At 41.0% G+C, this 144179-nt stretch overlaps 2 protein-coding genes across 3 annotated transcripts; both read left to right on the top strand.

Annotated features, from left to right (window-relative positions):
- Positions 1 to 47976: 47976 nt before the first annotated feature.
- Positions 47977 to 54744, top strand: ASB12 (ankyrin repeat and SOCS box containing 12). 2 transcript variants are annotated; one of them, XM_080794879.1, is made up of 4 exons: positions 47977 to 48138; positions 51709 to 51793; positions 53155 to 54004; positions 54424 to 54744. In XM_080794879.1, the coding sequence occupies exons 3-4, from the start codon at positions 53179 to 53181 to the stop codon at positions 54555 to 54557; spliced, it is 960 nt and encodes a 319-aa protein (XP_080651005.1). In that variant the 5' UTR covers positions 47977 to 48138; positions 51709 to 51793; positions 53155 to 53178; the 3' UTR covers positions 54558 to 54744. The 2 variants fall into 2 exon arrangements, with proteins under 2 accessions (XP_080651005.1, XP_080651004.1); XM_080794878.1 differs by lacking the exon at positions 51709 to 51793.
- A 16424-nt stretch (positions 54745 to 71168) lies between these two features.
- Positions 71169 to 86589, top strand: AMER1 (APC membrane recruitment protein 1). The gene is made up of 2 exons (XM_080795744.1): positions 71169 to 71309; positions 82985 to 86589. Exon 2 carries the CDS (start codon positions 83081 to 83083, stop codon positions 86474 to 86476), a length of 3396 nt encoding a protein of 1131 aa, XP_080651870.1. The 5' UTR covers positions 71169 to 71309; positions 82985 to 83080; the 3' UTR covers positions 86477 to 86589.
- The last annotated feature ends 57590 nt before the right edge of the window (positions 86590 to 144179 follow it).

The following is a 144179-nucleotide window of genomic DNA, read 5'->3' as shown; positions in this document are numbered from 1 at the left end:
TAAGGATACATCCAGACTGAAAGTGAAGGGATGGAGAAGCATCTTTCATGCTAATGGGCCTCAAAAGAAGGCTGGGGTAGAGATTCTCATATCAGATAAATTAGATTTTAAACTAAAGACTATAGTCAGAGATAAAGAAGGACACTACATCATTCTTAAAGGGTTTATCCACCAAGAAGATGTAACAATTGTAAATATTTATGCCACCAATATGGGAGCAACCAACTACATAAGAAAATTAATCAAGATAAAGAGTCATATTGATATGAATACATTAATAGGAGGGGATCTTAATATGCCACTCTTGTAATAGACAGATCACCCAAGCAGAAAATCAATAAAGAAACAAGACCATTGAATGACACATTTGACCAGATGGACCTCATAGAGATATACAGAACATTCCAACCTAAAGGAAGAAAATACTCATTCTTCTTGAGTACACATGGAGCTTTCTCCAGAATAGACCACATACTGTGTCACATATCAGGACTCCACCAATATCAAAAGATTGAGATAATTCCCTGCATATTCTCAGATCACAATGCTTTGAAACTGGAACTCAACCACAATTAAAAGTTCACTCTGCAAAGAATTCAAACACCTGGAAGCTAAAGACCACCTTGCTTAAGAATGTTTGGATCAACCAGGAACTCAAAGAAGTACTTAAACAATTCATGGAAACCAATGAGAAGGAAGACACTTCAGTCCAAAAGTCTATGGGATACAGCAAAGGTGGTCCCAAGGGGGAAATACAGAGCCATTCAAGTCGCCCTCAAAAAAAAAAAAATTGAAATATCCAGAATACACCAGCTGTCTTTACACCTTAAGGAACTGGAGAATCAACAACAAATTAAGTCAACCCCACACACAAGAAGGGAAATAAGATTAAAGTAGAGATCAATGAGATAGAAACTAGAGATACAGTAGAATGCATCAACAAAACTGATGCTGGTTTTCAGAAAGAATAAGATCGATAAACCATTGGCCAAACTAATCCAAAAGAAAAGAGAGAGAACCGAAATTAATACAATTATGAATGAAAAGGGAGAGATTGTGACTAACACCAAGGAAATAGAAACAACCATCAGAAGTTATTATCAACAGTTATATGCCAATAAGTTAAGCAACTGAGAAGAAATGGATGCATTCCTGGAAACCTATAAACTTCCAATATTGAAACAGGAAGAAATGGACAACCTGAATAGACCGATATCTAGAAATAAGATTGAAGCAGTGATCAAAAACTTTCCAAAAAACAAGAGCCCAGGACCTGACAGATTCCCTGGGGAATTCTACCAAACATTCAAAGAAGAAATAATACCTATTCTCCTGAAGCTGTTTAAAACAATAGAAACAGAAGAAAAACTTCCAGAGTCTTTTTATGAAGCCAACATTACCATGATCTCCAAACCAGGCAAAGACCCCCACCAAAATGTGAATTTCAGACCAATATCCCTGATGGATATCAATGCCAAGATTCTCAACAAGATCCCAGCAAATAGGATCCAACAGCACATTAAAAAGGTTATCCATCATGACCAGGTGGGATTTATTCCTGGGATACAGGCATGGTTCGACATTCACAAATCAACTGAAGTTATAGAACAAATCAATAATAGAAGACAGTAGAATCACATGGTCCTCTCGTTGGGTGCAGAAAAGCCTTTGACAAAATCAGCATCCTTTCCTGATTGAAACATTTCAAAGTATAGGGATAGAAGGAACATTCCTCAACTTCATAAAATCTGTCTATGAAAAACCCACAGCAAATATCATTCTCAATGGGAAAAAGCTGACAGCCTTCCCGTTGAGATCAGGAACACAACAAAGATTCCCAGTCTTGCCACTGTTGTTCAACATAGTACTAGAAGTCCTAGCAACAGCAATCAGAAAACAAAGAGAAATAAATTGTATTCAAATTGACAATGAAGAAGTCAAACTCTCTTCGCAAATGACATAATATTTTATATGGAAAATACAAAAGACACCACGCCTAAACTCTAGAACTCATACAGGAATTCTGTAATGTGGCAGGATACAAAATTGATGCACAGAAATCAGTTGTTTTCTTATACACTAACAGTAAAAATACAGAAAGGGAAATTATAGAATTTATTCCATTTACTATAGCATCAAGAACCGTGCCAAGATGCCCTTCAACGGATGAATGGATAAGGAAGATGTGGTTCATATACACTATGGAGTATTATGCCTCCATCAGAAAGGATGAATACCCAACTTTTGTAGCAACATGGACAGTACTGGAAGAGATTATGCTGAGTGAAATAAGTCAAACAGAGAGAGTCAAGTATCATATGGTTTCACTTATTTGTGAAGCATAACAAATAATATAGAGGACAAGGGTAGATGGAGAGGAGAAGGGAGTTGAGGGAAATTGGAAGGGGAGGTGAACCATGAGAGACTATGGACTCTGAAAAACAACCTGAGGGTTTTGAAGGGGCGGGGGGTGGGAGGTTGGGGGAACCAGGTGGTGTGGGTATTAGGGAGTGCACAGATTGCATGGGACACTGGGTGTGGTGCAAAAACAATGAATACTGTTACGCTGAAAATAAATAAAAAATTTAATAAAAAAAAGAAAAAAAACCCATAAGATACCTGGGAATAAACCTATCCAAAGAGATAAAGGATCTGTACTTGAGGAACTACAGAACAGTCATGAAAGACATTGAAGAAGACACAAAAAGATGGAAGACCATTCCATGCTCCTGGATCAGAAGAATAAACATTGTTAAAAGTCTATACTGCCTAGAGAAATCCATACTTTCAATGCCATTCTGATCAAAATTCCACCAGCATTTTTCAAAGAGCTGGAACAAACAATCCTAAAATTTGTATGGAATCAGAAGGTACCCTGAATTGCTGAAGAAATTTTGAAAAAGAAAAACAAAACTGGAGGTATCATGTTGCCTTATTTTAAGCTTTACTACAAAGCTATGATCACCAGGACAGCATGATACACAAAAACAGATGCATAGAAGAGTGGAACAAAATAGAGAGCCCAGATATGGACCCTTAACTTTATGGTCAAATAATCTTTGACAAAGCAGGAAAACAAATACAGTGGAAAAAAGATAGTCTGTTCAATATATGGTGCTGAGAAAATTGGACAGCTATGTGTAGAAGAATGAAACTCAACCATTCTCTTACACCATACACAAAGATAAACTCGAAATGGTTAAGAGACCTAAATGTGAGGCAGGAATCCATCAGAGTCCTAGAGGAGAACATATGCAGTAACCTCTTCACTATCGGCGACAGCAACTTTTTTCAAGATATGTCTCCAAAGGCAAAGTAAACAAAAACGAAAATGAACTCTTGGGACTTCATCAAGTTAAAAGCTTCTGCACAGCAAAGGAAATACTCAACAAAACAGAGAGACAGCCCACAAAATGGGAGAAGATATTCTCAAATGACAGTAGAGACAAAGGGCTGATATCCAAGATCCATAAAGAACTCCTCAAACTCAACACACACAAAACAGATAATCACGTTTAAAAAAAAAAAATTGGTAGAAGACATGAACAGACAATTCTCCAAAGAAGACACACAAATGGCTAACAGACATATGAAAAAAAGTTCATCATCATTAGCCATCAGGGAGATTCAAATCAAAACCACATTGAGATATGACCTGACACCAGTTAGAATGGCCAAAATTAACCAGACAGTAAACAACATGTGTTGGAGAGGATGCTGAGAAAGATGAACGCTCTTACACTGTTGGTGGGAATGCAAGTTGGTGCAGCCACTTTGGATAACAATGTGGAGATTCCTTAAGAAATTAAATATAGAGCTTCCCTATGATCCTGAAATTGCACTATTGGATATTTTCCCCAGAGATAGATGTAGTGGAATGAAGGGCCACTCTACCCCAATGTTCATAGCAGCAATGGCCACAGTCTCCCAACTGTAGAAAGAATCAGATGCCCTTCAACGGATGAATGGATAAAGAAGATATGGTCTCTATATATTATGGAGTATTATGCCTGCATCAAAAAGGATGAATACCCGACCTTTGTGTCAACATGGACGGGACTGGAAGATATTATGCTAAGTGAAGGAAGTCAAACGTAGAAAGTCAATTATCATATGGTTTTGCTTATTTGTCGAGCATAAGGAATAACACGGAGGACATGGGGAGATGGAGAGAAGTGTGTTGGGGGACATTGGAGGGGGAGATGAACCATGAGAGACTGCAGACTCTGAGAAACAAACAGGGATATGGACGGGAGGCTGGGTGGGAGGTTGGGTGAGCCTGGTGGTGGGTATTATGGAGGATATGTATTGCATGGAGTCCTGGGTGTGGTGCATAAGCAATTAATTCTGGAACACTGAAAAGAAATTAAAGTATAATTTTAAAAAGAAAAAAAAGAGGTGTTTTTCAAACCGAATCAGTAGATATTTACATCCAGTCTGAATTAAGGGGAAAGAAAAATTTGAAACTATCTCAGATTTTTGTTAACACTGGTTTTATTAAACACATAATACCTTTTTGTGATGCCGTTAAGGTTTGATACACCACTGGAAAATCTTTCTATGAGAGCATTTTATAAAGTAGCCTTTGTCCAGGCAATTATGTAGAAAATGTAAATTACCATTAAGAAATACACTTCTCTGGACTTCAGATTGCTTTAAACCTAGGAAGATTGTTCTGACTTTCTCTCTTAATTCCCAATGTGTATGATTGGATCTCTGTTGTACCAAATCCTTTTCTTTCCCTTGGACCTCTCTCTCTCCCAGAATTCTATTTATGATACAGGTAGATAGGATTCCAACCAAATCTGGTTGCTTTTTTTCTCAGAGCTGCCATTTGATAAAGGCATTTAATAACAAACAAAAAGGAGACTTGGGTTAAGCCTTAATTTTTTCCTATGAGGTTATTGTGTTTTGTTGGTTGGTTGGGGTTTTTTTTTTTGGTTTCAATTTTTTATCTAAATTTAATTTAGCTGATATAACATACTATTAGTTTCATGGGTAGCATTTAGTGATTCATCAGTTTCATATAACACCCAGTGCTCACTACTTCAAGTGACATTCTTAATGCCCATCACTCATTCCACATTCCAGCCACCCACCTCCCCTCCAGCAATCCTCAGTTTGATCCCTATAGTTAAGAGTCTCTTATGGTTTGCCTCCCTCTCTGTTTTTATCTTATTTTATTTTTCCTTCCCTCCCCCTGTGTTCATCTGTTGTTCTATTTTTCTGGAATTCCACGTATGAGTGAAATCATATGGTATTTATCAACAGCCTTGAAAACAGACCTGCATTTTTTAATGTTTTATTTCTTTTCAGCGTAACAGTATTCATTGTTTTTTCACCACACCCAGTGCTCCATGCAATCCGTGCCCTCCCTAGTACCCCCCACCCTTTCAAAACCCTCAGGTTGTTTTTCAGAGTCCATAGTCTTTCATGGTTCACCTCCCCTTCCAATTTCCCTCAACTCCCTTCTCCTCTCCATCTACCCTTGTCCTCCATACTGTTTGTTATGCTCCACAAATAAGTGAAACCATATGATACTTGACTCTCTCTGCTTGTCTTATTTCACTCAGCGTAATCTCTTTCAGTCCCATCCATGTTGCTACAAAAGTTGGGTATTCGTCCTTTCTGATGGAGCCATAATACTCCATAGTGTATATGGACCACATCTTCCTTATCCATTTCTCCGTTGAAGGGCATCTTGGTTCTTTCCACAGTTTGGCGACCGTGGCCATGGCTGCTATAAACATTGGGGTACAGATGGCCCTTCTTTTCACTACATCTGTATCTTTGGGGTAAATACCAAGTTGTGCAATTGCAGGGTCATAGGGAAGATCTATTTTTAATTTCTTGAGGAATCTCCACACTGTTCTCCAAAGTGGCTGCACCAAATTGCATTCCCACCAACAGTGTAAGAGGGTTCCCCTTTCTCCACATCCTCTCCAACACACGTTGTTTCCTATCTTGCTAATTTTGGCCATTCTAACTGGTGTAAGGTGGTATCTCAATGTGGTTTTAATTTGAATCTCCCTGATGGCTAGTGATGATGAACATTTTTTCATGTGTCTGATAGCCATTTGTATGTCTTCATTGGAGAAGTGTCTGTTCATATCTTCTGCCCATTTTTTAATATGATTGTCTGTTGTGTGTGTGTTGAGTTTGAGGAGTTCTTTATAGATCCTGGATATCAACCTTTTGTCTGCACTGTCATTTGCAAATATCTTCTCCCATTCCGTGGGTTGCCTCTTTGTTTTGATGACTGTTTCTTTTGCTGTGCAGAAGCTTTTGATCTTGATGAAGTCCCAGAAGTTCATTTTCGCTTTTGTTTCCTTCGCCTTTGGAGACATATCTTGAAAGAAGTTGTTGTGGCTGATATCAAAGAGGTTACTGCCTATGTTCTCCTCGAGGATTCTGATGGATTCCTGTCTCATATTGAGGTCTTTATCCATTTCGAGTTTATCTTTTAAAAGGACAACAAACTAAGGGTCCTCTACAGCCCCCAATTTTTTCCCTTGTCCCTTATGTCTGTTTGGTATCACCTCTCATGTGAATAAATGGCTTAGCTTTTAGGTGACACCAGATATAAATGACAATGGAAAAGATTTGGGTTTGAAAGGACCCTTAGTTTGTTGTCCTTTTAAAGGCAGGTCTGTTACAAGGCTTTTCATGGTTTCATAGAAGCTTTTCCAAGTCAAAAAAAAAAAAAAAGTAACTTTCAAGCCTAGAGAATATGTCCTCTCATTCCCTGCCTATGAGACTGACTGTGCCTTCACCTTGAATAGGAAGGGTTAGTTTTGTCACCAATCACAGCAGCCCATGTCTCCTTTAGATGTCAGTGCAAGCATGTTACATGCTCTGTAATTTGTGACTTGTGTTCACAAAGCAAGTGCACTTTGAAAGCAGCTGTCTAATTTAGACCTGTGTGTTTTGCTGGGACTAAACAAAAACATGTTCAGAATTTGTCCAGTGTAAAACCAACAGTTTCCATTTTAATCCTGGTGCCCTGTACTCTGGTGATTTCTAAGGCTATTGGGGTGACCCCAAAGTCTCCTTCTTTTCCAAAGTTCTGTTGCCTTTCAATTGTTTTCTTCTCTTTTTACTGTGATTCTTTAGAGAACCTATATTAATACTCACAGATTCCCAGTTGTGGAGAAGGTAGGGGGAGGGCAGGAGAGAAGATGAGTAATACAGAAATACACTTGACCTTTGGAGACATATCTTGAAAGATGTTGTGGCTGATGTCGAAGAGGTTACTGCCTATGCTCTCCTCTAGGATTCTGATGGATTCCTGCCTCAGGTTGAGGTCTTTAATCCATTTCGAGTTTATCTTTGTGTATCGTGTGAGAGAATAGTTGAGTTTCATTCTTCTACACATAGCTGTCCAAATTTCCCAGCACCGTTTATTGAAGAGACAGTCTTTCTTCCACTGGATATTTTTTCCTGCTTTGCCAAAGATTATTTGACCATAGAGTTGAGGGTCCGTATCTGGGCTCTCTACTCTGTTCCACTGGTCTATGTGTCTGTTTTTGTTCCAGTACCATGCTGTCTTGGTGATCACAGCTTTGTAGTAAAGTTTGAAATCGGGCTACATGATGCCCCAGTTTTATTTTTTTTTCAACATTTCCTTAGCAATTTGGGGTCTCTTCTGATTCCATACAAATTTAGGGATTGTTTACTCCAGCTCTTTGAAAAGTGCCAGCAGAATTTTGATCAGAATGACATTGAAAGTATTGATTGCTCTAGGCAGTATAGACATTTTAAGAATGCTTATTCTTCAGATCCATGAGCGTGGAATGTTTTTCTATCTTTTTGTGTCTTTGTCAATTTCTTTCATAAGTGTTCCATAGTTCCTCAAGTATAGATCTTTTACTTCTTTGGTTAGGTTTATTCCAAGGTATCTTATTGTTTTTGCTGCTATTGGAAATGGAATTGATTCCCTAATTTCCCTTTCTGTATTTTCATTGTTAGTGTATAAGAAAACAACTGATTTCTGTACATTGAATTTGTATCCTGCCACATTACTGAATTGCTGTATGAGTTCTAGTACTTTGGGGGTGGAGTCTTTTGGGTTTTCCATATAAAGAATCATGTCATCTGCGAAGAGAGAGAGTTTGACTTCTTCCTTGCCAATTTGGATACCTTTTATTTCTCTTTGTTGTCTGATTGCTGTTGCTAGGACTTCTAATACTATGTTGAACAAGAGTGGTGAGAATGGGCAGCCTTGTCATGTTCCTGATCTCAAAGGAAGGCTGTGAGCTTTTTCCATTGAGGATGATATCTGCTGTGGGTTTTTCATAGATAGATTTTATGAAGTTGAGGAATTTTCCCTCTATCCCTATACTTTGAAGCGTTTTAATCAGGAACGGATGCTGAGTTTTGTCAAATGCTTTTTCTGCATCCATTGATAGGACCATGTGGTTCTTCTCTCTTCTCTTATTGATTTGTTCTATAACTTTGATTGATTTGTGAATGTTGAACCATGCCTGCATCCCAGGGATAAATCCCACCTGGTCATGATGGATAATCTTTTTAATGTACTGTTGGATCCTAGCTAATAGGATTCTCTTGTTGAGAATCTTAGCATCCATATTCATCAGGGATATTAGTCTGAAATTCTCCTTTTTGGTGTGGTCTTTGCCTGGTTTGGGGATCTTGGTAATGCTGGTTTCATAAAAAGGGTCTGGAAGTTTTCCTTCTGCTTCAGTTTTTTTTTAACAGTTTCAGAATAGGTATTATTTCTTCTTTGAAAGTTTTGTAGAATTCCCCAGGGAATCTGTCAGCTCCTGGGTTCTTGTTATTAGGGAGGTTCGAATCAAAACCACATTGAGATACCACCTTACACCAATTAGAATGTCCAGAATTAACAAGGCAGTAAACAACATGTGTTGGAGAGGATGTGGAGAAAGGGGAACGCTCTTACACTGCTGCTGTGAATGCAAAGTGGTGCAGTCACTTTGGATAACAATGTGGAGATTCCTTAAGAAATTAAAATAGAGCTTCCCTATGCCCCTGCAATTGCACTAGTGGGTATTTACCCCAAAGATACAGATGTAGTGAATGAAGGGCCATCTGTACCTCAATGTTCATAGAAGCAATTGCCACAGTTGCCAAACCGTGGAAAGGACCAAGATGCCCTTCAACGGATGAATGGATAAGGAAGATGCGGTCCATATATACTATGGAGTATTATGTCTCCATCAGAAAAGATGAATACCCAAATTTGTATCAACATGGAAGGGACTGGAAGAGATTATGCTGAGTGAAATAAATCAAACAGAAAGAGTCAAATATCATATGGCCTCACTTATTTGTGGAACATAAAAAATAACACAAAGGACATGGGAGATGGAGAGAAGGGAGTTGGGGGAAATTGGAAGGGGAAACGAACCATGAGAGACTGTGGACTCTGAAAAACAATCTGAGGGTTTTGTGGGGGGGGGGAGTGGGAGGTTGGGTGAGCCTAGTGGTGGGTATTATGGAGGGCACATATTGTATGGAGCGCTGGATGTGGTGCATAAACAATGAATTCTGGAACACTGAAAAGAAATTTAGAAAATGAATAAAAATTAAAAAAAAAAAAAAAGAAATACACTTTACCAGTGAAGCAAAAGGTGTATATATTGGTTCAGGATGATCAACATTCCAGTTACTTAAGATTTCATGTGCTCCAATAAGGTCCAAAAAAATGTCTTTTCTATGCTATATTGTGACTGATCTTTCTTTCTTTCTTTCTTTCTTTCTTTCTTTCTTTCTTTTTTTTTGATGCTATTTTTCATGCTGGTAGAAACTCTTTTAGAATACTCTGAGTTGTATGTTTTTGTCAATACTTTTCTCTGTTAAGGGATGTAATCCTGGGTTTTCTTCTAAGGGGTCAAGAAAGGTCTCTCTCCTTAATATGTCCCCAAGGCAGATTAGTCCTGAGCCCCCATCTTTTCCTTTCTGTAGCTGTAACACCACTGGGCTCCTCACCAGTCAGGTGGAAACATGTACACCAAAGTCACTAGGTGATCACTGTTTAAAGACTGTGGGAGGTTGGGGAAACCAGGTGGTGGGTATTAGGGAGGGCACGGATTGCATGGAGCACTGGGTGTGGTGAAAAAACAATGAATACTGTTACGCTGAAAAGAAATAAAAAATTAAAAAATTAATAAAGAAAAAAAGAAAAAGAAAAAAAATATTTACGTCTCTGTTCCCACCTCAAATGCAATTGGTCACACCCATTCACATAAAGCATCTCAACATTTCTACCTCACATTCTCAGACAGATGGGTTTCTATATTTCTTGAATGCCAATAGGAATGCAGGGCACATATCCATGTTCTAAAACAGAGAATGTTCTGTATTCTAGTCAACAGTTCCTTGGGCTTAGGAACAGCTAACATTTCCAGTCCTTTTGGGATGTAACTCATAGTCAGAGTTTTTTTATATGTGTTTATTGCAACTTTAGTAGTGTCTGGTCTCAAAGGTCATTTGGTCATTCAGATGAAGAAAAATTATCCAAGAATAAAAAAACTCTTTTAGTGCTAGTCTTCTAACTTATATTAGCCAGTTAAATGCCATGAAGACTTTAGGACATGTTAAACCAAAGTGATGGTGGAATAATTGGCCTTTTCCCTGCGATGTACTGATTAGACAGCTTTAGAAGTAATATTCAAATATATGGCCTGTGTTATATGTAGTGTATTAATGTTAACTACAAAACCTGGATGGACATCATACAACTGATATATGAATCAGAATCCAAATTACATAGGTTCTTTGAGAACTTTACTTTCCATTTCCTCAGCTTTATAGAATGATAATGTCACAGCAGCTCAAGTCTGAACATACCAAGATACAACAGTATGTATGAATAACATTTTTAATTCAAGTATAATTAACATACAGTATTATATTAGTTTCAATATACAATATAATGTTTCAGCAATTCTATACATTTGTGCTTGTGATAAGTGTATTCCTTTCCTTTTGAATTTCAGTGTAGTTCATATACAGTGTTATATTAGTTTCAGGTGTACAATATAGTGATTCAGCAGTTCTATACATTACTCATTGCTTATCATGATAAATGTACTCTTAATCACCTTCACCTGCACCCCACTCCCATCCCCTCTGGTAACCATCAGTTTGTTCTCTATAGTCAAGAGTCTGGGTATTTGACTTTTCTCTCTTTTTTTTTCTTTGTATTGTTTCTTAAATTCCACATGTAAGTGAAGTGATATGGTATTTGTCTTTCGCTGACTGACTTATTTTGCTTAGCATCTAGATCCATCAACGTTGTTGCAAAGGCAAGATTTCATTCTTTTTTATGGTTAAGTAATATTCCATTGTATATGTATACCGCATCTTCTTTATCCATTCATCTATCAATAGGTACACACTTGGGCTGTTTCCATAATTTGGCTATTGTAAATAATGCTGCAGTAAACATATATCCTTGTGAACTAGTGTTTTCATATTCTTTAAGTAAATGCTCAGTAGTGGACCTACTGGATCATACGGTAACTCATTTTTAATTTTTTTAGGAAAACTCCATACTATTTTCCACAGTGGCTGCACCAGTTTGCCTTCCTATCAACAGTGCATGAGGGTTCCTTTTTCTCCACATCCTCATCAACACCAGTTGTTTCTTGTGTGTGTGGGGGGGGGGTTGTTTTAATTTTAGCCATTCTGACAGATGTGAGGTGATATCTCACTGTGGTTTTGACTTGCATTTCCCTAATGATTAGCAATGTTGAGCATATTTTCATGCAACTCCTGGCCATCTGTATGCCTTATTTGGAGAAATGTCTGTTCATGCTTTTTGTCCATTTTAATTAGATTAAGAGTATCCAAAATATATAAAGAACTTCTACAACTCAACACCAAAAAAACCCCTAAGTAATCCAATAAAAATGGGGGATAAGTGTGCTCTTAATCTCCTTCACCTATTTCACCCATCCCCCCACATTTCTCCCCTCTGGCAACCATCAGTTTTTTCTCTGTAAGAGTCTGGTTTTTGTCTATTTTGTTTATTTCTTAAATTCCACATATTGAATGAGATATTACGGTATTTGTCTACCTCCAATGACTTATTTCACTTAGTATGGAGGTTTCTAAAAATTCAACATGTAAATAACATGTGATACAGTAATTCTACTATTGAGTATTTACCCAAAGAAAATGAAAACACTAATTTCCAAAGATATATGCATCCCTTTGTTTACTACAGCATTATTTACGATAGCCAAAATGTGGAAACAACCCCAGTGTCCATCCACAGATGATTGATAAAGAAGATGTGGTGTGTGTGTGTGTGTGTGTGTGCGCGCGGAATACTACTTATCCGTAAAAAAGGATGAAATCTTGCCATTTGCACCAACATGGGTGGATCTAAAGGATGTAATCTAAGTGAAATAAGTCAGAGAAATACAAATACCATACATTTGACTTCAAACTTCCTCTTGAGCCTGTCATATCACTGGGGTTTGGGATTATGGCCCCATCAGGATGTTCACCACCATTTGTTTCACCCATTGCCAAATTGCTCACTTTCCCCCTTCTGCAGTTGTGTTCCAGTTTAAACATGTTTGGTTGACAGAACTTTTTGGTATAAAAATCTAAAAAAATTGTTTTATGTTTATGTAGTTGCTGTGTAATAGCTAAAAATAAAAGGAATGATGACATATTTAAAAAAAAAAGTGCACTGACCTTTTAACTGTCTTAACAGATGAACCATCTTATAAGGGCAAAAATTCTTCAGGGAGGTAAAGTATACCCTGTGTATGTTGAAATCAAACAAAACAGGCATCAAAAAGAATGCCTATCTCTGGACAGCAAGCACCGGGCATACAGGGTCTAGCTGTCATTGATCAGCTATGAGGACAAAACTGACACCAACTTTCTCACAAAACCATGGAGTCTGAATGACTGCCAGTGTATTCACTTATACACTTGTCCAGGGACCAGGCTTTTCCTCCCTTTCCAAGGCCTTATCCCAGTACTCAGCAAAAATCTTCACACAAGGAACTTCATAAACTCAAGGGTTATTTCCTCCAGAAAAAAGAAAGAAGCCAGTGATATTTCCTTATTTCCTTTCCCCAAAACATAGCCTCCCTCCCTGGGAACAATATGGTAGAATACAGAGAAACCTGGGTGGAATACGGAGAGACCTGGGTTCTATTTCTGGCTTTTCAATTTACTAGCTGTAAGAACTTTGGAAGTTATTTCCCTTCTCTGAGCCTCAGAGGCCTCATCTGAAAAATGAGGGTACTAAGTGTACCTTCCACACAGGGTAGTTGTACAGATTAACTGAGCTAACATGTAAAGTACTACCTGGTAAAGTGCATGGCACATAAAGAAAAGCAATCAAAATACATTAGTCAGCTTCCTCCTACTTTCAACCCTATTGCTCAACTGCAATAACCAATTCTTATTCTTAGGACTTCCTTTTTCCTCAACTTCATTCTGCCTCCTTCCTACTTTTAACACATTTTCTTTGGACAATTAAGTTAAAATATAATAAGGTTATAATATGATTTCTGTTTTACTCCATCCAGGCTACTACTAAAACAATATAAGAAAGTTGGAGGCTCCCAGTTTGGAGCCTAGGAAGTCCAAGATCATGTGGCTGGCAAATTTGGTATCTGGTGAGAGCCTGCTTTCTAGACCACTATCATTTCACTTGTAGCCTAACATGATAGAGAGCAGAGAGAGAAGCATGATCTCTCATAATTCTTAAAATTGCATTAATCCCATTCATGAGTGTTCCACCTTTTATGATTTTGTCTAATCCTAAACACCAACTATAGGCCCTATTACCATCATATCAGAGGTTAGGATTTCAACATGAGGGAGGAGGGGCAAAATGGTGGAGGAGTAGGAGACCCTGTTTCAACCAGTGCCCTGTATTGACCTAAATATCTACCCAAACACTTTAAAACCCATGAACTCAGCCTGAGATGTACAATTACACACTTCTGGATCTCTATGGATGCAGAAGATCATCAGTGGAGAGGGACAATAGAGTGGGAGCACTGACCCTTCGAAAAAGCACAAAAAGCCACAAAAAAACAAAAACCTCCAGAGAACAAAAGCCTGAAAAACTGTTTTACACAGAGCCCAGCCCCTTGATAGGGAGCATCAAGACTCAGCCCAAGCATGATTGACTGAAAAACAACATGGCAGGCCCCGCCCCCAGAAGACAAGCCAAAAGAACAAGAAGACAACAACCACAGGGTCCCCATAAAACTGTAAAACCCCAACATCAGTGGAAAACAATATATTAAGTTCCTAGTATTGCCCTAAAACTGGTATATTTCATAGATACAACTTTTCTTTTTCTTTTTTTTAAAAATTCATTCTCATGATTCTTGTTCTTTTATTTTTAAAACTACTTACCATTACAAATAGATGCTTAATACAACATATTCCATAATAATTTTTAACTTGAAATTTTTTCATACATATACTTTGTTTCTTTTTCTTTTTTTAAAAAAATATAGATAGATATAGGCTTCAAGGTAGTCCTTTTCTCTTTTCAATATTATTCTATATATAAACCATTTTTAATTTCCTTGTATCTCTGGAAAGTTAAGTCCATTAACAAATATAACAAGATACACCCAGGAAGAACCGAAATAACCTTCCTTGCCCGCATTTGAGGGTTTATAGCAGCTTTCCCATCTTATTTCTGTCACTGGTTCTGTGTATTTGATTTTGTTTTTGTACTATATAAATCTAATTCTTGGGGTTCATTTTGGCAGGGTTTTTCTTTTTTTCTTTTACTTTTGTCAGTCTTTATGTTTGTTGGGTTTTTTTTTTTTTTGTAACTTATAAATCTTACTTTGGGGACACATTTTGGCTGGGTTTTTCCATTTTTCCCCTCTTTTTTTCTCTCTCTCTTTTTTTCTTTTTTCTTTCTTTTTAGTGGTGACTGCTGATTGCTCTGAAACTTTCCAGGGTGCACCTTGACTGGATCATGGTTGATATATTCAGCTATACATCTTCTCAACCACCTCTCACCAATATGACTAGGAGGAGGAACAACCAATAGATGAAAAATTCAGAGACTGTGCTCTCTGCCACAGAACTACTGGATATGGACATAAACAATATGTCAGAAATAGAATTCAGGGTAACAATTATCCAGGCAATGATTAGGTTGGAGAAGACCATTAGTGGCAACGTAGAATCTCTAAAGCGGAAGTGAGACCTGAACTAGCAGAACTTAAAAATGCTATCAACGAGATCCAATCTAATTTAATACTCTAACAGCTAGGGTAACTGAGTCAGAAGGTTGAATTAGTGATCTAGAGGACAAACTGATAGAAAAGAAGGAGCAGGAGGAGGCCTGGGGTAAACAGCTTAGAAGCCATGAAAACAGAATTAGGGAAATAAATGATGCCATGTTACATTCTAATGTCAAAATTATTGGGATCTCTAAAGAGGGGGGGTGGAGAGAGAGAGAGAGAGGACTAGAAGATATATTTGAACAAATCCTGGATGAAAATTTTCCCAATCTGGGGAATGGAACAAGGGTTCATGTCCTACAGGCAGAGAGGATATGTCCCAAAATCAATTAGGATTGAAAGACCTCCAGGCACGTGATTGTGAAATTCATGAGTCACATATTCAGAGAACGTGACTTAAGGGCAGCTAGGGGGAAGAGATTCCTTACGTACAGAGCTAAGTCCATCAGAATAATGTCAGACCTGTCCAAACAAACCTGGCAAACCAGAAAGGGCTGGCAAGATATATTCAGTGCACTAAATGAAAAGAACATGCAGCCAAGAATACTTTATCCAGCAAGGCTAACATTCTGAATGGATGGAGAGATAATCAGCTTCCAAGACCATCAAGGTTTAAAAGTTTATGTGACTACCAAGCTGACACTATAAGAAATATTAAGGGGAGTGTCCTATAAAATAAGAAAGAACCCAAGAGTGACAAAGAACAGAAATTAACAGAGACAATCTAAAGAAACAAGGACTTCACAGGCAACATGATGTCAATAAAAACTTGTATTTCAATAATCACTCTCAAAGTGGATGGCTAAAATGCTCCCATAAAACGGCACAGGGTTCCAGACTGGCAAAAAAAATGACAGGACTTGTCCATATGCTGTCTACAAGAGACACATTTTGAACATAAAGATACATCAAAAATGAAAGTGATGGGGCGCCTGGGTGGCTCAGTCAGTTAAGCCTCTGCCTTCAGTTCAGATCATGATCCCAGGGTCCTGGGATCAAGCCCCACATCAGGCTCTCTGCTCAGCGGGGAGCCTGCTTCCTCCTCTCCCTCTCTCTGCCTGCCTCTCTACCTCCTTGTGTTCTGTCTGTCAAAACAAGCAAACAAACAAACAAAAAAAAAACCTGAAAGTGAAAGGATGCAGAAGCATCTATCATGCTAACGGGCCTCAAAAGATAGCTGGGGTAGCGATTCTCATATCAGATCAATTAGATTTTAAGCCAAAGCCTGTAATCAGAGATACGGAAGGATGCTACATCATTCTTAAATGATGTATCCAACAAGAAGATCTAACAACTGTAAATGTTTAGCTCCCCAACATGGAAGGAGTCAACTACATAAGCCAGCTATTAAACAAAATAAAGAGTCATATTGATAAGAATACAGGGGATCTTAACATGCACTCTCAGCAAAGGGCAGATCATCTAAGCAGAAAGTCAACAAAGAAACAAGAGCTTTGGAGGGCACATTGGACCAGATGGACCTCATAGGTATGTACAGAATATTCCACCCTGAAACAACAGAGTGCTTACTCTTCTTGAGTGAACATGCAACATTCTCCAGAATAGACCACATACTGGGTCACAAATCAGGGCTCAACCAATATTAAAAGCTTGAGATTATTCCCTGCATATTCTCAGATCACAATGCTTTGAAACTGGAACTCAACCACAAGAAAAACTTTGGAAGGAATTCAAACACTTGGAAGCTAAAGACCATCCTGCTCAAGAATATTTGGATGAAAGAGGAAATCAAAGAACTTAAACAATTCATGGAAACCAATGAGAATTAAGACACATTGGTCCAAAACCTATAGGATATAGCAAAGGCAGTCCTAAGGGAGAAATCCAAGCCTCACTCAAAAAACTGAAAAATTCAAAATACACCAACTTTCATTACACAATAAAGGACTGGAAATTCAACAATAAATTAAGTCAACCCTGTGCACAAGAAGTGAAATAACTAATATTAGTGCAGAGATCAATGAGTTAGAAATTAGAAATACAGTAGAACACATCAAAACTAGAAGCTGGTTCTTTGAAAGAATCAACAAGATCAATAAACCATTGGCCAAACCAATCCAAAAGAAAAGAAAGAGAACCCAAATTAATGAAACTATGAATGAAAGGGGAGGGATCACAACTAACACCAAGGAAATAGAAACCATCATCAGAAATTATTATCAACAGCTATATGCCAATGAATTAAGCAACCTAGAAGATATGGATGCATTCCTGGAAACTGATAAACTTCCAAGACTGAATCAGGAAGAAATTGATAACCTCAGTTGACCAGTAACTAGTAACAAGATTGAAGCAGTGATCAGAAATCTCCCAAAAAACAGGAGTCCAGGATCTGACAGATTCCCTGGTGAATTCTATGAAATATTCAAAGAAAAAATAATACCTATTTTCCTGAAGCTGTTTAAAAAACAAAACAAAACACCTGAAACAGAAGGAAAACTTCCAGATTCTTTCTATGAGGCCAGCATTACTCTGATACCAAAACCAGGCAAAGACCCCATCCCAAAGGAGAATTTCAGACCAATAGCTTTGATGAATTTGGGTGCCAAGGTTCTCAGAAAGATCCTAATAATATCCAACAGTACATTAAAAAGGTTATCCACCATGACCAGGTGGGATATATGCATGGGTTGCAAGTGTGGTTCAACATTTGCAAATCAATCAATGTGATAGAACAAACCAGTAAGAGAAGAGAGAAGAACCACATAGTCCTGCCAATTGATGCAGAAAAAGCAGTTGACAAAATACAGCCTCCTTTCCTGATTTAAATGCTTCAAAGTATAGGGATAGAGGGAACATTCCTCACCTTCATAAAATCCATCTATGAAAAACCCACAGCAAATATCATTCTCAATGGGGAAAAGGTGAGAGTCTTCCATTGAGATCAGGAACACGACAAGGGTGCCCACTCTCACCATTCTTGTTCAACAGAGTACTAGGAGTCCTAGCAACAGCAATCAGACAACAAAAAGAAATAAAAGGTATTCAGAGGGGAGGAGTCAAGATAGTGGAGGAGTAACAGGCTGAGATGACATCAGGTCGCAGGAGTTCAGTTAGATAGTTATCAAAATATTCCGAACACCTAGAAATCCAACAGGAGATTGAAGAGAAGAAGAGCAGCAATTCTAGAAACAGGAAATTGGCCACTTTCTGAAAGCTTATCTTAACAATACCTTTCTTTAAAAAAAGTCTTTGTGAACCCTCATTATTATAGTCATATTTTATCCTTTGTTGTATCTAACTTTATTTTTTTTGTACATAGGGTTTTTCCTTCTAAAAAATTTTGGGATACAACTTCTAATAGATCAAAATATACCCTAAATCTAGCACAGTTTCCAGCCTGAGCAAATTCTCTCCACTTTCTTTTTCTTTCTTTTCCCAACCAACTTATCTTATCAACTCCTTTTTTAGAATTTTTTTAAAATTTTCATCCCTTCACCATGTTTACCCTTATTTTTTGTGTGTGTATCTATATCTATATCTATATATGCGTGTGTGTGTATATATATATATATATATGTATATATATATATGTATATGTATATATATATATATATATATTTAAAATTTGGGGAGATAGTTTCTTCTAAGAGACCAAAATATACCCAAAATCAAGTGGGTGGCTCTGTTCTATTCACCAGTCCAATATATATATATATATATATTTTTTTTTTTAATTTTTGTACTTTTTACCCCTTTCATCTCCCCATGATTTGGGGTCTCTTCTGGTTTGGTTAATGCACAATTTTCTGAGATCTTTGCCACCCTTTTAGCATTTTATTCTCTCATTCATCTATTCTTATCTGGATAAAATGATAAGGCAGAAAAACCCACCACAAAAAAAGAACAAGAGGCAGTACCAAAAGCTAGGGACCTAATCAATATGGACATTGGTAACATGTCAGATCTAGAGTTCAAAATGACGATTCTCAAGGCTCTAGCTGGGTTCAAAAAAGGCATGGAAGATATTAGAGAAATCCTGTCTGCAGAAATAAAAGCCATTTCTGGAGAAATAAAAGAACTAAAATATAACCAAGCTGAAATAAAAAAGGTATTCAAATTGGCAGTGAAGAAGTCAAACTCTCTTTGCAGATGACATGATCCTTTATATGGAAAACCCAAAAGACTCCTCCTCCAAACTACTAGAACTCATACAGCATTTTGGTAATATGACAGGATACAAAATCAATGCACAGAAATCAGTTCCTTTCTTATACACTAACAATGAAACTATAGAAAGGGAATTTAGAGAATCCATTCCATTTTCTATAGCACCAAAAACCATAAGCTACCTTGGAATAAACCTGATCAAAGAGGTAAAGGATCTGTACTCGAGGAACTGCAGGATATTCATGAAAGAAATTGAAGAAGACAAAAAGATGGAAGACCATCCCATGCTTATGAATTGGAATAAACATTGTTAAAATTTCTATACTGCCTAGAGCAATCTATACCTTCAATGCCATCCTTATCAAAATTCCGCCAGCATTTTTCAAAGTGCTGGAACAAACAATCCTAAAATTTGTATGGAACCAGAAAAGATCCTGAATTACTAAGGAAATGTTGAAGATGAAAAACAACTGGGGGCATCATGTTGCTTGATTTCAAGCTTTACTACAAAGCTGTGATCACCAAGACAACATGATACAGACACAAAAACAGACACATAGACCAGTGGAACAGAGTAGAGAGCACAGATATGGACCCTCAACTTTATGGTCACATAATATTTGTCAAAGTAGGATAAAATATACAGTGGAAGACAGATAATCTCTTTGATAAAAGGTGCTAGGAAAATTGGACTGCTATGAATAGAAGAATGAAGCTTGACCATTCTCTTACACCATACAAAATGATAAACTCGAAATGATAAAAGACCTCAATGTGAGGCAGGAATCTATCAGAATCCTAGGGGAGAACAAAGGCAGTAACCTCTTCGACATTGGCCACAGCAACTTCTTTCAAGACATGTCTCCAAAGCCAAAGAAACAAAAGAAGCAAAAGTGAACTTTTGGGACTTCATCAAGCTCAAAAGCCTCTGCACAACGAAGGAAACATTCAACAGAAAAAAGAGGTAACCCATAGAATGGGAGAAGATATTTGCAAATGTCACTACAGACAAAGGACTGATATCCAAGATCTATAAAGATCTTTTCAAACTCAACACACAAAAAACATAATCGTGTCAAAAGGGGCAGAAGACTTGAACAGACACTTCTCCAAAGAAGATATACAAATGGCTAGTAGACACATGAAAAAATGTTCTTCATCATCATTTGCCATAAGGGAAATTCAAATCAAAACCATAATGATACCACCTCACACCAGTTAGAATGGCCAAAATTAATAAGACAAGAAACAACAACTATTGAGGAGGATATGGAGAAAAAGGACCCTTCTGACACTATTGTTGGGAATGCAAATTGGTGCAGCCACTTTGGAAAACAGTGCAGTTTCCTCATAAAATTAAAAATAGAACTATCCCAAGACACCACAATTGCAGGGTATTTAGACATGGATATTTACCCCAAAGATACAGATGTAGTGAAAAGAAAGGCCATATATACCCCAATGTTCATAGCAGCAATGTCCACAATAGCCAAACTTTGGAAAGAGCCAAGATGCCTTTCAACAGATTAATGGATAAAAAAGATGTAGTCCATATATACAATGGAATATTACGTCTCCATCAGAAAGGATGAATACTCAACTTCTATATCAACATGGATGGGACTGGAGATTATGCTGAGTGAAATAAGTCAAGCAGGGAAAGTCAATTATCATTTGGTTTAACTTGTGGAAATAAGGGATAACATGGAGGACATTAGGAGAAGGAATGGAAAAGTGAAGGGGAGGAAACTGGAGGGGGAGATGAACCATGAGAGACTGTGTACTCTGAGAAACAAACTGAGGGTTTTGGAGGGGAGGGGGCTTGGGGAGTCAGTGAGCCTGGTGGTGTGTATTAAGGAGGACATGTATTGCATGGGGCACTGGGTGTGGTACTTAAGCAATGAATCTTGGAACACTGAAAAAATAGAATAAAATTTATTAAGAATTTCAACATGATTTTTGGGGGCAGCCCGACATTTAGTTTATAGCAAGTGGATTAGGCTATGGCTCTCTTTTATAATTAACTAAGAAATTTTTGTTACAGAATGTTTTTAAAATACAGAGAACCAAAAGAAAAAAAAGTCATAATTACTCTATGCAGAGATAAAAGTACATTCACACAAAGAAAAAAAATAGAATTATATTACATACTCCTATGTAAATTTATTGCTTAAATTTGAAGATTTTTGTTTCAATAAATGTAAGTCAATATCATTTTTAATGTCCATATAATGTCTCATTATATGAGTTATAGTTTTGGTCAACCAACTCCTTATTGTTCCACCAAGCTATAGATTTCTCCTACAACAAATTTCCATCTTAGTATCATGTAGTGCACCCTATTCTCCCTTATTGGAATTCAGCAACCTCCTTTCTAATTTAAGATATCCCCTTCCCTAAGATGATCTATGAAGATAGGATTTTTCTTTTTTTTTAATATTATATTTATTTATTTGAGATAAAAAGAGAGTGAGAGAGTGAGAGCATGAGAGGGGAGAAGGTCAGAGGGAGAAGCAGACTCCCCATGGAGCTGGGATCCTGATGTGGGACTTGATCCCGGGACTCCAGGATTATGACGTGAGCTGAAGCAGTCACTCAACCAACTGAGCCACCCAGGTGTCCCGAAGATAGGATTTTTCTTACCCACAACCCCTTTAAGGGTAATTTGAGCTCCAGGTTATCAGGGTACTCTTCTATATGTAGAATATAAGCCTGAATTTGGAATCCATCCACTGTATAGTCATAAAGTAACCCATTGGATTATCGATAGCTAGGGTCATGGAAAGTTAGGTTGTCCAAAGTCAACTATTTCTGCAACCTCCTGTCACTCAGTAAAGTTCTGATTTCACAGGGGTAAAGGTGAAAAACCACTTCTGGATGAGTCTCAGCCCCTTAATTAACTGTGTTTCCTTATTTGCAAAATAGTAATAATCTCTACCCTGCTAGTCCCACACTATGATTGTGGCAACCAAGGGAAATTATAAATGCAAAGCATATTGTAATTTTGGAGGTGGTTTTCAAATATATGATGATATTATCAGTTTCGATCTTCAAATCATGTCCAACTGAACCAGAACTACCATATAGAAGCAAGGAACCAAATCAAGAATTGACAGAGTATGTTTTTGAGTTTTGGGGAGAAAATGTCACTTGGGTATATGTGAGTCACATCACATCTGAAAGTCTCCTTCCTCTCTAGGCCTCTGTTGACTTATGTTTAAAACAAGTGGTTTGAATGAGATGATTTGTAGGGAAAGATTGAACACCTACTTAATGAGTGCAAGGCCTTGAGCTGGGAGCTTTAAATATATTTCATGTTGCTTAAATAGCTGAAGTCCTGTGTCTAATTCACCAAGCTAGTGTGTAGGTTTTGGAACCCAAAACTGACTCTAAAGTATTGTTTCTGTTCAGAATTTCATACTACAAAATCCTGTTGATTGGACTTCTGATCCAGACAAGGTGTTGTAGACTTGTTTCTCACTGGCCATTGTAAGTACAAATGTAAACATCTTGTAACAAGAAGCAGTCAAAGGAGAGCTGAAAGCTAGTAAAAAGAACTTATTTGGGACCACAGGACTTGTGTAACAACCCCAAAGAAGAAAGCAGTCCAGCTGGGGCATTTCCTGACCCCAAACTTAAAACAGGAGGGAGCCCATGTAGGCTATTTTCTCCCCCAGACTTAGACAGGAGTCCCTCTAATAAGAGGTAAGACCTGCAGCATGAGCAAGGAAGATTAATCAAGACCCTACCCCCCACTAATAGTAATCAGCTAAGTGAAGGGTTCTCCATCTCTGCCCTTTCCCAACCAGATACACTGGAGCAGTCAGGAAACATCAACAAGAGTGGCACTTTCAGGGCACCTGGGTGGCTCGGTGGGTTAAAGCCTCTGCCTTCAGCTCAGGTCATGATCCCAGGATCCAGGGATCGAGCCCCACATCGGGCTCTCTGCTCAGCAGCGAGCCTGCTTCCCTTCCTCTCTCTTTGCCTGCCTCTCTGTCTACCTGTGATCTCTGTCTGTCAAATTAAATAAAATCTTTAAAAAAAAATAGTGGCACTTTCACAACAAGCACTCCTCCCAGGAAGTCACTTCCATCTTCATGAGCAGGAAGACTCTGTCAAGACAAGGAACAAGCCAGGGAAGCCTCTTTTTCTTTTCAGTCTTAAGATTCCCATACCCCATTTAGAGACACTTGGCAACAGGCCTGGGGGGAATCCCTTTGACCTTCTGAAGAAGCACAAACAGAAACCAGTGAGATCCCCAGAGCTACCAGATAAATCAAGCAGACCAAAATACAATGGCACAGGTTCTAAAACTTAAATTCCCAGTGGAACCACAGATGACAAAAGTAGGCCAGAATCTGCATGCCTAATTTAAGGTAACTGTCTACTAAAACAAGTTTTTTTTTTTAATTTAAATTCAATTAGCCAACATAGAGAACATCCGTAGTATAAGATGTAGAGATAAATAAATCATCAGTTACAAATAACACCCAGTGCTCATCACATCACGTGCCCTCCTAATAACCATCACCCAATTACTCCATTCCCCCCAACTCAAGTCTCCTCCAGCAACCCTCGGTTTATTTGCTATAGTTAAGAGCCTCTCATGGTTTATCTCCCTCTCTGTTTACTTTACATTCAGTTTCCCTTCCCTTCCTCTATGATCTTTTTCACTGTTTTTAAAAAAAATTTTTTTTTAGATTTTATTTATTTATTTGACAGGCAGAGAGGCAGGCAGAGAGAGAAAGGAGGAAGCAGGCTCCCCGCCAAGCAGAGAGCCCGATGTGGGGCTCGATCCCAGAACCCTGGGATCATGACCTGAGCCGAAGGCAGAGGCTTTAACCCACTGAGCCACCTAGGCGCCCCTTCACTCTTTTTTACATTCCACATATGAGTGAAAACATATGATAATTGCCTTTCTCTGATTGACTTATTTTGCTCAGCATAATAGCATAATAGCCTCCAGTTCCCTGCATATCAATGTAAATGGTATATGACACATTCTTTATCCATTCCTCTGTCGATGAAAATCTCAGCTCTTTCCACAGTTTGGCTATCATGGACGTTGCTGCTCTAAACATTGGGATGCAGGCGCACCTTCAGATCACTGCATTTGAATCTTTGGGGAAAATACCTAGTAGTGCAATTAATTGTTGGGTCGTAGAAATTTTTAATTTCTTGAGGAACCTCCATTCTATTTCCCAGAGTGTCTGTACAGGCTTGCATTCCCACCAAAAGTATAAGAGGGTTCCCCTTTCTCCACATCCTTACCAAAATTTATTATTTCCTTACTGGTCAATTTTAGCCATTCTGACTGTTGTGAGGTGGTATCTCATTATGGTTTTGATTTGTATTTCCCTGATTTTGAGTGTTGTTGAGACTTTTAGTGTGTCTGTTGGCCATTTGTATGTCTTCTGTGGAGAAATGTCCGTTCACGTCTTCTGCTCATTTCTTGACTGCATTTTTTGTTTTTATTTTTGGGAGTGGGGGTGTTGAGTCGGATGAGTTCTTTTATAGATTTTAGATACTAGCCCTTTCTCTGATGTGACATTTACAAATATTTTCTTCCATTCCATAAGTTTCCTTTTAGCTTTGTTGACTATTTCCTTTGCTGTGCAGAAGGTTTTCATTTTGAAGAAGTCCCAATAGTTCATTTTTGCTTTTGTTTCCCTTACCTTTAGAGATGTGTCTTCCAAGAAATTGCTGTGGCCAAGGCCAAAGAGGTTGTTGCCTGTATTCTCCTCTTGGATTCAGATGATTTCCTGTCTCACATTAAGGGCTTTCATCCATTTAGAGTTTATCTTTGTGTATGGTGTAAGAAAATAGTCCAGTTTCATTTTTCTATATGTAGCTGTCCAATATTCCCAACACCGTTTTTTGAAGAGATAGTCTTTTTTTCCTGCTTTGTTGAAAATTACTTGACTGTAGACTTGAGGGTCAATTTTTCGGATTCTCAAATCTGTTCCACTGATCTATGTATCTGTTTTTGTTCCAATACCATACTGTCTTGATGATTACAGCTTTGTAATACAACTTGAAGTCAGACATTGTGATGCCACCAGCTTCATTTTTCTTTTTCACCATTCCTCTGGCTATTTGGGGTGTTTTCTGGTTCCATACAAATTTTAGGATTATTTGTTACAGCACTGTGAAAAATGTTGATGGTCTTTCAATACAGACTGCATTGAATGTGTGGATTGCTCTGGATAGCATAGACATTTTAATAATATTTATTCTTCTGGAAAATCCACGAGCATGGAATGTTTTTCTATCTCTTTGTGTCTTCCTCAATTTTTTTAAATAAGTGTTCTATAGTTTTTAGAGTACAGATTCTTTATTTATTCAGTTAGGTTTATTCCTAGGTATCTTTTAGGTTTTGGTGCAATTGCAAATGGATCAATTCCTTGATTTTTCTTTCTTCTGCCTCATTGTTAGTGTATATAAATGCAAATTACTTCTGTGCATTGACTCTATATCCTGCAATCGCTCAATTCCTGTATGAGTTCTAGGAGTTTTGGGGTGGAGTCTTTTGGGTAGTCCACATAAAGCATCATGTCATCTGGGAACAGTGAGAGTTTACCTCCTTCTTTGTCGGCTTGAATGCCTTTTATTTCTTTTTGTTGCCTGATTGCTGAGGCTAGGACTTCTAGTACTATGTTGAACAACAGTGGTGAGAATGGGCATCCCTGCTGTTTCTGACCTTAAGGGAAAAGGTCTCAATTTTTCCTCATTGAGAATGATATGCACTGTGGGCTCTTCATAGATGCTTTTATGTTATTGAGGTATGTTCCTTGTATCCCTACACTGTGAATAGTTTTAACCAAGAAAGTTTTCTATATTTTGTTAAATGCTCTTTCTGCATCAATTGAGAAGATCATATGGTTTTTGTACTTTATTTTATTAATATGATGTATAAGGTTAATTGATTTGCATATGTTGAACCACCTTTGCATCCCAGGAATAAATCACACTTGGTGTGGTGAATAATCTCTTTTGAATGTACTGTTGGATTCTATTCTTGGTGAGAATTTTGGCATCCATATTCATCAGGGATATTGGTCTATAATTCTCCTTTTTGCTTGGGGCTTTTGTCTGGTTTTGGGCTCAAGTTAATGCTGGCCACATAAAATGAGTTGAGAAGTTTTCCTCCAATTTCTATTTTTTAAAACATTTTCAGAAGAATAGTCATTATTTCTTCTTTAAATGTCCGGTAGCATTCCTACAGGAAGCCGTCTGGCCCTGGAATCTTATTTCTTGGGAGATTTTTGATTACTGCCTCGATTTACTTGCTGATTTGTTTAGGTTTTCTAATTCTTTCTATTTCATTTTTGGCAGTTTGTAAGTTTCTAGGAATGTATCGATTTCTTCCAGGTTGTCTAAGTTTTTGGCATATAGTTGCTCATAATATGTTCTTAAAATTATTTGTATTTCCTTGATGTTGGTCATGATCACTCTTCTTTCATTCATGATTTTATTAATTTGGGTCCTTTCTTTTTTCTTTTTGATAAGTCTGGCTAGAAGATTATTGATAATATTAATTCTTTCAAAGAATCAGTTTCCAGTTTCATTGATCTGTTCTACTATTATTTTGGTTTCTATCGCATTAGTTTCTGCCTTGATCTTCGTTATTTCTCTTCTGCTGCTGGGTTTAGGCTTTATTTGATTTTTTTTTCTCCAGCTGTTAGGTTAATATTAGCTTGTGTATTTAGACTTTTGTAATTTCTGGAGAAAGGCTTGTATTGTTATGTACATCTATCATAGGACTGCCTTTATTGCATCCCAAAGGTTTTGAACAGTTGTGTTTTCTTTTTCATTTGGTTCCATGAATTTTGTTAATTCTTCCTTAATTTCCCAGTTGACCCACTCATTCTTTATATAGTAGGATGCTCTTTAACCTCCAAGTGTTTGAGTTCCTCCCAAATTGCCTCTTGTGATTGAGTTCAAGTTCAAAGCATTGTGGTCTCAAAATATGCCAGGAATGATCCCAATATTTTGATACCAGCTGAGACCTGATTTGTGGCCCAGTATGTGATCTCTTCTGGAGAATGTTCCAAGTGCACTCAAGAAGAATGTGTATTTTGTTGCTTTAGGATAGAATGCTCTGTATATATCCGTGAAGCCCATCTGGTCCAATGTGTCATTCAACATCCTTGTTTCCTTGTTGATCTTCTGCTTAGATGATCTGTCCTTTGGTGTGAATGGGGGTGTTGAAGTCCCCTATTATTATTGTATTATTATCAATGCATTTCTTTAATTTGGTTGTTAATTGGTTGATACAATTGGATGCTCCCAAGGAGCATAAATATTTATAATTGTTAGATCTTCTTGTTGGATAGACCATTTTAGTGTGATACAGTGTCCCTCTTCATCTCTTACTACAGTCTTTCATTTAAAATCTAATTTGTCTGGAGGCACCTGGGTGGCTCAGTGGGTTAAGCCTCTGCCTTCAGCTCAGGTCATGATCTCAGGGTCCTGGGATCGAGCCCAGCGTTGGGCTCTCTGCTTAGTGGGGAGCCTGCTTATTCCCTCTCTCTGCCTGCCTCTCTGCCTACTTGTGATCTCACTCTCTCTGTCAAATGAATAAATAAAATCTTTAAAAAAAATCTAATTTGTCTGATAAGACGATTGCTACCTCTGCTTTCTTTTGAGGTTTGGTGAATGGTTATCTATCCCCTCACTTTCAATCTAGAAATGTCATTGTGTCTAAAATGAGTCTCTTGTACAGAGCATATGGATGGGTTTTGTTTTTTAATTCAATCTGATACCTTGTGTCTTTCATTGGAGCATTTACCCCATTTACATTACGAGTAACTATTGAAAGATATGAATTTAGGTCTATTGTATTACCTGTAAAGTCACTGTTTCTCTATATTGTCTGTTCATTTCTGGTCTATGTTACTTTTGAGCTCTTGATTCGCTTATAAGATCCCTTTTAATATTTCTTGAAGGGCTGTTTTACGGGTCACATTTTTTTTTTTAATGTTTCTGTTAGTCCTGGAATGTGTTTATCTCTCCTTCCATTCTGAATGACGGCCTTTCTGGAAAAGGTATGCTTGGGCGAATGTTTTTCTAATTTATTACCCTGAATATATCATACAAGCCCTTTCTGGCCTGCCAGGTCTCACTGGTTACGTCTTCTGCCAGTCTCATATTTCTACCCTTGTAGGTTAAGGAGTTCTTGCCTCAAGCTTCTTTCAGGATCTTTTTGTGCATGAAATATGCAAGCTTCACTATTATATGTCAGTGTGTTGATATATTTTTATTGATTTTGAGGGAAGTTCTCTTTGGATTCTGGACTTGAGTGCTTGTTTCATTCCCCATATTAGGGAAGCTCTCAGCTATGATTTGCTCAAACATACCTTCTGTCCCAGTCTCTTTCTTCTCCCTCTGGGATCACAGTAATTGTAATATTGTTTCACTTTATGGTGTTGCTCATTTCTCAAAGCCTCCCCCCATGGTTCATTAATTGTTTTTCTCTCATTTCCCCAGCTTCCTTCCTATCCTTCTGTCTTTTATGTCACTGACTCTCCTTTCTGTGTCATTTAACCTAGCCATTACAGTGTCCATTTTAGACTGCATCTCAGTTAAAGCGTTTTTAATTGTGGCCTGATTAGATTTTATTTCTGCATTAAGGGATTCTATGGTATTTTTATGCTTTTTTCAAATCCAACTAGTAACTTTATAATCATTATTCTGAATTCTAGATCTGACATTTTACTTATATCCACATGGATTAAATCTATGGCAGATAGTTTTATCACTGGTTCTGTGTTGTTGTGGATTCCTCCTTCTAGTGATTTTGTTCAGAGAAGAATAGATGAATGAGAGAACAAAATCAAAAGTATCAACCACAACCAAAATGATGTATAGACTAGAGAAAATAGAAGACATCAGAAACCAAAAGGAATAAAAAGGGATGGGGAAAGAAAGAATATAATATAACAAACACTAGATGCTAAAATTGTAAAGAAAAAAATACATATACAAAAAAATGAATACAGTGAAAGGAAACCAAAAATGAAGAATATATCTATAAAATGTAAGAGTAAAAATGAAAATTAAAAAGATTTTAAAACAGTTGATAAAATAAACTATTTGAATGGGAAAAAAGGTAAAAAAGGCAAAAAAATTTTAAGCTTAAAGACTAAAGTATCATGAGAAGAAACCTCAAATTGCATATACTATTTTCCCCTAGCACAGAAATTTTTCAGTTATGTGTGATTCATAAACTTGGTATTCACCTGATGTTCCTGCTGATATGGGGGAGGGGCCTACTGAATTGTTTCTCAGATGTTTTTGCCTGGAGGGAGTTGCACTACTGCTTGCCAGGGGGTCGGGTTCAGTGTAAGTTGCTTCAGGTTGCTCTCTGTGGCTTTTATTCCCTGACGGCTTTCTGTGACACTGGCAAAAAGTGGTCTCTTTCCTATTTGTAGATTTGTAGCAATAATTTTTTAAGATCTCAGGTTGAATTCACAGGTGTTCAGAATGATTTGATAGATATCTAACTGAATTCAAGGCACCAGATGAAGTGAGGGTCCCCTACTCTTCTGTCACTTTCCATCCCCAATTAAATAGAACCCAGATTCTCCTAACATACTAAACAAAATACATGGGATACAGTAGAAAATCACACATAATACCAAGAGCCAGGAAAGTCACAATCTGAATAAGAAAAGGTAACCAACAGACATCAACATCAACATGAATCAAATATTGAAACTATTGGGGGAGACAAGATGGGGGGGAAGTAGGAGGAGGTGCCGTTTCAACCTGTACTCTAACGTGAGTTGATTACCTACCAAAGAACTCTGATCACCCATGAAATCAGCCCAAGGTTAGAATTATACACTTCTGGATCTCTACGGTTAGAATTATACACTTCTGGATCTCTACGGGGGCAGAAGACACCAGTGGGCACGTAAAGCAAAGTGGGAACATCGGACTGATATTGGAAGATAAACAAAAGGGGGAGGGAGCCATCAGAAGCGACCCATTGGAAAGTAATACCTGAATACGAGAGTGCCCTGCGATTGGGGACCAGCATTAACTTGGAGTCTGGTTGAAAGCACTCAAAAAAAGCAAAGGATTGTGGGGTGAAATTGTGGGAATCGGGACGGTTAGGGACAGGGGCTTAAGGCCACAGACCCAGGACAGCCATCACTGGTGCTGAGCCAGAGAGAGTGTGGCAAAGAAGCCAGGTCTTGGTCACTGAGTTGCCAGCATGCCTGAGAGCCCCTGTGAGGGTGAGGGAGCCTTGCCAGCCGGTAGAACCACAGGCTTTTGCACTCTCTAAGTGCGTACCACGTGACCAGAGTCTGAGTCATGCCCCACACCATCCCCAGAGAGATGTGCATGCTCTCTTGGGGCAGAGAGTCTGAGCACTCCCAGTCCAGGCCAGAGGGAAAATCTCAGTGCACTATCACTGCTTGGGAACTCTGTGGCAGTCTGGAGCTTCTGAGACAGTCGCAGCTAGTATTTCTCGTGGTTTTTGGGTACAAGCGGGAGTTCCTGTGACCCCAGAGACTGTGACTGGGAATGTGCTCTGCCAGTGGTAGAGGGGGACTTTATGTGCTCTGGAGCACCCAGAGGGGAAGAAACTGAGGCTTCTCTCTGAAAGGGAGGTCTGGGTGCAGATTGCTTTCCTCTAAACCTCCAAAAACTGTCAAAAGCTTCCAAGGGGAGAGAAAACAAATGAACAAACAAAAAACCCTCTAGAGAACAAAAGCCTGAAAAAACAGTTTCCTCAGAGCCCATCCCCTTGATGGGTAGGAGGATTTAACTCAGGAGCACTGCCTGAAAAACCACGCAGCAGGCCCATCCCCCAGAAAGCCAACCAAAAAAAAAAAAAAAGGCAAGAGGACAATCACCACTACTTCATAGATACAACTTTTATTTTTAATTTGTTCCCACTATTCTGGTTCTTTTCATTTTATATAAATATATAGATATATAGATAGATATATATCTATATCTATATATCTTTTTAACCTATTTACCATCACAGCAAGATGTCCAGTACATCAAATTCCATAATAACCTTTTAACCTGAACTTTTTGATACATATACTTGTGTTTTACTTTTGCTTTTCTATTTTTCAAAATTTTTTAGTGTAGTTTAGTTTATTCTTTTTTTTAAAAAAATATTCATATAGAGATAAGCTTCAAGATTATCCCTTTTCCCTAAACAATGCTACCCCTATAGGCAAACCAGTTTTTAATCCACCTCTATCATAGGAAAGTTGTATCAAGATATATCCAGGAAGAGTCAAAATAACCTTCCTTGCCCACACTGAGAATTTATAACCACTCTCCATCTTTTTCTTCCACCAGTGTTTCTGTGTATTTGTTTTTGTCCTGGTAGTATATAAATCTTATACTTGGGGTTCTTTTTGTTGTTGTTGCATATATATATATATATATATAATTATGAGTGCTGTGAAATGTGTGAAATATATTATGAGTGCTGTGAAATGTGTAAACCTGGCGATTCACAGACCTGTACCCCTGGGGATAAAAATACATTATATGTTCATTAAAATTATATATAATTTTAATGAACATATAATGTATTATAATTTTAATGAACATATAATGTATTTTTATCCCCAGGGGTACAGGTCTGTGAATCGCCAGGTTTACACATTTCACAGCACTCATAATAGCACATACCCTCCCTAATGTCCATATCCCCACCTCTCTCTCACGACCCCTCTCCCCCCAGCAACCCTCAGTCTGTTTTTTGAGATTGAGTCTTTTATGGTTTGTCTCCCTCCCAATCCCATCTTTTCATTTTTTCTTTTCCTACCTCCCCAACCCCCCGACATTACATCTCCACTTCCTCATATCAAAGAGATCATATGATAGTTGTCTTTCTCCAATTGACTTATTTCGCTAAGCATGATACCCTCTAGTTCCATCCACGTCATCGCAAATGGCAAGATTTCATTTCTTTTGATGGCTGCATAGTATTCCATTGTGTATATATACCACTTCTTCTTTATCCATTCATCTGTTGATGGACATCTAGGTTCTTTCCACAGTTTGGCTATTGTGGACATTGCTGCTATAAACATTTGGGTGCGCATGCCCCTTCGGAGCACCACGTTTGTATCTTTAGGATATATACCCAGTAGTGCAATTGCTGGGTCATGGGGTAGCTCTATTTTCAGTTTTTTGAGGAACCTCCACACTGTTTTCCAGAGTGGTTGCACCAGCTTGCATTCCCACCAGTAGTGTAGGAGGGTTCCCCTCTCTCCGCATCCTCGCCAGCCTCTGTCATTTCTTGACTTGTTAATTTTAGCCATTCTGACTGGTGTGAGGTGGTATCTCATTGTGGTTTTGATTTGTATTTCCCTGATGCCGAGTGATGTGGAGCATTGCTTCATGTGTCTGTGGGCCATCTGGATGTCTTCTTTGCAGAAATGTCTGTTCATGTCCTCTGCCCATTTCTTGACTGGATTATTTGTTCTTTGGGTATTGAGTTTGATAAGCTCTTTATAGATTTTGGATACTAGCCCTTTATCAGATATGTCGTTTGCAAATATCTTCTCCCACTCTGTCAGTTGTCTTGGTTTTGTTAACTGTTTCCTTTGCTGTGCAAAAGTTTTGATCTTGATGAAATCCCAATAGTTCATTTTTGCCCTTGCTTCTGTTGCCTTTGGCGATGTTCCAAGGAAGAAGTTGCTGCGGTTGAGGTCAAAGAGGTTGCTGCCTGCATTCTCCTCAAGGATTTTGAGAGATTCCTTTCTCACATTGAGGCCCTTCATCCATTTTGAGTCTATTTTCGTGTGTGGTGTAAGGAAACAGTCCAATTTCATTTTTCTGCATGTGGCTGTCCAATTTTCCCAGCACCATTTGTTGAAGAGGCTGTCTTTTTTCCATTGGATATTCCTTCCTGCTTTGTCGAAGATTAGTTGACCATAGAGCTGAGGGTCTATTTCTGGGCTCTCTATTCTGTTCCATTGATCTATATGTCTGTTTTTGTGCCAGTACCATACTGTCTTGATGATGACAGCTTTGTAATAGAGCTTGAAGTCTGGAATTGTGATACCACCGACTTTGGCTTTCTTTTTCAATATCCCTTTGGCTATTCGAGGTCTTTTCTGGTTCCATATAAATTTTAGGATTATTTGTTCTATTTCTTAAAAAAAAAGGATGGGATTTTGATAGGGATTGCCTTAAATGCGTAGATTGCTTTAGGTAGAATAGACATTTTCACAATATTTCTTCTTCCAATCCATGAGCATGGAATATTTTTCCATTTTTTTGTGTCTTCCTCATTTCTTTCATGAGGACTTTATAGTTTTCTGAGTATAGATTCTTTGCCTCTTTGGTTAGATTTATTCCTAGGTATCTTATGGTTTTGGGTGCGATTCTAAATGGGACTGACTCCTCAATTTCTCTTTCTTCTGTCTTGTTGTTAGTGTAAAGAAATGCGACTGATTTCTGTGCATTGACTTTATATCCTGACACTTTCCTGAATTCCTGTACAAGTTCGAGCAGTTTTGGAGTGGAGCCTTTTGTGTTTTCCACATACAGTATCATATCATCTGCAGAGAGTGATAGTTTGACTTCTTCTTTGCCAATTTGGATGCCTTTAATTTCTTTTTGTTGTCTGATTGCTGAGGCTAGGACTTCTAGTACAATGTTGAACAGCAGTGGTGATAATGGACATCCTTGCCATGTTCCTGACCTTAGTGGAAAAGCTTTCAGTTTTTCTCCATTGAGAATGATATTTGCGGTGGATTTTTCATAGATGGCTTTGATAATATTGAGGTATGTGCCTTCTATCCCTACACTTTGAAGAGTTTTAATCAAGAAGGGATGCTGCACTTTGTCAAATGCTTTTTCAGCATCTATTGAGAGTATCATATGGTTCTTATTCTTTCTTTTATTAATGTATTATATCACATTGATGGATTTGCAGATGTTGAACCAACCTTGCAGCCCTGGAATAAATCCCACTTGGTGGTGGTGAATAATCCTTTTAATGTACTGTTGGATCCTATTGGCCAGTATTTTGGTGAGAATTTTCGCATTTGTGTTCATCAAGGATATGGGTCTGTAGTTCTCTTTTTTGGTGGGATCCTTGTCTGGTTTTGGGATCAAGGTGATGCTGGCCTCATAGAATGAGTTTGGAAGTTTTCCTTCCATTTCTATTTTTTGGAACAGTTTCAGGAGAATAGGAATTAATTCTTTAAATGTTTGGTAGAATACCCCTGGGAACCATCTGGCCCTGGCCTTTTGTTTGTTTGGAGATTTTTGATGACTGTTTCAATCTCCTTACTGGTTATGGGTCTGTTCGGGTTTTCTATTTCTTACTGGTTCAGTTGTGGTAGTTTATATGTCTCTAGAAATGTATCCATTTCTTCCAGATTGTCAAATTTGTTGGCGTAGAGTTGCTCGTAGTATGTTCTTATAATTGTTTGTATTTCTTTGGTGTTGGTTGTGATCTCTCCTCTTTCATTCATGATTTTATTTATTTGGGTCCTTTCTCTTTTCTTCTTGATAAGGCTGGCCAGGGGTTTGTCAATCTTATTAATTCTTTCAAAAAACCAGCTCCTAGTTTCATTGATTTGTTCTATTTTTTTTTTTTTTTTTTAGTTTCCATTTCATTGATTTCTGCTCTGATCTTTATGATTTCTCTTCTCCTGCTGGGTTTAGGCTTTCTTTGTTGTTTTTTCTCCAGCTCCTTTAGGTGTAGGGTTAGGCTGTGTATTTGAAACCTTTCTTGTTTCTTGAGAAAGGCTTGTACAGCTATATATTTTCCTCTCAGGACTGCCTTTGTTGTGTCCCACAGATTTTGAACCGTTGTGTTTTCATTATCATTTGCTTCCATTATATATTTATTTTTTTCTTTTGTTATCTCCTTTTGTCAGTCTTTTTGTTTGTCTGTTTTTGTTTGTACACTTCATAAATCTTACCTTAGGGCCCACTTGGACTGGACCTTCTCTTTTATTTTTTTCTTTCTTTTTTTTTCCCTGTCTCTTTCTCTCTTTTTTTTCTTTTTTCTTTCTTTTGGGTGGGGACTCTTGATTACTCAGAAGCATTCCAGGGTGCACCTTGCCTGTACCATGGTCGATACATTCAGCTACACATCCATTCAGCCATCTCTCACCAAAATGACTAAAAGGAGGAATGCCTAACAGAAGAAAAACTCAGACACTGGGCCTTCTGCATCAGAGCTATGGTATATGGACATAGTAAGATGGAAAGGGAATTCAGGCTAACAATTATCCAGGCAATAGCTACATTGGAGAAAGTCATAGATGACGAAATGGAATTGATTAGGGCAGAACTGAAAGCCACTAGGGATGATGTTCACAATGTTCTCAATGAGTTCCAATCTAATCTAAATTCTCTAAAAGCTAGGGTAACTGAGGGAGAAGATAGAATTAGTGATCTGGAGGACAAACAGATAGAGTAAAACGATCAGGAGGAAGCCTGGAACAAACAGCTTAGAAACCTCAAAAACAGAATTAGGGAAATAAATGATGCCGTGAAATGTTCCAACGTCAGAATCATTGGAATCCCTGAGAGGGAGGAGAAAGAAAGAACATTAGAAGATAGTTGAACAAATTCTCCATGAAAATTTTCCCAATCTCACGAATGGAACAAGAGTTCGTGTACTAGAGGCAGAAAGGGCTCCCCCCCAAGATCATAGAATCTAGAAAGATCTCAAGACACCTGATAGTGAAAATGATGAATCATAATTGTAGACAGCAGCTCTTGAAAGCAGCTAGTGCAAAAAAATTCCTTATGTACAGAGGAAAGCCCATCAGAATAATGTCAGACCTGTCCACAGAAACCTAGCAAGGCAGAAAGGGCTGGCAAGACATATTCAGGGCACTAAATGAGAAGCACATGCAGCCAAGAATACTTTATCCAACAAGACTGACATTCAAAATGGATGGAGAGATAAAGAGCTTCCCAGACTGGCAAGATTTAAAAGACTATGCGACCACCAAACCAACACTGCAGGAAATATTAAGGGGGGTTCTATAAAACAGGAAAAAACCTCATAATATCATTGAACAGAAGTATATGAAGAAACGAAGACTTCAAAGGTAACATGATGTCAATAAAAACGTATCTTTCAATAATCATTCTCAATGTGAATGGCCTAAATGTGCCCATAAAATGACACAGGTTTGTAGATTGGGTAAAACGACAGGACCCATCCATATGTTGTCTACAGGAGACGCATTTGAAACCTAAGGATACACCCAGACAGAAAGTGAAGGGATAAAGAAGCATCTTTCATGCCAATGGGCCTCAAAAGAAGGCTAAGGTAGCGATTCTCATATCAGATCAATTACATTTTAAACTAAAGACTGTAGTCAGAAATACAGAAGGACATTACATAATTCTATCCACCAAGAAGATATAACAATTTTAAACACTTATGCCCCCAATATGGGAGCTGCCAATTATATAAGAAAACTGTTAATCAAGATAAAGAGTCATATTGATATGAGTACATTAAGTACATTAAGAGTAGGAGATCCTAACACACCACTCTCAGTAATAGACAGATCAACCAAGCAGAAAATCAATAAAGAAACAAGAATATTGAATGACACATTGGACCAGATGGACCTCGTAGACATATGCAGAACATAACACCCTAAAACAACAGAATACTCATTCTCCTCAAGTGTACATGTAACCTTCTTCCGAATAGACCACATACTGGGTCACAAATCAGGGCTCAACCGATACCAAAAGACTGAGATTATTCCCTGCATATTCTCAGATCACAATGCTTTGAAACTGGAGCTCAATCACAAGGTAAAGATTGGAAGGAACTCAAACACCTGGAAGCTAAAGACCACCTTGCTTAAGAATGTTGGGATCAAACAGGAGGTCAAAGAACTTAAACAATTCATGGAAACCAATGAGAATGAAGACACTTCAGTCCAAAACCTATGGGATACAGCAAAGGCAGTCCTAAGGGGGAAATACATAGCCATCCAAGCCTCCCTTAAAAACAATGGAAAGTCCAGAATACACCAGCTGTCTCTAAACCTTAAAGAAGTGGATAATCTAAAACAAATTAAGCCAACTCCACACACAAGAAGGGAAATAAGCAAAATTAGGGCAGAGATCAATGAGATCGAAATGAGAGATACAGTAGAACGCATCACTGAAACTAGAAGCTGGTTTTTTGAAAGAATCAATAAGATCGATAAACCATTGGCCACACTAATCAAAAAGAAAAGAGAGAAGGCCCAAATTAATAAAATTATGAATGAAAAGGGAGAGATCACCACTAACACCAAGGGAATAGAAAGAATCATCAGAAATTATTATCAACAGTTATATGCCAATACGTTAAGCAACCTAGATGAAATAGATGCATTCCTGGAAAACTATAAACTTCCAAATTGAACCAGGAAGAAATGGACAACCTGAACAAACTGATATCTAGTAACGAGATTGAAGCAGTGATCAAAAGCCTCTCAAAAACAAGAGCCCAGGACCTGACGGATTCCCTGGGGAATTCTATCAAACTTTCAAAGAAGTAATAACACCTATTCTCCTGAAACTGTTTCAAAAAATTGAAGCAGAAGGAAAACTTCCAGACTCTATTAATGAAGCCAGTATTATCCTGATCCCCAAAGCAGGCAAAGACCCCACCAAAAATGAGAATTTCAGACCGATATCCCTGATGAATATGGATGCTAAGATTCTCAACAAGATCCTAGCAAATAGAATCCAACACATTAATGAGATTATCCACCATGACCAGGTGGGATTCATCCCTCGGTTGCAAGGATGGTTCAACATTCACAAATCAATCAATGTGATAGAACAAATCAATAAGAGAAGGGAGAAGAACCACATGGTCCTCTCAATGGATGCAGAAAAAGCATTTGACAAGTTACAGCATCTGTTCCTGATTAAAACTCTTCAAAGTATAGGGATAGAGAGAACATTCCTCAACTTCATAAAATCTATCTATGGAAAATCCCACAGCAAATATCATCCACAATGGGAAAAAGCTCACAGCCTTCCATTTGAGATCAGGAACATGATGAGGATGCCAACTCTCACCACTCTTGTTCAACATAGTATTAGAAGTCCTAGCAACAGCAATCAGACAACAAAAAGAAATAAAAAGTTTTCAGATTGGCAATGAAGAAGTAAAACTCTCTCTCTTCACAGATGATATGATACTTTATATGGAAAACCCAAAAGACTCCACCCCCAGACTACTAGAACTCATACAGCAATTCAGTAATGTGGCAGGATATAAAGTCAATGTACAGACATCAGTTGCTTTCTTATACACTAACAATGAAAATACAGAAAGGGGAATTAGAGAATCCGTTTCATTTACTATAGCACCGAGGACCATAAGCTACCTTGTGATAAACCTAACCAAAGAGGTAAAGGACCTGTACTCGAGGAGCTACAGAACCCACGTGAAAGAATTTGAAGAAGACAAAAAGATGGAAAAGCATTCCCTGCTCATGGATTGGAAGAATAAACATTGTTAAAATGTCTATACTGCCTTGAGCAATCTATACTTTCAATGCCATCCCAATCAAAATTCCACCAGCATTTTTCAAAGAGCTAGAACTATCAGTCCTAAAATTTGTGTGGAATCAGGAGAGACCCTTAATTACTAAGGAGATATTTAAAGAGAAAAACACAACTGGGGGCATGATGTGGTCTGATTTCAAGCTTTACTACAGAGCTATGAGCACCACAACAGCATGGTACTGACACAAAACAGACACATAAGGGTGCCTTGGTGGCTCAGTGGGTTAAGCCTCTGCGTTCGGCTGAGGTCAGGATCTCAGGGTCCTGGGATCAAACCCTGTATCTGACTCTCTGCTCTGCAGGGAGCCTGCTCCCTCCCCCTTCTCTGACTGCCTCTCTGCCTACTTGTGATCTCTGTCAAATAAATAAATAAAATCTTAATAAAAAAAAAAAAGCAGGCAGACCAGTTGAACAGAGTAGAGAGCCCAGATACGGACCCTCAACTCTATGGCCAAATAATCTTTGACAAAGCAGGAAAAGATATCCAGCGGGGGAAAAAAAGACAGTCTCTTCAATAAATGGTGCTGGGAAAATTGGACAGCTATATGTAGAAGAGTGAAACTCATCTATTCTCTTACATCATACACAAAGATAAGCTCGAAATGGATAAAAGGCCTTAACATGAGGCAGGAATGTGTCAGAATCCTAGAGGAGAACATAGGCAGTAACCTCTTCAACATCAGCCACAGCAACTTCTTTCAAGATATGTCTCCAAAGACAAAGGAAACAAAATTGAAAATGAACTTTTGGAAACTTCAAGATCAAAAGCTTCTGCACAGCAAAGGAAACAGTCAACGAAACAAAGAGGCAACCGACGGAATGGGAGAAGATATTTGCAAATGACAGTACAGAAAAAAGGCTGATATCCAGGATCTATAAACAACTTCTCAAACTCAACACACACAAAACAGATAATTATGTCAAAAAATGGGCAGAAGACATGAATATTCACTTCTCCAATGAAGAAATACATATGGCTAACAGACACATGAAGAAATGTTCTTCATCAGTAGCCATCAGGGAGATTCAAATGAAAAGCATGTTAAGATACCATCTTACACCAATTATAATGGCCAAAATTAACAAGACTGTAAACAAAAAGTGTTGGAGAGGCTGTGGAGAAAGGGGAACCCTCTTACACTGTTGGAGGGAATGCAAGTTGTTGAAGCCACTTTGGAAAACAGTGTGGAGAGTCCTTAAGAAATTAAAAATAGAGCTTCCCTATGACCCTGCAATTGCACTACTGCGTATTTACCCCAAAGATACAGATGTAGTGAAAAGAAGGGCCATCTGTACCTCAATGTTTAAAGCAGCAATGGCGACGGTCGCCAAACTGTGGAAAGAACCAAGATGCCCTTCAATGGATGAATGGATAAGGAAGATGTGGTCCATATACACTATGGAGTATTATGCCTCCATCAGAAAGGATGAATACCCAACTTTTGTATCAACATGTAAGGGACTGGAAGAGATTATGCTGAGTGAAATAAGTTAAGCAGAGAGAGTCAATTATCATATGGTTTCACTTATTTGTGGAGCATAAGGAATAACACGGAAGACATGGGGAGATGGAGAGGAGAAGGGAGTTGGGGGAAATTGGAGGGGGAAATGAACCATGAAAGACTGTGGACTCTGAGGAAGTAACTGAGGGTTTTGGAGGGGAGGGAGGTGGGAGGTTGGGTGAGCCTGGTGGTGGGTATTACAGAGGGCACGTATTGCATGGAACACTGGGTGTGGTGCATAAACAATGAATTCTGAAACACTGAAAAGAAATAAAACAAAATAAAAATTTTTTAAAAAGTTAGAAGAATAAATGAAATCTACAAACCAATATTTTTCCTCAACCTACATGCAAAATTCCTCACAAAATATTAACAAATCTGATCCCACAATGCATAAAAATAATTATATACCATTACCAAGTCAAGTTTATTCCAAGGATGAAAGGTTGGTTCAACATTTGAAAATCTATGAACGTAATCCACAATATGAACAGGTTAAAGAAGAAAAATCATATGATCACATCAATTATTGTGGAAAAAAGCATTGAACAAAATCCTACATCCATTCCTTATAATGACTCTAAGCAAGCTATGAATAGAGGGGAACTTTGTGAACCCAGACAAAGGGCATCTATGAAAAACCTATAGTTAATATCATGGTTAACTGTGTGGTGAAAAGCTCAATGTTTCCCCCCAAGACTGGGAAAAGGCAAAGGCAACCACTCTCACCACTCTTTTTCAACATAGTTCAGGAGTTCTAGCCACTACAGTAACTCAGGGAAGGGAAATAAGGCATACAGATCAGAAAGGAGGAAATAAACCTGTACCTATTTGTAGAGGACATGACTGACTATGCAGAAAATTCCCAAAGAACTTACAAAAAGCAAAAACAGTCCTGGAACTAGTGAGTTCAGCACTGTGACAGGATATAAGATCAACATAAAAGAAACAATCACCTTCTACATACTAACAATGAACACATGGAAACCAAAATCAAATCCTGATAACTTTAACAATTGCTCTGAAGAAATTGAAATACTTTGGTACACACTTAAAGTATGTATGTGATTTATATACTGAAAACTACAAAATGTTGATGAAAGAAATAAAGAATTTAAATAAATGTAAAAGCATGCTGTGTGCATGAGTTAGAAGACAACACAGTAAAGCAGTCAATTCTTCCCAAATTGATATACAGATTTAACACAGTTCCTAGTAAAATCTCAACAAGGTTTATTGTAGACATAGACAAGCTTATTCTAAAGTGTATATAAAAAGTCACAGGCCCTAGCATAGCTAAAACAATCTTGTCATGGAAGAGTAAAATGGGAGTAATCACTCTTCCCAATAACGAAGCCTACAGTATAACTACTGTGATGAAGACCTGTACGGAGATGTTCATAGAAGCTTTATTCTTTTTGTTTTAAAGATTTTATTTATTTATTTGACAGACAGAGATCACAAGCAGGCAGAGAGGCAGGCAGAGAGAGGAGGAAGCAGGCTCCCTGCTGAGTAGAGAGCCCAATGCGGGGCTCGATCCCAGGACCCTGGGATCATGACCTGAGCCGAAGGCAGAGACTTTAACCCACTGAGCCACCCAGGCATCCCAAGAAGCTTTATTCTTAATACTTAAATATTACATAAAACCTAGAAGTCTTTCACTGGGTCAGTATTAAACAAACATACATACCACAGAATCTCACTCAGTAATTAAAAAAAAAAAAATTTTGAGTTTATCTTTGTGTACGGTGTAAGAGAATGGTTGAGTTTCATTCTTCTCCATATAGCTGTCCAGTTTTCCCAGCACCATTTATTGAAGAGACTGTCTTTTTTCCACTGGATATTTTTTCCTGTTTTCTCGAAGACTATTTGACCATAGAGTTGAGGGTCCATATCTGGGCTCTCTTCTCTGTTCCACTGGTCCATGTGTCTGTTTTTATGCCAGTACCATGCTGTCTTGGTGATCACAGCTTTGTAGTAAAGCTTGAAATCAGGTAACGTGATGCCACCAGTTTTATTTTTGTTTTTCAACATTTCCTTAGCAATTCGGGGTCTTCTGACTCCATACAAATTTTAGGATTATTTGCTCCAGCTCTTTGAAAAATACCGGTGGAATTTTGATCAGAATGGCATTAAAAGTATAGATTGCTTTAGGCAGTATAGATATTTTGACAATGTTTATTCTTCCGATCCAAGAGCATGGAATGGTCTTCCATCTTTTTGTGTCTTCTTCAATTTCTTTTAGGAGTGTTCTGTAGTTCCTCGAGTACAGATCCTTAACCTCTTTGTTTAGGTTTATTCCTAGGTATCTTATGGTTCTCGGTGCTATAGTAAATGGAATCTATTCTCTAATTTGCCTTTCTGTATTTTCATTGTTAGTGTATAAGAAAGCCACTGATTTCTGGACATTGACTTTGTATCCTGCCACGTTACTGAATTGCTGTATGAGTTCTAGAAGTTTGGGGATGGAGTCTTTCGGGTTTTCCATATAAAGAATCATGTCATCTGCAAAGAGAGAGAGTTTGATTTCTTCATTGTCAATTTGGATACCTTTTATTTCTCTTTGTTGTCTGATTGCTGTTGCTAGGACTTCTAATACTATGTTGAACAAGAATGGTGAGAGTGGGCATCCTTGTCGTGTTCCTGATCTCAACAGGAAGGCTGCAAGCTTTTTCCCATTGAGGATGATATTTGCTGTGGGTCTTTCAAGATAGATTTGATGAAGTTCAGGAATGTTCCCTCTATCCCTATACTTTGAAGCGTTTTAATCAGGAACGGATGCTGAGTTTTGTCAAATGCTTTTTCTGCATCCATTGAGAGGATCATGTGGTTCTTCTCTCTTCTCTTATTGATTTGTTCTATCACATTGATTGATTTGCGAATGTTGAACCATCCTTGTAACCCAGGGATGAATCCCACCTGGTCATGGTGGATAATCTTTTAAATGTGCTGTTGGATCTTGTTTGCTAGGATCTTGTTGAGAATCTTAGCATCCATATTCATCAGGGATATTGATCTGAAGTTCTCCTTTTTGGTAGGGTCTTTGCCTGGTTTGGGGATCAGGGTAATGCTGGCTTCATAAAAAGAGTCTGGAAGTTTTCCTTCTGCTTCAATTTTTTGAAACAGCTTCAGGAGAATAGGTGTTCTTTCTTCTTTGAAAGTTGGATAGAATTCCCCAGGGAATCAGTCAGGTCCTGGGCTCTTGTTTTTTGGGAGGCTTTTGATCACTGCTTCAATCTCGTTACTAGATATCGGTCTATTCAGGTTGTCAGTTTCTTCCTGGTTCAATTTTGGGAGTTTATAGTTTTCCAGGAATGCATGCATTTCATCTAGGTTGCTTAGCTTATTGGCATATAACTGTTGATAATAACTTCTGATGATTGTTTCTACTTCCTTGATGTTAGTTGTGATCTCTCCCTTTTCATTCATAATTTTATTAATTTGGGCTTTCTCTCTTTTCTTTTGGATTAGTTTGGCCAATGGTTTATCGATCTTATTGATTCTTTCAAAAAAGACCTCAACGTGAGACAGAAATCCATCAGAATCCTAGAGGAGAACATATGCAGTAACCTCTTTGATATCAGCCACAGCAACTTCTTTCAAGATATGTCTCCAAAGGTGATGGAAACAAAAGCAAAAATGAACTTTTGGGACTTCATCAGGATCAAAAGCTTCTGCACAGCAAAGGAAACAGTCAACAAAACAAAGAGGCAACCCACGGAATGGGAGAAGATATTTGAAATTGACAGTACAGACAAAAGGTTGATATCCAGGATCTATAAAGAACTCCTCCAACTCAACACACACAAAACAGACAATCATATTAAAAAATGGGCAGAAGATATGAACAGACACTTCTCCAATGAAGACATACAAATGGCTATCAGACTCATGAAAAAATGTTCATCATCACTAGCCATCAGGGAGATTCAAATCAAAACCACATTGAGATACCACCTTACACCAGTTAGAATGGCCAAAATTAGTAAGACAGGAAACAATGTGTGTTGGAGAGGATGTGGAGAAAGGGGCACCCTCCTACACTGTTGGTGGGAATGCAAGTTGGTGCAGGCACTTTGGAGAACAGTGTGGAGATTCCTCAGGAAATTAAAAATAGAGCTTCCCTATGACCCTGCAATTTCAGTACTGAGTATTTACCCCAAAGATACAGATGTAGTGAAAAGATGTGCCATCTGTACCCCAATGTTTATAGCAGTAATGGTCACGGTCACCTAACTGTGGAAAGAACCAAGATGCCCTTCAACGGATGAATGGATAAGGAAGATGTGGTCCATATACACTATGGAGTATTATGCCTCCATCAGAAAGGACGAATACCCAACCTTTGTAGCAACATGGATGGGACTGGAAGAGATTATGCTGAATGAAATAAGTCAAACAGAGAAAGTCAAGTATCATATGGTTTCACTTATTGGTGGAGCATAACAAATAACATGGAGGACAAGGGGAGATGGAGAGAAGGGATTTGAGGGAAATTGGAAGGGGAGGTGAACCATGAGAGACTATGGACTCTGAAAAACAACCTGAGGGTTTTGAAGGGGCGGGGGTGGGAGGTTGGGGGAACCAGGTGGTGGGTATTAGGGTAGGCATGGATTGCATGGAGCACTGGGTGTGGTGAAAAAACAATGAATACCGTTAACTGAGGGTTTTGAAGGGACAGGGTGTGGGAGGTTGGGGGCACCAGGTGGTGGGTATTAGGGAGGGCACAGATTGCATGGAGCACTGGGTGTGGTGAAAAAACAATGAATACTGTTATGCTGAAAATAAATAAAAAATTTAATTAAAAAAAGAAATAAAAAATTTACAAAAAAACAACCTTGATACATGCAGCAACTTAGATGAATCTCAAGGGCATGTTAGATGAAAAAAGTGAATTCCAAAAGATTTGGTTTCATTTACATAATTTTTAAATGACAAAATTATAGAAATTGAGAACAGTTTGGGGTTGCCAGGGGTTAGAAACCAAGGTGAGTAGACTGGGAAGGACATGGATATGGCTAAAAAATGCAACATGAAAAAAATAGGCAATATAAGGTATCCTTATTGTAACAGAACTATTCTGTATATTGTCTGGGTTAGTATTCATAAGAATTTGCATTTGTGATAAAATTGTATAGCAGTGAATATACACATGTACACAAATTACTACAAGTAAAATCTGAATAAGAGAGGTGGATTGTATCAATGTCAATATCCTACTTGTGATATTGTACTATAGTCTTGCAAAATATTACCATTAGGGAAAACAGTAAAGTGCACTTTGTATACTTTCTACAACTGCATGTGAATATACAATTATCTCAATAAAAATTACTACTACAAAAAGTTCCTACTAACATTTTACATTCTTTCATCTTTAGCATCATAATAGCTTGTTAATAGGCTATTAATAAGGTTTGCACAAAGCCTCAGATAATGAATAGTTTTGGGCCACTCGCTCAAACTAAGCTGAAACAGATATGCTTTTTGATATTTCTGATCTTCAGAGTCACTGATCACACTGGGACACTCTTGCACTTTCCTAAGAAGTCATCTGACATCCTATGAATTCACTGCTGTTGTTAATGTGTCAGCAGGCTGCATGACAACTTCATAAGTGTGGTAGACAATGCTGAAGAAGGAATTGGGTAAATATCAGCCTGAAAGAAATAGTTGAAAGAGTTGGACTATTCTCACTGAGATAAGGTGACATAAAGGATAGGATACCTGTGTTCAGAACTCTAAAAGGCTGTTTGGAGGCAAAGAAAGTGACCATGTTCTCTGCCTTTCTAAGGGTGAGCAAAGTTATGATCAGCAGTCAACCTCAGAGGTGATTTATAGGTGCAGATCTAGGTTTAGCAGAAAGACTAGCTGAACTGCCCAATGATGAGATTTGCTGCTTGTATGTAAAACACACATTTTGTATGTAAAGAATGCCCTATCATTGGAAGCATTTAAGCAGAAATAATTGAACACGTCTCAGAAATGTGGAAATTTCTTTTCAATGTGCAGATTCTAACACCAAGATAATCATGTGAAGCTGGGTTGCTAGTGCTTTATCTCAACACATCTCTGGTCCCCTCACTGACTTGTTGTTTTCTTTTTTTCTTTCTTTTTCTTTTTCTAATTGAAACCCTCCCTTCCTTGTGATTGGAAAGGAAATAGAAGAACTCTGATGTCTTGCGATCAGAGTGGAATATCTTTGCAGGAAAATTCAAGTTACCATTGTTTGTGGGAGCATGTAGTAACATAGAACCCTGCAGTAATTTGGGAGATTGGCATGGATGCAGAATAAACTTAACCAGCTTTTAGTTCTGGCATTTTTGCATTATATGAAATATAGTTGTTTCAATATTTGGTTTTCCTAATAAACCATGAGATCCTTCAGGGATACCATGTCTGTCTTTTCTCTGTGTTCTTCCTGCATCTTATACATAGTGGCTATTGATAGTTTTTCCATAAAAAGTTTCTTGGACATGATCAGATTGTTTGTGGCATAGTTTGTATACCAAACACTAGGCTGGCATTTTTTTCCCAGAGGTAACAGGGAGCTGCCTCCCAGATTCCTTTTGGGTGACACCTAAAACAGATAATGTGACTATTTCTAAAAGTATCTCCCTATGACCGCCTTCATGTAAAGAAACCAAGGAGATAAGATGATACTCTTAAGAGCTGAGCTTTTGACAAAGTTTCCAGTTCTGGAAGTATTTGGTTTGATGCTTTAGGTATGAGAAGAGTGGGAGAGGTTGTGGGCATTTTCTTTCTTTCTTTTTTTTTTTTATTGTGCTGTGTTAGTCACCATTCAATACATCATTAGTTTTTGATGTAGTCTTCCAAGATTCATTGTTTACATATAATACCCAGTGCTCCATGCAATATGTGCCCTCCTTAATACCTAGCACCAGGCTCACCCATCCCCCCACCCCATCCCCACTAAAATCCTCAGTTTGTTTCTCAGAGTCCACAGTCTCTCATGGTTTGTCTCCTGTTTCCGCCTCCCTTCGGTAGAACTGAGGTTACTATATTGGGGAAGCTTTTATAAATGAGCAGGGCCTTCTCAAACTTTGCTTTAAAAACTTCTTCAACTTCACTGACACATGTTCCAGTATGGGAGTCTTTGCTTCTCACTGTTCTCCTCACTCTTGGGAATGGAGGCAGGGTGGTGTGAGGGGAGAATGATGTGTTGCTGGACTTTCAAGAATGGAAAAAGGAAATTCAGAGACGCTAAGTTAGAGAGGGAAAGAAAAGAGTCCCTGACCCAGAGGGAGATGTAATAGAGGAGGCTGGGCCTTTTCAGGCCCTTTCGTGGATAGTTAGGAACACCCACAGTGCAAGAGCTTGGCCTGTTTCAATGGTGGGGATGCCTAAGCAGGGACAGACTAGAAGCCTGAGGCCTTGCCTCACCAAGCACCTGTCTATCTGTCAGTCAGAGCTTCCAGGACTTCCCTGCAAATGCCCCCCCTCCTTTTGCTGGGATGGCTCCCAGAAAGACATTAGTAAGATAAGACTGCCCTTGGAAGGGGGGTGGAGGATAGACTAAAATTAACCCCTGGACCTGATGCCTAGCTTTTAGGCAGTGTTGTTAACAGTGGAAACCAAGGACCCCGTCTGCTTAGGCCTCAGGGCAAATAAGGATTCCCTGTGGAGGGGCCACCAGGGCCCAGTGCTTCATAGAGGGGCAGCAGCTGGCAGCGACTCCAGGCAGCCTGGTCTCAGGCTGAAGCCCAGTGAGTATCTGGAGCCTAAAACAAAATGATGTTGCCGGGGGGAATGAACACTTAGGGTTGCAGGCCCATGGACCTGTAACCACCAGGCTTCATAGGTTTTTCTTACTGGATCTGGTTTCTGGGAGCACTTGGGAGATTTGGTAGGGAAATCTGCCCGTATAGGGAAGGAGGATTATGATAATGGCTTCCTGCTATATCTGTCCCAAGAAGGTGTGTATGCCTAGGCTCTGGGGTCCAAATGGACCTAGTTCTTGAGGGAAATTGTGTCTGCACAATATAGGGAAGGTACAGATCTGTCTTTGTATCCCTGTGTGTTATATGTCTCTGTTGTGGGGTGCATCTGGCTGGACTCAAGGGCAGAAGGGCAGAGCTCCTCAGGTTGTGTGGAAAAAGGTAAAGCTTAAATATAGTCTACTAATGGGGACACCTGGGTGGCTCGGTGGGTTAAGGCCTCTGCCTTCACCTCAGGTCATGATCCCAGGGTCCTGGGATCGAGCCCCGCATCAGGCTCTCTACTCAGCAGGGACCCTGCTTCCTCCTCTCTCTCTGCCTGCTTCTCTGCCTATTTGTGATCTCTGTCTGTCAAATACATAAATAAAATCTTTAAAAAAATAGTCTGCTAATGCCTCAAGAACTTTTCCAGGGCCCACTAAACCCAGCCTCGTCCCTGCAGTTCTTAACATGTATTCATAAACCCAGAAGAGGGCCTTAGATAGAATTTAAAGGGTATAAAAACATGGATGAAGTAAACAACTACCTTTTTTTAACCTCTCTAACTGAAATTTACCATTTCCTTTTGAGGACGAGCAGACTACAAAGGGCTATAGTATTACCAGTTCCTATAACTTGGTCATCAGAAGAAATCACATTACATATCATATTACACTTGCAGATGAGATCTGGAAATGTCATTTATACTTATCATCACTTAAATTATTAATAGATCTTGGCATTTATTGTGTTAATAAATAACATTTATTACTAAATCATGTAGTTTAAAAATAGCTATATTTCAATATAGTTCGTTCCCTTTAATCTGATGTATTTTATTTTATGTATTAAAAAACAATCTGAGAGGAGACAAGAGACTTAACCAAATTGCCATAAAGGTCAATGTCACAAAAAAAGTTTTAAAACCTCTGCCTTTTGGGGATCAGGAAGGGCATCCTTGCATAGAATGGTCACATAATATCTCTTAGCTTAATAACCACAGCAAGGTGAAGTTAGACAATAGACTAATTAGATTTTTTTACCCTATCTGGTAAGGCACAGTTCACTCAAGTGTCCAAGTCAGCTGGGGTCCATGACTTGATCTCCCTGTGGAGGCTCATTAGATGGGCCCTGCTATGGACTTCTGGTATGACCTTTGTGAGAGCTTTGGCATTTCCTTCCATACTCCCTGCCTTCTTCATATCCCTGGAACCAGCCTCCCCTTCCACCAAATAGCAAGGGAATCCCCACTGGCTATCAGAAGAAATGATCTGTAAAGAAATATTCCATGACTGAAGTCCCTGGAATTCAGCATGATCCTCAAAACTAAGGATTCTGGGAACTGCAGTGTAACTCTGCTTAAGGCAAGGGAAAGGGGCACGTGTTTGCTTTTAATGTTGCAGTAGGAAGAACAGGATGAGCAGTAGGGAAACATGTATCTATTTCTGGCTCTGCTATTTCCTTGATGTAAAGCACCTGGCAAATCCCTTCCTTCTCAGACTTCAGTTTTCTTCACCCACAAAATAGGGATGATACTACCTGTCCCACCATGTGAATAAGTTTGAAAAGCACAAGATTATAGGTATATTCTGAGTTCTTGCTAATGAGACAATTGACAGTAACAGCCATGTGACCTTAGAAAAAAGTCCCTGCTCTCCTCTGAGCCTTGGGTTTTTAATCTCGAAACTAAGGGAATTAAATGATTTGAAGCATTTCTCTGAATTTATAGGACTTTAAGTAAGGGAGCAATAGTAGAAATTGGAGACCTAGGTAATAATAATCACTTGGTACTACAATTACTGAGCTACTGACTACTACATTCAGGTACTATTTTAAATACTTAACTCATTTAATTATTAATTTAAGTGTTAACTCATTTAATCCTAACAATAACTCTCTGAAGCAGGTACTACTATCATCCTCTCTTTAGAGACGAGGAAGTAGGCACAGAGAGATTAAGTGATCTTCTCTAGGTTACACAACTACTAAGTAGTGGAGCTGGGACTGGAGCAGAATTCCAGACAATGTCTTACCACTACCTTATATGTCCTCTCATTATGCAGTGGATATAAAACAGACCCATATAAAGGAGTTACAAAGCAGTTTCATAACTGCTATGGTTATATAAGAGTACAAACTCTGGAGAAACTAACCCATCAGAAGAAATTACATGTGACAGAAAGAAGCATGATGTATATGGAGAGCTGTCATTTATTTTCTCTTATTGCTGGATCATGGGGTATAAGTACAGGAGTAGCAGGAAGTGAGCCTGGAGATGTTATTGGCCAAGATTTGCTCATAAATGACCTGTGAGCCAGGTCAAAGTATTTGGGCTATACTCTGAAAGAAAATGGAACCATTAAGGGATTTAAAACAGAGGATTGACACAGACAAGATTTGTGTTTTTAAATGATTGTTTTAGTTATAATGTGGAGAAACTGTTGAGATGGAAAAACAGCTAAGAGACTACTATAATAGTTGACACAAAGAATGATAGGTGCTTGGGTAAAGCACTGGCAATGCAGATAAGTCTGAAGGATGTGGTCTATAGAGGTCTTAGAAAGTGAAATCCTTAAGATTTGATGAGTAATTGGATGAACATGGGACAAAGATATAAAAGGAATGAGATGAGTCTTGGGTTTCTGGTTTGGTTGACCGGATGAATAGTGAGAAACAAATATGGATCAAATTTGGTGATGAATGGAGACGGTAATGGTGATGTGATACTGCTGACTTTGAAGTATCTGAAGAAACTCAGTGAATACATTTTGCTGAAAAGAGAGCTGGGGGGCTTGGAGTGATAAACTTGAAATCATCAGAATTAACTTGAGAGCTGGAGCTCTGGGACTGGAAAGAAGAAGATCAAGGAGAGAACAAAGGGGAGCATAACTATTTCAGGGTAGAACATAGAGGAGAAAAATTAGGAGAGTCTGTTGGTCAGGAAACCAAAGGAGGATGTAGGAGAAAGTTGTTAGTGGGGACAGATGTACCAGGAAGGTCACAGAAAGAAAGATCTGAGAAGAAGCCAGCAGATTTAACCAAAAGGATGAATTTTTAAATAACCATCTCAGTGTGACGGAGGAAAGGTGGAGCCAGACTGCAGAGGGTGAAGAAATGAACAGGAGAAAGGAAGTAGATGGTAGACAACTTTTTGGATACGTTCAATGAAAAAGAGAGAGATGAAGAGAAAGGTAACTAGAGTAAGAGAAAGGACTGTAGAAGTGCTTTGTTTCCTAAGATGGTTGAGGGGAAGGAGCCATGGAGGAGGCTGATGGGGTAGAGAGAGGAAACTCACCTTTACGGTAGCTCTTCTCCTCTGAACAGCACCATGAAGCAGGGACAATCATTTCTGTCTTGTAGATGAGGAAACTGAGTCCTGAAGAAGGGAGGAGATTTGCCCAAGTCTTCTGAGCTAGGAACTGGGCGTGCTGAGTTGCAAACTAAGGTCTGTCTGATTTTTAAAATCCTCTACTTATTATTGCATACCTCAAATAATAAGACCATGTATGGAGTTGATGCTAGTGAGTGAGAAGGGGCCTAAAGTTGAGGGAGTCCCCACCCACCCACCTCACAGTTTTTTTTTCTATGAGGTATGTACCTAAAGTACCAGGCTAACAAAGAGGGGTGGAGGTAGATGGTGAATAAAAGGAGATATGTGGCCCTGAGACCATGGCTGCAGGGTATGGGAGAGTAGGGAGACGAGCTCTGAAAAACCTACCAGCTTACCCTGATGACATTACAAACTGAGGTGGGTGAATTTGTCTTTGGAGCACTAGGAATAGGCCAGGTAAGGTCAAAGGGTTAAGTCAGTTATTGGGCCATGGATAATTTTATAAGGCCTAGGAATAATGGTGAGAGAAGAATTGAGGGTTGAGGCAAAGACTCTAAGCTGTATTGGGCAGAGATGATGGGAAAAGGTTTTACTCAAAGGGATGGGGACTCCATGGGATCCAAGGAAGTGCTGGGAATCAAAGCGACTTTTGTATTGAAGTGGTCCTGGGGGATAAACCAGTTGTCCACCAAAGAGGACTTGCCCTGGAAATGACTATTTCCTGCCATCTCTTTGATTTCATTTTACTTGAAGTGTTCTTTGTAATGTCACTTTTACTTAATCAGTAAATATCATTCAACATCCATTTCCTGTGTAACTCTGTTGCCTAAGCATGAGGCCTGAGTCTGAGGGGAGGTCACATATAAAGGACTGTGAGGAGGTTGAACTTCATCTAAAAGGCTGACAGATGGAATTGAGGGCCTGCCCCGTGAGGCTAATGTCAGAATGCTTAGGGATGACAACTTGACAACACAAAACAACATTCTTCTGGCCTAGCAACTGCCAGACCAAAGCCACTTCATTAGTCTACACATTCTGAAATAAGGAAGATGCCTCTATCAAATCCCCAATCATGAGTTCTTCTGGGAGTGGAGGAATACAAGATGGATACAGCATTCCTTATCTTGGAATTTACACACTGAAGCACAGATAAGTGCAAATGTAGTGTGAAAGTTCATAGCTAAAGTCTAGTTGTGATCCTTTGGAATCCCTGAGCAAGAAGAGGAGATTAGGGAAAGCTTCCCAGAAGTAGGAGATGAAGGTCAAGCAGAACAACATATACAAAGGCACCAAGCTGTGAAATGGCCTGATCTGTTTTGGAAGCTATCTCTGAGCCCTAAAATAAGATGAAGTAGGAATTGGAAGAAAGGGGCCCATGAGTGAAGAGCCTGATGATGAATGGTGGGGGGAAAGGGCTGGCATCCAGGCTTTTTGATGTGGGCCCTCAGTCTTCCCCCAATATTTGTCACCCACAGACTTGGCATATCCTCCTGCTCATAATGAGAATAGTTCTGCTCCAATCAATCAGGATGAACCTCATGGACATCACCAAGATTTTCTCCCTCCTGCAGCCCGACAAGGAGGAGGAGGACACCGACATGGGGGAGAAGCAGGCTCTCAGTCAAGCAGTGTATGACAATGACTCCTATACCTTGGACCAGCTTTTGTGCCAGGAGCGTTACAAACGTTTCATCAACAGTAGAAGTGGTTGGGGTGTCCCTGGGACACCCTTGCGCTTGGCTGCTTCTTATGGCCACCTCAGGTGTTTGCAGGTCCTCCTGGCACATGGTGCTGATGTTGACAGTTTGGATGTCAAGGCACAGACACCACTTTTCACTGCTGTGAGTCATGGCCACCTGGACTGTGTACGTGTGCTTTTGGAAGCTGGTGCCTGTCCTGGTGGTAGCATCTACAACAACTGTTCTCCCGTACTCACAGCTGCCCGTGATGGTGCTGCTGCCATCCTTCAGGAACTCCTGGGCCATGGTGCAGATGCCAATGTCAAGGCTAAACTACCAGTCTGGGCATCAAACATAGCTTCATGTTCTGGTCCCCTCTATTTGGCTGCAGTCTATGGGCATCTTGACTGTTTTCGCCTGCTTTTGCTTCATGGGGCAGATCCCAACTACAACTGTACTGACCAGCGCCTATTGGCTTGTGTCCCACGGCCCCGCACCCTCCTGGAAATCTGTCTCCACCATAACTGTGAACCAGAATACATCCAGCTGTTAATTGATTTTGGTGCTAATGTCTACCTTCCATCTCTCTCCCTGGACCTGAACTTGCAAGATTATAAAGGCAGTGCATTGCTGTTACAGGCCCGAGGTAAGTTTCAAGCATCTCAGGTCTATGGACCTCCTGGCTTTGAGGTCCAAGGGCCACAAATCACCCCCAAAGCCAAGATGAGTTGGAGAAACTACCATCTTCCTCCCTCTCCTAGGACCCCATTGGAGAAGATGATTCTTTATTAAGGAAGGGATCACTAAGATAAGGTGGGAGTAGCATTAACAGAATTTCTGGTTCTGGCTCTGCCAATTACTGTTTTGTGGCCTTGAACATGTCCTATCTAGGCCTCAGGTGTTCCTATTGGCACCATGCATTGAGGACGGTGTTGGGGGGGAGGCATGGTTCATAAAAGGGAGAAAGCAATTAGAGCTGCAGGAGCCAGGGCAGGGTGGATGCAGGCTTAGATGGGAGAAATACACTGAGGATTCCTTCTTATGACTTGTTTCTTCTTGCCGTAGCCACTCCTCGGTCACTACTATCACAGGCCCGTTTAGTTATCCGCAGAGCTCTGCTCCAGACCAGCCAACCACAAGCCCTTGACCAGTTGGATATTCCCCCTGTGCTGATTAGTTACCTCAAACACCAACTGTAATCTTGCAGCCTTACCATAAACCCACAATGCCTACAAAAACCACCTGGGGATCCAGGTAGCTGGTAGACACTACAGCTACACCTATTCACCTAGAGCTGCTCTCCTGTATTATCCTCCATAATAAAATCCTCAAAATAAATTCTAGTGTCTGTTCTCCTGTATTATCCTCCACAATAAAATCCTCATCAAAATAAATCCTGGTTGCTGCTATGACTGCTATGTGTATGGGGGGGAGGGAGGTTCACGGGGGAAAGCAGTCTCGTTAGCCAAGGGGAAGGATGGTAATTATCTGGCATTTGACAGGTATAGGAGTCCTGGCTATGGAAAGTGGAAAACAAAAGTAACCCAATGACTCACACCTCCTTCAAGATTCTCAAGAAAATTTAGAGCTATGTTGTCCTAAGAAGCAAGGTCCTAAAGAATTCAAGTGGATGCAAGTGTAGCATCTGCTTGCTCAGCCTTGTACCTCCATTCACTTCTCTGACTGCTACAAGGCACCCTTTCTGGGGCTGTCACCCAACCCCCTATTCCTCTGAGACAAGTAACTAAGGATCCTTCCATTAATTCACCTTGATTCATAGACTGCATACCCACTAGTCCAATTTATAGTCACGATATAATTGTGGTGCATAAACAATGAATTCTGGAACACTGAAAAGAAATAAAAAAATTAAATTAAAGAAAGTTATAACTGGGAAAACAAACTACTAAATATCTATAGCAGAGAAATTAATGCAGGTAAGAAATATGTTACATAGAGGATAGGTTCAGAATCCAAGCAGGACAGGAAGGTAACCCAGAGATTAGTTACAGCAGGATGCCAACACTATCCCTAAACTGAAGGGATGAGGAAGGAGGTATGGTCAGAGTCCCGGGACAGGGGTCACCTCATGGAAAGCAGAATCATAGAATTGTCCCTGGGTGCTAGAACCACAGAAGAAAGATGCTGGTCAAACCAGAAGAAAGGAAAAAATACCCTCCCCTTTTCTTCATTGCTGCCCGTCAGTCTGTCTCCAGTGTCACTCTCATTGGGGGAAAATAGAAGTCAACGAATATGAGAACCTGGGAAACAGCTCACAGGGGTCAGCCCACTTGCTGCAGAGGGCTGAGCAAGGGAAGGTGAAGAATGGAGGGGCAGTGGGAAAAAGTGGTATGTTCTGAGCCAGGAGCAGGGATCACATAGTAGAATTAGAAGTGTATACATTGGGAGCCACAGAAGAGACACTCCAGAGATACCACCAGAGGCACAAAAGCAGAGGCCAAATACCATGGTTTCTTCATTTTTCTAATATCTCACCCAGTTCCTCATTGAACCCAGCCAGATGATTGATGAGAGGACCTGGGAAATGCTTCCTACAGTGATCAGTCCCCCCATGATGTGGACAAGATCCTGGACCAGGATAAATAACCACCCAAATTCAGATCTAGGCATCTAACAGTACCTTCTTGTATTTCTCCTGCACAACTGTGGGTGGGGATGTGGACAAATAGTGAAAGAGACACAAGATGATGGAGTGGAGAAGGAGACCCCAGATAATCTTTAGATGCTTAGAGCTCGTCCTAGGAGCTGCTTTGACAGTCCCTCTACATCATGATCTCCTATTATGAGAAAATGGAGGCAGAGGAAAAGTTCTTGATCTGACTTGCCTCCTTAGCTCCCCCACTCTCCCTAGCTCCTAGTGCCTGAGAAACTTTAGGAAGGAAGGTAAGAAAATTGGATATCTATCTCCATAGTCCTGTTCCACTCAGCTTCCAGATTTTCATCTTTGTTTTGGAGAGTATGCAACTGTTTATCTACGAGGATCAAAATAACTGAAGGACTTAGCTGTAAACACAGACAGACAGACTCAGGGAAGACAGACATAGCTCTGTTCTACCTTTCTTTCAATCTGGTCTCCTGAGGAAGGAACTGTCCTGGACCCCATGCTTTGCTCTGTCTCCCATCCCTTTAGGGCTCTTGAGGATTAGGAGTCAATTTCAGCAGTTCCATCTGCTATAGGCCCCTGGGAAAGTACATCTTTCAAATGGGGACTGGCCAGGGAGACCTCTCCTGTGGCATCTGGGACATGGACTCTCTGGCTGACCCATGAAAGCATGTAGATACTCTGGGCATTTCAAAAGGAATAACATTTGAGAAGAATGTAAGAGAACACCAAATTCTAGGCAGAAAGGAAGGGCCAGAACTCAGATGAGCAGACTGAGATCCTGACAAAGTCAAGTTCCCATAATTGTCCCAGCTCTCCAGACTACCCCTAGCTGTTATTTTTCCAGTTGCCTGTGTTGCTGGTGAGGAGAGACAACTTCAAGGCCTGGTTCCTTATTTTACTCCCCTCCCCAGGCCTGACCATTCCCATTTGGACAATAGGACAGGGGCTGGAATGGGTCATTTCAAAGTCTGATGAGAAATCTTCTGAGGCAACTTTCACTAGGAGGCATGAAGAGGAGGAGAAGGCAGAGGTGATATGTTTGTTCCTGGAGTGAAATCTCCCCCTTGGCCTTTAGTTTCTTGTTGGCATTGGCCCCCAGTGATAATCCAGTCTCCCTACCACCACCACACTCCCACTTTCCTAACAACAACTACCAGTTTCCAGGAAGCCATATCTTAACCCTTTCAGGTGACCTAGGCTACCTCTCACCATCTTTTCCTCCTTTCCTCCTTCTTTTCCTCTTTTCCTCCCTTCCTTCCTGGCATTGTCATGAATCTGGGGCTGGCTCAGCTCTGCACTTGCACCTATTCACCTAGAGTTTGTGTTCTCTCTGGCAATGTGAAAATTCTTTTGCTTTATTCAGAAAGGTGGACCTCAAAGACTAGATCCAAAGTACAAAATGGCCCACTGGACTTCAGACACCAGAGAGGTCCCCTTCAGTTGCTAACAGAGAAGGTTTGATGGAAGAGATTATATTTGATCTTGGCCTTGAATGGTGGAAAGAGTTTTAATCAGCAGAGGGGGATAAAAGGTATGAGTGGAGGGAACTCTGTGAGCAAAGACACAGAAGCAGGAAAAAGAAGGCCAGTGTTTGGCTAACCAGTTTAGTTTGGTTCAAGTTCAATGTATTTGAACAAGAGTTAGGCTGGGGACTAGACTGGAGAGGGCCATGGATACTCTGGTATTTTGGACTTAAAGATTTCGATTCTTAGAATGAGATATGCACAGTCATAGGAATGATTTATTAAATGTATGGAAAACATGTTTTCTGATTTCCCAGGGAAAATCCGGCATCATTATATTTTTAAATTGAGATATAATCAACACATAACATTTTATTAGCTTCAGATGTACAACATTGCTTTAATATTTGTATATGTTATGAAATGATCACCACAATGTCTAGTTAACATCCATAACCATACATAGTTACAGAATCTTTTCTAGTGATGAGAACTTCTAAGATCTACTCTCTTAGCAACTTTCAAATATTCAATAGAGTATTATTAACTATAGTCACTATGCTGTACATTATATCCCCTATGAATTATTTATTTTATAACTGGAAGTTTGTACCTTTTATCTCTTCACCCATTTCAACCAACTCCTACCTCCCACTTCTGGCAATGACCAATCTTTCCTCTGTACCTATAAGTTCATTAAAAAAAATAGTTTCTACATATAAGGGAGATCATATGATATTTGTCTTTTTGTGTCTGACTTATCTTACTTAGCATATTTCCTTCAAGTCCATCCACGTTGCTTCAAATAGCAAGATTTCATTGTTCTTTACAGTTGAGCCACATTTTCTTCATTCATTCATCAATGGACGCTTAGGCTGCTTCCATGTTTTGGCTATTGTAAATAATGCTGCAGTAAACATGGGGGTGCATATATCTTTTCAGTTTTGGTGTTTTCTTTCTCTTTGGATGCTCAGAATTGCAATTTCTGGATCATATGTAGCTGTAGTTTTAATTTTTTGAGGAAACTCCATACCATTTTCCATAGTGGCCACAGCATTTACTCACCAAGAGTGCACAAGGGGTCCATTGTCTCTACATCTTTACCAACAACTGTTATTTCTTGCCTTCTTGATAATAGCCATTCTAACTAGGTGTGAGGTGATAGCTCATTTTTTTTAATTTAAATTCAATTAGCCAAGGTATAGTTTGGTCTTGATTTTCATTTCCCTGATGATTAATGATGTTGTGCTGTGCACCTTTTCATGTACCTCTTGGCCATCTGCATGTTTTCTTTTTAATTTTTTTTTCCCTGTGTGATTTTTTTTTATTATGTTCAATTAGCCATCATATAGTACATAATTAGTTTTTGAAGTAGTGTTCAATGATTCATTAGTTGTGTATAACACTCAGTGCTCATCAAATCACATATCCTCCTGATTGCCCTCACCAAGTCACCCCATCCCCCACCCACCTCCCTTTCTGCAACCCTCACTTTGTTTCCCAGAGTCAAGAGTCTCATATGGGAAGGGAAGGAAAACTGAAGGGGAAGAAATAGGAGAGGGAGACAAACCATATGAGACTGCTCAGTTTTTAATGATTGTTTTGTTTTTGCTATTGAGTTGTATGAGTTCTTTTTTTTTAAGTGAAAGAAGTGTCTTTATTTATTTTATTTTATTTTATCCACTTAGCCACTGTACACTATATCATTAGTTTTTGACATAGTGTTCAATGATTCATTAGTTATGTATAATACCCAGTGCACACTACAACATATACCCTCCTTAATACCAATCACCTTGTTACCTCTGCACCCCACCACACCCCCTTCTGAGACCCTCAGTTCATTTCCTAGGGAACATAGTCTCTCATAGTTCAACTCCCTCTCTGATTTCTCCTCCTTCAGATTTTCTCCCTCCCCATGCAGTTCTCTGTGCTAATGCTTACGTTCCACATATGAGTGAAACCATAAATAATTGTCTTTCTCTGTCTGACTTACTTCACTTAGCATAATCCCCTCCAGGTCCATACATGTCGATGCAAATGGTGGGTATTCATCCTTTCTGATGGCTGAATAATATTCCATTGTATATATGGACCACATCTTCTTTATCCATTCATCTGTTGAAGAGCCTCTTGACTCCTTCCACAGTTTGGCTGTTGTGGACATTGCTGCTATGAACATTGGGGTGGATGTGTCCCTTCTCTTCACTACATCAGTATCTTTGGGATAAATACCTAGTAGTGCAATTGCTGGGTCATAGGGTAGCTCTATTTTTAACATCTTGAGGAATCTCCATGCTGTTTTCCAGAGTGACTACCAGCTTGCATTCCCACCAACAGTGTAAGAGGGTTCCCCTTTTGCCATATCCTCATCAATATTTATTGTTTCCTGTCTTGTTAATTTTTGCCATTCTAACTGATGTGCTTTTGAGTTGTATTTTCCTGATAGCTAATGATGTTGAGCACTTTCTCATGTCTATTAGCCATTTGTATGTCTTCTTTGGAGAATGTCTGTTCATGTCTTCTGCCCATTTTTGACTGGGTTATTTGTTTTTTGAGTGTTGAGTTTGAGAAGTTCTTTATAGATCTTGGGTATCAGCCCTTTATCTGTAATATCATTTGCTCATGGATTGGAAGAATAAACATTGTTAAAATGTCTATCCTGTACATAGCAATTTACACTTTCAATACCATCCCTATTAAAATACCACTGGCATTTTTCAAAGACCTGGAACAAACAATCCTGAAATTTGTATGGAACCAGAAAAGACCCAGAATCCCCCAAAGGAATGATTAAAAAGAGAAAACAAAGCAGGGGCATCATGTTGCCTGATGTCAAGCTGTATTACAAGGGTGTGATCACCAAGACAGCATGGTATTGACACAAAAACAGACACATGGACCAATGGAACAGAATAGAGACTCCAGAAATGCACCCTCAACTTTATGGTCAACTAATCTTTGACAAAGCAGGAAAAAATATCCAGTGGAAAAAAGACAGTCTCTTCAATAAATGATGCTGGGAAATTTTGACAGCGACATGCATAAGAAACTGCCTTACACCATACACAAAGATAAATTCAAAGTGGATGAGCGACCTCAATGTGAGATAGGAATCTATCAAAATCCTACAGGAGAACATAGGCAGTAACCTTTTTGACATCTCCACAGTAACTTCTTTCAAAACATGTCTCCAAAGGCAAGGGAAACAAAAGCAAAAATTAACTTTTGGGGCTTCATCAAGATAAAAAACTTCTGCACAGCAAAGGAAACAGTCAACAAAACTAAGAGACAACCCACGGAAAGGGAGAAGATATTTGCAAATGACATTACAGATAAAGAGTTGTATGAGTTCTTTATATATTTTGGACTTAACCCTTTTTTTTAAAGATTTTATTTATCCATTTGACAGACAGAGATCACAAGTAGGCAGAGAGGCAGGCAGAGAGGGAGGAAGGGAAGCAGGCTCCCTGCTGAGCAGAGAGCCCGATATGGGGCTCGATCCCAGGACCCTGAGATCATGACCTGAGCCGAAGGCAGAGGCTTTAACCCACTGAGCCACCCAGGCGCCCCTGGACTTAACCCTTTATCAGTTATATGACTTACAAATATTTTCTCCCATTCAGGAGTTTGACTTTTCATTTTGTTGATGTCCTCCTTTGATGTGCAGAAGCTTTTTAGTTTGGTTTAGTTCCACTAATTTATTTTTGTTTTTCTTGACTTTGCTTTTCGTGTCAAATCCAAAAGTGTCATTGCCAAGACATGTCAAGGAGTTTACTGCTGACGTTTTCTTCTAGGGTTTTTATGGATTTAGGTCTTGTATGCAAGTTCTTAATCCATATTGAGCTAATTTTTGTGTATAGTATAAGATAGTGGTCTGGTTTCACTCTTTTGTATGTGGCTGTCCAGTTTACCCAACACCATTTATTAAAGAAACTGTTCTTTCCCCATTTTATAACCTGGCTCTTTTGTCATAAATTAATTGACCATATATCCTGGATTTCTTCTGGCAGCATTGATGTAACCATCCTCTTGTAAACACAGAATATTTGACTGCTTACACATTACTTGTGCATTCCTCACTTCATTTACTTCTAGAATAGTTCCTGAGCTGCCTGGGGAAATCCTGCTCTTCCACTGTCAAGCAATCTTCTAGACCAAGTTTCAAGATAAAAGACCATCTGCTTCATCCTCGCACCTTCTAAGCTCTGTCTGTCAATAGTTACAGAAGACAATAGCTTCCAGACACTAGTCTATTTGATAGCTCCTACTTCATCAGTTTCCTCCTAGCACAGGCTGCCTCCTCTCAGTAGAAAAGCAGAGACTGGGCTGATGTCAGGGTCTGTTCCAGTGGTGCAGTTTCTTCACCTCCTTGACTCTTCTAACACCATATAACCTCCATTTTACCCCTACTCCCTTGGCCTCACCTGGAAATGCAGGCCCTCATTTCCAGTCAGAACTGCCTGCTTTTCCAGAAGTGACATTGATGGAACCCTATAGTTTGACCCTACAGACTTTCCCATCCTTTCACTCAATAAAGACTTACTCAGGGACACCTGGGTGGCTCAGTGGGTTAAGCCACTGCCTTCGGCTCAGGTCATGATCCCAGAGTCCTGGGATCGAGTCCCACATCGGGCTCCTTGCTCAGCAGGGAGCCTGCCTCTCTCTCCTCCTCTGTCTGCCTCTCTGCCTGCTTGTGTGCTTTCTCTCTCTCTCTTTCTGACAAATAAATAAATAAATAAATAAAATCTTTAAAAAAAAAAAAAGACTTACTCAGACTTAATATATGCCAGTATCTGAGTTTCAGTTACCCCCATGATTTCCTGCTTTCTCTCCATTTTCCTTCTCCCCTGTCTTCATATTATTCCATGTCCATCTTTGATTCTGTATTCATTCAATCACTTCAATCTCTCACCTAGTACCAGACTAACTTTGGATCAAGCCACCGTGTCCTATTCTAAGCCTAGGTTGATGAACACCATAGAAGAAATAAAATTTAAGTAATCATCATGGAAATTTAGAGAGTTAATATACATTGAACACTTACTATGTGCAAAAGCAATGTGCTCAGCAATTGCTAAGCATGGATTAACTCATTTAATTCAATGACCTTACTTTACTCATGTTCACTTTATAGATGAAGAAACTGAGGCATAGTAAAGTAACTTGCTCAAGGTCACACAGATAGGAAGCAGGATCTCATGAAACTGAGTGAGATCACAGTACATTCCTGGATTACAAACCAGCTAGGCCTTTAACAACTTTCCCATTCTCTGCTGTAACTATTTCAAACCTTGTCCAATATTAACAAGCTTCCTTGAAACTATTGCTTTTCCTCTCACTTGGGGGACTTTATCTCCCACTTCCTGGAGAACCTAGAGGTCATTAGGCATGACATCTTCAACTTGTCATTACAATAGACTCTACTACATCCACCCGTCCTTCCCTCTTATCTTGGTCCCTCCTCCCCATCAAGGCCAACTCATCTCTAGGGGCTCTGGATCCCATCCCCTACCTCTATTCAGGGCGTCCCACCCATCGATTATCCTGTCTCCTGTCTCTTCAACTTGACTGTTTTCCCCCCTAATCATATAAGTAAACTCACATCTTTCCATCTTGTAAGAAAACAAATCTGAACTCCAGTGTCCCTTTTAGCCACCATCTCAATAGAAGTCAAACTTCTGGAACAAGAATGTTGTATAAATTCTCCCTTTCCTTGCAGACCATTCTCTTGACACTCCATTGTAGTCTGGTGCACACTCTCACCTCTGTTCCACAATGGCCTTGCCCACATCATCAGTGACTTACCATATAAACATACAAGGTCATCTTTTCTACCTCTATATTGCTGGACTTCCATGCAGCATCTGACACATACACTCTAAGTAATACAATTTTCCATAAAATCCCCATGTCTTCCTTGGCTTCTGAGAGACCCAGCTCTCCTGGCTCTGGTCTCAACTTGTCAATCCCTCCTTCTCAGGACTTTATGGGCTCCTGTTCCTTACTCCTCTCTTTCTCTTACACCGTTCATCTAAGGTGCCATCACCAAGCCTGTCCAGTTCTATCTTCCAAATACATCCAAAATTTAACCTCTTATCATTTCACTGCCTCCACCCTGGTCGGGGCTACCATTGCCTCTCACCTACATCACTGTAGGAGCTTCCTTCTTCACTTCACTTCTTCCTCCCTTGCTAGCACAGCTCCCTGGACATTTCACTTAGACCACGGCACTCCTCAGCTCAAAATCCTGCAAAGTCTGAAGTCTTTAAAATGACTCATAAACCCATCTGTTTATGATGTTTCTGTTTATGATATGTTTGTTTCTCATGTCTTTTCTGACCCCTCTCCTACCACTTTCCCTCCACACTTTCTCTGCTCTAACTGCACTGGTTGCCTTGTTCTTCTAACATTACAGTATGTTCCCACCTCAGGGTCTTTTTAGTTGCTGTTTGTTTTGCCTGGAATGCTCTTTCTCTAGATATTCTTATAGTTTTCTCCCTCAGTTTCCTCAGATCTTTGCTTGAATGTCTCCTTTTTGGTAAGGCCTATCCCAATTGCCCTTTTTAAAATAGCAACCTCCCACCAATACTTCCTGTACTCCTTTCTTGCTCTATTTTTCTCCATAACATTATATACTACATATTTTACTTACATATTTTGTTCATTGTCAGCCTTAATGGAGACTTAATTATCATAATGGGAAGCAGACAATTAAAAATTGATAATAAATTCCATTCCTTTTATTCTTTTTTAAAGTTAATTTTGTATTAAAGTATAATTAATATACAGTGCTATATTAGTTTCAAGTGTGCAATATTCAACAATTCAATACATTACTCAGTGTTCATTGCCGTAAATGTACTCTTTTTTTTTTTTTATTATTATTATTTTTTTTTTATTTTAATAAACATATAATGTATTTTTATCCCCAGGGGTACAGGTCTGTGAATCGTCTGGTTTACACATTTCACAGCACTCATCATAGCACATACCCTCCCCAATGTCCATTTCCCCACCACCCTCTCCCATCCCCCTTCCCCCCCGCAACCCTCAGTCTGTTTCTTGAGATTGAGTCTTTTATGGTTTGTCTCCCTCCCAATCCCATCTTTTCATTTTTTCTTTTCCTACCTCCCCCCAAACCCCCCCACCTTGCATCTCCACTTCCTCATATCAAAGAGATCATATGATAGTTATATTTCTCCGATTGACTTATTTCGCTAAGCATGATACCCTCTAGTTCCATCCACGTCGTCGCAAATGGCAAGATTTCATGTCTTTTGATGGCTGCATAGTATTCCATTGTGTATATATACCACATCTTCTTTATCCATTCATCTGTTGATGGACATCTAGGCGCTTTCCACAGTTTGGCTATTGTGGACATTGCTGCTATAAACATTTGGGTGCGCATGCCCCTTCGGAGCACCACGTTTGTATCTTTAGGATATATACCCAGTAGTGCAATTGCTGGGTCATGGGGTAGCTCTATTTTCAGTTTTTTGAGGAACCTCCACACTGTTTTCCAGAGTGGTTGCACCAGCTTGCATTCCCACCAGTAGTGTAGGAGGGTTCCCCTCTCTCCGCATCCTCGCCAGCCTCTGTCTTTTCTTGACTTGTTAATTTTAGCCATTCTGACTGGTGTGAGGTGGTATCTCATTGTGGTTTTGATTTGTATTTCCCTGATGCCGAGTGATGTGGAGCATTTTTTCATGTGTCTGTTGGCCATCTGGATGTCTTCCTTGCAGAAATGTCTGTTCATGTCCTCTGCCCATTTCTTGACTGGATTATTTGTTCTTTGGGTATTGAGTTTGATAAGCTCTTTATAGATTCTGGATACGAGCCCTTTATCTGATATGTCGTTTGCAAATATCTTCTCCCATTCTGTCAGTTGTCTTTTGGTTTTGTTAACTGTTTCCTTTGCTGTGCAAAAGCTTTTGATCTTGATGAAATCCCAATAGTTCATTTTTGCCCTTGCTTCTGTCGCCTTTGGCGATGTTCCTAGGAAGAAGTTGCTGCGGTGGAGGTCAAAGAGGTTGCTGCCTGCATTCTCCTCAAGGATTTTGATAGATTCCTTTCGCACATTGAGGTCCTTCATCCACTTTGAGTCTATTTTCGTGTGTGGTGTAAGGAAATAGTCCAATTTCATTTTTCTGCATGTGGCTGTCCAATTTTCCCAGCACCATTTGTTGAAGAGACTGTCTTTTTTCCATTGGATATTCTTTCCTGCTTTGTCGAAGATTAGTTGACCATAGAGTTGAGGGTCTATTTCTGGGCTCTCTATTCTGTTCCATTGGTCTATATGTCTGTTTTTGTGCCAGTACCATACTGTCTTGATGATGACAGCTTTGTAATAGAGCTTGAAGTCTGGAATTGTGATACCACCGACTTTGGCTTTCTTTTTCAATATTCCTTTGGCTATTCGAGGTCTTTTCTGGTTCCATATAAATTTTAGGATTATTTGTTCTATTTCTTTAAAAAAAATAGATGGGATTTTGATAGGGATTGCATTAAATGTGTAGATTGCTTTAGGTAAAATAGACATTTTCACAATATTTGTTCTTCCAATCCATGAGCATGGAATACGTAAATGTACTCTTAAAACATGGATGGGCCTACAGAGTATTATGCTAAGTAAAGTAAGTCAGAAAAGGCAAATATCATATGATTTCACTTATATATAAAATCTAAAAAGAAACAAAACACATGAATAAACAAAACAAAACAGAAACAGACATATAAATATAGAGAAAAACTGGTGGTTGCCAAAGGGTGGAGGGTTAGGGGATGAGTGAAATAGGTAAAGGGGATTAAGAGGTATAAACTTTCATTTATAAAATAAATAAGGCATGGGGATGATTTACAGCATAAGGGATATAGTCAATAATATTGTAATAACTTTGTATGGTGACAGACAGTAACTAGATTTATTATAATGATCATTTATTTTGACGCTGTGTATATAAATGTCAAATTACTATGTTATGTACTTGAGATTAATATAATATTGTATTTCAACTGTATTTCAATTAGAAAAAAGAAAAAAATGAATTTCTTATTAATAAAGTGCCTGCTTCAGAGCTTAGCCCTTTTTCCTACTCAGAAAAAATAAAAAATAAAAACTGACAAAAATAAATAACAATAAAAACTCATATGCCAGGGAGTGATATATGTTATGGGTAAGAAAAAGGTCAGTTAAGGGATTGAAGAGTAAAGGGGGTAGAAATGGGGATTGCTATTTTATATTTTAAGTGTCCAGGGAAGGTCTCACTAAAAAGATGTCATTTGAGCAGACATGTGAAGGAAACGAGACCCAAACTATGTTACTATTCAGAGGACAAACACTGTAGGCAGAGGGAACAGCAAGTACAAAGCCCTGGAGGTGGGATTTAAGACAAGTCAAATATAGAATGTCCTAAACAGAAGCATTACATTTTCTGACTGATTTATTTCACTTAGCATAATACAGTCTAGTTCCATTCATGTTGTTGCATTTTCCTTAATCTTGTTCCTGTATTTCTCAGTTCAGTGGATGGCAACACCATCCAGTGCCTTGCCTAAGTGAGAAACTGCAGGGCATTGGTCTGATGGGTTATGTATCTCCTCCATGACACTGAACTGCCCTAAGGCCAGAATCTGTGTCTAGTTCACCATTATGGGTGTGGCACTAAATACAGAGCCTGACACAGCAGCGCTCAGAGAGTGGTAACATCATTCTGGTGGATGCTGGCAACTAAGTTTAATATTAGGCCTGAAGATGCCTAATTTGACTATGTTCAACAAACTTATGGTAAGCATTAAGTTTGTGCTAAACTCTCTGTTGGGTGCTAAGGATACAAAGATGGCCAAAGATCCTCTGCCCTGGGAAATTTGGTCTGGCTCTGTACAATCAAGAGAAACTTGTGGGGTCACCTACATGGCGCAGTCGGTTAGGCATCTGCTTTTGGCTCAGGTCATGATCTCAGGGACCAGGGATCAGGCCCTGTGTTGGGCTCTGTGCTCAGTGGAGAGTCTGCTTCTTCCTCTCCCTCTGCCCCTCCCTCCCTTGTTCACAAGCTCTCTCTCTCTCTCTCTCTCTCTCAAATAAATAAAATTAAAAAAAGAAATTTGTGTATAAGAAATCATAGACTCATGTGTGTTTATATCAAAAAATTCTTTCAAAGTCATATAAGTTCTATAACTATGAAGATCTGTACATTGGATCAGGAGACTAACAAAGCCGGCATTAACTAACATAACAGTAACTAGCATTTATTTAGAGCTTTGGATGTATCAGGCGCTGTGAGAAATACTTAAATGAAATACTTAATTCTTACCCCAGTTCTGTGACATGGGTACTATTATTATTCCCATTTTGCAGAAGAGAAAACTGAGATGCAGAGAGGTAGAATAACTTGCTGAGGTCATACCACTCCTAAGTGATGGAGCCGGCATCTTAGCTCAGGCGGTCTGGTAGCAAAGTCACTACACTATTCTGCTTGCTTCTCTGAGAAGGACAAACTTAGCTAGCTGAGCCTCAGTCTTTTAGCTAGACAATCATGGTCTTACACACTTTGGCCCCAGACCTATCTTTTCTGGCCCTAATTTTCAGTTTTTTCTCTCCCCCATACAAATACTTTCTCTCCCCCTATATCCATATGCACCAGCCCCAGGTGTCCAGAATCATAGCTCTTGCCCAACCTACTACACTCTCTCACACTGATTGGCTTTGGACTGGGTAAGAATCCTTTCCCTGCTTTTCTGACTTGACATAATCGTTAAGGTCATCCCTCCAGGGAACTTTTCTCTGATGCTTCTTCCCACCCTGGGGGGAAGGAAGCTCTTCATCTACAATGCTCCAGATCACTTCTAGTCTAGCTTTCAGCTCCTCTAGGAACTCCATCCACTGAGTGCCCATTCTCCCAGAATGTTACCAATGTACCCCCTCTTCCCAATGCCTATCACCAGGCCTGGCATAGAGGAGGTACCCATGGAGCATTTAGAAGCACCATATTCATATGGACTAGTCTGTCTACCTAAGTTTATGAAATTGCCTCCATATAGCCTGCACATCTGTTCTCATAAGCTTTTCACTGCCACCACATATCACCAAGCAGCAGAGGTATTATCTCCATTTTGTTAGTGAAGAAACTTAAGAAAGTATTCTTGTTCTCTGACGACTAGCCCCTATAGTGATCAAACAAATTGTTTGATCAACTTGTGTCAGTCAGCATGTGGAAGAGGGGGCTGGAAGACTCCCTCTTTGAGAAGGCATTTTGAGGTACAAGTTTATGCTCACACTTGTAGTTTCCATACACTGTCTCGGAGAAGAGTGGACCATGCAAATCAGGATTTGTGCCACCCTCCTCTTCTTCCTTAATGTACACATACACTCTCACCCTGAGATTTAGAAATAGCAGGACCAAGAAGGGCACACAGCTGGAGGACTTCAGTAGCATGTCAAATACTACTTTTGTTTTTCTAAAACCCTATGTCTTTTGGACCCAGGCCAGTGTTCAATATCTGTCCATCCCAAGGCTAACTGATACAATGGAATGTTTGGCCACTAGGAAGAGGACATAGAGAACTAGCTTCTGTGACAGGAGTAGCACAGAAGTACCTCCTTGCCTCACAATTATTCAAGCCCACCACTTGACTGTTTTGCACAGTTCCTCTCCCTATGGAGAGAGGTAGTGGAGACTGCTCTGGCCCTGTTTTTCTCTGGGCTCTGGGATTTGGAAGCTGTCTTCTTCAAATTGTAATATTTGGCCTACTTCAGAGAATCAGGGTTCTAGGTGAAACATGAACAAATGGCAGGCAACCAGAGGCACAAGGCAGTTGCAGAAGCATCTGGAAGAGGCACCTGAAAAAGGACACTTCCAAATCAGGTCCAACAAAACAGGTCCAACAAATGAGAATCAGGACTTTGCATTTGCAAAACAGGAAAGCACAGCTCCAAGGAAATATTATGGTTCAGCCATTCAGGTGGGGGAAACGAAGGCTGAGGAGGAGAAAGTAGTTGCCCAACAAAATCACACAACGAGCCAGTGGCTCCCTACTACCTGCCATTTACCTAGACCCAGGACCAGAATAGGAGGTCTGATGTTCAAGTTGCTCTTTTTTGTTGGAGATGTATAGAATGTCATGGAAGGTCATAGAACATCATGGAATATTAGAGAAATAACTGATTTCAACGATCAGAGTTGGAAAAGATCAAGGAGCTTATACCTTATACCCTGCTTGCGGAGATTAGGTGATAGACTGTCCCAGAGAGGAAAATGGATTAGCCAAGGTCATACAGCAAATCTGAGGTAGAGCTGGAGCCAGAGCCCAGCAGGAGCAAGCCATGTCAGTTCCTGTGCTCCACACAGAGCAGAGGCTACAGTCCTCCTCTGTCCTGTCTAGCTGCTGGATCTTTTCAAAGGCAGATAGGACCCTGTAAAGCAAGAGTGAATAGTCCTTCTGAAATGCAAAAATAGCAGGCATTGTTCTCTAATCTGTCCTCTCCTCAACTTTAATCCCCCCACCCTTTTCGATATTATGAGTTTGAGGGGTAGCGCCTTCTGGATACTCTTGAGCTAGTGGTAGAACTGGATTCTTTATTGCCTCAGCTCACTAGTTAGTCCTTGGCAGTCACTTACTGCCCTCAGGCTAGTTAAGACCCAAGCTGGGGCTGGCCACCTGCCACATCCCAAACACAGAAGCCAACAATGCTGGTACAGGCCTCCTCACTCCATCTTCAGCCTTGACCTCCAGTAAGGGGCCAGATAAGAATTTTCTCTCAATTTCTACACTTTTCAGGGACAGGGAACTGCACAAAGCCCGGCTTACCATGAGAAGTTTGAGGGGTCCTCTAGAGGCCTTGGAGATCCCCTCTTGTTCCATGAAAGGTGTGAAATTTGGGTGAGGGTCAAACTATAGGAACAGGTCTCTCCAGAGAAAAATGAGAGCAGCCTAGGGCAGGAGCCTGGGGTTCTGAATTCCAAATCCGCCCCCGTGGCTGGCAGGTTAGGTGACCTTAGGGAAATGCTTTCCCTTCTCTGAGCAACAGCAGGCCCTTGGGTAATGGGTGCAAACTGACCTCAATTGTCCCTAAGGGCCCTGGTGCGCCTGAGAGGCCAAAGCTGGGGCATGGACGCTGCAATTGGCTCTCCTGGCAGGTAAGTAACCCCTCTGAACAACCTGGCGGCACGCGCCAGTGAGCCCTTTCTCTACAACTAAGGTTGGCCCAGCGAGGCACCAAGGGGCTTTGCAGTCCCCCAGGTTCCCCAGCCTCTCCGCCCCGCCTCTCCTTGCCCGCCTGTCGCTCTGGAATAAACTGCCGGGTGGCGGCCAGGGCGCCTCAGCACGATTGCACAGCGTCCACGGAAATGGGAGTGCATGTAAAACCGAAACCGAACTCCAGGGCTCCAGCGAGCCCCATCCGGGCGGGACCGGCCCAGCGAGCTCACTGGGTCGCCCAGCAACAAACCGCCCAGTGTGGGGGTGGGAATGGGGAGTCCGGGCAAGGGGTTCTTCACCCTCTCCGCCCCCCAGCAAACACCACGCCCGCGCTTATTTGCATTTAAAGGGCAATGCACCAAGGAAAACAGAGGGCGGGGGGACACGCCTTCCCACCGTTGCGATTGGGCCAAACGCCTGCCAATCAGGGCGCCGACGCCCCACCCTGTGGCTGTGGAGTCCATGGGGAGGGGATATGGGGGAGCTGCTCCGAGCCTGGGGAAGGGGACCCAGTGCAGGAGGTGACTGGAGCCTTGGCGGCGGCGGCGGCGGCGGCGGCGGGAGCAGCGGTGGCGGCGATCTCAGCCTCAGCAGTCTAGGCTCGAGCCTCGGCCAGGGCGGCGTAGCAGACAATAACCGGGCTGGAAACCCGACCCGGCGGGGTAAGCGTTGTGCGCAGCCGGGAGCCTCCGCCTGCCGGCCGTCCGGTACAATCCCGCGTGCTCCGCCCTGGCCGCCTGAAGAGGGGCTTCAAGGGCTGGGCCAGTGGACATCCAGGCCGCTCTCCGTTCCCCCTGGGAACCCGCGTTGAGGACTGGCTGGTGAGGGGCAAAGCAGAGTCCTCTGGGCGCGGGCGACCGCTAGAGGGGGTACAGAGGGCGGGCAGGCAAGCAGGCTAGCCTGGGCCATGCCTCCAGGCTCTCGGGGGAGGTGGGGATGGGGCCCGCACGTGCTACCATACTGACCCGGGAGGGGAGCCACCAGCCAACACCCCCAGCGGTGTATTTGTAGGCCGGGAGCTCCACAGCTTTGTTGTAGCACATTAGCTGGAACAGCTGTGTTACGTGGGTATCGCTCACGCCAGCGGCCCAGCTGCCTCCCCTTCCCTCCCCTGCGCATCCCCTGCCTCCTTCTCCCCTCTGCGGATGGAGCCCGCGCGCTGGCCTGGGCCCAATGGATACTGGCTTTGACATGGATTGGGCTAGCCACACTGTCTGGCTCCTCTCTCAGGGAGCTGAGTTGGGCCTGTGGGCTGCCCACTTAGGAACCTCGGCCTTGTGGGCCCCAACCAGCCGCACCCCCTGCTCCTGGGCCTCCAGGCACATCTGGCGCCCGCCCCCGCGGATAGGCGGGCTGGCAACGGAGTTCTTGCTGGACCTTAGTTTAGAGCTGCAGCTCAATCTAGTACTTGGGTTAGATCTGCAAGGCCGCTTTGTCCCCACTCACCTCGCCTCATCTCCCCTTGCAGAGCTCTGGCCGCTTTTTTTCTCTCCCGCCTCCCGTTTAAAAATAGCGATAAGCATCATGTTGGGGGGGGTAATTTCTGTGCCAGAGGCCAAGGGAGCAATTATTGTAGTAGAGAACGCACCCTCTGGGTCTGTGTGAGAGAGCTACAGAGACAGCCAAACCCTCCAACTTCGCAGTTACTTAAAATACACAGCCTGCTGAGCCGCTGTCATTGTCTACTGCAGACACCTCCGACACTGGTGACCACCTGACTGCAGGACTTTGCCCAAGCTCCTTGGTGAAGAGGGGCTGTGCCCTCCATGCGCTCCACAGTCCAGGTGCCCAGGTAGCAACTGGACTGGCCCTGCAGAGCTGGCCTTGGTTTGGTCAGTCTCATCTTGTCACAGCCCACAGTGTCAAGGGGAGCCTCCTTCTACACACAAACATTTCCCTCTGTGGCTCTGCCAGCCTGCCGCATAGTCATGGGCATGGGCTAGGTGGAGGACACTGTGCTATTGGACTCCCTGCCCTACCTGAGGGCATTTAGCAGAGCCCTCTCCCACCTACCCAGTGCACCTCTACCCACCACTGCTCAGTCACTGCACCATGGTTTGCCTCTGGCAATAAACTCTAGGCCTTTCAAAGAACAGGAGAGAGGGAGTGACCAAGGGGCCTGGCAAGCTCTTCTTGGACCTTTGACTAGCCTCTGAGGGTGGAGAACCCTTGGGCTGCAAAACCGGGGTGTTTGAGAGGAGTAAATCCCTCACTTGGGGGAAAGCTAGCTGAGGACCTTTGTGACACCAGCCAGGACTGCAGATAATACACTATAGTCACTTCTTGCCACTTTGACCAGGCACCAAAGGAAACCAACCCTCTATTTGCAGCTGGCTATCTCCAGCTCAGGGCTGGACCTGCTCTCCGCCCTGCCTCAAACCAACAGCCACCTATTATATCTTCTCTGTATAACTCCCCTCCTCACACCCAAATCCACTTACCCACACTGTGCAAAATCTTTTCCCTCTCAGGTCCCAGCTCTGGGCCCACCTTCTCCTGAGTGTCTTTTCTGCCTGTCTCTTTCAACCCATAATGACCTCTTCTTGCTCAGAACTCCTACAGGCTTGCCTGCATCTCTTGGCTATTTGGGGGCTTAAATTATAATAGGAGGCAAACTATAAGTTTCCCTGCCTCTACTTTGTCTCCCTGATATCATGGATGTCTAGGTTCTTTCAGAACCCCTCCAAGGGGTAAATGAAACCTTGAACTCAGCCACAACCTCCTCAAAGCCTAGCAATGCATAGCAGTTCATGAATGCTCTAGAAAGACTTGCTGTCTTTGTGGAGCTTTCAAGAAGACCTTTATCTCTCCAAGTTGCATTTGTCTTGATCCGTATGAAAGTGCTTAGAGAAATGATACTCAAGGCTCAGGTATTTACTGAGTGTGCCCAGTGAGAATGGAGAAGGGTGATGGGTTGCAACCACAAGAAAAAAAATAAATAAATCGTGTCTCCCTTTAACAACAAGCTCAAGATCTGTACTACCCAGACCTCAGACTACATATATCTTTGGTTGCTAATTCATGAGCCTCGAGACAAACTACTATGGAGAGAGAGAAGAAATCTGCATATGCAGGGTGATTCCCTGGAAACTTCCAGAAAGTAGAGGAGTTTGGCTAGGCATAGTAGTGGCATAAGCAAAATTAGGAATGTGAGGGGGTTGTTGGCAGCTAGGCTGAGAGATGTGACTTAGTCTTTTCTGGTTGAGATTGTTGGATATAAGGTAGAGAGAAGTTGGTGCCCAGTGGCAGGGATTCTCAAATGCGAGGCTGTGGAATGGGCATCTGATCTTGGGAGAATGGGAGAAGGAGCCATTGAAGAATGGAAAACTGGGAGGTTTTGATACTTCTATGTGTGGGTACAAATATGCCATAATAATATGGGATTTTAGAAGGGGATCTTCAAGATTGGAAAGCATGCTGTAAGGTGGAACTGTAAGAAGTCACCTTTGGATCTGGACATAGAACTGAGGGGCAGCTATCTCTGGAGGGAACTTGTACCATGTCGACTTCCTTTAAGCCTTTTGGGGGAGTGAAATTGAAGGAGGGTGCCTAGAGACTACATACCAATGTTGTGGAGGCTAAGTATTCCCCAGGCCTCTGCTGATCCCCATCCTTCCAACTGGACAGGCCTTCAGGGAGCACCAGTTTTGACTCCTGTGCTTACAAGATGGAAAAACAGTCTTGGAAAGCAATAGGGACTTCCTTACAGTCACACAGCATTTAGGGATGGGCTGCTGCCTCCTGTGCAAGAGCTCTTACACTGTATCCCACTGTCTCCAATGGCCTCTGTTCAGTACAAATCTTACTAACCAATCTCTAACCTTCCTCACCTCTTCCATTCCTCAAGAGTGAGGTGCTGGGTTTAGGTTGGGGTCCCCATCTGGAGAACTCTACTTTCCCTTTCATGTCTATTTTCCTTCTTGGTCTTAGTCTGCAGCCTGTTGGGGGCTGAAAGTTTCTGAAGGAGGGGAGGTAGTTGGAAGAAGTTGGAAGTCCAAACATTCTCTCTTAATATAGTGGAAGGGTTAACAATTCCTCAAAAACTGTTACATTTACACTGGCTGAAAGTGTGTGTATGAGGTGTGGGGGCAGCCCTGCTCCGCTGGTGCAGGGGAATAAGGAAATAAAAAACAGCAAGCCTGACAGGTCACTGGCTTGCTTGTAGAAACAAAGAGGGAAAGGGGGCTTCCAGACCCCTCACTTTCAGATTAGCTACTTGAGGCTAGAAGAGGGCATGCCGAGTGTTATTTCATCAGTTCCCCTGCCTTAATTCAATCCAGGCAGATAAACTAGGTGATAAAGATAAAGCCTCCAGAGGAGGCATTTCCTCCCTGTGTCACTCATTCCTTGGCCACACATCTCACACTGCCAGGAAGTTCTTTCTCAGGGCTAAGCTGAGCCTCTCATGCTGTATATAAACCTTGTATGCTTGCACGTGTGTGTGCATGCATGAGTGTGTGTGCGTGTGTGTGTGTATGTGTGTGTTTGTTGGGGGGTGAGGTTGGGGGCAGCTGGCTATCATTGTTCCTGCTTAACAAACCCCTGAAGATTTCATGGGCATTAAACTGTCTCTCCCCACTCCCAACTTCTGTTCTCTGAATTAAATAATTGCCTTGGTCTTATTCTTCCCTCCTTGGTCTTATTTTTCAAACCTGTGTATGTGTAAGTGTATCTCCAGGAAGAAAGTTAAGGAAACCAAAACCACTGAGGAGCTGCCTGCTGAGTGAGGGTGCATTGCTTCACACCCCCTCTTTTGGGATTAGGGGATAATTACGGACAATGAAGAAAATAATATGAGAGGCCTTGGTGGAAGCAGAGGTAGGCATACTGGTGCTGCAGGGGCATTTTGGACCTTTTGATCTGCAGTTCTTATTACAGAGCTTTCAGTCCTTTCATCTCCTACAGTTTTTGTTTGTTTGTTTGTTTTTTACCCAAGCAGATACTAATCCAACTTCTCCAGGCAGGACTCCTCAGCCCTCCCTGCTGCTCAGGGGAGAGAGGGCTGGGCCAGGACCAGTCCTATTCTCCCTCCCCTCTGGACATATAGGAAATATCTGCAGGCCAGGCCTAGCGTATTTTGAAAAAATAAAGTGTTGGGCAGTGTTTTCTGGATGGACACATGAGGAGTGAGGCTGGGCTGTAGTGCAGTGGTATACTGAGCCCAACCATTAAGGCATTCAGGCCTCCCACTGAAGCCTAGGACCCCCAAAATCACATGGCCCCATCATGTCTCCTCTTTCTGCAGCCACTAGAAAACTGGGCACAGGACTTCCCTTCTCCCAGCTTCTCACACAGCCTGGGGCAAGCAGACCCCTAGTTCAGTGTCCCATTTCTAAATGGGGAAACTGAGGCCCTTAATAGGGAAGGGATTTGCTCAAGGTTACACAGGAGCATAAAGCTCTTGCCCCTCCTTTCAAGATTTCTTCCTCTAAATACGCTGATACCCTGATTCTGATCCCCTCCCAAGCCTCAATTTCCTTACCTGGCCTCTTATATAGGGTATGGTATATATAGGGAAGTGGATACATGGGAAAGTTCAGGGTCTCCATTGTTCATTTAGCCCAGCTGTTCCTCTTCAGGCTTTCCTTAGCCACCTTGTCATCTCTGTCTCCCTGGAGTTAGATCCTCTTATTCTTCATCTGAACTGGGTGGGGGGAGGTGGCGCCTGTCTTTGATGTCACCCTTGCTGGTTTAATATTGACATAGTAGGAGCCTTACTAAGCAGGCATGACCCCCACCTCAGATATATTCTTCTCTAAGGAAGTTTGGGAACCTGAGAGGGGAGTATCAAATAGATGCATTAGCTCCCAGAACCCCCATCATTCCAGGTAAGCTGGGCAGGGAACCTTAGGAGAAACCTCAGGAGAAAGTGGGGCATCAAAAAGGCTTACGAGGAAAGCCAATTTCTAGGAGAAAGTGATGCCCAGGTGACCATACCTCCTACACTGGAGAAGTCCCTATGTATTTGGGTCTAAAGGGTGGAGAAGTGAGGCTAGGAAACCTGTAAGGGGCATGCAGGGAGAGTGAGTCTTGAAGTCCAGGGAAAGGGGTTTGACCCTTTGACCCCTCAGGGGTTTCACCCTGATTCTGTAGGTGGTGTGGAATAATTTGGTAAATAGAGGAGTGATGCACTATAATCAAGATAGTAAAAATGAATCTGGCAAGGGTGTGGGAGGAGATGGAAGAAGGGGAGGGAAGAGGTGGGATTCCAGTGTTGTGGCAGGGAAGGACCAGATGGAGCTCAGCTAAGAGGCTTATGTCCTCTTCAGAGGACATGGACTGACAGCTGAGGAGCTAGAGTGGAGAAGTTGACTGCAAGAGGCCTTATCACAAGGGTCTTTTATTGAACATCTGCTCAGTAACTAGGGAGCAATTTATCCTTTCCATTTATCATCTCTAATTCTTACAGTGATTCTGCATGATAGGTAGCATTTTCTTCATTTTCTAGATAAGATATTTGAGTCTCAGAGAGGTTAGGCCTATTTTTCAAAACCCACCACTTGTAAGGGATAAAGCTGGCGTTTTAGTTCTGGGCTGACAAACTCCAGCTGAATTTGAATTTCAGTTGAACCAGTGTTGTTTGAGCTCCTGCTCTGTGCTATATGTAGCGACTATAAGATGAAAAAGGACCCATTTGAGAGAGATGAACAGATAGTCCCTAGGCTGAGTATGTTAACTCATTTGAGGAGATGGTGGTGGGGAAATGGGATCCAAGGAAAGGAGGCCCATTTTGGGGTCTGTGCTGCATCTAGAGGTTATGGGATACTGCCTTGAGAGAAGGTGCTCCTTAATGGTAAGTCTGCAAGTTAGGGGAGATGTGGTTGCAGGGATAGCTTGGGTATACCTCTGCCAGAAGTCTGTATAGCTTCACAAAAGGATGCCAAGCCAGGCAGCCCTTCCTTCAGGTCCTGAACAAATGGTCTTGAGAGTGGACCTTGGCTGTGGGCTTTAGAAATGATTGATTCCAGTTCCAGATCATCTCGTAGGTCATTTCCTTTAAATAATAGCATCATATTCTGCATCTTTGTCCGCAGTGGCGTTTCTGTTTGAACCTTTTTTGGCACCTCAAAATTATCTCCCAAGGAAAAAGAAAGTAAAGGAATATGATCCACAATTTGGTAACGGTGGTGGTGGAATTGCTGATGAGGGGAGCAGCCATAGTCTGGGTTGGCAGCCCTTGTATTCTGAAGTCAGCATGCTTTCTGGAATGTGCTAGGTGGGGCCAAAACAGTGGCAGCCAAGTGAGGACTGGAAGTGCTTCAGAGAAAGCTCAGCATGGCTGGGACTGGGGTGCCAGGGGAGAGGGAGATGATGGCTTTCAGGTAGGAGGGGAACCTGTACAGTCCTTGCTCTCAGTCTTCCTCCTTCAATTGGGAGTTAGCCCTGTGCAGCAAAATGGCATTGGAAGGGGAACTCCAGCAGTCTGGGGGTTGGTGTAGCTCTGTCACCATCCCACTGTGTGAATTTACCCAAGACTTCTCCTGGAGTCTAGATAGTTTCCTTTTCTGTGACAAGATGACAAGGAGTTTGCATCTCCTAACAGGACTGATTAGTGGATTGCTGGGAATGGCAAATGGGAGGTGAAGGAGTGGGCAGTGCTTTGTCACCTGGTAAGTGCCCCAGTGGGTGAAGGATGTCTGTTGATTTGCATTTCTTTTGATGTTGGTACCTTTAACTGAATTTTAATTGTTTACCTTTCTGGCTAGACTACAGAACCTGGCTAGTTGAAATTCCCAAATAATTCAGAGCTGCTAACCACTAGCTGACTGGAGGCAACATTTTAGGTCCCTGAACATCAAAGGTTGGCTAAAAGAACAGCTAAAGCCTCCTGTGAGATAACTACATAGTCACCCTCATTTACCACTTGGGGCAACTGAGGCCCAAGGAGTTTTGGTGACTTACAAAAAACAAGGAGTTTTGCTGCTGGAAATTGTCCAACTATAGTTTGAAGAAAATATTTTAAAAAATTAGTTGCTATATTTTTGAGCCTCTGCTATATACTGAATTTTATTTGGTATACATATATACGTTGGTTTTGTTCCTTACAATGGTTTTAAGAGATAGACACTCTCAATAGCCTCATTTTCCAGTTAAGGAAACTGAAGGAACTTGCTGGATTTCCCCCAGGTAGGCAGAGCTGATTATAGTGCAGAACTGGCCGACTCTTGTTGGGGGGAGGACTTCCTATCCTTAGAACTGCTTCCTTAATTACCATGCCCCCATACACAAGCAAAAGATGGGCGCAGAGTAGTCTTGCCCCCAGGAAAGCTGCTTGGTGGAGGTCTAGGGAAGTATGACTGGTTAAGGTCATGTCTCTGGAGCTGCTATATGAATCCACAGACTTCTTCTCTTTAACTCTAAGTTGGCTGAACTGCCCCAGGAAGCTGAGCTGGGAGCAAAATATGTAAATCTCAGCCTGCAGCTGTTTCCTCCTCACTAAGAAGGATTCCTGGGGCAAGTTTGTGTCTGGTCTCCTGCTTGTGTTTTGAGAGGAAGGGAGGAAAAACAAGTTCTGCCCTAGCAGCAAGCCTTCCACTGGTCCCAGCATGACCTGAGGCTGGTCCTGGGAGCAGAGATGACCATATCCCACTCCCTGCCATGACAGAAGCAACTGCAATAAACAGCAGGGACCACAGAGTACCTTTAGAGTGTTCCCTTACCCACCAGTCCACCAGAAACTTAGCCACACAGGTTTAGAAACCCAAGGGTTGAGGGGCCCTGCATTTGGAAGGACCACTTTCTTGGCAGGAACCATGAGGGGAGTCAGCTCCAACCTGAAAGGGTTACAGAGCCTGTCCCTTACAGTCCTCTTTGCCTTTCTGCCCCACTTCACTCTACTAGCAAATTGATTCTGTGGTCCCAAAAAGGCACATAGCCCATTAGGGAAGGACAGCAATGGGACCAGGTAAGGTAGCAAGGAGTGGAGAAGGGATCTGGGCCAGAAGTAGCTAGATAGGGCTGGGCTAAGGGGATACCAGCTATGGGTGATCCCTGCCACCTCCTGTTCTGCTGTCTTGGGGAGACATAATAGACATTATGGGTGGCTGTAGGGAGGTACATGCCCTGGGAAGGACAAGGTAGGGAAATGGGAGACAGCAACTTCAAGGCTGGTCCTTGCCAGCAAAGATGACCCTGGTTCTATTTAGGAGGAAGGCCTGAAGTTGTGGGGAGAGAATCCCAGTCCAGAGATATGCCTGCCTAGTTCACCCACTCTCACCACACACACACTTTTAAAACTACCCTTAGCAGAGGACTTTATATAAATCCACGCTCCTGTTTTTAAAATCCCCCACACCTGGCTCTTCCTCAGAATGGCCAAGGCAGCTGGTCCCTCGGGCTCCTCACAGTGAATGCCTTTCCCAAATAAGTGGCCTTTTACAGGTGGTCTGCTACTTTCTAAGAAACTGGGATCTGACTTGGAAGATGATAATAACAGTAATGTTAATCTTTCTCATTTGCACTGCACTTTACAGTTTACAAAGTGTGTTTAGTGTCCATTATGTCATGTAATTCTTAACCACTCTAGTGATCTCCATAAGTTCTCAAGCCTAAGAAGGGTGCCTTGGCCTGTTTAGGGTCCCCTAGCATGGCCTGGAACCCTAACATGTGTTGTGGCTCCTTCCACAACACACTGCAGATCCATGTGGCAGGGAGGGGGGCAGTGTAGAAAGTAGTGGTCTGGCTTTTACCCGAGTGGATCGCAGGAGCAAGGTTAAGAAAAGGCCTGTAGGAACTGCCTTCTAGCCAGGGCATCAAATTTCTGGAAAGCAACCCTCTTTAAGATTCAATTTGCCTAATCCCTCCATTCATGGGAACTCCATCCCCAAACCCAGCAGGGAAATTCAGCCTTCTGTCCATAAGGATGTTTATGCCTGAGAGGTTTTTCTCTTGGCCCTTGGTCTTCCTGATGCCCAGCCATACTTACTAGTCTCACTCATCCCTTCCCCTAAATTATTGCCATTTCTACTAACTCCTATCGGACAAGGCCTAGATTGAATGCCTTTTCCTCAAGGTAGCTTTTCTGAGCCTGGGGGTTGTCTTTCTGCTTTTCAGATTTATCCTGGGATATGATAGCTAGGTATAAAGAACAATATTCCACCATGCATCTTAAGATGGGGGAATCTTCTTTAAGACCTGTATTATGTTGTATCCTACATATAAGAACTCCCCCCAAAAGGACTAGCTAAGGGTTCTCCCTTCTTGGCCTACCTTGCAAAACTAAGCTCAATGTCTATTACTTACCAAATGTTCAGGAGAGGTTGAGTTTCATAAATTCCACAGAGGGGAATACAATTTCATAAACAACTCCACTACTGCTGTCCCATCTCTCCCATGTCCAGCACCATAAATGACAACATTGTCAATATTTTCAGGGTTGAAATAAAAACATCTCTGTATTTATTTATTTATTTTATTATTATTAATTAATTAATTATCTATCAGATAGATGATAGGGCCCCTGTTCCCATCCTATCCCTGAGGAGAGGACTCTGAGTGGTTGTGTGTGTGTGCAGGATTGTGTATTTTGGGGTGATGGTGGCAGTGTTTACTGTAGGGATAACTCTTGTGGGGGAAGGGGAGCGGAGCTGGAACAATATCATGTAAAAATGTGTCATCCAGGAAAAAAAAAAAAACAACAAACCCTAACTGGAGCAAATGACATTACTTATCTCTACAGAGAAGGGATCAGGTGATATCTTTTCTCTTTTATTTTCTGGATAACCAGCCATTATCTTGCTCCAAGTTTAATATTCAGTTATGCAGAGTGCTCCTGATGGAAGGCTGGTCACACTGATAGTTCAACTGTCAAGCCAAGCAAGGTGCAAGCACAAAATTAATGTTTGCGGGACAGAATCAGGGGCTCCAGGAAGGTTCCTCCAATTAGGTCGGGGACTAGTTAAGCTGCCAGTCTCTCTACCCCCAGTGCTGCTTGCTGCAGGTGAATATGTGAGTCTTATCACTGTTGCAAACAATTATAAGGTTGATGTGCTGACAAACTACTCCTGGGACACCAGCAGGGCTTGCCTGTCTCTTTCTGTTTCCTAGCAATTGTTTTGCCTCCTTTCTTTACCCTAGCTCCCTGTCTACTAGTGGCTATCCTACAGAGAGGGGACACAGTGGTGAGGAACTTTCCAGAGATAGGTCATCAGGTTTTAGCAGGCTGGTCATTGATCCATCTGTCAACCAGCTGGAGTCACTAGAATGAATATATCAGACTTGGGGTGGAGGACTTGTGTTGGGGTGGGTGGTGAATAGTCATTTTTATTCCGTCTCTGTGGCATTTGGATGTTTGGAGAATTGGGAGACCAGAAGGGTGTGCCTTGTACCAGGTTTATTTATTTAATGGCTGTTGAGAGCCTAACTTCTAGGCTAGGAACATGAATCATGTGGAGTTATGCCTTCAAGGAGTTCCCTTTCTAGATAGGGAGCTAGATGGGGGCCAAAATAATGAAGGCAGTGGAGAAGAAATAGTTTGCCTCACAATTCTAAAGTGGAACATGGGGTTCCAGTTGCCAAGAGCCACATTAAAAATTTTTCCCAGCAGAACAGTCAATAGAATCTGACCTACACCTACCCCTCACATAACCATTATGAGGGGCAAGTATTGCTAGGCCTCTTGGACCAAAGATACTGAAGTCTAGAGAGTGCCTTGCCTCAAAACCACCATGTGCTTTTAAGCAGATCCTGGATTGCAGCTCTGGAATATGGATCTGTGAGGTTCCTATTCTGGGCTTCTGAAGGTCTGAGCCTGTGCATGTAGGCAATCTAGGGAGCCTATGGAGAAGAGGTGAAACTTCAGGTATACTTTTCTTTCTAGCCCTAGGAAAAATGTCAGTGAGAACCCAGACTAATGTGAAATTGAGGCCTGGGTCCTGCAGAGACCCGTGAGGACTCAATGGGTTATTTTGCCAAATGATCTTAAAGAATTCTGTGTCATCAGAGCTGACCTCCCTGCTGCCTCTCCTGCCTCCCCCTACCTTAACCCTTTGATAATTCCTCCTGCAGTCAGTAGCACAAGTGAGTATTTCCCACATCTGCAGATCCCCCTGGCCAGTGTTATAGGACTAGGGTGGCCTGAAGGGAATGAACCCAATGAGGGGCTGGGCTGATGGCTGTCTATTGTTTTAATGTAGGGTTTTGTTGCCTTGGGGCCCAGAGGAGGCTGGCCCAGCAAGCCAACCATATGGAATGTATTAAGTTTTCCCTACATTTTCTTTTACTTTCTTTCTGGTTCTGGTTCCTCTCAAGTCTGAAATAACAGACACCTGTGAAAACAAACCCAGCCTGGCTGCTTGCTTACCAGTATACTCTATTTTTTTCCTCTCATCTCCTCTAGATCCAACTGGGATGCTTCCTGACTGATGATGTAACACTGCTTGGGAGCCAGAAAGCTGCTTTTCCAGCTGAACATACCTGAGTTATCCCCATCACCATGGAGACTGGAAAGGATGAAGCTTCTCAGGCCAAGGAAGCAGTAGCCTCTATGGACACTCAGGACCAAAGGGCAGAGAAGGGAGCCAAGAACAAGGCAACTGAGATAACAGAAGGGACAGTATCAGAGCCACCATCATCTGGTCCAGGTAGGCTGAGGAAAACTGCCATGAAACTTTTTGGTGGCAAGAAGGGCATCTGTACCCTACCTAGTTTCTTTGGAGGGGGGCGAAGCAAAGGTTCTGGCAAAAGCTTCTCCAAGAAGGATCTTAGCAAGGGCAAGACCCATGATGGCTTGAATGAAGCAGCTTGTGGCCCTGAAGATATTGTCAGTGAAGGAACCAGCTTTGCCTTACCCTTGCCTGAATCACCCTGCCAACTTCCCAGTTCCCAGAGTGCCCATGGGGTTTTGGAGACCGGCTCCAGATGCAAGACATCTGCAGCTGGATCCACAGAGAAAGCTGGGGCTGAGAAGGCTCCTTCTGTGCCCAAGCCAAAGAAAGGACTGAAAGGTTTTTTCAGCAGTATCCGCCGTCACCGGAAAAGCAAGGTCTCTGGGGCTGAACAAAGTGAGCTAGGTGCTAAGGGGCCTCAAGGGGCCAGAGCCAGGCCTCAGGAACATGTGAACTCAGCCATTCTGGCCCATACTGAGGATATCCTCCAAGCCCCCAGAAAGGAAAATGCCAAACCCCAAAATTCTACTGGGCCAAAAGTTACTTTAGTACCAGAGCCTTCTCCAGCAGTCACTGAGAAGACAGCCTGTAAAGATCCAGAAAAACCCAAGGAGGCCTATGCCTCAGCACTTCTGCCTGCCTCTGAATCCAGTGGCCTAGAGGAGCACCACAGTCCAGAAACAGGGGAGAAAGTGGAGGCAGAAGAGGTAAATCCACCAAATGGCCATGTTGGGGACCAGCTAAGCCTCTTGTTTGGGGATGTCACATCCCTGAAAAGTTTTGACTCACTGACAGGTTGTGGTGACATTATAGCAGAGCAGGACATGGACAGTATGACAGACAGCATGGCCTCTGGAGGCCAGAGGGCAAATCGAGATGGGACCAAGAGAAGTTCCTGCCTGGTGACCTACCAAGGAGGTGGGGAGGAGATGGCCTTGCCAGATGATGATGATGAGGAAGAGGAGGAGGAAGAGGAGGAAGAGCTGGAATTAGAGGAGGAAGAAGAGGGTTCCAAGGAGGAAGAGGATTATGACTTAGAATATCTGTGGGCAAGTGCCCAGATGTACTCAAGGTCCAATCTGAATTTGGGCTACCATCCCATCACATCCCCAGGCCACCATGACTACATGCTTCTAGACTCAATTCAATCTTATCCTGGCTTAGCCCCTGGGGACCTTTTGACTCCTCAGAGTGACCAGCAAGAGTCTGCCCCAAATAGTGATGAAGGTTATTATGACTCCACAACACCTGGATTTGAGGATGATTCAGGTGAGGCCTTGGGGCTTGTCCGCAGGGATTGTCTGCCCCGAGACAGCTACAGTGGAGATGCCCTGTATGAGTTCTATGAGCCAGATGATAGTCTTGAGACCTCCCCACCTGTAGATGACTGTCTTTATGAACTTCATGGTCACAGCTCTGAGATATTTGACCCCTTCTTGAACTTTGAGCCCTTTTCTTCCTCTCGGCCACCTGGGGCAATGGAGACAGAGGAAGAACGGCTAGTGACCATCCAGAAACAGTTGTTGTATTGGGAGCTTCGGCGAGAGCAGCTTGAGGCCCGAGAGGCACAGGAGGCACGTGCCCGAGAGGCTCACACCAGGGAGGCCTATACCCAAGAAACTCATGCCAGGGAGACCCATGCCCGAGAAGTTCATGTCAGAGAGACCCAAGCCCAAGAGGCCTATGCCAGGGAAGCCCAGGCCCGAGAGGCCCATTCTCAGGAGTCTCAAGTCCAAGAGGTTCAGGCCTGGCAAGAGAAGCCCATCATGGAATATCAGATGAGGCCTTTAGGCCCATCAGTGATGGGCCTGGTAGCAGGGGTTTCAGGGGCCTCTCAGACTTCCCATCGGAGAACCACCTCAGCTTTTCCTGCCACTGCAAGCAGTGAACCAGACTGGAGGGACTTCCGTCCTCTGGAGAAGCGTTTTGAAGGAATCTGCTCCAAGAAAGATCAAAGTACCTGTCTGATGCAGCTCTTCCAAAGTGATGCTATGTTTGAGCCAGACATGCAAGAAGCAAGCTTCGGAGGATCTCCCAGGAGGGCCTACCCTACTTATTCACCCCCTGAGGAGCCAGAGGAAGAAGAGGTTGAAAAGGAAGGGAATGCCACTGTGAGTTTCTCACAGGCCCTTGTGGAGTTCACCAGCAGTGGGAACATCTTCTCCAGCATGTCCTGCAGCTCTGACTCTGACTCATCCTTCACTCAAAACCTCCCTGAACTGCCCCCTATGGTTACTTTTGATATTGCTGATGTGGAACGGGATGGGGAAGGCAAGTGTGAAGAGAATCCTGAGTTCCACAATGATGACCTTGCAGCCTCCTTGGAAGCTTTTGAGCTAGGCTACTACCAGAAACACACATTCAGTAACTACCATAGCCGATTCTACCAAGGTCTGCCCTGGGGTGTGAGCAGTCTCCCTCGCTACTTGGGACTACCTGGCATACACCCTCGGCCTCCACCTGCTGCTATGGCCCTCAACAGAAGGAGTCGCTCCCTGGACACCGCAGAAACCTTGGAACTGGAGCTCTCCAATTCCCACCTTGCCCAGGGGTACACAGTGTCTGATGAGCTTCATGCTCAGCAGGAAGATTCAAATGAAGAGGAGGAAGAAGAATGGGGCCGAGACAGTCCTTTGTCCCTTTATACTGAACCACCAGGGGCCTATGACTGGCCTGCCTGGGCTTCCTGTGCTCTCCCAGTGGGACCAGGCCCTGCCTGGATAAGTCCCAACCAGTTGGATGGGTCTTCTGGCCAGTCTCTATATGCCTGCCAACAGGCAGCCTGTTGCATACCTCCTGTGGCCATGTCAATGTTGCTGTCAGTACCAGATCTAGAGCCAAGGGCACCTGGGATATTCAGGCCTCAGCTATCTCGGCCTACACACCTACCCCTGCCCATGGTCCCTTGTTATAACCTGCAGCCACAGGCCTCTCAGAGTGTGAGGGCCAGGCCTCAAGATATGTTGCTGCCTGTCGATGAGCCCAGTTGCTCCTCTAGTTCTGGAGGATTCAGCCCCAGTCCTCTGTCCCAGTCCAAGCCTGTGGGCATCACTTATGGCATCCCTAAGCTGCCCAGGGTACAGCCTGAGCCCCAACAGCCTCAAACTATTCACTACAGGGCTTCCAACCTTGACCTGTCAAAGGAGATGGCTGAGCAAGGTGCCTCTCTCCCCCTTCCCACCAGTTACTCCTCCACTGCTGTGAATGGAAAGCTAGCTGAGTAGTCGTCATCTGTTCTGAAGTGGGGGCATGGAGCGTGAGCATGTGAATGGGGATCAGGGGTTGGGCAGAGGGGAGGGGGGATGGGGGTTGCTATTTAACTTGAAAATCCTTTTGGCCAAGGAAAGCTCCTGTGAGTTTTTGCCTTTGTTTTCCCACTTCCCTCTTCTGCCAATCTGTGGTTACATTTGGCTTGAGTACATCTGCCCCAGAAGGCTGCTGCTGCTCTGTTGCTCCAGCTTTTCCTTTTGGGGTTTCTTGTTACCCATGCAGGATTTGGGATGCTGTACTTTTGTGCCTATTCCAGTTGCAGAGTTTTATATATATATATATGTATATATATATATATATATATATATATATATATATCATGCATCCTTGACACAGGGTGAACCCTTAGTACCCCTGCCACGCCCCTACATACAGTGAATAATGAGCCACTGATGAGGAGCCAGGTCTGTACTGCTTCCCACTTGAGGACAGGGGGCTTGTTTGCTGTTAACAAGGTGAAGTAATGGTACGGACCCTCCCTACCCCCACTACCTTCAGTCTTGGCATAGCTGTCCCATTACATCAGATGATTATAATCTATTCACCCCAGCTAGCTGTCCTTAGAGAGGATCAAGTAGCATGTGATTGCTGTGGACTTTGGCATTGTAACCAGACGGGGGCCTTTTAACCTGGTCTGCCGTAGCTTGGGTTAAAGACAAAAATGCTATCCCCTTAATGGAATGATCAAATTCATTCAGTTGCAAACAGAAGACAAAATAGAGTTCTAGAATAGATACTTCCATAAAACTTGAGTTGTGGAATGATAGAATTTGTTCCCTTCTTCCTCTCTTAAGCTTGTGATGTCTAAGTTATGGACACTTTCGAATTTTTCTTTTACTCCAAAGGAAACTTTCATAATCTCATTACAAGGAACATATTCTTTTAATTGAGACACAGGAAGAGAAGCAGCCTAAATTAGCCTTGGCTATAGGGGTCAGGATTTTTGCAGTTTGCAGGGAAGGATAGGAGAGGGAGGTCCATTTGTCCCTGCTGGCAAGAAAGATTTTTAGATATTGCAGAGCTCAAGGTAACCCAGTTTTTTTAGAAGAGAAAATAGTTTCTCCCCCAGAAGCAAAAAGTTCCTTAATCCTTGCCCGCCCCTTCCTTTGGATGCTGTAAAGAGGCTCCAGAGGCACCAGGCTAGCACTCCCAAGAGACAGGATACCAAAGGCATCTAGACTGATGTTCTGGTTCTCTAAAGAGCTTTCATCTTCTAATTAACCAAGTCCTTAGCATCCTCAAAGGACCAGCCTTCTTGAGAGGAAAGACCTGCCCTCACTGCCAAGCTGCAAGATTCTGATTTGCATGGCAGTTGCAGTCCTTTATGGAATGAATAGTATACTCACTTATCCATCCACAGGTTTCATGTTAAACTAGCTTGGAAATACTGGTGAAGAACAGTTGCTGTCAGGAAGACATTGCAACAGGCTAATCTAACCTGGCTCAGCCTCTCATTAATCACCAGTAAGAGAGGGTTCCTTTTAATTTCTTTATTGGAAATAGAAAATGGAACATTTTTTGCCTGGATGTGTTGACCCAAATTATAATCCTTGCCTCCCTGCCCCTGTCCTTTATCCCATTTATCTCCATGTCTGTTATGAGAAGAGGCTAGCAGGGCTCTTGGGAACAGAGGCTGTTGACTCCCTGAGTCAAGGGGGCAAATTTTATGGCAAACATCTTCTTGGCCAGGGAATATCTTAGTGCTGGTTTTTTATCACCATTTCTCAGATTGGGGTTGTCAGTGCTCCTTCCCACAAAGAGCAAACCTATTTGATAAAAACTTAGCCCCTGGAATTAACACATGAGTTTGCGTGGCACTAACACTGTTCAAAGGACCCAAACTAACTCTCCATCTGCATTGTGAAGAACACGTAAGTCATGGAGTTGGAGAAAGAAAGAGCATGAGAAAGGCCCTCCTTACCCCAAGCACAGCATTCCAGGAGAGCAGTGCCCAAATTCCAACCATCTGGCCTCTTATCAAAGCTGCCCTGGGAGGGTGGGGCTGATAAAGGCCTGGCTGTTTGGCAGGAAGTAAACACCAAATGCCTTTACAACAGGGGAAACCACACTACTTGCCTCCTCTCTCTCTGCTTGTCCTTCAGGGCAGTTCAAGCCCCTATCTGAATGTGGACTGTGCCAGCCACAGCAGGTAGTAGAGCCATCACCAGCCTCCAGAGCCTGCTGGGCCTCCAGCCTATCTGAGAAGAGAAAAAGCAGATGGTCGGACTTTGGCCAAGGGCAGAGGGTTGCTCTCAGTGAAAAGAGGGCCATAAGAGAGGTGCTGCCCCTGAGCGGAATAGTCATTGATCATCCTGACACACTTTTCTGGGCTTTGGAAAGTCAAATATGGAGCAGGGCCTAGAACTGAGCAACATCTCATGGTTTGGACAACATTGCTGTCTGCAAGTTCTTTCAATGTCCTTGCCAGCCCAAGGACAGGATTCTCACCACCAAAAGAGGGATGGTCAGGGTGCATGGCTACATAAGCAGGCTCCTTTGAGTCTCACTCTATATCCAAGCAATTGATGGCCAAATACTATTTGCAACCTGAAAGAGAAAGGAAGATCTAGCTGGGGACATGTGTTGATGGCAGCACAGGCTGACACTGGGAGAGCCAACTAATCTCAAGTCCTCTCCCCAAAGATAGCCAGTGCTTGCTTGGTTAGCACCAGATATGCCTCAGACTACTAAAGGTGTTGATGTCAAGCCCACATATATTAGGCTGTGACCAGATGAACACCATATCTGCATTGCAAGGTACTGGGATAATGCTTGTGGATGTGATTTCAAAGGAAGATATGATTTGAGAGGAGGTGTCTGCTGTTATCTTGCCACCCAGTAGGCTTATCTAGTGCCAGACAGCTCTGTTCTTGAGAATTCTCAGAGGAAACCAGTCCGTGGGGAACCAGTGACTATGGATAGAGAAGGCCAACTAGCAGGCTTCTTTCAGGGCTACCAGTTTCTCAGTGCTTTAGCACCTTCAAGGAAGCCCTGCCTTGGGGTACTCAACTTGGACACCTGTTCATAAGCCTCATGGGCCAAAGGCTTTGGTAAACACTATTTTCTCTTCTTCCTCAATGCTATACCAAGCAGGGAAGTAGCTTCCTACACCCAGAATGTGTTCCTCTCCTGTTGCCAGCAACTTTCCCACCCTTGCCAGTACCACCACCCCACCCACCCTCGGCCCCTGGGCCCAATTGCTAGAGGGAGGCATGGGGATTTAGCAGGGAGACTTCAAGTTTACCCATGTGTATGTTACATCTAAGTCATATATATATATATATATATATATACACACACACATACATACATACACATACACACACACATACATATATACATACATACACACACATATATATTCAATTATCTATTTTTGTATTGTTTGAATTTTATATTCATGTAAAACAGTGTTTATCAATTGTTCTTTTCTGATATATTTTATTTTTAAGTGGTGCTGTTTACAGTTTTAAACAAAACAAAGATGACACAAAAATTGCTGCTGCTTGTGCAGAGGGCTGGCATCTCAACCGCCTAGGGTCCTCACTCTTTCCCCTCTCCTCACTCCAATATATCTTACTGTCCATCCCCTCCCTTCACAATAGGGACAGCAAAAGATGCCCAGGTACTATGACAAATGCCAGGTGTCTCAGCCATGGAGAACCTGGTAGATAACATGTTTATGGCTTTATTTTTTCTTTTGGGCCCTGCCCCTTCCCCATGTGTACACTGTCTGGAAGTACCCATCCGTCCTCTCTCCCTTCTCTCTCTCCCCATGTCCTTTTTATATTTTGTGCTTTCATTTTGAAATGATTCCCCATGTGCTATTTGTCATGCCAAGTTTCTCCAAAGGATCATTTTGGGGACATTCTCCACCCCGTGGGGAGGACATGGAGTTTCTATCATGCCCCCTTTCCCTGAGAAGCTGAGGAGACAGATAGCAGTGATGTTTCAACCACCATGAATTGGCCATCTCATTGGGGAAACCCTTGCATGGGACTTTCCAAGAACTCAATTGACATTTGCCCAGAAGAGATGTTGGAGAACTCCTTGACCCCTTTTGCTGCTTTGGGAGTTCCTCTCCCCCTACCCATTTCCCCTGCCTTGTCCTGCTCCAGTTCACATATGAATGGTATTAGGGGGAACAGTGACTATCAGGGTTAATGGCTTCCTGGCCCGATTCCCACTTTCCTATCCTACAGTCACTCCAAAGAAGAAAATCCACATGGCATGTATATGTGTGAGGCTTGGGCCTACTGAGAGACAGGGCTTTAATTATTATTCTTGGTGCTTATTTTCCCTGCTATATATGGGGGTGGGGTGGAGATGAAACCAGGAATGTATATTTAGCTCATATTAAATAAAATGGCTGGAAGACAGAAGAAATTGGTAACTGCAGTATATAGCCACCCCAGTTGTAAGAGTTTTTTCCTCTCCCAGTGTAAAATGGGGAGCATGGTCCTGGATGTGCCCTAGCTTCTCCTTCCTGCTCCCTGAGACATCACATAATTGTCTGGATTATGACCTCTCAAATCCTAGCTCTCACTGACACCTGGATATCTTGATGCATTGCCTATTTGTTACAACATACATTTCTTTTGCTGAATGCTAATAAACTGGGTTCAAGGACTCCTCCCTCGTCACAAAAGTGCATTCTTGTGGTTTGTTCCACAGCAGCATGCCTGTGACCCATGGTTGTTGGGTTTGCCCTTGAAGGGAAAGGGAGAAATCAAGGAGGTTGGCAGGGGCTGGGGGTCACCCACTGGGGAAACAGAACCCAGAGCTGAAAGTAAAGTAGAGGAAACTTCAGTTCTTCATCCAAGTCATGCCCTGCATCTGTCTGATGCTGTGTTGGTAAAAGTGTGGTACAACACACTTTTCACATTTTTTTCACTTTTCACATTTTGAGAACTTCCAGGGGCTGGTTAGCACTTCTAAAATTAGCCTCAGTTCATCTGAGTGTGCTGGCATCCCCACCAGACAGGAGGGAGAGGTGTGGAGAGGGAGAGGATCTCCTACTAACAGCTCCATCTAAAGGAAAGTATTAATGGACTCTCCAGGCAAGCTGCAGAAATGGTGTTCTTCACCCAGGTTTATGCTGGAGATGCTTCCTGGGTAGTTGTCTGCTCCACCTATTCAGCTGTGGGGTTGAGTAGGAAACATGTGTTTTACCCTTGGCTCTTGATAAGCCAGGACTTCTAACACCTGCCAGTGGACTCCCTTGAGTTCTTCCCAATTGCAATGCCCAAGCCAGAAAGCCTGAAATAGTAGCTGCTTGAAACTGCTATAGACTGTAGACAGTACAGCCACAGACACATAGGAAAACACTCTGGGGTCCCTTCCCAGATTAGCAGTTTGGTAACCCCAGTACCTCATGAATCAAGAAAAGACAAAATAAAAGCAATTTTATGAGAGAGAAAAGAGAGAAGATCCTGGGAGGGGAGTTAATAATTCATAGATACTGAATTGTCTACCAGGGACTGCTCATGGAAGGAAGAGGGTCAAGATTGCTCAGAGAGTGTTTGTAGCAAGACCCTCTAGGAAGGTCTTGTTACATCCATTGGGAATTCAATGGGTTGTATAGTATGGGATGCCTAAATTTCTGCCTCAATTTGCAGCCCTCATTAATCAATTGGGCTTGGGAAAATCTGTTCTGAGTTTCACTTTCCCCATCAATAATGTTTGGGTGGCAGGGGCGTAAGACTAGTTTCCATATGCAAGTAGAAGACTGGTCTACTGCAGCGTAAACCATGAAACTTTTTCAACTGCCTAAATCCAGCACTCCCCACCCTTTTCTGACTCAGTTGGCCTGGGTTGAAGTTCTTTTCTGTGATGTGGATCCCACATGACTGGTGCTTTGTCCCTGCTGGACAAGATAAGTGGTAAGAGCTCCTCCTGTTCTGTTGTGACTGATGGCTACCTTCATTGCGACCCACTGAGGAGTCCTTTGCAATACTGAAAGGGGATGTTAGTGGAGGGAACCTCCTAAGACCTTCCTTAGATCACCAGGGAAACCATCTTGGTCAGCTCCAGTCCTGTTCTCTGATCTGCTTAAGGACTGGGGTGTGCATGGTGAACAGGCTCTCTTTGTTCCCAGGATCTGTTTAGAGCAGATGTAAACACGACAGATAAGATACCTTTGTACAAATCTTGGAGGATGTTGTGGGTAAACTGCTAGCTCCCCACTGCCCCCAAACTCACTGGGCTATGGGCCTTACTGATGATGATCTTTCTCTAGGTAATTCTTACACTTTAGCTGGGCTGCATGGCTTCTGAAATCCAGACCTGGCCAATAAAAATGTGACCTGAGGGTAACACTTTCTAGTCTGCAACCTCTTTTCATCCCCATTATCTTTTTTTTTCTTTTTTCCCATGTATTTAAAAAATTTAATTAAATTTTATTTTATTTTTTCAATGTTCCTGAAGCAGGTGGGTAGAGCAGATGATCTCATTTCCACTTTACAGAGGTGGAAAAGGAGTAATGGAAAAGTGAAATGACTTTCTCATGGTCATACAGAACATTGACTGTAAGTCAAAGTGAGAAAGAGAATGGTCAGGTAGGGGTGAAAGATGTGGTGGAAGAGAAAGATTACTGCTAATAGTCCTCAAGGCCTGAATGAATAATATCCTTGATATATGCAGGCACTAGACACTTTAACCACGTTATCTTGTGTAATCCTTACCTTATGTACATTTTATGTACATTTTAAGATGAGAAAACTGAACCTCAGAAGGGTTAAGACCCTTAACAAAGTTCACACAGACAGATGAGTGGACTCCAAATCTCCTGCATTTTTCTATCATACTTGTAATCAAGCTTCTGGTTAGTTGCACATTAGGGATGCTAAGGGTGAATCCAGCAGCCTGTGCAAAGTGGGAGAGCATCCTAAAACTAAAAGGAAACTCTGGATCCCCCCTTATTCCACTGGGCCCAGCCCACTCTCCCACCCCAAGCCCAGATCAGAGGCCCTTGTCAGTCCTAGGAGGGACTCCCTTCCCCCACTCCCACCCCCAGCCTTGGATCTCAGAATTTTTCCCAGCCAGGTAGGCCCACTTAATCCTGCTAATAAGTGGCCTGGGAATTATGATGAATAGCAGAGTGAGTCAATAAACATGAGCACTTAGATGCCTGGAGAAAGGGCCTCCCACCTCTCAGACCATCAACTGGAGCACTGCCTCATGAAGAGGTTCTTAATTGTAAATCACTTAATAGCCGCGGTGGGAAACAGTCTCATTCTCTGGGAGAATAACTGCTGTCTGATGGACTCTTGAAGGCTGCTGTCCTCTGCTTTTTCAGTTTCTTTCCTGCTTTTCTACTTTCTCTCTCTGGATGCTTGAGCACATTTGTTCTCCCAGGACATGGAACATCTGATGAGGTTCCCCAAGGGCTCCCATGCAGCACCAATTGCTAACAGGAAGTGGATGCTCTGCCTGGCCACAAATGCTGGATTAAAATTAATGTTATGTTCTTCAAGAAAACAAGAATGGAACGGCATCTATTTCTGTCCACAAACTCAGATGTGGGTAGGTAATAAATAGTCCTTTGTTTTGTGACTAAATTCTGACTTCAAACTCCCCATCCTAACAGGGAAGCAAAAAATTTCATGTCAGTCGTGACCGGGGTCCCCTTCAAGGGTGGCACTGGAATTCAGGGGACACTTGTGGCACACAGGAATTAGGCCAAGGGCAACTAATCTCTAACCTATTCCACTCACCACTAACACCCTCATTTTCCATGCCATCAGTGGGAAAGGGAAAGCTGAGAGCCCTAGATACTTAAATTCTACCTCCCTCTAGGTACCTTAGAACCATCTCCTCCCCATCCTTAAGGATCTGCACTCAAGCAGTGCTTAAGTTCCTACTACTCCAGGCCCAGGAACTCTTCCTTTTTAGGTGAGGCTGAGAGAGATAGGGATCTATCATATTTCTTTCTCTTTGGGTTTTCTGGTTCCTCTTCCTTTTCCTTTATGACAGTATGTAATCAATGGGATTTTCAGGCTTTTGTAAGGGAATGATAGATTTGGTCACTTCAGGTTGCTTCTGCTCTCTGCACTGTGAAATCCTTGCAAGAGATCTGTCAAGGGCCTGGTTACCTCCAAGGTGCAGGGGAATAGGGAAGGACATAGAAGCACAACAGACACAAACAAATGAATATTTCTAGAAATCACCCTGCCACAAAAATACAGCTTTATTGAAAAAAAAATTCACTGTCCTAAAATTTAGGACACCATTCACCTCTCTGATGGTAACTGATGGAAATTTCTGATGGTGATTTCTCAGATCCTCAGTTTATTGTAAATGAGGAGGCTGGAGAACATAGAATCTTAAGCTACAGTCCTTTTCTTACCCTTCCCATTTTTTAAAAAGAATTTATTTATTTATTTGAGAGACAGATATCACGAGTAAGCAGAGAGGCAGGCAGAGAGAGAGGAGGAAGCTGGCTCCCCACTGAGCAGAGAGCCCGATGCGGGGCTCGATGCGGGGCTCGATCCCAGGACCCGGGGATCAAGACCTGAGCCGAAGGCAGAGGCTTAACCCGCTGAGCCACCCAGGTGCCCCACCCTTCCCATTTTGATGCTTAAATTCTTCCTATACCATCTATCCCTTTCCTGCTCACCTTCACTGGCATAGATTCCTGGGGCAGTTTTAATGCCCAAGAGGTGCCTTCTTTTTTAAATAATTTTTTCTTTATTTGATTATGTTGACCCACAATGTTACATTAGTTTCACGTGCACACATAGCAATTCAACATCTTTATATGTTATGCTATGCTCACAAGTGTTGCCAGACAACACTATCACAATATCACTGACTATATTCCCTATGCTGAAACTTTTATTCCCATACCTCATTTATTCCAAACTGGAAGCCTTATCTCCCACTCTTCTTCACCCATTTCACCCATTCTCTTACCCCCTTTCCCTCTTGCAACCATCATTGTTGGAACATCATCATTGTTCTCTATATTTACAGGTCTGATTCTGTTTTTGTATTTTTTTAAATTTTTTATTTCTTTTCAGCATAACAGTATTCATTGTTTTTTCACCACACCCAGTGCTCCATGCAATACGTGCCCTCCCTAATACCTGCCACCTGGTTCCTCCGACCTCCCACCCCCCCGCCCCTTCAAAACCCTCAGGTTGTTTTTCAGAGTCCATAGTCTCTCATGGTTCACCTCCCCTTCCAATTTCCCTCAACTCCCTTCTCCTCTCCATCTACCCTTGTCCTCTATATTATTTGTTATGCTCCACAAATAAGTGAAACCATATGATACTTGACTCTCTCTGCTTGATTTATTTCACTCAGCATAATCTCTTCCAGTCCCATCCATGTTGCTACAAAAGTTGGGTATTCGTCCTTTCTGATGGAGGCATAATACTCCATAGTGTATATGGACCCCATCTTCCTTATCCATTCGTCCATTGAAGGGCATCTTGGTTCTTTCCACAGTTTGGTGACCGTGGCCATTGCTGCTATGAACATTGGGGTACAGATGGCCCTTCTTTTCACTACATCTGTATCTTTGGCATAAATACCCAGTAGTGCAATTGCAGGGTCATAGGGAAGCTCTACTTTTAACTTCTTGAGGAATCTCCACACTGTTCTCCAAAGGGGCTGCACCAACTTGCATTCCCTCCAACAGTGTAAGAGGGTTCCCCTTTCTCCACATCCTCTCCAACATACGTTGTTGCCTGTCTTGCTAATTTTTGCCATTCTAACTGGTGTAAGGTGGTATCTCAATGTGGTTTTGATTTGAATCTCCCTGAGGGCTAGTGATGATGAACATTTTTTCATGTGTCTGATAGCCATTTGTATGTCTTCATTGGAGAAGTGTCTGATTTTGTATTTTTTAACTAATTTGGTTTTTTTGTTTGTTTTTGTTTTGTTTTGTTTTTTAGGTTCCACATGTAAGTAAAGTCATATGGCATTTGTCTTGCTCAGTCTGACTTATTTCACTTAACATAATACCCTCTAGGTCCATCCATGTTGTCACAAATGGCAAGAACTCATCACCTTTTTTTTGTGTGGTTGCATAATGTGCAATTGTATATATACACTGCATCTTTATCCATTTATCTACCAGTGACACATAAGTTACTTCCTTATCTTGGCTATTGTAAATAATACTGCAATAAATATGGAGGTGCATGAAACTTTTCAAATTAGTGTTTTCATTTTCTTTTGGTAAATATCTAGTAATGCAATTACTGGATCATATGGTTTTTCTGTTTTTAATTTTTGAGGAACATCTATACTGTTTCAACAGCAGCTGTACCAATTTATATTCCCACCAACAGTGCATGAGAGTTCCTTTATCTCCATATCCTCACCAACACCTATTTCTTGTGTTGATGTTTCTTGTGTTGTTGGTTTAAGCCATTATGACAGTTGAGGCGATATCTCATTGTGGTTTTGTTTGCAATTCCCTGATAATGAGTGATGTTGAGCATCTTTTCATGTGTCTGTTAGCCATCATGTGTCTTCTTTGGAAAAAAAAAATATCTTCTCATGTCCTCTGCCCATTTTTTAATTGGATTTTTTTGGTTTTGAGCTGTAAAAGTTCTTTATATTTTTAAAGTATTAACCCCTTATTGGATGTATCATTTGTAAATGTCCTGTCCCATTCAGTAGATTGCCTTTTGTTTTGTTGATGGTATCCTTCTTTGTGCAAAAGATTTTTTTTTTTATTTTGACATAGTCCCAATAGTTCAGTTTTGCTTTTGTTTCCTTTGCCTTAAGAGATGTATCTAGAAAAAGGTTGTTATGGTCAATGTTAGAGAAATTACTGCTTATAGTCTCATCTAAGATTTTTGTGTTTTCAGGTCTCATGTTTAGGTTTTTAATCCATTTTGAGTTTATTTTTATGTATGGTGTTAGAAAGTGGTCCAGTTTGGTCCCATTTACAATCGTACCCAAAACCATAAGATACCTAGGAATAAATCTAACCAAAGAGGCAAAGAATCTATACTCAGAAAACTATAAAGTACTCATGAAAGAAATTGAGGAAGACACAAAGAAATGGAAAAATATTCCATGCTCATGGATTGGAAGAACAAATATTGTGAAAATGTCTATTTTACCTAAAGCAATCTACACATTTAATGCAATCCCTATCAAAATCCCATCCATTTTTTTTAAAGAAATAGAACAAATAATCCTAAAATTTATATGGAACCAGAAAAGACCTCGAATAGCCAAAGGAATATTGAAAAAGAAAGCCAAAGTCGGTGGTATCACAATTCCAGACTTCAAGCTCTATTACAAAGCTGTCATCATCAAGACAGTATGGTACTGGCACAAAAACAGACATATAGACCAATGGAACAGAATAGAGAGCCCAGAAATAGACCCTCAACTCTATGGTCAACTAATCTTCGACAAAGCAGGAAGGAATATCCAATGGAAAAAAGACAGCCTCTTCAACAAATGGTGCTGGGAAAATTGGACAGCCACATGCAGAAAAATGAAATTGGACTATTTCCTTACACCACACACGAAAATAGACTCAAAGTGGATGAAGGACCTCAATGTGCGAAAGGAATCTATCAAAATCCTTGAGGACAATGCAGGCAGCAACCTCTTTGACCTCCACCGCAGCAACTTCTTCCTAGGAACATCGCCAAAGGCAACAGAAGCAAGGGCAAAAATGAACTATTGGGATTTCATCAAGATCAAAAGCTTTTGCACAGCAAAGGAAACAGTTAACAAAACCAAAAGACAACTGACAGAATGGGAGAAGATATTTGCAAACGACATATCAGATAAAGGGCTCGTATCCAAAATCTATAAAGAGCTTATCAAACTCAATACCCAAAGAACAAATAATCCAGTCAAGAAATGGGCAGAGGACATGAACAGACATTTCTGCAAGGAAGACATCCAGATGGCCAACAGACACATGAAAAAATGCTCCACATCACTCGGCATCAGGGAAATACAAATCAAAACCACAATGAGATACCACCTCACACCAGTCAGAATGGCTAAAATTAACAAGTCAAGAAATGACAGATGCTGGCGAGGATGCGGAGAGAGGGGAACCCTCCTACACTGTTGGTGGGAATGCAAGCTGGTGCAACCACTCTGGAAAACAGTGTGGAGGTTCCTCAAAAAACTGAAAATAGAGCTACCCTATGACCCAGCAATTGCACTCCTGGGTATATATCCTAAAGATACAAACGTGGTGCTCCGAAGGGGCACGTGCACCCGAATGTTTATAGCAGCAATGTCCACAATAGCCAAACTGTGGAAAGAGCCTAGATGTCCATCAACAGATGAATGGATAAAGAAGATGTGGTATATATACACAATGGAATACTATGCAGCCATCAAAAGACATGAAATCTTGCCATTTGCGACGACGTGGATGGAACTAGAGGGTATCATGCTTAGCGAAATAAGTCAATCGGAGAAATATAACTATCATATGATCTCTTTGATATGAGGAAGTGGAGATGCAAGGTGGGGGGGTTTGGGGGGAGGTAGGAAAAGAAAAAATGAAAAGATGGGATTGGGAGGGAGACAAACCATAAAAGACTCAATCTCAAGAAACAGACTGAGGGTTGCGGGGGGGAAGGGGGACGGGAGAGGGTGGTGGGGAAATGGACATTGGGGAGGGTATGGGCTATGATGAGTGCTGTGAAATATGTAAACCAGACGATTCACAGACCTGTACCCCTGGGGATAAAAATACATTATATGTTTATTAAAATATAAAGTCACCATGAAAAAAAAAAAAAAAAAAAAAGAAAGTGGTCCAGTTTGTAGCCATCCACTAAGGTGTTATTTAAGCTGCTATTGACCTAGCTTAGTACCTTGGAACCACGTGGTTTCTTTCTGCTGTCCACTCTTTGTCCTATAAAAACCATTCCAGATCTGAAGGCAAAGATGGTGCTTTTGGTTCAAAAAACATTGAGTATCTATTGTATTACAGGTTCTATTCTAGGTGTTGAGTGTGCAGCCATGAACAAGAAAGATAAAAACCCCGGTGCTCATGGGACATACTCATTTTTCAGGAGGGTGGGCAGACAAAAAAACAAATAAATAAACAAAACATATAGTATGTCAGATGGTGACAGGTGTAGTGGCGAGAAATAGAGGGGGAGAGACAGGAGGTTATAATTTAAAACAGAGTGGTCAAGAGAGGATGCACTGAGAAGGTCACATTTGAGAGAGGAGATAAATTAAGTCCTGAGGCAAGAGCAGATAATATATACCAGGAAAAAACAGGAGTCCAGTGTGGATAAAATGGAATTAGTGAGGAGAACATCATGGAAGATGAGGTCACAGAGGTAATGCTGGGGTTGGGGAGATGGGAAAGGGCCTTGTAGACTATTATAAAGACGTTGGCTCTGGTCCTGAATTATATGGAAGCAGAGAATGACATTACCTATCTTATGCCACCTGGAGTCCACTCATTCCAGGCTAAACAATTCCAGATCCTTCCAACTTTCCTCATGTGTTCTGGGTCTCAGCCCCCTTCCAAGCTTTCTCACTCCCTCCTGGATACACCCCAGTGTTTGTGGCCCTTTTCAAGTTTGGGTCCCCGACAAGACACAATATCTCAAGGGTGGCCTAACCTAGGCAGAGGGGAGAGGAGCCATTGCCTTCCTTGATGTCCTCTAATATCTTCTTAACACTGAGAATATTTTAGGAATAAAATCTTTAACAGAGATTAAAAAATCACCATAGAACAGGTAATTCTATTCATTTTAACTTGTCATATGTGAATGCTTTGGACAAGTTAACAGGACTTTTGTCATTACTCTTGGAAATCTGTTAGAGGCTGAGTGGTATTATGAGTTTTGAAGTCAAACAGATCTAGGTCCTATTCTTGGCTCCTGACCTACCAGCTATGTGACCTTGGATAAGTAAGATGGTCTCTAAGCCTCAGTATCTTCTCCTGTAAAATGGGGAAAATGATTTGTACCTTGTAAGAATTAACAATGATATGTATAAAGCCTCTCTGTCAAGTGTCTGGCGCATGCAGATGATGGACAATCTTAGCTGTCATTGTGCCTTGTATCCCTAGCACATAGGCAACCTCACTTTGTGTTCTTAGTAGGTGTGAACCTTGAAGTGGAGAGAATCCAGTCAACCTGGTCTCCCTGTATAGACACCTCAGCAACTGGGGAAGTAAGAATATGGCCCCATCATGCTTTTCCTATTGAGCTATGTGATTGCATGTTAGTGGCTGCATACAAGGATTCCAGAAGAGCCAAAGCTGTCAGCAACCAGGATTGTGGTCGAATGTTTCACCCCAAAAAGAGGTGGGAATGGAAACTTCAAAGAGAATGGGTATTTTTTTTTTTATCAGAAATTGGAAACACCTGGAAACAGGATACTTGTCGTAGCCTGTACCTGGACAAGCAGGTTAAGGTCTGAGATGCATAATCAGGAGAAAAAACATTATCCATGTAAGGAGCCTTAAAGCACTATGAGATGCTCAGGTGCAAAGTGAGAAGGAAAGTGAGGAACAGTGGGATCAAACAAATGAGTGGAAAGGAGATAAGAGTGGCTGGTCCTTGGTGCCTGGGTTAGCTTTTATGAGTTTCCAGCAGCATTTTGTGTTTGTAAGTGAGATTTATCTGCATACAAGGTATAAAAAGAGGATGCATCAAATTATTTTCTCAGGGGCCCCCACTTTCAGGGATGGTTTCAGGGTAGCCCAGCTTTAAAGCCAAGCATTTTTGGGATATTTTTTAAACATCATCTCTGGGGCTGGGCTTAGTTGTAGGCTAGGCTAAAGAGGGACTCTGCTCACCCAGAAGTTGAAAAAATCGCTTGGGGCAGGCCTGTACTGGGAGCAGGCAGTGTGTAGCAGGCATAAAGGAGTTGCCAATCTAACAGTGGGGTTGTGTGTGTGTGTGTGTGTGTGTGTGCGCGCGTGCACGCGTGCATACTCCTTATGCTACTGTTCTGATTATTAAAACTTCACACTCCTTTTTGTTTTTCTTATTCCCTTGATGTATTGATAACGTTCACAATGAAAGTGGATACAGAACTTGGCTCTGGACCTGGACTTTTTGGCCCTAGAGTGTCTGGTCCCCATGCTGTCTCCTTTCTCCTACAAAGGTTTCTGGAGTAATCTTTTTGTTTGCTGCCTCAGGATTTGCTGGCCAAACCCAACAATCTGTCTGTGTCTTGCATTCTGAAAGTGGGAGAAATTAGAGCATATCCAGAAGAGAGCAAAAGGAAATGATTATAACAGTTGGAAATAAAATCAATGAGGAAAGGTAGAAGGAATTTTGCCTTGGGAAAATAAATTTGCTTGTCAAAAGAATAATAGTATTCCTGTCTCAAAAGTTTGATATGCAGAGGATACCATACTGCTTTTTTCCATTTCCTGAAGCCAGAAGAAATCAACTTTTAGTTAATGGCATTACCAGCCAGCCAGGCTCCTAAATGGAGTTGCCATTGATTATTTACTTTTGCTCAGAATCTACATCTAATCAGTTACCAAATTCTGTTGATTCTATCTCTTTATTGTCTCTTGAATCCATTCCCTCCTATTCATCTCAGCTGTCATGGTCTTCATCAGGACTTCATCCCTAAACTCCACTGAGCTCCATACCTCCACTCTCTGCTGAAGCCACCAGAATGTTCTTTTAAAATCACCCAACTGCTCAGGCTATGCCTCCTGTGAAGTCACTATTGTCTATGAAATCAAGACTAACTTTCTCAACCTGGCATTCAAAGCCTTCTCTCTTATGGTTCCAACCTTTTCTTAGTCCCAGTTCTCACCACTGTATACACTAGATGCTTTAACTGTTTCCTTGGCAGGCCATTGAGTATGATGTTAGCTGGGTTTTTTGCTAGACATCCTTTATCATGTCAAGAAAGTCTCTTTCATTCCTAATTTGTTGAATATTTTTGTCATGAAAGAGTATTAGATTTTGTCAATATTTTCTGTGTCTATTGAGATGATCATTTGATAGCTTTTGTCCTTCATTATACAGTGTATTGCATCAACTGATTTTTGTATGTTAAACTAACCTCATTTCTAGAATAAATTCCACTTTGGTCATGATGTCTAAACCTTTTCATGGGATGCTAGATTTTGCTTGCTAGTATTTTGATGAGAATTTTTGTGTTTATTTTCATAAGAGAAATTCATCTGTATTTGTATTTTCTTGAGATATCTTTTTTTTAAAGATTTTATTTATTTGACAGAGAGAGATCACGAGTAGGCAGAGAAGCAGGCAGAGAGAGAGAGGGGGAAGCAGGCTCCCTGCTGAGCAGAGAGCCCGACGTGGGGCTCAATCCCAGGACCCTGGGATCATGACCTGAGCCGAAGGCAGATGCTTAACTGACTGTGCCACCCAGGTGCCCCTCTTGAGATATCTTTATCTAAGTTTTATATCATAGTAATATTGGAAGAGTTTTTGAAGGACTGATGTTAATCCTTCTTCAAACTTTTGATAGAACTCACTAAGGAAGTTGTATCATTCTAGGTTTTTCTTTGTTATAAGATTTTAGGTTATTAATTCAATTTCTTTAAATGTCTATTAAGGAGGGGACAAGATGGTGGGGAAGTAGGAGGAGGCGCCTTTTCAACCTGTACCCTAAAGTGAGCTGATTACCTACCAAAGAACTCCGATCAACCATGAAATCAGCCTGAGATCAGAATTATACACGTCTGGATCTCTACGGGGGCCAGAAGACGCCAGTGGGCAGGTAAAGTGGAGTGGGAACGTCGTACTGATATCGGAAGATAAACAAAAGGGGGAGGGAGCCACCAGAGGCGACCGACTGGAAAATAATACCCCAATACGAGAGTGCCCTGCATCTGGGGACCAGCATTAACTTGGAGTCTTGTTGAAAGCACTCAAAAGAGCAAAGGATCGCGCAGGGAAATTGTGGGAATCAGGGCGGCTAGGGACAGGGGCTTAAGTCCCCATACCCAGGACAGCCTCCCCTGGCGCTGAGCCAGAGAGAGTGCGGCGGAGAAACCTGGTCTTTGTCCCTGAGCCACCAGTGCGCCTGAGAACGGGTGGAGTCCGGCTCCCGTGAGGGGCTGGGAGCCACACTAGACGGCAGAACGCGCACCTTACTGGAGATGGGCACGTGCCTCACCCTCCCCTGAGAGAGGTGCACGAACGCCCAGCCTGGTGTTCTCGGACCCACGCGGCGATAGAGCCGATAGAGCCAATAGAGCTGGAGACGCCGCGCCCCAAACCCTCCCCTGGGAGAGGTGCGCGCAAGCCTGGCGCTCTTAGCCCCAGCCAGCGGGAAAAATCTCAGTGTGCGATCTCTGCTTGGAACCTCTCTGGCGGTCTGGAGCTGCCCAGACAGCCACCCCTGCCTTGGTTTTGCATACAAGCAGGAGATACTGCGTCCCCAGGGACCGAGACTCAGAACCTGCTATGGCAGCGGCCCAGCGGCTGCAGCACCTGCAGGGGAGCAGACTGAGGCTGCTCTCTGAGAGGGAGGTTGGGGTGCAGTTTTCTTTCCTCTAAACCTCCAAAAACCATCAAAAGCTGTCAAGGCGAGAGAAAAGAAGTGAACAAACATCAAAACATCCAGAGAACAAAAACCTGAAAAAACTGTTTCTCTCAGAGCCCACCCCCTTGAGGGGGTCGGGAGGACTTAACTCAGGGAACATCATTGACTGAAAACCCACGTGGCAGCCCCCTCCCCCAGAAAACAAATCAGGAAATAAAAAAAAAAGACTACAAGAGAACAACCACCACTACTTCATAGATACAACTTTTATTTTTAATTCTTTCCCACTATTCTGGTTCACTTTTTTTCTTTTTTTATATAGATAATTTTTTAACCTATTTACCATCACAGTGAGATGTCCAGTACATCAAATTCCATAATAAACTTCTAACCTGAATTTTTTGATACATACACATGTGTTTTTCTTTTTCTTTTCTATTTTTTTAATTTTTAAAAAAAATTTTAGTTTAGTTTAGTCCAGTTTATTCCTTTTTTAATTTTATATTCTAATATTCATATAGAGTTAAACTTCAAGGTAACCCCCTTTCTCCAAGCAATGCTACCCCTATAGGTAAACCAAATTTTAATCCCCCTTTTTCTTAGGAAAGTTGAGTCCTTTAACAAAGATATCAAGATACATCCAGGAAGAATCAAAATAACCTTCCTCGCCCACACCGAGAATCTATAACCATGCTCCCATCTTTTTCTTCTGCCAGTGTCTCTGTGTATTTATGTTTGTCCTGATAGTATATAAATCTTATACTTGGGGTTCTTCTTGACAAGGCTCCTCCTTTTTTTTGCTTATATATATATATTTTTTTTTCTCTCGTCATATACTTTTATCAGTCTTTTTGTTTGTCTGTTTTTGTTTGTATACGTCATAAATCTTACCCTGGGGCCCATTTCGGCTGAACCTTCTCTTTTATCTTCCCTTTTTTTCCTGTCTCTCTCTCTCCCTCTTTTATCTTTTAATTTTCTTTTTTCTCTCGTTTGGGTGGGGAATCCTGAGTGCTCAGAAGCATTCCAGGGTGACCTTGACTGCACCACGGTCGATACATCCAGCTACATCTGTCCAGTGATCTCTCACCAAAATGACTAGGAGGAGGAATCCCCAACAGAAGAAAAATACAGAGGATGGGCCTTCTGCAACAGAGCTAATGGCTATCAACATAGACAATATGTCAGAAAGAGAATTCAGGCTAACAATTATCCAGGCAATAGCTAGGCTGGAGAAAGCCATGGATGACCAAACGGAATTGATTAGGGCAGAATTGAAAGCGACCAGGGATGATGTTCATAATGTTAGGGCAGAGCTGAAGGCCACCAGGGATGAGGTTCACAATGCTCTCAATGAGTTCCAATCTAATCTAAATTCTCTAAAAGCTAGGGTAACTGAGACAGAAGATAGAATTAGTGATCTGGAGGACAAACAGATAGAGAGAAAGGATCAGGAGGAAGCCTGGAACAAACAGCTTAGAAGCCACGAAAACAGAATCAGGGAAATAAATGATGCCATGAAACGTGCCAATGTCAGAATTATTGGAATCCCTGAAGGGGAGGAGAAAGAAAGAAGTCTAGAAGATATAGTGGAACAAGTTCTTCATGAAAATTTTCCCAATCTTGAGAATGGAACAAGTGTTCATGTACTAGAAGTAGAAAGGTCCCCCCCAAGATTATAAATTCAAAAAAACCATCCAGGCACCTCATAGTAAAATTGAGGAATCATAATTGTAGATACAATCTCTTGAAAGCCGCGAGGACAAAGAAGCTCCTTACATACAGAGGAAAGCCCATCAGAATAACGTCAGACCTGTCCACAGAGACCTGGCAAGCCAGAAAGGGCTGGCAAGATATATGCAGGGCACTAAATGAGAAGAACATGCAGCCAAGAATACTTTATCCAGCAAGACTGACATTCAAAATGGATGGAGAGATAAAGAGTTTCCAAGACCGGCAAGGCTTGAAAGACTATGCAACCACCAAGCCGACACTGCAGGAAATATTAAGGGGGGTTCTATAAAAGAGGAAAAATCCTAAGAATAGCATTGAACAGAAATATAGAGACAATCGACAGAAAGAAAGACTTCAAAGATAACACAATGTCAATAAAAACGTATCTCTCAATAATCACTCTCAATGTGAATGGCCTAAATGCACCCATAAAACGACACAGGGTTGCAGATTGGATAAAACGACAGGACCCATCCATATGTTGTCTACAAGAGACCCATTTTGAACCTAAAGATACACCCAGACTGAAAGTGAAGGGATGGAGAAGCATCTTTCACGCCAATGGGCCTCAAAAGAAGGCCGGGGTAGCGATTCTCATATCAGATAAATTAGATTTTAAACTAAAGACGGTAGTCAGGGATACAGAAGGACACTACATCATTCTTAAAGGGACTATCCACCAAGATGATCTAACAATTGTAAATATCTATGCCCCCAATATGGGAGCAGCCAATTACATAAGAAAACTATTAATCAAGATAAAGAGTCATATTGATATGAATACTTTAATAGTAGGAGATCTTAACACGCCTCTCTCAGAAATAGACAGATCATCGAAGCAGAAAATCAATAAAGAAATAAGAGCATTGAATGATACATTGGACCAGATGGACCTCATAGATATATACAGAACATTCCACCCTAAAACAACAGAATACTCATTCTTCTCAAGTGCACATGGAACCTTCTCCAGAATAGACCACATACTGGGTCACAAATCAGGGCTCAACCGATACCAAAAGACTGAGATGATTCCCTGCATATTCTCAGATCACAATTCTTTGAAACTGGAGCTCAATCACAAGGATAAGTTCAGAAGGAACTCAAATACCTGGAAGCTAAAGACCACCTTGCTTAAGAATGCTTGGATCAACCAGGAGATCAAAGAAGAACTTAAACAATTTATGGAAACCAATGAGAACGAAGACACTTCACTCCAAAACCTATGGGATACAGCAAAGGCGGTCCTAAGGGGGAAATTCATAGCCATCCAAGCCTCCCTCAAAAAAATTGAAAAATCCAGAATACACCAGCTGTCTCTACACCTTAAAGAACTAGAGAATCAACAACAAATCAAACCAACTCCACACATAAGAAGGGAAATAATCAAGATTAGAGCAGAGATCAACGAGGTAGAAACCAGAGATACAGTAGAACGTATCAACGAAACTAGAAGCTGGTTTTTTGAAAGAATCAATAAGATCGATAAACCATTGGCCACACTAATCCAAAAGAAAAGAGAGAAAGCCCAAATTAATAAAATTATGAATGAAAAGGGAGAGATCACAACTAACACCAAGGAAGTAGAAACAATCATCAGAAGCTATTATCAACAGTTATATGCCAATAAGCTAAGCAACCTAGATGAAATGGATGCATTCCTGGAAAACTATAAACTCCCAAAATTGAACCAGGAAGAAATTGACAACCTAAATAGACCGATATCTAGTAACGAGATTGAAGCAGTGATCAAAAACCTCGCAAAAAACAAGAGCCCAGGACCTGACGGATTCCCTGGGGAATTCTATCAAACTTTCAAAGAAGAAATAATACCTATTCTCCTGAAGCTGTTTCAAAAAATTGAAGCAGAAGGAAAACTTCCAGACTCTTTTTATGAAGCCAGCATTACCCTGATCCCCAAACCAGGCAACGACCCTACCAAAAAGGAGAATTTCAGACCAATATCACTGATGAATATGGATGCCAAGATTCTCAACAAGATCCTAGCAAACAGGATCCAACGGCACATTAAAAAGATTATCCACCATGACCAGGTGGGATTCATCCCTGGGTTACAAGGATGGTTCAACATTCGCAAATCAATCAATGTGATAGAACAAGTCAATAAGAGAAGAGAGAAGAACCACATGATCCTCTCAATTGATGCAGAAAAAGCTTTTGACAAAATCCAGCATCCGTTCCTGATTCAAACGCTTCAAAGTATAGGGATAGAAGGAACATTCCTCAACTTCATCAAATCTATCTATGAAAAACCCACAGCAAATATCATCCTCAATGGGAAAAAGCTTGCAGCCTTCCCATTGAGATCAGGAACATGACAAGGATGCCCACTCTCACCACTCTTGTTCAACATAGTATTAGAAGTCCTAGCAACAGCAATCAGACAACAAAGAGAAATAAATGTCTATTAAGATTTTCTATTTTTTAAATTTTATTTTATTTTTTCAGTGTTCCAAGATTCATTGTTTATGCACCACTCCCAGTGCTCCATGCTATATGTGCCCTCCTTAGAACTCCCCACCAGGCTCACCTAAACTCCTACACCCTCCCCTCCAAAACCCTCAGTTTGTTTCTCAGAGTCCACAGTCTCTCATGGTTCATCTCCCCCTCCAATTTCCCCCAATTTGCTTTTCCTTTCCCCCTAATATCCTCCATGTTTGAGTTTGAGGAGTTCTTTATAGATCTTGGATATCAACCCTTTGTCTGTAGTGTCACTGGAAATATCTTCTCCCATTCTGTGGGTTGCCTCTTTGTTTTATTGACTATTTCCTTTGCTGTGCAGAAGCTTTTGATCTTGATGAAGTCCCAAAAGTTCATTTTCGCTTTTGTTTCCTTTGCCTTTGGAGACACGTCTTGAAAGAAGTTGCTGTGGCCAATGTTTAAGAGGTTACTGCCTATGTCTCCTTTAGGATTTTGATAGATTCCTGCCTCACATTGAGGTCTTTTATCCATTTCGAGCTTATCTTTATGTATGGTGTAAGAGAATGGTCAAGTTTCAGTCTTCTATACATAGCTATCCAATTTTCCCAGCACCATTTATTGAAGAGACTGTCTTTTTTCCACTGGATATTTTTTCTTGAGTCATTTTCAGTACTGTGTATCTTAATGGAAATTTGTCCATTTCATTTAGGTCATCTAATTTTTTGGCTTATAATTGTTCATAGTATTGCCTTATAATTCTTTTTATTTCTGTAAAATTGGTATTCATATCCTTTCTTTTATTCCTAATTTTAGTAATTTGAGTTTTCTCTTTTTCTTAGTCACTTGAGGTAAAGTTTTGCTAATTTTCTTGAACTTTTCAAGGAACAACCTTTTTGCTCTGATTTCCTTTATTTTGTTTGTTTTATGTTTCATTTTTTTATGCTACATTCCTTATTTGAGTAGAAAGACATTAAAATGCCTTAATCTCTCACTTTTGGATGACTTTAGGGCTTTTCACAAGAACATGAAAATAAGGCAGAATTGAAAACTGCCTGCCTAGTGTTGATGGCCCCCTCCAACATATACACTGAGATCCTTGGCAACAACTGGAAAACAAAATAGTTTCAGGCATTTAAGGAAATTTCTATCCAATAATTAGCTGACCATTAAGCAATCCATGCAGAGTCTTCAATGGCCAGATATGTCAAAGAAGTTAGTTGAGGAAAGTCAGTTAACAATAACAACAACAACAAACCCTGGGAAAGAAAGAAAATCTCATTTCCAGATTTGCCACATTATATTAGTTAAAAGGCCAATCTTTTTGGACAAAAAAAAATATTATACATGCAAAAAAAATCTAAAATAGAACAAAAACAATAACAAAAAACCCCAAGTATGATTTATATGCAGAACAAAAGTGTTCAATAGAAATTGTCCATGAGGAAGAACTTTGGGCTTATTAGGCAAAGAGTTAAAATAAGCTATTTTAAGTATGTTCAAGGAATCAAAAAAATGTATTAGAACAATGTTTCACTAAATAGAGTATTGATAAAGAAAATGAAAGTCTAATAAAGAACCAAATAAAAATCCTGGAGTTGAAAAGTTACATAACTGAAATGAAAAATTTATTAGTGGTGCTCAATGGAAGATTTGAACTGGAAGAAGAGAGAATAAACTTGGAGACAGATCATTGAGGTTGTCCAATCTGAGGAACAGGAAGAAAAAAGAATGAAGAGTAAAGAGGTCTGTGGGAAACCATCAAGGGTACACTTAATTGGAGTCTCAGAAGGCAAAAAGAAAGGAAAGGAAAGAATATTTTTTTTTTTAAAGATTTATTTTATTTATTTGACAGAGAGAGATCACAAGTAAGCAGAGAGGCAGGCAAAGAGAGAGAGGGAGGGAAGCAGGCTTCCTGCTGAGCAGAGAGCCCGATATGGGACTCGATCCCAGGACCCTGAGATCATGACCCGAGCCGAAGGCAGCGGCTTAACCCACTGAGCCACCCAGGCGCCCCGGAAAGAATATTTTTTAAAAATAATAGCTGAAATGGTCCCAGTTTTGATAAAAACATTGATCTGTACGTCCAAGAGATCAATGAAATTCATGTATAATAAGTTTTCAAAAAGGCTAAACATATTGTAATCAAACCTCCAAAAATAAAGACAAAGACTCTTGAAAAAAGCAAAAGAAAAATAACTGATCATATACAAGCAAATCACAAGGTTAACAGCTGTCTTATCCTGAGAAAGAATATGGGCAGTGGCATGACATAGTAAAAATGCAGAAAGAAAATAATGTAGAGTGTTGTTGAATCAATATGTCATACACCTGAAACTAATATAACGTTTTATGCTAATTAGACTTCAATAAAATAAAATTAACTGTTAAACAAGATTGTATATATGATAAAATTATCCTTCATAAATGAAGGGAAATGAAGACATTCCCAGATAAGCAAAAACCAAGATAGTTTATTGCTTAAAGACATCCCTCACAAGAAATACAAAGGGAAGTTCTTCAGGCTGGGGAAAAAAAACATGACACCAGATACTAATTAGAATCCACATGAAAAAATTAAGAACTCCAATAAATGTAATGATGTTGGTAATGATAATAGAGACCACAATTACATATTTGTTTATTTTTTTCTTCTCTTAACCAATTTAAACGGTAATTGCATAGGATAATGTCAGTTGAAAGTGTGGGCAGTAAGGATCTTCAAAATTTGTCCCTCCATAAAGGCAATGTAAAACTTGGTAAAATTTGTTGGAATCAACTTTTTTGGAACACAAGAACTTAATCAAAGGCTTTCAGCAACCCAGATAGTGTTTATTCAAACAATACAACTGAATCTCATTAAGAATAGTGAGCTTTGTGGTACTTTAAGTTTTCCTAATTCTAGCCTCTACTCTCATTACTCAGTAACCTTTAAAAAATCAGCCTACACACTGCCTGTTATATACAACTGATGAATCACTAAGTTCTACCCCTGAAACTATAGTACACTATATGTTAATTAAATTGAATTTAAATTAAAAAATTTTTAAAAATGGAAAAAAAAAACAGTCCACATTGACAAACACCTTGGCAGCCCCTGGGGGGAGCAAAATGGAGCTACAACTCTCTCAAAAGATCTTATTATCAAAGAATTGTTATTACCTTGTCTGATGGTGTCCTAAAAGATCCCTTCTATAAGATTGATTCAGATATCAAAGAATTAAAAAAAAAACAAACACTTATCTCTGGAAGGGGGCAGGTGTTTGTTGAAAACAATCACAGACAAATGTTTTAACTTTGCAGTTTGCTGACAGTTTCCATGTCTATGGCAAACAGTAGACTAATCAAAAGATTAATGGAATAGCTGAAGAATGAGATGTACATAGGAACTTTGAAAAGCTCCAACATATTTATGAGACTCAAGAAGGCCATACACATGCCTAGGGCTCTGTGAATGCTCAGGTAAAACCTAAGAATGTCCTAAGATCTCACCTTTGGCTGATCTTGGAGCTCTGTACAAGTAGGAACTGAAAGCTAAGTAGAGTTGTAAACTGCTTGGCTGAATGTTGAAGGCATGCTCCAACATATATCAATGTTTCTCAGCACAGACTAAGGGTATATATTGGTTTCAGGAATTTAAGGAAATTGTTGTCTAATCATTAGCCACCACTAAGCAAACTGAGCAGAGACTTCAGTGGCTACACACAAAGGATTTTTACAAAAAATCCTTTACAATAAGAGTTCATAAAGTTTACACACACACAAAACCAAACCCAACAATTACCATAAGAAGCAATAATAATAAGGAGAATCCTATTTGCAGAATTGCCACATCAGATCATTTAAAATATTAAGTTTTACAGATGAACATACAGGAAAGAAAAAAAAAAGTAGGAAGCAAACCATAAGAGACTCTTAACTAGCGAGAACAGAGTTGATGGAGGGAGGTGGGTGGGGGATGGGCTAAACGGGTGATGGGTATTAAGGAGGGCAATTGTTATGATGAGCACTGGGTGTTATATGTAAGTGATGAATCACTAAAGTCTACTCTTGAAACCAATATTATGCTATATGTTAATTAACTAGAATTTAAATAAAAACAAAAATCCAATCCTTTAAAATTTTTCAGACTTGTTTTAAATCTTGGTATATACAATCTTTATGTTTTTTTTATATATTCTTGACAACAATGTATACTCTGCAAATACCAGTCCAAGTAATTTGCAAAAACACTGTTTTCATAACTTTAGTTTGCTTCTGAGAACTGTTCAGGTGGAAACACAGACCTACTCAGGTGATAAATTGTGTAGCATTTCATACATAAACACAAATGAATGTAAATAAAACTGAATAATATTGATGGATTATATAAATGTCAATATCCTGCTAGTGATACTATGCTATGGTTTTTCAAAATGTTACAACAGGGGAAAACTGGACAAAATATACAAGGGATTGCTCAATATTATTTCTGAAAACTATGTAAATCTATAATTTATCAATTTTATCAATAAAATTATGATTAAAAATCTAATTGGTCAATATTTGATATCTTTTTTACAAAAAAATAATTATAATTCAGTAATGGATATATTAAATGTTAACTTCCTGGGACTTCAAATAACTTTAATTTCTGGTAGATGCTTTATTTGAAAAAAATCATGGGAAGAGTTAAATTACCATTACCATTTGAATCCTAGAATAAGAGGACTGTAAGGATTATGAACATTCACAATTTTTTAAAGGCATCTAGGTATATTTAGTCACAGAAAAGGGAAGAATTGTTTTGAACCATCAGCACTGACATGGGAAAATTAAAGCCCAAACCAGGTGTAGGATGGGATTCAAATGATGGGAGGAAAAAAAAAAAAAGTAAACAGACTGCTAAAGCCAAGAAAAGTGAAAATCTATGGAACATATGGGGATCAGAAATCTGCACGACTAAACCAAAAGAAAAGGTAATGGAGATGGTGTTGTTCCCCATCTATTACCCTTCTTGATCTCCAGAACAGCTTTTAGTGCTTTACTGATAGGAAAATGAATACTTTCTGTACTACAGATGCTGTTTGACAGTGTAAATGTGAAATTTTTTAATACAATTTTTACATTTGTTTCATCAACACCTGAGGAAATATTTTAAGGTAAAACAATTGGGGAAGGGAGAAGTAAAAACTAATAGCAATTCTTTTTTAAGTTTATTCATTTATTTATTTACTAATAGCAATTCTTAAAGATAAATCTCAATCAGAACGTTATAAAGACAATAAGGAATAAAAAGCCAAAGAAAATAAAGGGTGTTAAAATCATTATTATGCTTCACCTGCATTTGTAAAGTACATTCTTCATGAAAAAATAGAGGACTAAGATGAAAAAAATAAAATATCAAGTTTTAATTAAAAATTAGGAGACATGTATAGACAAAAGAAAGTATGGCTTGTACACAGGGAAAACATCAGCTAATAGAAATTTTCCCTGAGGAAACATAGTTATGAGATTTGTTAGAAAAATACTATTATTCATGTTATTGTTATTATTATTTTATTTAAATTCAGTTATCTAATGTATAATACACCATTTTTTAAAATTTTTTAATATTTTTATTTATTTATTTGCCAGAGAGAGAGAGACATCACAAGTAAGCAGAGAATCAGGTTGGGGGGTGGGGAAGTAGGCTCCCTGCTGAGCAGAGAGCCTGATGTGGGGCTCAATCCCAGGACCCTGAGATCATGACCCAAGCCGAAGGCGGAGGCTTAACCCACTGAGCCACCCAGGTGCCCCATACACCATTATTTTTATATAATGTTCAATGATTCATTAGTTGCTTATAACACTCAATGCTCATCAAATACTGTAAATCCATTATTTTAAATATGTTCAAGGAGCTAAAGAAAACTATCTGAAGAACTAAATTAAAGAAATACAGATAAAAATTATAAAAAGAGACTACTAGAAATTCTGGACTTTTATATTTACATGTGTAAATATTTAAGACAGTATAAATGTATTTTTGTTTATAACTCATTTTTATTCCTATTGCATTTAAAATATGACTGAATAAAACAATAAGAATAAACCTATGTTGATGGTCACATAATGTATAAAAATGTAATTTTGGAGGGAAGATGAAGATATGGAAGCAAAACTCTAATATACTATTAAAATACAATTGGTATTAACAATATTTTGATTGTTACATATTAAGATGATATTTCTAATCATTGGGGAACACTCTAAGAAAATAAAACTAAAACTTGTAGGAAAAGAAATTACAAGGGAGTTAAAATGGTACACAAGAAAGTATCATTTAACTAAAAAAACACAGCAATGGAGGAACAAAAACATGACACATGATACAAAATAGGGAAAGACAGGCAGATAGTCTACCTTTTCCATAATTATATTTAAAGTAAATGGATTAAACTCTTTGCAATTGAAAGTAATACTGACAGACTTAATAAACATAATGTGATGCATATGTTGTGTGTAAGAGACAAAATTTAGATTCAAATACATAACTTAGTCAAGTAAAAAGGTGGAAAAATATATATCATGCAAATAATAAAGAGAGATGAAGCCTCTCTTTAATATAGGAAAAAACAGTATAATATAATAATAATATAGGAAAAAACAGACTTCCTCAGATGATTTAAAAGTTGAATACAGTCAGGGCGCCTGGGTGGCTCAGTGGGTTAAAGCCTCTGCCTTCGGCTCAGGTCATGATCCCAGGGTCCTGGGATCGAGCCCCGCATCGGGCTCTCTGCTCGGCAGGGAGCCTGCTTTCCCCCTACTTATGATCTCTGTCTGTGAAATAAATAAATAAATAAAAATCTTGTAGCAACATGGACGGGACTGGAAGAGATTATGCTGAGTGAAATAAGTCAAGCAGAGAGAGTCAAGTATCATATGGTTTCACTTATTTGTGGAGCATAACAAATAATATCGAGGACAAGGGTAGATGGAGAGGAGAAGGGAGTTGAGGGAAATTGGAAGGGGAGGTGAACCATGAGAGACTATGGACTCTGAAAAACAACCTGAGGGTTTTGAAGGGGCGGGGGGGAGGTTGGGGGAACCAGGTGGTGGGTATTAGGGAGGGCACGGATTGCATGGAGCACTGGGTGTGGTGCAAAAACAATGAATACTGTTACACTGAAAAGAAATAAAAAATTAAAAAAAAAGAAATCAAAACGAAAAAAAAGTTGAATACAGTCTCTATTAAAATCTCAGCTGGATTCTTTAAGAAATTGAAAGGTAATCTTCAAATTCATTTTAAAAAATGTAAGGGACCCAGAATAGCCAAGATAATATTGAAAGATAATGACAAATTTGGAGAAAATGTATTCCTATTTTCAAATCTTACTACAAAGTTACACTAATCAAGACTGTGTGGCACTGACTTAAGAATATACATATAAATGAATGGGGCACAACTTAGAGTCTAGAAATATCATTACATTATTTGTCAATTAATTATTTTTTTCACATTTTATTTAAATTCCTGTTAGTTAATAAAAATAAATTCCACTTAGTTAATTTATAGTGTAATATTAGTTTCAGGTATAAAATTTAGTGATTCATCACTTGCATACATACATACACTCAATGCTCATCATAAAAACTGCACTCCTTAATGTACATCACCTATTTAACCCATTCCCTCTTGTACCTCCCCTCCAGTAACTCTCAGTTGGTTCTCTATAGTTAAGATTCTGTTTGATGGTTTACCTCTCTCTTCTCCCTCCTGTGTTCATCTGCTTTGTTTCTTCAATTCCACAGATGATGAACTAATATGGCATTTGACTTGCTCTGATGGACTTATTTCAAGTAGCATAAAACTCTCTAGCTCCATGCACATTGTTACAAATGGCAATATTTCTTTTTTTGATTATTGAATAATATTGCCTTTTTTCATTTTTTCTTTAAATTCAATTAGCTGACATGTAATACATCATTAGTGTTTCATGTAATGTACTATGATTTAGTAGTTGCTTATAACACCCACTGCTCATCACAACATGTGCCTTCCTTAATGCCCATCACACACTTACAACTTCCACCCACCCACCTCCCTTTTCACAACCCTCAGTTTGTTTCCCAGAGTCAAGAGTGTATCATGGATTTTCTCCCTCTATGATTTCTTCAAAGTTTTCCCTCCTTTCCCTATGATCCTTTGCACTATTCCTGATATTTCACATATGAGTGAAATCATATGATAATTGTCTTTCTCTCATTGACTTATTTCACTTAGCATAATCCTTTCCACCCATGTCAGTGTGAATGGTGGGTATTCATCCTTCCTGATGGCTGAATAATATTCCATTGTATATATGGACCACATCTTCTTTATCCATTCATCTGTTGGAGGGCGTCTTGGCTCCTTCCACAGTTTGGCTATTGTGGACATTGCTGCTATGAAAATTGGAGTGCATGTGCCCCTTCAGTCCACATCTGTACCTTTGGGGTAAATACCTAGTAGTGCAATTGTTGGGCTGTAGGGTAACTCTATTTTTAACATCTTGAGGAACCTCCACACTGTTTTCCAAAGTGACTGTAAAAGCTTACATTCCCACCAACAGTGTAAGAGGGCTCCTCTTTCTCCACATCCTCACCAGCACTTGTTGTTCCTTGTCTTGTTAGTTTTTGCCATTCTAATTGGTGGAGTGTGGTATCTCAGTGTGGTTTTGATTTGTATTTCCCTGATGGCAAGTGACCTGGGACATTTTTTCATGTGTTTTGGGTTTTTTTTAGTCATTTGTATATCTTCTTTGGAGGAGAGTCTGTTCATGTCTTCTGAACATTTCTTGACTGGATTATGTGTTTTGGGTGTTGAGTTGATAAGCTCTTTATAGACCTTGGAATCCATCCCTTTATCTGCAATGTTTTGAAAATACCTCCTCCCATTCCATAGCTGCCTTTTAGTTTTGTTGACTGTTTCCTTTTCTGTGCAAAAGCTTTCTATGTTGATGAAGTCCCAACAGTTCATTTTTGCTTTTGTTATCCTTGCCTTTAGAGACATGCCTTGCGAGAAGTTGCTGTGGCTGAGGTAGAAGAGTTTGCTGCCTGTGTTCTTCTTTAGGATTTTGATGGATTTCTGTCTCTGGGAAGTATAGACATTTTCACAATGTTTATTCTTCCAATTCATGAGCATGGACGGTTTTTCTACCTTTTTGTGTCTTCCTCAATTTCTTCCATGAGGGTTCTGTAGGATTCTTTATTTTGCTTATTAGTTGATTTATGTAAATGGCTGCTCCCATGTTGGTGGCATAGATATTTACCAATGTTAGATTTTCTTGTTGGATAGACCCTTTGAAGATGATGTAGTGTCTCTCCAAATCTCTTACTACAGACTTTGGCTTAAATCTAATTTGTCTGATATGAGGATTCCTACCCCAGCTTTCTTTTGAGGTCTATTGGGGTGGTAAATTGTTCTCCACCTCCTCTTACAATCTGGAAGGGTCTTTAAAATGAGTCTCTTATACACAGTGTATAGATGGGTCTTGCCTTTTTTAAAAATTTCTTTTCAGTGTACCGGAATTCATTGTTTATCTACAACACCCAGCGTTCCATGCAATATGTACCCTCCACAATATGCACCACCAGACTCCCTCAACCTTCCACCCCCTGCCCCTTCAAACCCTAAGATAGATTTTCAAAGTCCATAGTCTCTCATGGTTCGTCTTCCCCTCCAGATTCCCCCAACACTCTTCTCTTCTCCATTTCCCCATGTCCTCCGTGTTATTTCTTATGCTCCACAAGTAAGTGAAACAATATGATAATTGACTCTCTCTGCTTGACTTATTTCACTCAACATAATCTCTTCCAGTCCTGTCCATGTTGCTACAAAAGTTGGGTATTCATCCTTTCTGATGGAGGCATAGTACTCCATAGTGTATAAGGACCACATCTTCCTTATCCATTCGTCCGTTGAAGGGCATCTTGGTTCTTTCCACAGTTTGGCGACCGTGGTCATTGCAGCTATGAACATTCAGGTACACATGGTCCTTCGTTTTACTACATCTGAAACTTTGGGGTAAATACTCATTAGTGCAATTGCAGGGTCATAGGGAAGCTCTATTTTTAATTTCTTAAGGAATCTCCACACTGTTTTCCAAAGTGGCTGTACCAACTTGCATTCCCACCCACAGTGTAAAAGGGTTTCCCTTTCTCCACATCCTCTCCAACACATGTTATTTACTGTCTTGTTAATTTTGGCCATTCCAACTGGTGTAAGGTGCTATCTTAATGTGGTTTTGATTTGAATCTCCCTGATAGCTAGTGATGATAAAAAAATTTTCAGGTGTCCGGTAGCCATTTGTATGTCTTCATTGGAGAAGTGCCTGTTCATGTCTTCTGCCCATTTTTTGACATGATTATCTGTTTTGTGTGTGTTGAGTTTGAGAAGTTGTTTATAGATCCTGGATATCAGCCTTTTGTCTGTACTGTCATTTGCGAATATCTTCTCCCATTCCGTGGGTTGCTTCTTTGTTTTGTTGACTGTTTCCTTTGCTATGCAGAAGCTTTTGATCTTGATGAAGTTCCAAAAGTTCATTTTCACTTTTGTTTCTTTTGCCTTTGGAGACGTATCTTGAAAGAAGTTGCTGTGGCTGATATCAAAGAGGTTACTGCCTATGTTTTCCTCTAGGATACTGATGGATTCCTGTCTCACGTTGACGTCTTTTATCCATTACAAGTTTATCTTTGTGTATGATGTAAGAGAATGGTTGAATTTCATTCTTCTACATATAGCTCTCCAATTTTCCCAGCACCATTTATTGAAGAGACTGTCTTTTTTCCACTGGATATTTTTTTCCTGCTTTCTCAAATATTATTTGACCGTAGAGTTGAGGGGCCATATCTGGGCTCTCTACTCTGTTCCACTGGTCTATGTGTCTGTTTTATGCCAGTACCGTGCTGTCTTAGTGACCACAGCTTTATAGTAAAGCTTGAAATCAGGCAACGTGATGCCCCCAGTTTTATTTTTCTTTTTCAAAATTCCCTTAGCAATTCAGTATCTCTTCTGGTTCCATACAAATTTAAGGATTGTTTGCACCAGCTCTTTGAAAAGTATGGGTGGAATTTTGACTGGAATGGCATTGAAAGTAAAGATTGCTCTAGACAGTATAGACATTTTATGAATGTTTATTCTTCCAATCTGGGAGCATGGAATGGTCTTCCATCTTTTTGTGTTTTCTTCAATTTCTTTCATGAGTGTTCTGTAGTTCCTTGAGTACAGATCTTTAGCCCATTGGTTTGGTTTATTCCCAGGTATATTATGGTTCTTGGTGCTATAGTAAATGGAATTGATTCTCTAATTTCCCTTTCTGTGTTTTCATTGTTAATGTATAAGAAAGCAACTGATTTCTGTACATTGACTTTGTATCCTGCCATGTTACTGAATTGCTGTATGAGTTCTAGTACTTTGGGGATGGAGTCTTTTGGGTTTTCCATATAAAGAATCATGTCATCTGCGAAGAGAGAGAGTTTGACTTCTTCCTTGCCAATCTGAATACTTTTTATTTCACTTTGTTGTCTGATTGCTGTTGCTAGGACTTCTAGTACCATGTTGAACAAGAGTGGTGAGAGTGGGCATCCTTGTCCTGTTCCTGATCTCAACGGGAAGGCTGTCAACTTTTTCCCATTGAGGATGACATCTGCTGTGGGTTTTTCATAGATGGATTTTATGAAGTTGAGGAATGTTCCTTCTATCCCTATACTTTGAAATGTTTTAATCAGGAACGGATGCTGGATTTTTTCAAATGCTTTTTCTGCCTCAGTGGAGAGGACCACGTGGTTCTTCTATCTTCTCTTACTGATTTGTTCTAACACATTGATTAATTTGCGAATGTTGAACCATCCTTGCAACCCAGGGATGAATCCCACCTGGTCATGGTAGATAATCTTTTTAATGTGCTGTTGGATCCTGTTTGCTAGGATCTTGTTGAGAATCTTGGCATCCATATTCATCAGTGATATTGGTCTGAAATTCTCCTTTATGGTGGGGTCTTTGCCCGCTTTGGAGATCAGGGTAATGCTGGCTTCATAAAAAGAGTCTGGAAGTTTTCCTTATGCTTCAATTTTTTGAAACAGCTTCAGGAGAATGGGTGTTATTTCTTCCTTGAAAGTTTGGTAGAATTCCCCAAGGAATCTGTCATGTCCTGGACTCTTGTTTTTCGGGGGGTTTTTGGTCACTGCTTCAATCTCATTACCACATATTGGTCTATTCAGGTTGTCAATTTCTTCCTGGTGCAATTTTGGAAGTTTATAGTTTTTCAGGAATGCATCCATTTCATCTAGGTTGCTTAACTTATTGGCATATACCTGTTGATAATAATTTCTGAGGATTGTCTCTACTTCCTTGGAGTTGTCATCTCCCCCATTTCATTCATAATATTATTAATTTGGGCCTTCTCTCTTTTCTTTTCAATTAGTTTGGTCAATGGTTTATCAATCTTATTGATTCTTTCAAAAAGGCAGCTTCTAGTTTCATTGATGCATTCTACTGTATCTCTAATTTCTATCTCATTGACCTCTGCTCTAATCTTGATTATTTGCCTTCTTGTGTGTAGAGTTGGCTTAATTTGCTGTAGATTCTCCAGTTCTTTAAGGTGTAGAGACAGCTGGTGTATTCTGGATTTTTCAATTTTTGGGGGGGAGGCTTGGATGGCTATATTTTTCTCCCTTAGACTGCCTTTGCTGTATCCTATAGCTCTTGGTCCAAAGTGTCTTCATTCTCATTGGCTTCCATGAATTGTTTAAATTCTTCTTTGATTTCCTGGTTGATCCAAACATTCTTAAACAAGGTGGTCTTTAGTTTCCAGGTGTTTGAATTCCTTACAAACTTTTCCTTGTGATTGAGCTCCAGTTTCAAAGCATTGTCATCTGAGAATATGCAGGGCATAATCTCAAGCTTTTTGTATTGGTAGAGCCCTGATTTGTGACCCAGTATGTTGTGTATTCTGGAGAAGGTCCCATGTGCATTGAAGAAGTATGAGTATTCTGTTGTTTTAGGGTGGAATGTTTGTATATATCTATGAGGACCATGTGGTTCAATGTGTCATTCAATGCTCCTGTTTCTTTATTGATTTTCTGCTTGGATGATCTATTACTGAGAGTGGCATATCAAGATCTCCTACTATTAATGTATTCATAGCAATATGAAATGATTTATCTTGATTAACAGTTTTCTTATGTAATTGGCTTCTCCCATATTGGGGGCATAAAGATTTACAATTGTTAGATCTTCTTGGTGGATTGTCCCTTTCAGAATTATGTAGTGTCCTTCTGTATCTCTGTCTACAGCCTTTAGTTTAAAATCTAATTTAGCTGATATGAGAATCACTACCTCCACCTTCTTTTGAGGCCCATTGTCATGGAAACATGGAGAACATCCCTTCACTTTCAGTCTGGATGTATCCTTAGGTTCAACCTGGGTCTCTCTTTTTATTTTTAAAGATTTTATTTATTTATTTGACAGATCACAAGTAGGCAGAGAGGCAGGCAGAGAGAGAGGAGAAAGCAGGCTCCCTGCAGAGCAGATAGCCCGATGTGGAGCTCGATCCCATGACCCCGGGATCATGACCTGAGCCAAAGGCAGAGGCTTTAACCCACTGAGCCATCCAGGCGCCCCCAACCTGGGTCTCTTGTAGACAACATATGGGTGGGTCCTGTCATTTTATCCAATCTGTAACCATGTGCCATTTTATGGGCGTGTTTAGGCCATTCACATTGAGAGTGATTATTGAGAGATACGTTTTTATTGAAATCGTGTTACCTCTGAAGTCTTTATTTCTATACATTGTCTCCATATATTTCTGTTCAATGATATTCTTGGCTTTTTTCCACTTTTATAGAACCCCCATTAATATTTCTTGCAGTGCCGGCTTGGTGGTCTCATACTTTTTTAAACTTTGCTGGTCTTGGAAGCTCTTTATCTCTCCATCTATTTTGAATGTCAGTCTTGCCGGATAAAGTATTCTTGGCTGCATGTTCTTCTCATTTAGTGCCCTGAATACATCTTGCCAGCCCTTTCTGGCTTGCCAGGTTTCTGTGGACAGGTCTGACATTATGTTGATGGGCTTTCCTCTGTAAGTAAGGAATCTCTTCCCCCTAGAGACTTTCAAGAGCTCCTGTCTAAAATGATGATTCATCATCTTCACAATCAGGTGTCTTGAGGTCTTTCTAGATTCTATGATATTGGGGGGAGACCATTCTGCCTATAGTACACGAACACTGATTCCATTCACCAGATTGTGAAATTAATCATGGAGAATTTGTTCAACTATATCTTCTAGTCTTCTCTCTTTCTCTTCCCTCTCAGGGATTCCAATAATTCTGATGTTGGAATGTTTAATGGCATCATTTATTTCCTTAATCCTGTTTTCATGGCTTCTAAGCTGTTTGTTCTAGGCTTCCTCCTGATCCTTTTTCTCTATCAGTTTGTTCTCCTGATCAATAATTCTATCTTCTGTCTCAGTTACTCTAGCTTTTAGAGAATTTAGATTAGATTGGAACTCATTGAGAACATTGTGAACATCATCCTTGATGGCTTTCAGTTCTGCCCTAATCAATTCCATTTTGTCATCCATGGCTTTCTCCAACCTAGCTATTGCCTGGATAATTGTTAGCCTGAATTCCCTTTCCAACATACTGTTCATGACCATATCCAATAGCTCTGATGGAGAGGGCACAGTGCCTGAATTTTTCTTCTGTTGGGCATTCCTCCTCCCAGTCATTTTGGTGAGAGATGCCTGAACGAATATGTAGCTGAATGTATCAACCATGGTGCAGGCAAGGTGCACTCTGGAACGTTTCTGAGCAATCGAGAGTCCCCACCAAAAAGAAATAAAAAAAAGAGAGAGAGAGAGAGAGGGAAAAAATTAAGAGAAAATAAAAGGGAAAGCCCAGCCCGAATGGGGCCCAGTGGTAAAATTTATAAAGTCTAGAAACAAAAACAGACAAACAAAAAGACCGACAAAAGGAGATGACAAGAAAAAGTAAATAAATAAATAAATAAATAAATAATAAAAAGAACCCAACCAAAATGAACCCCAAGTATAAGATTTATATACTACCAGAACAAAAACAAATACACAGAAACACTGAGAGAAGAAAAAGATGGGAGGGTGGTTATAAATTCTCAGTGTGGGTGAGGAAGTTTATTTTGATTCTTCCTGGATGTATCTTGATATCTTTGTTAAAGGACTCAACTTTCCTGAGATAAAGGGAGATTAAAATTTGTTTACTGTGGTGCCTGGGTGGCTCAGTGGGTTAAAGCCTCTGCCTTTGGCTCAGGTCATGATCCCAGGGTCCTGGGATTAAGCCCTGCATTGGGGTCTATGCTCAGCCTGGAGCCTGTATCCTCCTCCTCCTCTCTCTCTCTCTCTCTCTCTCTCTCTGCCTCTCTGCCTATTGTGATCTTTATCTGTCAAATAAATAAATAACATTAAAAAAAAAAGGAGGTGGGACAAGATGGCGGGGAAGTAGGAGGAGGCGTCATTTCAACTTGTCCCCTAAATGAGCTGATCACCTACCAAAGAACTCTGATCACCCATGAAATGAAATCAGCCAGAGATTAGAATTATGCACTTCTAGATCTCTATGATGGCAGTAGATGCCAATGGGCAGGTAAAGCAGAGTGGGAACATCAGACTGACATCGGAAGATAAACAAAAGGGGGAGGGAGCCACCAGAAGTGACCCATTGGAAAGTAATACCCCAATATGAGAGTGCCCTGTGACTGGGGACCAGCATTAACTTGGAGTCTGGTAGAAAGCACTCAAAAAGAGCAGAGGATCATGGGGGGAATTTGCGGGAATCGGGGAGGTTAAGGACAGGGGCTTAAGTCCCCAGGCCCAGGACAGCCACCCCTGGCGCTGAGCCAGAGGGAGTGCGGCAAAGAAGCCAGGTCTTGGTCCCTGAGCTGCCAACGCTGCTGAGAGCCTCTGGGTGGCGGCTCCCATGAGGGTGAGGGAGCCCCGAAAGGCAGAACTACAGCCTTTTGCACTCTCCAAGTGCACGCTGAGTGACTAGAGTCTGAGTCGCGCCCCACACCCTTTCCTCAGAGAGGTGCTTGCAGGCGCCAGCAGGCAGAACCACAGCCTTTTGCACTTTTCATGTGCATCGCACTACCAGAGTCTGAGACGCAACCTACAAGCCTCCCTGAGAGAGGTGTGTGCAGGCGTCAGCCAGAGCTCTCTCAGACCCAGAGAATCTGAGCACTCCCAGCCCGGGCCAGCGTGAAAATCTCCATGTGCTATCGCTGCTTGGGACCTCTCTGGTGGTCTGGAGCTGCTCAGATTGCCATGGCTATCGTGATTTTGGGTATAAGTGGGTGTTCCTGTGACCCCAGAGACCATGACTGGGAACGTGCTACCAGCAGCCGAGGGGGAATTTATGTGCTCTGGAGCACCCAGAGGGGAACAGACTGAGGCTTCTCTCTGAGAGGGAGGTCTGGATGCAGTTTGCTTTCCTCTAACCTCCAAAAACCAACAAAAGCTGCCAAGGGGAGAGAAAACAAATGAACAAACAAAAAAAACCTCCACAGAACAAAAGCCTGAAAAACCGGTTTCCTCAGAGCCCACTGCCTTGATGGGGGCAGGAGGACAGAATTCTAGAGACATTGCCTGAACACCCACGCAGCAGGCCCCTCCCCCAGAAAGCCAACCAAAAAAAAAAAAAAAAGACAAGAGGACAACCACCACTACTTCATAGATACAACTTTCATTTTTAATTCTTTCCCACAATTCTGGTTCATTTTTTAAAATACATATAACTTTTTGACCTATTTACCATCACAGTGAGAAGTCCACTACATCAAATTCCATAATACCTTTTGCACCTGAACTCTTTGATACATATACCTGTGTTTTTCTTTTGCTTTGCTATTTTAATTTTTTAAATATCATTTTATTTTATTTTAGTTTATTCTTTTTTTAAAAATATTCATATAGAGTTATGCTTCAAGGTAATCCCCTTTCCCCAATCAATGCTACCCTTATAGGTAAAACAGTTTTTAATCCCCGTTTCTCTTAGGAAAGTTGAATCCTTTAAGAAAGATATCAAGATACATCCAGGAAGAATCAAAATAACCTTCCTCACCCACACTGAGAATTTATAACCACTCTCCCATCTTTTTCTTCCATCAGTGTTTCTGTGTATTTGTTTCTGTCCTGGTAGTATATAAATCTTATACTTGGGGATCTTTTTGACGAGGTTTTTTTGTTGTTGTTGTTTTTATATATTTATTTTTTTCTCTTGTCATCTTCATTTGTCGGTCTTTTTGTTTGTATGTTTTTGTTTGTACACTTCATAAATCTTACCTTGGGGCCCACTTGGGCTGGAAGTACTCTTTTATTTTTTTTCCTCGCTCTTTTTTTTTTCTTTTTTCTTTATTTTGGGTGGGGACTCTTGATTGCTCAGAAGCATTCCAGGGTGCACCTTGCCTGCACTACAGTCACAACATTCAGCTACACATCTGTTCAGCCATCTCTCACCAAAATGACTGGGAGGAGGAATGCCGAACAGAAGAAAAATTCAGGCACTGCGCTTTCTGCAACAGAGCGAATGGGTATGGACATAGACAATATGTTGGAAAGGGAATTCAGGCTAACAATTATCCAGGCAATAGCTAGGTTGGAGAAAGCTTCTGATGGTAAAATGGAATTGATTAAGGCAGAAGTGAAAGCCATCAGGGATGATGTTCACGATGTTCTCAATGACTACCAATCTAATCTAAATTCTCTAACAGCTAGGGTAACTGAGACAGAAGATAGAATTAGTGATCTGGAGGACAAGCAGAGGAAAAGGACCAGGAGGAAGCCTGGAACAAACAGCTTAGAAGCCACGAAGACAGAATTAAGGAAATAAATGATGCCATTAAACATTCCAACATCAGAATTATTGGAATCCCTGAAGGGGAAGAGAAAGAGAGAAGACTAGAAAATACAGTTGAACAAATTCTCCATGAAAACTTTCCCAGTCTCGCGAATGGAACCAGCTTTTGTGTATGAGAGGCAGAATGGTCTCAGCCAAAGATCATAGAATCTAGAAAGACCTCAAGACATCTGATTGTGAAAATGATGAATCATAATTGTAGACAGGAACTACTGAAAGCAGCTAGGACAAAGAAATTCCTTACATAAAGAGGAAAGACCATCAGAATAAAGCCAGACCTGTAAACAGAAACCTGGCAAGCCAAAAAGGGCTGGCAAAATATATTCAGGGCATTAATGAGAAGAACATGCAGCCAAGAACACTTTATCCAGCAAGACTGACATACAAAATAGATGGAGAGATAAAGATTTTTCAAGACCAGCAAGGCTTAAAAGAGTATGCAACAACCAAGACAACACTGCAGGAAATATTAAGGGGGGGTTCTATAAAAGAGGAAAAATCCTGAGAATATCATTGAACAGAAATATAGAGACAATCTACAGAAAGAAAGACTTCAAAGGTAACACCATGTCAATAAAAACGTATCTCTCAATAATCACTCTCAATGTGAATGGCCTAAATGCGCCCATAAAATGACACAGGGTTGCAGATTGGATAAAACAATAGGACCCATCCATATGTTGTCTACAAGAGACCCATTTTGAACCTAAGGATACACCGAGACTGTAAATGAAGGGATGGAGAAGCATCTTTCATGCCAGTCAGACTCAAAAGAAGTCAGAGGTAGCGATTCTCATATCAACTAAATTATATTTTAACCTAAAGACTAGTCAGAGACACAGAAGGACTCTACATCAGTCTTTTTTTTTAAGATTTTATATATTTATTTGACAGAGAGAGATCACAAGTAGGCAGAGAGGCAGGCATAGAGAGAGGAGAAAGCAGGGTCCTTGCTGAGCCAAGAGCCCAATATGGGGCTCTATCCCAGGACCTTGGGATCATGAGCTGAGCCAAAGAAAGAGGTTCCAATCCACTGAGCCACCCAGGCGCCCCAACACTCCATAATTCTTAAAGGAACTATCCAGGAGGAAGATCTAACAATTGTAAATATTTATGCGCCCAATATGGGAGAAGCCAATTACATAAGACAACTGTTAATCAAGATAAAGAGTCGTATTGATATGAATACATTAATAGTAGGAAATCTTCATTTTTTATTAAATTTTTTATTTATTTTCAGCGTAGCAGTATTCATGGTTTTTTCACCACACCCAGGGCTCCATGCAATCCATGCCCTCCCTAATACCCACCACCTGGTTCCCACAACCTCCCATCCCCCGCCCCTTCAAAACCCTCAGGTTATTTTCCAGAGTCCATAGTCTCTCATGGTTCACCTCCCCTTCCAATTTCCCTCAACTCCCTTCTCCTCTCCATCTACCCTTGTCCTCTATATTATTTGTTATGCTCCACAAATAAGTGAAACCCTATGATACTTGACTCTCTGTTTGACTTATTTCACTCAGCATAATCTCTTCCAGTCCTGTCCATGTTGCTACAAAAGTTGGGTATACGTCCTTTCTGATGGAGGCATAATACTCCATAGTGTATATGGACCCCATCTATCTTCTCCATTCATCCGTTGAAGGGCATCTTGGTTCTTTCCACAGTTTGGCGACCGTGGCCATTGCTGCTATAAACATTGGGGTACAGATGGCCCTTCTTTTCACTACATCTGTATCTTTGGCGTAAATACCCAGTAGTACAATTGCAAGGTCATAGGGAAGCTCTATTTTTAATTTCCTGAGGAATCTCCACACTGTTCTCCAAAGTGGCTGCACCAAATTGCATTCCCACCAACAGTGTCAGAGGGTTCCCCTTTCTCCACATCCTCTCCAACACACGTTGTTTCCTGTCTTGCTAATTTTGGCCATTCTAACTGGTGTAAGGTGGTATCTCAATGTGGTTTTGATTTGAATCTCCCTGATGGCTAGTGGTGATGAACATTTTTTCATGTGTCTGGTAGCCATTTGTATGTCTTCATTGGAGAAGTGTCTGTTCATATCTTCTGCCCATTTTTAAATATGATTGTCTGTTTTGTGTGTGTTGAGTTGGAGGAGTTCTTTAGAGATCCTGGATATCAACCTTTTGTCTGTACTGTCATTTGCAAATATATTCTCCCATTCCGTGGGTTACCTCTTTGTATTGTTGACTGTTTCTTTTGCTGTGTAGAATTTTTTTGATCTTGATGAAGTCCCAAAAGTTCATTTTCGCTTTTGTTTCCTTCGCCTTTGGAGACATATCTTGAAAGAAGTTGCTGTAGCTGCTATCAAAGAGGTTACTGCCTATGTTCTCCTCGAGGATTCTGATGGATTCCTATCTCATGTTGAGGTCTTTTATCCATTTCGAGTTTATCTTTGTGTACGGTGTAAGAGAATGGTCGAGTTTCATTCTTCTACATATAGCTGTCCAGTTTTCCAAGCACCATTTATTGAAGAGACTTTTTTCCACTGGATATTTTTTCCTGTTTGTCGAAGATTCTTTGACCATAGAGTTGAGCTTCCATATCTGGGCTCTCTACTCTGTTCCACTGGTCCAAGTGTCTGTTTTTATGCCAGTACCATGCTGTCTTGGTGATCACAGCTTTGTAGTAAAGCTTGAAATCAGGTAACGTGATGCCGCCAGTTTTATTTTTGTTTTTCAACATTTCCTTAGAAATTCAGGGTCTCTTCTGATTCCATACAAATTTTAGGATTATTTGCTCCAGCTCTTTGAAAAATACTGGTGGAATTTTGATCGGAATGGCATTAAAAATATAGATTGCTCTGGGCAGTATAGACATTTTAACAATGTTTATTCTTCCGATCCAAGAGCATGGAATGGTCTTCCATTTTTTGTGTCTACTTCAATTTCTTTTAAGAGTGTTCTGTAGTACCTCGATTACAGATCCTTAACCTCTTTGGTTAGGTTTATTCCGAGATATCTTATGATTCTCGGTGCTATAGTAAATGGAATTATTCTCTAATTTGCCTTTCTGTATTTTCATTGTTAGTGTATAAGAAAGCCACTGATTTCTGGACATTGACTTTGTATCCTGCCACATTACTGAATTGCTGTATGAGTTCTAGTAGTTTGGGGGTGGAGTCTTTTGGGTTTTCCATATAAAGAATCATGTCATCTGCGAAGAGAGTTTGACTTCTTCCTTGCCAATTTGGATACCTTTTACTTCTCTTTGTTGTCTGATTGCTGTTGCTAGGACTTCTAATACAATGTTGAACAAGAGTGGTGAGAGTGGGCATCCTTGTCGTGTTCCTGATCTCAACGGGAAGGCTGCAAGCTCTTTCCCATTGAGGATGATATTTGCTGTGGGTCTTTCATAGATAGATTTGATGAAGTTGAGGAATGTTCCCTCTATCCCTATACTTTGAAGCGTTTGAATCAGGAACGGATGCTGGATTTTGTCAAAAGCTTTTTCTGCATCAATTGAGAGGATCATGTGGTTCTTCTCTCTTCTCTTATTGACTTGTTCTATCACATTGATTGATTTGCGAATGTTGAACCATCCTTGTAACCCAGGGATGAATCCCACCTGGTCATGGTGGATAATCTTTTAAATGTGCTGTTGGATCCTGTTTGCTAGGATCTTGTTGAGAATCTTGGCATCCATATTCATCAGTGATATTGGTCTGAAATTCTCCTTTTTGGTAGGGTCTTCGCCTGGTTTGGGGATCTGGGTAATGCTGGCTTCATAAAAAGAGTCTGGAAGTTTTCCTTCTGCTTCAATTTTTTGAAACAGCTTCAGGAGAATAGGTGTTCTTTCTTCTTTGAAAGTGTGATAGAATTCCCCAGGGAATCCGTCGGGTCCTCAGCTCTTGTTTTTTGGGAGGTTTTTGATCACTGCTTCAATCTCGTTACTAGATATCGGTCTATTCCAGTTGTCAATTTTTTCCTGCTTCAATTTTGGGAGTTTATAGTTTTCCAGGAATGCATCCAATTCATCTAGGTTGCTTAGCTTATTGGCATATAAATGTTGATAATAACTTCTGATGATTGTTTCTACTTCCTTGGTGTTAGTTGTGATCTCTCCCTTTTCATTCATAATTTTATTAATTTGGGCTTTCTCTCTTTTCTTTTGGATTAGTGTGGCCAATGGTTTATCGATCTTATTGATTCTTTCAAAAAACCAGCTTCTAGTTTCATTTATACATTCTACTGTATCTCTGGTTTCTACCTCATTGATCTCTGCTCTAATCTTGATTATTTCCCTTCTTACGTGTGGAGTTGGTTTGATTTGTTGTTGATTCTCCAGTTCGTTAAGGTGTAGAGACAGCTGGTCTATTCTGGATTTTTCCATTTTTTGGAGGGAGGCTTGGATGCCTAAGTATTTCCCCCTTAGGACCGCCTTTGCTGTATCCCATAGGTTTTGGAGCGAAGTGTCTTCATTCTCATTGGTTTCCATGAATTGCTTAAGTTCTTCTTTGATCTCCTGGTTGATCCAAGCATTCTTAAGCAAGGTGGTCTTTAGCTTCCAGGTGTTTGAGTTCCTTCTGAACTTATCCTTGTGATTGAGCTCCAGTTTCAAAACATTGTGATCTGAGAATATGCAGGGAATAATCTCAGTCTTTTGGTATCGGTTGAGCCCTGATTTATGACCCAGTACGTGGTCTATTCTGGAGAAGGTTCCATGTGCACTTGAGAAGAATGAGTTTTCTGTTGTTTTAGGGTGGAATGTTCTGTATATATCTATGAGGTCCATCTGGTCCAATGTGTCATTCAATGCTCTTATATCTTTATGGAGTTTCTGCTTTGATGATCTGTGTATTTCTGAGAGCGGCGTGTTAAGATTTCCTACTATGAATGTATTCATATCAATATGACTCTTTATCTTGATTAATAGTTTTCTTATGTAATTGGCTGCTCCCATATTGGGGGCGTAGATATTTACAATTGTTAGATCATCTTGGTGGATAGTCCCTTTATGAATCATGTAGTGTCCTTCTGTGTCTCGGACTACCATCTTTAGTTTAATATCTAATTTATCTGATATGAGAAATGCTACCCCGGCCTTCTTTTGAGGCCCATTGGCATGAAAGATGCTTCTCCATCCCTTCACTTTCAGTCTGGGTGTATCTTTTTTTTTTTTTTTTTTTTTTTTTTTTTTTTTTTTTAAAGATTTTTATTTATTTATTTGACAGACAGATCACAAGTAGGCAGAGAGGCAGGCAGAGAGAGAAGGGAGGAAGCAGGCTCCCTGCTGAGCAGAGAGCCCGATGCGGGGCTCGATCCCAGGACGCCGGGATCATGACCTGAGCCGAAGGCAGTGGCCCTAACCCACTGAGCCACCCAGGCGCCCCAGTCTGGGTGTATCTTTAGGTTCAAAATGGGTCTCTTGTAGAGAACATATGGATGGGTCCTGTCGTTTTATCCAATCTGCAACCCTGTGTCGTTTTATGGGCGCATTTAGGCCATTCACATTGAGAGTGATTATTGAGAGATACGTTTTTATTGACATTGTGTTATCTTTGAAGTCTTTCTTTCTGTCGATTGTCTCTATACTTCTGTTCAATGCTATTCTTAGGGTTTTTCCTCTTTTATAGAATCCCCCTTAATATTTCCTGCAGTGTCGGCTTGGTGGTTGCATAGTCTTTTAAGCCTTGCCGGTCTTGGAAACTCTTTATCTCTCCATCCATTTTGAATGTCAGTCTTACTGGATAAAGTATTCTTGGCTGTATGTTCTTCTCATTTAGTGCCCTGAATATATCTTGCCAGCCCTTTCTGGCTTGTCACGTCTCTGTGGACAGGTCTGATGTTATTCTGATGGGCTTTCCTCTGTACATAAGGAGCTTCTTTGTCCTAGCGGCTTTCAAGAGATTGTATCTACAATTATGATTCTTCAATTTTACTATGAGGTGCCTGGATTTTTTTTGGAATTTATAATCTTGCAGGAAGACCGTTCTGCCTCTAGTACGTGAACACTTGTTCCATTCTCAAGATTTGGAAAATTTTCATGAAGAACTTGTTCCACTATATCTTCTAGACTTCTTTCTTTCTCCTCCCCTTCAGGGATTCCAATAATTCTGACGTTGGCACGTTTCATGGCATCATTTATTTCCCTGATTCTGTTTTCGTGGCTTCTAAGCTGTTTGTTCCAGGCTTCCTCCTGATCCTTTCTCTCTATCTGTTTGTCCTCCAGATCACTAATTCTATCTTCTGTCTCAGTTACCCTAGCTTTTAGAGAATTTAGATTAGATTGGAACTCATTGAGAGCATTGTGAACCTCATCCCTGGTGGCCTTCAGCTCTGCCCTAACATTATGAACATCATCCCTGGTCGCTTTCAATTCTGCCCTAATCAATTCCGTTTGGTCATCCATGGCTTTCTCCAACCTAGCTATTGCCTGGATAATTGTTAGCCTGAATTCTCTTTCTGAGATATTGTCTATGCTGATAGCCGTTAGCTCTGTTGCAGAAGGCCCATCCTCTGTATTTTTCTTCTGTTGGGGATTCCTCCTCCTAGTCATTTTGGTGAGAGATGACTGGCCAGATGTAGCTGGATGTATCGACCGTGGTGCAGTCAAGGTGCACCCTGGAACGCTCCTGAGCCCTCAGGATTCCCCACCCAAAGGAGAGAAAAAAGAAAAGAAAAAGATAAAAGAGAGAGAGAGAGATACAGAAAAAAAAGGGAAGATAAAAGAGAAGGTTCAGCCCAAATGGGCCCCAGGCTAAGATTTATGGCGTATACAAACAAAAACAGACAAAAAAAAGACTGACAAAAGTATATGACGAGAGAAAAAAATATATATATAAGCAAAAAAAGTAAGAACCTCGTCAAAAAGAACCCCTAGTATAAGATTTATATACTATCAGGACAAACATAAATACACAGAGACACTGGCAGAAGAAAAAGATGGGAGCATGGTTAAAGATTCTCAGTGTGGGTGAGGAAGGTTGTTTTGATTCTCCCTAGGATGTATCTTGATATCTTTGTTAAAGGACTCAACTTTCCTAAGAAAAAGGGGGATTAAAATTTGGTTTACCTATAGGGGTAGCATTGATTGGAGAAAGGGGGTTACCTTGAAGTTTAACTCTATATGAATATTAGAAATTAAAAATAAAAAGGAGTAAACTGGACTAAACTAAACTAAAATTTCTTTAAAAATTAAAAAAATAAAAAAGCAAAAGAAAAACACATGTGTATGTATCAAAAAATTCAGGTTAGAAGTTTATTATGGAATTTGATGTACTGGACATCTCACTGTGATGGTAAATAGGTTAAAAAATTATTTATATAAAAAAAGAAAAAAAATGAACCAGAATAGTGGGAATGAGTTAAAAATAAAAGTTGTATCTATGAAGTAGTGGTGGTTGTTCTCTTGTAGTCTTTTTTTTTTTTCTTTCCTGATTTGTTTCCTGGGGGAGGGGACTGCCACGTGGGTTTTCAGTCAATGATGTTCCCTGAGTTAAGTCCTCCAGCTCCCCTCAAGGGGGTGGGCTCTGAGGAAAACTGTTTTTTCAGGCTTTTGTTCTCTGGAGGTTTTTATGATTGTTCACTTCTTTTCTCTCACCTTGACAGCTTTTGATGGCTTTTGGAGGTTTAGAGGAAAGCAAACTACACCCCGACCTCCCTCTCAGAGAGAAGCCTCAATCTGCTCCCCTGCAGGTGCTGCAACAGCTGGGCCGCTGGCAGAGCAGGTTCTGAGTCGAGGTCCCTGTGGACGCAGGATCTCCTGCTTCTATGCAAAACCACAGCAGCGGTTGCTGTCTGGGCAGCTCCAGACTGCCAGAGAGGTTCCAAGTAGTGATTGCACACTGAGATTTTCCCGCTGGCTGGGGCTGGGACTGCTTGGTCTTTCCAGGTCTAAGAGCGCTGGGCTTGCGTGCACCTCTCCCAGGGGAGGGTGTGGGGCTCAGTCGTCTCCGTCTCTAGCATGGCGCGGGTCCCAGAACACCAGGCTGGGCGTTTGTGCACCTCTCTCAGGGGAGGGTGAGGCGCGCGGGCATCTCAGGCAAGGTGCGCATTCTGCCATCTGGTGTGGCTCCCAGCCCCTCACAGGAGCCGGAATCCACTTGTTCTCGGGCGTGCTGGCGGCTCAGGGACCAAGACCTGGTTTCTCCGCCGCACTCTCTGGCTCAGCACCAGGGGAGGCTGTCCTGGGTCTGGGGACTTAAGCCCCTGTCCCTAGCCGCCCCGATTCCCACAATTTTCCCCCACGAACCTTTGCTCTTTTGAGTGCTTTCAACCAGACTCCTTGGAGTCTGATCCCTTGCTGGTCCCCAGACACAGGGCACTCTCGTATTGGGGTATTATTTTCCAATCGGTCGCCTCTGGTGGCTCCCTCCCCTTTTTGTTTATCTTCCAATATCAGTCCGATGTTCCCACTCTACTTTACCTGCACACTGGCATCTTCTGCCTCCCATAGAATTCTGATCTCAGGCTGATTTCATGGGTGATCGGAGTTCTTTGGTAGGTAATCAGCTCACTTTAGGGTACAGGTTGAAAAGGCGCCTCCTCCTCCTTCCCCGCCATCTTGTCTCTCCCAATAGTAGGAAATCTTAACACGCCACTCTCAGTAATAGACAGATCATTCAAGCAGAAAATCAATAAAGAAACAAGAGCATTGAATGACATATAGGACCAAATGGACCTCATATATATATAGAGAACATTCCACCCTAAAAGAACAGAATACTCATTCTTCTCAAGTGCACATGGAACCTTCTCCAGAATAGACCACATACTGGGTCACAAATCATGGCTCAAGAGATACCAAAAGATTGAGAGTATTCCCTGCGTATTCTCAGATCACAATGCTTTGAAACTCGAGCTCAATCACAAGTAAAAGTTTGGAAGGAACTCAAACACCTGGAAGCTAACGACCATCTTGCTTAGGAATGCTTGGATCAACCAGGAGGTCAAAGAAGAACTCAATCAATTCATGGAAACCAATGAGAATGACGACAGTTCGGTCCAAAACTTCTGGGCTAGAGCAAAGGCAGTCGTAAGGGGGAAAAACATAGCCATCCAAGCCCCCCTCAAAAAAATTGAAAAATCCAGAATACACCAGCTGTCTCTACACCTTAAAGAACTGGAGAATCTAAAACAAATTAAGCCAACTCCACACACAAGAAGGGAAATAAGCAAGATTAGAGCAGAGACCAATGAGATAGAAACCAGAGATACAGTAGAATGCATCAAGAAACTAGAAACTGTTTTTTTTAAAGAATCAATAAGATCGATAAACCACTGGCCAAACTAATCAAAAAGAAAATAGAGAAGGCCCAAATTAATAATAATATGAATGAAACGGGGGAGATGACAACTAACACCAAGGAAATAGAAAGAATCATCAGAAATTATTATCAACAGTTATATGCCAATAAGTTAAGTAACCTAGATGAAATGGATGCATTCCTGGAAAACTATAAATTTCTAAAATTGAACCAGGAAGAAATTGACAACCTGAATAGGCTAATGTCTAGTAATGAGATTGAAGCAGTGATCAAAAACCTCCCCAAAAACAAAAGCCCAGGACCTATGGATTCTCTATGCAATTCTGCCAAACTTTCAAGGAAGAAATAACACCTATTCTCCTGAAGCTGTTTCAAAAAAATTGAAGCAGAAGGAAAACTTCCAGACTCTTTTTACGAAGCCAGGATTACCCTGATCCCAAAACCAGGCAAAGACCCTACCAAAAAGGAGAACTTCAGACCAATATCCCTGATGAATATGGATGCTAAGATTCTCAACAAGATCCTAGCAAATAGGATCCAACAGCACATTAAAAAGATTATCCACCATGACCAGGTGGGATTCATCCCTGGGTTGCAAGGATGGTTCAACATTCACAAATTAATCAGTGTGATAGAACATCAGTAAGAGAACATAGAAGAACCACGTGGTCCTCTCCATTGAGGCAGAAAAAGCATTTGACTAAATCCAGCATCCGTTCCTGATTAAAATGCTTCAAAGTATAGGGACAGAGGGAACATTCCTCAACTTCATAAAATCTACCTATGAAAAAGCCACAGCAGATATCACCCTCAATGGGAAAAAGCTGACAGCCTTCCCGTTGAGATCAGGAACAGGACAAGGATGCCCACTCTCACCACTCTTGTTCAACATAGTACTAGAAGTCCTAGCAACAGCAATCAGACAACAAAGAGAAATAAAAGGTATCCGAATTGGCAATGAAGAAGTCAAACTCTCTTCTCTGTTTGCAGATGACATGATTCCTTATATGGAAAACCCAAAAGACTCCACCCCCAAAGTACTAGAACTCATACAGCAATTCAGTAGCGTGACAGGATACAAAGTCAATGTCCAGAAATCAGTGGCTTTCTTATACACTAACAATGAAAATACAAAAAGGGAAATTAGAGAATCAATTCCATTTACTATAGCACCAAGAAACATAAGATACCTCGGAATAAACCTAACCAAAGAGGTTAAAGATCTGTACTTGAGGAACTACAGAACACTCCTAAAAGAAATTGAAGAAGACACAAAAAGATGGAAGACCATTCCATGCTCTTGGATCGGAAAAATAAACATCGTTAAAATGTCTATACTACCCAGAGCAATCTATACTTTTAATGCCATTCTCATAAAAATTCCACCAGTATTTTTCAAAGAGCTGGAGCAAATAATCCTAAGATTTGTATGGAATCAGAAGAGACCCCAAATTGCTAAGGAAATGTTGAAAAACGAAATTAAAACTGGCGGCATCAGGTTACGTGATTTCAAGCTTTACTACAAAGCTGTGATCACCAAGACAGCGTGGTACTTGCATAAAAACAGACACATGGACCAGTGGAACAGAGTAGAGAGCACAGATATGGAAGCTCAACTCTATGGTCAAATAATCTTCAACAAAACAGGAAAAAATATCCAGTGGAAAAAAGACAGTCTCTTCAATAAATGGTGCTTGGAAAACTGGACAGCTATATGTAGAAGAATGAAATTCGACTATTCTCTTACACCGTACACAAAGATAAACTCGAAATGGATAAAAGACCTCAACATGAGACAGGAATCCATCAGAATCCTCGAGGAGAACATAGGCAGTAACCTCTTTGATAGCAGCCACAGCAACTTCTTTCAAGATATGTCTCCAAAGGCGAAGGAAACAAAAGCGAAAATGAACTTCTGGGACTTCATCAAGATCAAAAGCTTCTGCACAGCGAAGGCAACAGTCAACAAAAGAAAGAGGCAACCCACAGAATAGGAGAAGATATTTGCAAATGACAGTACAGACAAAAGGTTGATATCCAGGATCTATAAAGAATCCTCAAACTCAACACACACAAAACTGATAATCATATCAAAAAATGGGCAGAAGTTATGAACAGACACTTCTCCAATGAAGACATACAAATGGCTAGCAGACACATGAAAAAATGTTCATCATCACTAACCATCAGGGAGATTCAAATCAAAACCACATTGAGATACCACCTTACACCAGTTAGAATGGCCAAAATTAGCATGATAGGAAGCAACGTGTGTTGGAGAGGATGTGGAGAAAGGGGAACCCTCTGACACTGTTGGTGGGAATGCAAACTGGTGCAGCCACTTTGGAGAACAGTGTGGAGATTCCTCAAGAAATTAAAAATAGAGCTTCCCTATGACCCTGCAATTGCACAACTTGGTATTTACCCCAAAGATACAGATGTAGTGAAAAGAAGGGCCATCTGTACCCCCAATGTTTATAGCAGCAATGGCCACAGTCGTCAAACTGTTGAACGAACCACGTTGCCCTTCAACAGATGAATGGAAAAGAAAGATGTGGTCCATATACACTATGGAGTATTATGCCTCCATCAGAAAGGACGAATACCCAACTTTTGTAGCAACATGGATGGGACTGGAAGAGATTATGTTGAGTGAAAGAAGTGAAGCAGAGAGAGTCAATTATCATATGGTTTCACTTATTTGTGGAGCATAACAAATAACATGGAGGACATGGGGAGATGGAGAGGAGAAGGGAGTTGAGGGAAATTGGAAAGGGAGATGAACCATGAGAGACTATGGACTCTGAAAATCAACCTGAGTGTTTTGAAGGGGCGGGGGTTGGGAGTTTTGGGGAACCAGGTGGTGGGTATTATGGAGGGCACATATTGCATGGAGCACTGGGTTTAGTGCAAAAACAATGAATACTGTTCGGCTGAAAAGAAATAAAAAATTAAAAAAAATGGTTATTATGGAATTTGATGTACTGGACATCTCACTGTGATGGTAAATAGGTTAAGAAATTATCTATATTAAAAAAAAAAAACTGAACCAGAATAGTGGGAACGAATTAAAAATAAATGTTGTATCTTTGAAGTAGTGGTGGTTTTTCTCTTGTCTTCTCTTTTTTTTTCCTGGTTGGATTTCTGGGGGAGGGGCCTTCCACCTGGGTTTTCAGGCAATGTTCCCTGAGTTAAGTCCTCCCACCCCCCTCAACGGGGTGGTCTCTGAGGAAACCGGTTTTTCAGGCTTTTGTTCTCTGGAGGTTTTTATGTTTGTTCGTTCGTTTTTTTTTTTTTGTTTTTTTCTCTCGCCTTGACAGCTTTTCATGGTTTTTGGATGTTTAGAGGAGAGCAAACTGCTCCCAGTCCTCCCTCTCAGAGAGAAGCCTCAGTCTGTTCCCCTCTGGATGCCACAGAGCACATAATTTCCCTCTCGGCCACTGGCAGAGTATGTTCCATATCATGTTCCCTGGGGACACAGGAACTCCTGCTTGTACCCAAAACCATGACACGGGCAGCTGTCTGGGTAGCTCCAGACCGCCAGAGAGGTTCCAAGCAGTGATTGCACACTGAGGTTTTCCTGCTGGCGCGGGCTGGGAGTGCCTGGTCTTTCCTGGTCCTAGAATGCTGGGCTGGCACCTGCGCGCACCACTCTCAGGGGAGGGTGTGGGGTGCGATTCAAGCTCTGATAGCACAGCATGGTGCTCCTGTGGGGATTCCAAAAAGACTGTGCTTCTGCCGGCTGGAGAGGCTCCCAGTGCCTCATGGGAGCCAGACCCCACGGGCTCTCAAGCACGCTGGTGGCTCAGGGACCAGGACCTTGTTTCTCTGCCGCACTCTCTCTGGCTCAGCACCAGGGGTGGCTGTCCTCGGTCTGGGGACTTAAGCCCCTGTCCCTAACTGCCCCGATTCCCACAATTTCCCCCGCAATCCTTTGCTCTTTTTGAGTGCTTTCAACCAGACTCCAAGTTAGTGCTGGTCCCCAGACACAGGGCACTCTTGTATTGGGGTATTACTTTCCAATGGGTCACCTCTGGTGGCTCTCTCCCCCTTTTGTTTATCTTCCGATATCAGTCCAATGTTCCCACTCTGCTTTACCTGCCCACTTGTGTCTTCTGCCCTCATAGAGATGAAGACATGTATAATTCTGATCTCAGGCTGATTTCATGGGTGATCAGAGTTCTTTGGTAGGTAATCAGCTCACTTTAGGGTACAGGTTAAAATGGGGCCTCCTCCTACTTCCCCGCCATCTTGTCTCCCCTCCCACTCCTTCACTTTCAATTTGCATGTGTTTTTAGGTCTAAAATAAGCTTCCTGAAAGGTAAAGTTTGTGTAATCTGAAAACTATAGAGCACTTACAAAAGAAATTGAGGAATAGACAAAGAAATGGGAAAAAAATTCTATGTTCACATATTAAAGAAACAAATACTGTGAAAACGTTTATGCTATCCAAAACAACCTATACTTTTTAGTATATGTGCTGCTGAAGCGAGCACCAATCTATAATTTTTAATGCAATCCTTATCAAAAGACCATTGACATTTTTCACAACATGGAACATATACTCCTAAAATTGTTATGGAGCAAGAAAAGACACTGATTAGTGAAAGGAATGTTAAAAAAGAAAATCAAAGCTGGCAGCATCACAATTCCAGAGTTCAAGTTGCATTACAAAGCTGTGATCATTAAGGCAGAATGGTACTGACAGAAAAACGGACACATAGATCAATGGAAAAGAATAGGGAAAACAGAAATGGACCCTCAACTTTATGGTCAACTAATCCTTCAGAAGTAGGAAAGAATATCCAATGGAAAAAAGACCATCTCTTCAACAAATGGTGCTGTATGCACTAAAATTACAAGTTGTAGTGCATGTAAGCTTCATGCAGAAGACTGAAACTGGGCTACTTACACCATACACACACACACACACACACACACACACACACACAACCTCAAAATGGCTGAAAGACCTAAGTGTGAGCCAAGAATCCATCAGAATCCTAGAAGAGAATACAAGCAACATCTTTGACCTTGTCCACAGCAACTTTTTGCTAGACACTTATCCAAAGGCAAGGGAAACAAAAACAAAAATGAACTACTGGAACTTCATCAAGATAAAAAAAACTTTTGCACAGGAGAGGACACAGTCAACAAAACTAAAAGGCAACCTATGGAATGGGGGGAGTTATTTGCCAATGTCTTATCAGATATAGGGCTAGTATCCAAAATCTTTGAAGTGCTTATCAAACTCAACACCGAGAAAATTAAATAATCTAATTAGGAAATGAGCAAAACATTTCTCTAAAGAAGACATTCAGATGGCTAAAAGATACAAGAAAAAAATGTTCAACATCACTTGATCTCAGGGAAATACAAGTGAAAAGCACAATGAGATACTGCACCAGTTAGAATGGCTAAAATTAACAAGTCAGGAAACAATAAATGTTGGCAAGGATGCAGAGAAAAGGGAACACTCTTACATTGTTGATGGGAATGCAAGCTGGTACAGCCACTCTGGAAAACAGTATGGAAGTTCCTCAAGAAGTTAAAAATAAAGATACCCTACAACCCATAAAATGTGTGAACAGGTATTTACTCAGAGATGCAAATGTAGTGTTCCAAAGGAGCATATGCACCCCAATGTTTATAGCAGCAGTGTCCACAATAGTCAATCTATGGAGAAAGCCCAGATGTCCATCAAAAGATGAATTTATAAAGAAGATGTGGTATAGGGCAGCAAGATGACAGATGAGTAAGGGACCCCATTTCAACTGGTCCCCTGATTTTACCTGGATATCTAGCAAATCATTTTGAACACCCACAAAATCAGCCTGAGATGTAAGAATATATATCTGCAGCTCTACAAGCAGAAAAAGGTAGGTGCAAGTTAGGATGTGCAAGGTGCAAGGTAGAATGTACAGAGTCTTGAATCTATGAGGAGATATGAGAAGATAAACAGAAGGGGGAGGGAATCTTCATAAGCTGGCTCCTGGAAAGTGATATAACACAAGAGCACAAAATTGGAATGAAAGACATACCTCTAATGAGATGACATTCCACTCTTAATGGGGTTCTGGAAATGAAAAGGCTGAATTCTAGGTAGGGCATTGTGGTCTCCGTGTTTGAGAAGTCACAGATTGAACAGGGATGCCCGAACCAGTAAAGTCCCAAGCGGTGGAGCCAGGAAACAGGTTATGGTCAGAAAGTCCAGGAAGGGACTCTCAGCTCACGTTGCCATAAACCACGAGCAGGGTGAGTCAGTAATTGCTCTTTTCCTGACCATCCCACAAAAGGCTGGAACCTGCACCTGTGACTGAGTGAAAGCTTGCAGGGCAATAGCAGCCCAGATAGGACATTAGGGCAGGATCCAGATATGATCCAGGAGATTCAGGTAAGATTGCAAGCCCATGACCATTTGCAGTTCTAGAGTTACAAAGGGCAGTGGCTTGGAAAAGCCTTGGAGAGATTAATGATGGCATGAAATATTCCAATGTCAGAATTATTGGGATCCCTGAGGGGATGGAAGGAGAGAGGGGGCTAGAAGGTATATTTGAATAAATCATAGCTGAAAACTTCCCTAATTTGAGGAAGGAAACAAGTATTCATATCCAAAAGGTAGAGAGGACCCCTCCCAAGTTGATAAAAATACATTAACACCTCAACATATAATAGTGAAGTTTACAAATCTTAAAGCCAAATAACCTACCCTGAGAGTAACTAGGGAGAGGAGGTTACTTATGTATAGAGGGAGGAACATCAGAATAACATGAGACCTATCCACAGAAATCTGGCAAGCCAGAAAGGGCTGGTAGGACATATTCAGGACACAAAATGAGAAGAGCATGCACCCAAGAACACATTATCCAGCAAGGCTGTCATTCAGAAAAGATGGAGAGATAAAGACCTTCTAGGACCAGCAGAAACTGAAAGAAGTCAAGACCACCAAACAATCCCTGCAAGAAATATTAAGGGAAATTCTGTAAGCAAAGAGAGATGCCAGGAGTAATAAAGACCAGTAACAGAGACAATCTGCAAAAACAGGGACTTTACAGGCAATGCAATGGCACTAAATTCATATCTTTCAATAGTTACTCTGATTGTAAATGGAGTGAATGCTCCCATGAAAAGACACATGTTTCAGATTGGATAAAAAAAGCAGGAACCATCTATATTATATCTACAAGAGACTCATTTTGAACTTAAAGTCCCCTCCAGATTGAAAGTGAAGGGAGGGAGAACTATTTACAATGCCAATGGACCTCAAAAGAAAGCTGGGGGTAACTGTCCTCATAGCAGACAGATTAATATTGAATCAAGGACTGTAGTAAGAGAAGTAGAGGGACACTTTATCATACTTAAAGTGTCTACCAAACAAGAAGATCTAACAATGGTAAATATCTATGCCCCAAACATGGGAGCAGCCAATTACATAAACCAACTAATAACCAAAATAAGACATTAATAGTAGGAGAATTCAACACTTCACTCACAGCAAGAGGCAGATCATCCAAGCAAACAAGAGCTTTGAAGGACATATTGGACCAGATGGACATTGTAGATATATACGGAAAATTCCATCCTCATTCTTGAGGGCACATAAAACTTTTTCCAGAGTAGATCACATACTGGGACACAATCAGGTCTCAAATGATACCAAAATATTGAGATCCTCCCCTGCATATTTTCAGACCACAATGCTCAGAAAAAGGAACTTAATCACAAGAAGAAATTTGGAAGGAGCTCAAACACCTGGAGGTTAAAGAACATCCCTCTAAAGAATGAATGGATCAACCAGGAAATTAAAGAAGAATGTTAACAGTTCATTAAAACCAATGAAAATGGAAACACATTGGGCCAAAACCTATGGGATACTGCAAAGGCAATCCTAAGAAGGAAGTACATAGCCATCGAAGCATCTCTCAAAAAACCAGAAAAATGTCAAATTCACAAGTTAAACTTACACCTCAAGGAACTGGAGAATGAACATCAAATAGGCCTAAACCAAGCGGGAGAAGAGAAATAATAAGAATTAGAGCCAAAATCAATGAAATAGAGAGTATAAGAATGGTAGAATAGATCAATAAAACTAGAAGCTGGTTCCTTGAAAGAACTGACAAAATGGATAAACCTCTGGCCAGAGTTACCCAAAAGAAAAGAGAAAGGGTGCAAATTAATAAAATCATGAATGAAAGTGGAGATATCATGACTAATACCAAGGAAATAAAGACAATTGTTAGAACTTATTACCAGCAGCTATATGTCAACAAACTAGGCAATCAGAAAGAAAAGGATTTATTACTGGAAAATTATAAACTACCAAGACTGAAATAAGAAGAGGCAGATAATCTGAACAGGCCAATAACCAGCAAAGAATTTGAAGCAATAATCAAAAACCTCCCCCCAAACAAGTCCAGGGCCAGATGGCTTCCCAGGGCAATTCTACTAAACATTTTAGAGAGAAATCTTACCTATTCCCCTGAAGCTATTTCAAAAAGTAGTAATGGAAGTAAAACTTCTAAACTCGTTCAATGAGCCCAGTATTTCCTTGATCCCCAAACCAGACAAAGGCCCCATCAAAAAGGAGAATTACAGACCAATATTCCTGATGAACATGTATGCCAAAATACTCAACAAGATCCTGGCTAATAGGTTCCAACACTACATTGAAAGGATTATTCACCACGACCAGGTGGGATTTATCCTTGGGATTCAAGGGCAGTTCAACATTTTCAAATCAATCATGGGGATAGATCACATTACCAATAATAAATAAGAAGCCTATGATCCTCTCAATTGATGCAGAAAAAACATTTGACAAAATACAGCATCTTTTCTTAATTAAAACTCTCCTAAGTGTAGGGATAGAGGGTACATACCTCAATATCATAAGAGCCATCTATGAAAACCCCACAATGAATATCAG

The sequence above is a fragment of the Martes martes genome (genome assembly GCF_963455335.1).
Source record: "Martes martes genome assembly, chromosome: X".
Lineage (NCBI taxonomy): Eukaryota > Metazoa > Chordata > Mammalia > Carnivora > Mustelidae > Martes > Martes martes.
The sequence above is the reverse complement of the archived record's forward strand: the minus strand, read 5'-3'. Positions and strand labels throughout refer to the sequence as shown.

Bases quoted from the DNA above. Each gene is read 5' to 3' on its own strand.
- AMER1 (XM_080795744.1), top strand. From the start codon at position 83,081: ATGGAGACTGGAAAGGATGAAGCTTCTCAGGCCAAGGAAGCAGTAGCC.
- ASB12 (XM_080794878.1), top strand. From the start codon at position 53,179: ATGAGAATAGTTCTGCTCCAATCAATCAGGATGAACCTCATGGACATC. The intron at 54,005-54,423 runs GTAAGTTTCAAG...TTCTTGCCGTAG, and splicing joins ATTGCTGTTACAGGCCCGAG to CCACTCCTCGGTCACTACTA.